This window comes from Harpia harpyja, chromosome 3 (assembly GCF_026419915.1).
Source record: "Harpia harpyja isolate bHarHar1 chromosome 3, bHarHar1 primary haplotype, whole genome shotgun sequence".
Classification (NCBI taxonomy): Eukaryota; Metazoa; Chordata; class Aves; order Accipitriformes; family Accipitridae; genus Harpia; species Harpia harpyja.
This window is the reverse complement of record NC_068942.1, coordinates 44,048,925-44,167,488: the sequence shown is the minus strand read 5'-3', so window position 1 is coordinate 44,167,488 and position 118,564 is coordinate 44,048,925. Positions and strand designations below refer to the sequence as shown.

Genomic DNA, 118,564 nt, shown 5'->3' with positions numbered 1-118,564 from the left:
TTCGCCCACGGCGGGCTCCCACCGGCAAAGCTCCTGCTGCTCCTCTGAGATGGATCCTTCTTCTCTGCCTTATGTGTATACACATTTACATAGAGATATAGGTATCTGACAAACATTTTGTATGAAAATAAATACTTCATCTGTGTGTTAAGAACCATCGTCACTCATCTAGTCACCTGCTACGTTACATCTCTTTTTGTCCATGACAACCTTGTTCCCATTGCTTTTTTCCTAACCTGCGGACACCTCCTCCCTGCCTCCTGGGGCAGCACAAAGCACAGCAGCAGGCAGAGATGTACCTTTTGGCAGCCCCGCTCTTACTCGCTGCCTCCCAAGGTTTGGCTTATTATAGGGAACTTGATGAAGAAAATGTTTCCCTTTTCAGCACCTATTTCTTGATAGAAGAAATGATCTTCATCTTGAAAACACTTTACAAAGAGTAAGGTTTCTTCCAGGGCTCTCAATTAAGAAATATGTTTCTAGATAGCACTGTTTATATAGATATAGGTATAGTTTTTATTTATTTTTATTACCAACCCAACATTTCAATTTGCAGCCATTGATGTAATTCATTACATACTCTCGTGGTGGTTTGTTTTTGTTTTGGGTTTGTTTTTTTTTCCCCCCTTAAAAAGAAATGCACTTCAAATGAAAAGGATGCCTTTTTGTCTGTCTGGTGTTCCTGAAAGGTAACTTGAGATGACACAGGAGTCCTGACGTGGGTGGCAGTTTTTAAGCCCGTACTTTTCAATGGCCTGAAGACCACCAGCGAGATGCGGTTGCTGTGAAAACCGGGGTAACAAACGACTGAAAGGGCAGCCACGCCACAGCTCAGGGTGGGATGGCACTGGGAACATACGGGCACGCTAGCTGGGTTTTCCTGAATTAATTTCCACCTCCGAGCAGGAGGACCGCGCAGCAAACCCACCACCACCACCATTCCAAGGAGCTGGTGCCGCTTTCCCTGGCCCCCTCGCTCCCCCCAGGGCAGGCTGTTCCTGGGTAGCATTTCTTTATCGATGTAAATTAACATAATTTTCTCTCCCTGCAGTACCACAAGCTCGAAGTTAATTATACAAAGAGAAATGCCATAGTCAAAATATACATGATACGTACTATATTAGAGGGTTGGGGGGTTTTTTCCTCCTTTTTTTCTTAGCCCAGGCAGGTGATTGAGATGCTACATGCTCCAGCCTTTGTCACTAAATGTGTGTGTCTGTGTCTGCGTTCGTTTGTATTAAAAATATATCAGTCTTGTGATGTTCTTAAAAAAGAAAGAAATGGAAGGTGGTGGGGGAGGGAACGGGTAATAGTGAAAAAGTTCTTTGACTGTGTCAGTCTTTTGTGGCTTCAGAAAATACACATGTTCATTTCCAGCACTGACGGCAGCTTGAAGCTTTAGAGTTTAAATTTTTAACATTTTTTCTGTTTAAGTAGTAAAAAAGAAAAAAAAAAAATCAAGCAGCGTGCTCCCCCAAAACCAAAAAGCAACAAGCAAACGAAAAAAAAGAAAAAAACCCCACAAATTCCTGATCAGACTTCTGCAATTCCCAACCAGTAAAAATAAGAAGACATCTCCTTACAGTGGGGGGGTGCTTGGGAGGAAAGGAGACAAGCCCCTATGGGAGAGGTGGCCTTTGGAGATGGCTGAAACTTTGTAATCTCATTGAATGGGGTCAGTGGCTGGGTTTATTGTGTTTTATTTCAACACTTGCCATTGTTGCTTTCTTTTCTTTTGTATGATTTTTGGGTGGGTTTTGTCTGTTTGGTTTTTTCACTCTGTGATGGTTTTGCCCTTCTTGGCGCCCAGCTGTCCAACCATCCGGGCGGCGGTGGCCCCCCCGACGGACAGCTGTCCCCTCCGGTGAAACCACACTTCCAGGACCGGTGTCCGGTGAGGTAACGGAGGAGGGGGTCCCTCCCCCCGACGGCACCGTCCCTCCACCGCCTAAAACCCCTTGATGTAGCAATAGGCCTCCAGTGTGGCGAAGAGGATGTACAGCAGCCAGAGGCTGACGAAGAGCAACGTCGTGGCCAGTTTGCACCCCCGGGGGCCGCCGAGCTCCCCCCCGAGGTGGGGCCGCCGGCGGTAGAGGAGGACGCTGATGCAGATGAAGGCGAAGATGGTGAAGAGGGTGACGGAGAAGGCCAGGGTGCCCGCCGACACCTGGAACTCCTGCCCCTGCGACGCCCAGTAGATCGCCGCCACCGACCACGCCAGCCCAATGCCCAGGAAGACGTTGACGGCGTTGCTGCCTGTGACGTTGCTGATGGAGGCGTCGGCGTACACGTCCTGGATGGCTGCAGCTTTGCTGGCAAATGTGTCTGGGGTTGGGGAAGGAGGGAAGGAGAAATCACTGGGGGTCCAACAGGAGAAATGGGCAACCCTGCATGTCTGGGGGGCAAGGGACGCTCAGGCAAGGCACCGACCAGGTTGGGACACAGACCTCTCCTGGTGCACAACCCCCTTCCTGGGTCCAGGGACCCCATGTTGCCACTAAGTGGGATGCAGACCTCGCCTGGGGTCAGGACTTTGTGGAGCCCCGTCCCATGACAAAGCTGCTCCCCTGGGGGCAGGAGAGCCACCAGAGGACTTTCCTCCCACCCCATCCCCTCCCACGGCCACCCCACCTGGTACAGAAGTGCCGAAGGCGACAAAGACGACAGCGGTCACCGAGTCCTTGAGGCCAATGGTGCAGCCGAAGTGGGACGCGAGGTCTCCGATGATGGCCGTGAGCATGCCGATGATGAGGATGGAGACGACGAAGCAGGCCCAGCCGTTGCAGTACTCGGTGGGGGGCACGCAGGCAAACAGCACCTTCCAGAAGACTGTCAGGAAGTGCATCACGTAGTCAAAGCAGGACGGCAGGCGCTCCTCGCCGGACTCGTCCTCGTCCTCATCACCCGCTGCAAACAATGTGGAAGGAGAGGTCCAGTGCTCGTGACGGGGCAGGTCAAGATTACGGGGGTGGGCTGCAGCCCGTGCTTGGCCCTCCCACCCCAGGCCTCCAGGGATGCTGCTGTCCTGGGACAAGGTGGCATGGTGCTGGCCACGACAGTGTGCTCAGGGCACACCAGGTTCCTCAGTGATGGGGGGTGCCTCCCGGGACACCCCAGAGCCTGCAGGGCTGGGGAGTGGCAGAGCGGTGTGTTGCACCCACGGAAGGGCAGCCCTGTCCCCATCCACAGGCAGTCACGTAGGACATAGTCAACCTGTGGAGATCACTGTTGAGGAGCACCATGAAGTTACACAGGCGAGTGATGTTTTGGGGAAAAAAAATAGCAGAAAGTGATAGAACTGGGAAACTCTTGGTCCTTCTGCTCCAGAGCACGGGCTGGTCACCAGCAGTGCCCCAGCAAGAAATTTCTCATCTGCGTGAAGGTATCAGCAGCAGCCCTGCAGGCCCTTGGAGGGGTCCCCTCCTCAGCCTGGTGGGCCAGGTCAGCCCCAAGGCTGGAAGCACTGCTGGTCTTTGTGCAGATACAGGACGATGGAAATAAATTGGAGGAAGAGAAAGCAGGGAGGGAGCACAGGGAAAACGGCAAGGGAAGGAGAGAGACATAGGAAGAGAGAAGCAGGCCTGGGAAAAAACATTGCTCCAAGGACGGAGGTACCGTTTCCACAGAAGCAGTTTCTCTTAAACGCTAGAAAGAAGAAAACCGAATACCCTGCATCTCTTCTTTCACGTCAGAAGAAGCTCTTGTGGCTACTGGCGGCAGCTCCCGCCCAACCGCCTGCTGCCTGCACTACGGCTGGGTGGAAAACAGCCCTTCGGGGAAGATGCCAAACCATCAAGTAAAGGTTCAGAAAGGTGCCTGAGTGTCGTTAATGGCATGCCTAAAATGTCTGCTCCACAGCTGCCTGGCTCTGGCAGCGGTGAGCTCTCTCAGGCTCCCCGGGCAACAGCTGGCAGGTCTCTGGGCCTTTTCCTCCACCAGCTGCTGCCTTGTGGGGCAACATCTCCTGTCCGCATGTGGTAACCCTCCCTGCTCCCCGAGACTCTACTGGCCGTGGCAGACAGGACACCTTCCAGCAGCAGGAGCTACCTGAAGAGGACAGCACTGGGCACACCAGGAGCCAGCAGCCCAGCCAGGATGGGAATTTGCTGCCTGTACGCTGCTCATCAGACCACTGAGGCAGCAGAAGCACCACCGGCGGATGTAAAGTCTTTGAAAACCAGCCTCCTGGATGGTTCCGTACCAAAAGATGGATCCTTTGGGCTCCCGGCTAATGCATCTGCAAAAGCCCAGTATATTTGGAGCAGAGGAGCTCTTTGGACTGGCTTTGCTGATGGCCATCACACACGCAGCAGCTGAGCATCACTGCCCAGGCAGATGCTGCCTCCTGAGCCCAGACAGATCTCATCCCAGGCTGCATGAACCCTGTGGATGCTGGTGTGGGTTTTCCGATGTCACCCTCACCTGCACTGACGGTAATGGCCTCCATGAACTGGTCCCTCCAGGAGTGTGTCCCTACAACCAAAGCCAGGTTTGTCTTCTTAATCAGCTTGTCCACGGTGCTCTGTTGTGGGAATAAAGATGCAGAGCAATTAAACCCGCTGCTAGCAGGCAAGGCTGATCTCGCAGTGCACTCTGATCTCACAGACGCTTGCCAAACTGTGGAAGTGCCACAAGCACTCTCCTGCCAGCGAGATGAGGCCATGACTGAAGTTGGGTCCACCTTCTCCCTGGACAGGCTGACCCAAACCTCACCAGAGCCAGCTTGTTTGCCACCCCTTAATCCTGATGAGGCTCCGTCTTCCCTCACCCCTGCTTCATCAGAGACCGCTTTGCTCCTGCCCTCTCCTGCACACTGGCTTCTTCTGCTTCCAGCAAGGCTCCCTTGTCTTTCTCCCTCCCTATCTGCCTACCAGCAGCTACTTCCCCTGGCATTTCTTGTAGGTTTCCCCCACCCTTTACTGCATTGCATACTCCTTTTTCTCTTCCAGCAGCCCTTTCCCTGCACATGCAGCCACCGCCCTGCCTCCTCAGTCCTGCTCTCCATGGCTGCTCTTCAGTGCCACATGGCTTTCCCCTCCTGGAGGACACCTAGACCAACTACTGACCTTGAATTCATAGGACTCCTCAATGATGACTTCTAGTTTGGGATGCTCGCCGAGTATCGGTTTGCCCATCTCTGCAATCCTCTTGGCTTCCTCCTCTTCAACCGTCAGCTTCCTCTCAGCCACCTCTGTGAAAGCAAGGTCAACACCAAGCTGTAGGCAGCAGCCCTGGGGAACCATGGGGGCTTGTCTGCAGGGCCTCAGCACGGGCTCCCGCAGCCCCTTCACAGCTTGCTAAGCTCACGCAGCAATTTGGGGGGCAGTGGTGGGGTGTTGGACCACAAAAACAAAGGACCGAGATTGCTGAATATCAGTTAGTCACCAAGAACATACACAACATGGCTTTAATTTATTAAAAAAAACCCCAACCAAATGTTTCTTCAGCCTGCACGGGCGCTCTTGGATGACATACCCCCTCCCATCACCCCTACAGCAGCCACACCTCTGGGGAGACCGAGGTACCGATTCGTTCTGCCATTTGGCACAAGCGTCCTTTAAGACAGCTTTGACGCCCTGGCGTGTTTCCTGGTTAGAATGAACAAGAGACAGGTTCTTTTTATTTCCCTTTGATTAGAACATCACTGTTGGCACCCTGTGCCACTCAGTGCTTGATCTAACGCTCAGACAGACACACACAGTCACAACCACACATGCACACACAAACACATTCCTAGCATTTGGAAAAAAGAACAGAAGTAAGTCAGGCAGCAAGTCGTTTTTTTCCTTCATATTACTGGATGTTTAGTTTCTGCTGGAGGAAACTAAACCAGGACCCCAGGTCAGCAGCATGCTAACATGACCCCGTGTCAGGCTGATGTTGCTGATGCCCTGGCAAACCCAGCGAGGTGCCTGGGGAGGTTCTGGTTGTCCGGACGGGAAGGAGCACCCCAACCAGCAGGAAGGGTGCCCTGGCACTGTCCCGGCTCTCCTCTCCCACCCACACACCCAAGTGCAGGAATGTGCCGACGCGCTCTCCGAAAAGCCTTGACATCTCAAGAAAGGAGCTGGGTTTCCCCTGGCTTTCCTGTGCCTGCCCAGCCAGGGTGTACGAGCTGCAGCACGGGGCCCATCTGAGCCTGGGAGCAGGAGCTGGAGCTCTGCAGAACCTGGCGGGGTATCACAAAGGCAGAGCTGCTTGTTCTGGCTAAGCAGTGGGTCAGATGTTACCCAAGGTTTCCTGTAGAGGTTACAAACACCCCAGGTAATGCCTCAGATGTGATTAATCCCATGTGGGCTCCAGCAGATCTCATACTCTGCACCAAAAATCACACAGAAATTATAAAGTCCCAGTAAAATCTAGTTATAAACTCTGCCTTCTCTTCATCAACCCAGCTAGATTGATTGCAAAGACTGTAAGCCTTGCAAGACCTGCAGAGTTTATAAAACATATAACTCCTGTAGCAGATGACATTATTATAACCCATCACAGAAGCAGAAATAGCTGGATCCATCATTTGAAATCAATGACATATATACATCAAAACCATCACTGCCTAGCTCAAAGACAGTGTACTCTGGATTTGGGAATCCCCAGGAGTTTACAAAAAATGAGAGAGACTGGAGAGCACAGCACCTGGAGAAGAAGACGGGCAACGCAGGATGCCAGGGGACGGGGGCACAACTGCAGGCAAAGACCAAGCAAGCACAGAGGGGAGGAGGCAGCCGAGCTGGAGAAGTGCAGGAACAGGGGTGAACCTGGACAAAATGTTCTGCCTTATGCTACGCTTGGAGGCATGAACTGATGATTAGCAAGAACAAGATTCAAGTTACTTATATTCACTTGATCAGGGAGTTAGATGAAATATACATCTCTTTCTAAGACAGAGATCGAGAAAGTCCAGTCTTTGCCTCTACCTGAAAGTGTATGAAGATGACAAGCTGTATCCATCGTTGAAAATGCAGGTGCTTACACATCAGTTGCCGTACCATGTACACGGCTCACTTTTGTCTGAGCTCCCCCATAACCTGAAGCTCAGGGGAGGAGGCACCCTCAGCTCTGCAAGGCCCAGCTTGGCAGACGAGCCGAGCACGTGCTGACAGTACTGAGCTGAGCAAAAGCACAGCAGCCATCCCAGCAGGGTTGCAAAGCCTGGACTTGGTGACAGTCTGGCTCACTACAACCTTCGCTGGGAAGTAACTACATCTGAAAAGCTGCGGTCGCAGCTGGCGGCACGGTCCCTTGGGCTCTCACACTCTGGCTGCAGTTGCACAGTGCAGAAAGCAAATGTCTGGAATCAGAGGAGCTGCCCTGAAAATGGGGAATATCAGGCAGAATTTCCTCGGCTTAACAACTCCAGGAGAAACGATGCAATGAAACCTCAGCCCCCACTTTAACAGATTTGACAAAAGCCTTTGGCACAGCAAGACAACGCGAAGCCTCATGCAAATATTAACTATCTGGGCAAGGCTGAGCTGCAGGCAGGTCTGTAAACACACGCAGTGCAGAAATCTTTCTCCTCCCCCTAGGGAGCGGTATCCAACACAGCTTTATCCCAGAACCTGGTGTCTTGCTCATGATGGTTTATGCACCCGTGCCAGGCTGGATAGTGCAAGACCCGAAACCCTCCTCTGAGGAGGAAGATCTCCTGCATCTCTTCTCACTGTGCGCCAGGTCCACAGCTGTTGGGCAGGCTGCGTGGGAACACCTGTGTCCATGGCCAGAGGCAGGACCTTCAGCTGCTAGCAGGCGGCTTTGTTGTCTCTGCAAGCTACTTGCGGATCACCTATTGATTTGATGAGCATGGCAATCACTTGCCAGGCAGGTCTTAAATCAAGTGACATGTCCATGTCCAAGAGCGGACAGATTGCTCTGGCAGCCTGGGGTCTGGATGCAGTGTGAGCATGGGAGCGGGCACTCCACCAAAGTGAAGGTGCTGGCGCTTACCACAGCACTGAAGGGCTGTGGGACTCATGCTATTTCAGAGGGCACCTTGCCAGCAGAAGAAGTGCCACCAGAGGCACCTTCAAGCCCTAGGCAGGCCACTCGTGGTGAAGGGACAAGCTGACCAGTGATGGAGACCTGCAGCCTGCTGACAGCGTGTCCACCAAGACATGAATAACGGAGGCCCTGCTGTCACCACGCAGCTCCTCTGTGGTGAATACGGTGAACTGGGGCGCAGAGAGAAGAAAAACGGTCGCCCAAGAAGGCACGTCAAGGACGTCCTATGGAGGCAGCTGATTGAATACCACTGCCAGGCTAAGTCTTTCAATGTCAGCTGCAAGCAAACCGCAGGAGAACAGGCATAGGCAGCACATCCAAATGGGTACCTCGCAGAAATGTTATTAAAGGAAGCTTGCAGATAAGGAAAAAAGGAGGTAATTCCTTCACGCCTCACTAAAAAGCAGTCACATTTGTGAATGTGCAACAGGAAAGCAAAGCACAGAAACCTAACAAACTTCAAAAGTGCATCTGAAAACATTTAACCTGCCGCTGTGTTTTCACTGAGCCTCTATCCTAATGTAGGAGACAAACATAGATTAAGAGTCACATGTCAATATTGTGCTGGATGTTGCTCAATGCACTCGTGCAAGTGACCCATAGGTGCCAAATACCAGGCTGCTGACTGTCCTCTGAAGTTAAGGCAGTGCCGTTTGTGGCAGGAAGGACAAGCTTAGGAGCCCAGTTGACACATCTCTTGCCCCAACCTATATTCTCCATACAGTTAAGGGGGAGAGCTAAGCAGCCCCAAAGAGCAATACGAAGCACCTGCATGAATCTGCCACTTCTCCCCACCTACCGTTTAGGACAGCTGAGCACCTGTAGCAGGAATCAGTACCAATCTCTGCAAAACACCAGACCCCAACCTCAACCTGCTCCAGGGTCTATCTGATCCGATGGGATGCTGACGACTGAGTTGAGCCCCACGTGTACAGACCCAACAGCTGAGAGAGAACAAACTCTTGCAACATCCCAGTGGCAGAGCACAATCCCGATGCTCCTGCCTTTCAGGGAGGCACTTCAGCCAGCAGCAGGGTGCACCAGCCTGCCTTCGGAGGCTGCTGCCTCTGCAGCAAGCGTGGGGCATGGTCCCATGCGGTCTATGGTGGCCACAGGCCCCCACCTCCTGAGGGACCGGGTGTAGGGCTGGGGTCTTGGAGGGCTCCTTCGGGAAGCAGGGACAGGGCATTACTGAGGTGTGTCACACATCACCCGGGTGCGGTAGCCTGCAAAGAAGACTACCAAGGGCTGTGATTAAATAAAACACAGGGGGTGGTGGGGAGAGACAGGTTTTTAATTTGGAAGGTCAAGTCTGTCAAGGTGAATGCTGCCAAGCTGCAGCTTAATTATTAACTAGCCTGATTTCTGTTTGTATCAGCATCAGTACCTACGTTTCAATGCGGATTGCACCCTGGACTCCCTGCTGTCAACCCTAATTAAGCCTGATAAGGTCTGGCTATGCCCTGCAAGAATAGGAGCTTGCCAGGACCTCCTGGGCTGCCTCCACCTCCTCCCTGGCAAGGGGAAGGTGGCGAGAGAGGGATCCTCTAAACCCTGCCTGCTGTGGCACGTAGGTGTGTGCCACCATCGAGTGCCAGCAACCTATCATCTGGGCTACAGGAGCATGCACAGGCAGCTAAGGCTAGGCGAGCCGGGGCTGCTGCGCCAGGTGCTGCACGTAGGCACTCTGCTCCTCATGCCAGGGAGCCCACGGGTTAGAAAGGAGATGCTACAAGCAGGGGAGACAACAGGCCTGGTAAGATCAAAGGCCAGGCGGGAGGAATGAGAATGAAGTCCGCTTTTGCCCAGGCTGTAGCAATGGTCACAGCTGACACCCGCAAGGTGCTGGACGCAATGCCGGCCTGCAGGAAGCAGGGAGAGGTTTTTGGTTAAACCACTCCGTGCTCTCACTTATTCTGCCTCATTCAGGGTCAGTTCAGACCCTTAAAGGTAGGACAGATGATGGGGGCCAGCAGCTCCTAGTTATGGTCCTGCAACTGCTGTGCTTTGCGGCCCTGCATATGTCCCTGCCACACTCACTCCTCAGCTCTCTTACCCGCACGAGAACAACCTGCAGGGCCATCCTGGGACTTGATCTGCAGCTATTTGCAAAGCACTTTCAGACCTACATGTGATTGATAGGCAGTTTCTGGGGCTCAAAATACAGTAAGCAGATCCCCTCCCCCTCTTATTTCTTCCAGGGGAAAGGGGAGCACTGAGCAGTGTTCCCACATCATGCATTGCTCTTGGAGGGTACTACGTGGGTGCTTGTCCACTCAACCTCCTTCAGACAAAGGGGAACTGGACATTGCCTGTGGTCTCCTGGACACATCATAAATCAAAGTTAGATAAAGCCCATTTCCACGGGATAATCTGGCCACCGCACCTTTTGAGCTGAAACAGGCAACGGGAAGGCCCTGTAACACCATCAAAGAGGTAGATACCCATCACCTAGGCAATCCTGCAAGACTACCAAACAGCCACGGACCAGTTTGTATTCCCTGTCACTTGCTGAATAAATTGGATTAAAACCAGCAATGTATTCATGAAAGATTGCTATGAAGGCCATTTCACACCCCTTGAGCTATCTCATCTCCATCCATTTCTAGAGCGGGCATGTATCTGCATGAAGGTCACCCCTTCTGGGGACTGCGCTGCTAGGAAGAAATTAAAAGGACAATTAAAATGGGATTTTTTTTGTTGCAGCTCAATAAAATATAATCCTGGCTAAACAAAGTAAACAGTGAGCATGAATGAGGTCCTCTCTCCAGAGTGCTGTCAAGCTGTCAGTCACAACTGAAGAAGACTGCTGGCTAAAAGACACTCTGGCTTTTGAGGTTAGCATATGGATATGCCCTTTACTGAAACACATGCACATGCAAAAGCACCGGCAGCCTGGGCTGCTTTCTAAAAAGGGAGGAATCGGCTTGCTTAGCCCTGAAAGCTATTTTTGAGGCATGATACATCCCATATACATGCCCCAGCGTCCTTAACGCTAACTGGGAAATGCTGCACATTCATGAGAGGGAGGCTAAGGCACAGGGCTGGGAACTGCACATTATTCCCCTGCTGGCTCTGCCTTGAGACTGCTGTTGACACGACCATCCCCGACAGGCCAGTCAAGTGGCGCCTCTGCTCCCCAGTCTTTCCCACTGCAAAGTGGACCCAGGAGTTTTAAAGCATAAACAAACATATTTAGAAATATTTTCTTTGATCTGGGAATGTGGAGTAGAGAAGTATCTATCATTTAGATAATTCCTCATCCCTTTAAAGACCTGGACCTTCTGCGCCCGAGAACTTGCAAGAAAAGGCTCTGCTTGGGCTTTCTGCAGTGACTTTTGCAAAGGCTGGAAAGACCACCAGAGCAGCTCGTCCACTGCTGGTGATAGCAGGGACTACTGGAGTAGCTATGCACTTTGGTATCGAATATTTCCCTGTATAAAGAGTATACGGAAAGATCATTGCCAGTGCCAAAACAAAAGGTTATGCATCAGAGAAGTTAAAAAAAAAACCAACCAGGCTTGACTCTCAAGTCACTCCACAGCCACCCCACACTACTGTGGTCCTCTGCAGCCCCAACAGCTGGCACTGGACACTTGGCCAAGCAAGGCTTTCAAAAGCTTTGCACAGCCTTGCAAGTCTGGCTTGGAGAGCCTGTTTGGAGGAAACAAATGCTGAGCTGAACCTGTGCCAAAGGCTCTCCCCTGCCCAATCACTTAGCCTCCTGTAAAACTCACAGCCCTGTTTTCCCAGGGAGGGCTCTGCGAGGCAGGGAGGGGCAGAACCAGGATCTCCCATTTACCACCAGGTAAGGGCTGCTGGGACAAAAGAGGCATTTTTCACTTGGGCTCATCCGTTGGGGCACCCCAGGGCTTCTGCAGAGACGGGGCTGCTGCAGTGAGCAGGGCCATGCCGCTGCTGGCCCCGCGAGGGCTGCTGAAGATGCGGGAGGGCGAACACCCCGGGGCTGCGGAGGAGAGCCAGGGTGCCCAGCGGTCCCAGGGAGGCAGCCCCCGGGGAAAGGGGCACTGCCTGGGAAAAGCTGTGCGAGCTGCTCCGAGAGAGAGAGGGGACGAGGAGCGGGACCGACAGATTCCACTGAAACGTTCAATAATGCAGGTTTTTTACAAAGATTCCTGGGCGTCCGTGTAATCTAAATCTAACATGACACGGACTAAACGAGGATGTCACTTCTCTCCCCACTGATTAGCCGTGATTGCCGCTGAGTGACACTCCAGCACGTGCTTCTGCGGCTAGCAGGGTTCTGCTCGCTGGCCGGCCACTAGCTTGAAGCACGTGTGGGGGCTGAGAACTGCGAGTTCAAACCGCGGGCTGAGCACGTGCCGTATCCACAGAGGGCACCCCGGGGCAGCCTGGCAAGGGGGCCACCCCAGGGACCCCCCCCCTCCCAGACAGAAAGGAGGCTTTTCTTTATTAACTGGAAAGCAACTTTCCATAGATGGTGACCAAGTTCTCCAATAACGTCTGCCAAAAGCAATCAGGCTGGATCACAACAGAGGGAGGAAAGTTATGTTATTTTAATAGAAATTATTTGGTTCCCGGGGTTCTGATCAAATTAGGCAGCTACTGAATTAAAGCAATGAAATTACTGAGAACAAGGCTGTGCTCAACTTATTTCCAGTCCTCCTGGACCTGAAGAAGTAACAAAGGAAAACGTCCAAACCTCTCCAAGGAGTTTTCTGTAAACACCCTAAGCTGATATTTGGGGAGCTGGGGACTTCTGCCTGCCACTAGCAATTTCCTAATTAGCCCAATATCCGATGGGCTCAGGCCATTCCCTGAGCAGCAGATTTGGCATGCTCCGAAAAGGAGCGGAGACTGAAGCTTGCACGGCAGATGCTGCTCCTTTGATTTGCCGCACAGCTCAGGCATGATGAACGCTTTGGTTTCCAGCTCTGCTCGCAAACCTGTCAGACTCCAGCTCCTCTCTGCACCCTGCGTGGCCACCCCTATCTTTTGACAAATGTTTCTTTAGTGCAAATTCAACTGTAATCATATCTGGAACTGAAGGAATAAGAAAAATACAGGAGGCGTACATTGTACAGCAGTGGGATCAAGAGAGAGCAGGGTAACGGGGATTTGGGGCAAGGAAAGGGGGGCTTAGTATTAATACACGTAAAATCCTGCCACAGGGAGAGGAGGTGAAGAGTGAAGAGCCAGAGCTGAGGGCAGGAGGGAAATGGTGCTGGTGCTTATTGTGCTCTTGTAGTGCTGCCCTGGCACTGGGTACAACCATGGGACCCCCCAGGACAGAAGGTGGAGAGCACCTGGGCGCATGCGCTGAGGGGTGATGTACAACCCAAGCCCCAGAGCTCCCCAAAGAGAGGGTCGAGTCATGGTCCTGGACCAGCCAGAGCTGCCTGTTCTGCTTTGCAACCCTGGCTAGGTCATTTCCCAAAACCCCGGGGAAGAATCTGGAATATGGGTGTCCCTGTTTCAGCCACGACAATGGGGAAGGCTCTTAGACATCAATCAATCACCATCATGTTCTTAATGCATTGCTCTTAACTAGTTCCTGCTGGACATGAACACCATGAGCTGGGGTTGTCTACAACACAGCAAACACAAACACAGGGGCACTGACCGAAGGGGACGAAAACAGAGCCAGAGCAGGCAGAAGAAAGGAGAAAAAGCACTTACCTTGGGTGAGCAGCAGGGCTGTGGGGAGAGAAGAATTTGAGAAAGACAGGGAGAGAGAAGAAAAGAGGGAAACGGTTAATATCCACGGGGGAAAAGCTGTTTTGCAGATGACGGCTGTCAGTGAACAATGGACGTGGTGCAAGGCGGCGGGCCGCATGCCGGGCACAGGCTGGGGAGCAGACACCGCGGCAGCAAGATGGAGAGGAGGCTGGCGAGCACCGGCGAGCACCGGGGTGCTGGCTCCCCAGAGTCACCCCCCTGGCAAGCGAAGGCAGAGGGATGGGATGCAGGTGGGGAGTAGCGAGGAGGGGAAAGGAAAAGTGGGGGGGGTTACAATTGCCATTGGGGCTTGACGTGACCCAAACTGACCTGAAGGCACGGGAGATGGCCCCGCTTCAGCCAGAAGTGTGTGGTTGTGGTGGGGCTTGGCACAACTGGGGAGCCTTGGTAAACCCATGGGTGGCTGAGAAGAGAGGGTGGCCAGGGGCGATGGGCAGCTCACTGAGAAGAGCATCATTAGGGGGAGGTGTTGATAAAATGGGTGCTGGCCTCCGGTGCGAAATAGGGCAGTGGTAACGTGGCCACGCATCATCCCCCAGGGATGCCCTGGCTCGCCTGCACCTATCCCGTGCCCCACAGGTACCACTCCCAGAGGGTCAGGGTGCCAAGAGGAGCCCAGGCAGACGTAAAGCACCACCGCTTTGAGACCTCCTGGCTCTTGCTCCCAACTGCTGGTCTGCCCAACAGTGCTCTACAGGCACATGCCGTGCAGAGTCATCGCAGCAGGATGCAATTGCCTCCCGGGAAACAGGACTGCGTGGTCCTGTGAGATTAGAGGTGGGAGGAATGGAGGAGAAGGTGGTGAAGGTCCTTGCAAGGGACGACCTTATCCTGACTTTCCATACAGGCACAGCCCAGCCCTCTTGCTGCCTTGGGCAGTGACTCCTGGCCCTCCCCTGCCTTGATTTCCCCACTCCCCAGAGCTGTCACAAGGAAACATCTGGCTGGATCCCTCTTAGGTGTTACCTGTAGAAAGTCACAGCCTGCATCCAAGTTTCAAACTAACTACAGGAGAGTCCGTATGGCAAAAAATACTGAACCGTCTTCATGAGGGGCCAAGCACCAGCTCTGTACCTTAGCTTTGACTTCTACCTGTCCTTCAAACAGCAAACCAGTTCCCAAAGACTTGATTGCATGTGATGACAGTATTGTAATTACTAACACTTATTATCATGCACTTTTAGTCTCAGAAGCTTAAAACTCTGTACAAAGACTGAATCTGTATTAACAGCCCCATTTGACAGATGGTGAAGCTAGCAAAGAGAGGCTAAAGGGAACATTTTGCAAACTCAGAAGTGGGCTGGAGTCCAAAAGTGCTAATTTGCCCGGACTTGCCAGTTCAGGCCTCTGAAAAGCAGGCACTTCTATGCAGATGCACCTAATTGTATCTATGCTGTTTGAAAGTGATTTCCTAAGTAAGTGATTCGTCAAAGGTCGTACAGTGCATCAGTGGCAGAGCCGGGGAAAGTAATCCTGAGTCCCGGCTCCCAGTCACTTCCCTGCTTTGTCGAGCAGCATCCATGGGCACAGCTTTCCCGACAGCCTGCAGGGAGGCATCGGCCTAGTCGAGATCTTCACCCACCTATCCATCTCCCCAGCTGGAAATACCACGGGCACTCCGGGAGATCGTCCCTTGTCCATGTGGGCAGGTAAAGTGCAGTGACTTTGCTGAGCGTCCCTTGTGTTTCAGGGTCAATTCCTTTTGAGAGTCAAAAACCTTTGGGGGAACCATTTGTGAGTACGTTCTGCAGCACGTATAGTGCCACAGAGCAATGAGAAGCAATGGGATGTTTGCTCTGCCTGCACCACCTCCTGTCCTCCACGCAGCTCTGCCTGGAAGTCTCCAACAGGCTTATCACTGCCCCTTGTTGCATGAATCTCGAGTCTCCAGCCTGCTGCAGCTCCACGTTACCCTGTGGCCTCCTTACTATTCCACGGTCTTCTGGTTCTCCAGACAGTGTGGGGAAATTTAATTTGCCTTTTGCAATTACAAGCATTAGCACAATGGGTCGATTTGGTGTTCAAATTTAATATAATGAAATATTACTGGGCCCCTAAGCTACTGTGGTTATTAAAAAAAGTCATTGGTTCCTCGTGTTTTTTAAAACTGTTATTCTAGTGCTCTGGGATTTGAGTTTATTTTTTTCCCCATTTGCTTTTGAGCCTCCAAAAGAACTATTTTTCTCCCTTTCACTTATGATATGATACATGAATATTTGAAGAAGCCTATAAAGCTATGAATGAAACATCAAGAATACAGCATGCAGAAAGCCAAGGGATTATTTTATCTTTGTATTTCTGAGTGAATGCTGTGCATGCAAGCAAGAAAATGATTTCACGGACTAAAGCTTCCTTCCTGCACACGCATCTGCTAATGTGCCCTTAGTCCTGACCTGTAATGTTTCCTGACAGTCCATCTGGGGATGCTGTACCTGTACCAGCCCCGCTGACGGCCGCCCTGCTGTTCCCATCCACAAGCCTCCCTCCGCTGCACCCAGCCTGGGCTGCATCCCTCCATCCCTCCCCAGGGCACCTCACACCCTCCCGCACTCCTGCTCTGCACATCACGCTCCTCGTGGAGCCAAGCCAGGCCACCTCATTGCTGTTGGCATCTCAGGTAGTCTCAGAGGCTTGACATGTGCATTCTTACAGGGAGCTGCTAAAATTAGCTCCGCAGTCAAATCCAAAATAGCAGTCCCAAGTATCCCTTACCTAACCCTTGCATGGCGTGAACGCAGACAAACACGTGCGCCCGCAGACAAGGTAGGTGACGCTGACTCTCCCAGGAGACCTAAAGCCTTCAGCTCTGGATCCCAGTTCCTCCCTTACCGGGATTTCTCTGCCCTACAGGCCTGGATTTTACTAGGCAAAGTCAAAATTGCGTGCGTGAACTCTGCTTCCCCTGCCACCCCTGAAACCGGACAAGTTAGACCTGAATTTAGCTGCTAAAAAAAGCTTTTTACTGATAAACTATTTCATCTGCATGTTTTCAGTGTACTTCGGGGTCAAATCCTGCTGTGACATGCGTGTTGGTGTGGTTTACAGATCAGGAATTGAATTCCCTCCTGCCTTAACTCTGCTGAAGCCAAAGAAGGTTAAACCAAGAGGAACCAGGCTTGGGATGGGAGTAGACCAGCAATCGGACAATCCTGTAGTTTACAGCAACCCGATGTGCTAAGTGTGTCACCCAGCCTTTTTCTGAACAGTGAAATACCTTTTCCTGCTGTTTACCTCACAGAGAGATTTGACCATGCTGCATGCTTTATTCTGGACTCATTCTCCATTAACATAAATCTTTTCTAATCAATATCCCTAAAGACTCCAGCAAGTAAACTGCGTAGATAAGAGGATCCTTGTTAAAGGCCTGGGATTTACAGAGTGAGCTGAAACGAGGGAGAGAAGGCTGGATTTTGAGGAGACCCTCAGTCCCACAGCGGGGCAGTCACAGGCAGCCAAAGGCAAGGAGAACACATTGCCTGCACCCCGTGTGCACCCAAAGATGCTCAGTGACCATGCAAACCGTGGGATCAGTTTCCCAAAGAGGTAAGGATCCCCCATCTTCCAGATGTAACTGGCCACAGGCTCTGCCTCCAGATTTGCTCACTGAGGTGAGCAAACTGTTGCCCTAATGGACTGTGAAGAGCTATAAACATGAGTTTTTTTATAGGCTAAACAAGGCAGAGATTTTGCAGCATTAACCTGAATGCTGTTATTATTGAAGTCAGTCGCAAAGCTCTTGCAGACTCCAAGAGACTCCTCTCCATCAGGAGAATCAGCAGCGTTCAGCTTAATCACAGAACTGCAAGCAAATTATTAAACCTTCAGGGAAGGAGGTAACAGCAATCTAACATTTCTTTGCTATTCCCATCAGCAGCTGATGGAAGAAGGGAGTTTCTTAGCATCTGCCCACGCTTCAGAAAACTGCAGCACGCGTGCTCACGTTACTGATGCAGCTTATCTTATACAGGCACAGACCTTTGTACCAAGTCACATAATTTCATCAATATTTTGATATAGATAACTTGCTGGATCAATGCAAGCTAGGAATCCTTCTTCCTTTGCAGTTTAATCCTTACTCCGCATCTCCCAGCCACATCCTCCCTCTGGGGCATGAAGCTTTCCCATCAGGGGTGCTGACACTTGATTAAAAGGAGATGTGTTACGAGATTTGTCCACACCAGTTGACTCTGTGCTGGGAGGGCTGAGAGGACTTCAGACAAAATATTCCCAAGCCAGGTCATGCCAGCAAGCTGTTTAATAGTGCTCGCCAGCCATCTGTGCTCCCGTTTCCAGTGAAGTCGTATCTCGTGGGAGACATGCCTTCTGAAGCAAAATTTTGCATGAGGGATGTCGGACCCTTTTACAAAGCATAACCCTCAAGACTCAGCCTTCACGCACCAGCCCGGAGGTTGAATCTTCCACTGTTGTGCCATGAGCTGAATTTTCATGAGCAGACTCCCAATTACCCTCATGAAACGCAATTTTCCAAATGCTATTTTCACCATTATCTGCAATCAAGTGAAATCTTCCGAAGTAGCCTCACTTGCCATTCGGGCTCCATCAACACTAACGTTAACCACAATTTAAGCAGAAGACTGACTTTATCCAGGGAAAGCAAAGCAAGTTTTTCTCCTGTAATCCAGGACTATGGAAAGTGTGAAAGCTGATGTGTGAAGAAAGTATTCCTCCAAAATCCTGCTGGGTTGACAGCAGCAAAATCCTCATTCTGAGTTTTGAGCTGACATGATACCAGAGCTGCCATGAGAGCAAGAGTCAAACCAACAGACAGCATCTTGTCATAAAGGAAAAGACTCGTTTCACTGTAGGAACACTTTAAAAAGGTGCTGAAAAAAGGATGGCCAGAAGGATGGCTCAGGGTGCTGGGAGGTTTCAAAGCCCTGCAGCGCTCAGTAGACAGGGATTCAGTTTACGTGACCACACATAGGGAGGAAAGGTGAGACAAGAAGGATTCAGATTAATTTCTTAGAAATGAAGACGACAAAAAAATCAGGAAACCTGGGAAATGGCCAGGAGGATAGAGAAAAGCAACATTTACCACCTTTGCCAGGCAAAGAATGGGAGTCTCTCTTTGATTCCTTTTTACTCATTCACTTCGATATAACAAGCTTGCAGCAAGCGCCATCTTTGCCAGTGCTCTTTGCATCTGATATGCCGCTACTGAGTCAGTATCAGTCTTCATCACAGACCAGGCTGGCAAGACACCCATCTCAGATCTATTCTCATCTCTTTGAATTATTGGAGCACATCAACAAAAAGAGCTGCTAAAGTAAAACTACTTGATGTGATTTGTTTGGATGATCAGAAAGGCTTTGAAAAACTCCAGCTGCAGAAAGTAATCGGTGAAAAAGAATAAATGAGCTGCAAGACAAAGTTTGGTATTGTAGATGTAGCATTTATATAACAGGAGTAAGTGGTCAGCTCTTCTTATGGCAAGGGTTAACAACTGGGTGCCCCGAGGCTCAAAGCAGCGTGGCACTGATATAATTGGGGGTGAACAGTGAGGAGCAGCATCTGCAGATAATGCAAAATGTTTCAGCCAAAAGGCTGTATCAGTGGCTGTTATGCATTGTGCAAGCCCTGAGCAACCTGAAGACAGGAATTCGTGTTCGGACCACCACAGATACCTCTCTGAGTAGAGATGTTTTCTCCTCCGGTAAGGTGCTAGCAGGTGCAAACAGCAAGAGCAATAGGATGACTTCCCTGCTGAGCTCTGGCCCTCGCAGAGACCCTCCTGGAGATACACCTCTCTGCCCCACAGCTCTGATCAGGGCCAAGGAGATGTCCCCTTGACCGGAGGCGACTGCTTTGTATCAGCACGAGTATGGGACAGCACAGCTAGTAATGCAAATCAGCTGTACGGTAGCAAACCCTGCTCCTGCCTGCTGTCCTCCTCCACTGCGTGTCTATCAGAAACCACTGCCACCGCAGCCAGCAGCAGTGCGGGTACTCCCAGGGACAGCACACTGGATCTGAACAGCACGGGGCTCCGGACCAAGCTCTGCATCCCAAAATAAACCGCCCAAACTCTGCCCCAGGCTGGTTCGAGAAGCACACATCTACTCGTCCCTGCCGTCAGCTCTGCTTTCCCTTCAGGGCACCACATTTCATCATGGATTTCATCACTGCTACCTAGCTTGTATCCTTAAGGTAAGCTAGCAGCTACCCTCTGCATGGAGAGGTCCTGGGGCGACTGCCTCATTCGAAGGCACGAAGCTACGGTAGTGCAGGCACGACTGCGATGGACTGGCTGTCTCTGCGCAAACCGGATCGCAGATTACTTCCAAACACAACTGCCAGTCAGCTGAGGCGCCCAACGCTGCCCTACTCCCAAGGGGGCCAGAAGAGATGTTTTGAAGACACTACAAAGAGCTGTCTGAGAACACCCAATACTCCTACAGCTCCCTAGGCACCGGCGCAGTGTGACACAGCTAAGTGGGGAGTAACAACAAAACGAGGATACGCCATCAAGAAAACCATGTCTTTTGTGGTGCTGGAAACAAACACGTGGGTAGCTGAAACCCAGAGAGACTATTCATCAAAAGCAACCCGGCCTGAACCTCCCAGGAGAGGCAGGAGCTGTGCTTTGCCCTCACCGTGTGAGTCGTGTGGGGGCCCATTCATCACCGCAACAAAACCAAGTGAAGTCCCAGCTAGGCGGCTGCGGTTTGGGATTTCCCCCCCATCTGCAGGTGCGGGGCAATGGCAGCACCTGCGCAGTGCTGCGGGGGCCCGTTTGCACCGAGGCGGCTGCGCTGACCTCGCAGCCCGCGGGGCTGTATTGGTCGTGCGTGTGCTTTGCAACAAATAAACCACCCGAACTTTGCCCCTGCAGCGGCGCGATGGTGGCAGGAACGCGTGTGCCGGGGAGTCGGCATGAGCGTCCCTTCCCGATGCCGTACGGCAGGCCGCACGCTTCCCAAGCGCGAGCGAGCCCCTGTGCGTTCCCGGGCTGCCTCCTCTCCGGCAGGAGCCGGCTGCTCACGCGTGTGCCCCGCGAAGCTCCTGGCGACAGCATCTGTTGTTGATCACTCCTGATGCTCTGCATGGGAAAGCCTCGCGTAGCTCCTTATTCTTCATCCCAGGCACAAGGTACGCTCATCGGCGATGCCATGGCGTGCAGCGCTACGGAGCTGGGGATCTTTCCAGATGCCCTGGAATTAGTGTAGCGACTGTGCCACCTTGTGCCAGTAACATTTACAAATGCATTTTAATCTCCTGCCTCTTAGATTTTAAAACCAGGGTGCTCTCTGACTTTTCTCTAATGAGGCCAACCAATTCCTCCTTGGCGTGGTCCTTTCCTTCCTCTGGGGATCTCTGGGTCCGTCTGAGGGTGCGCCCTCACCTCCGGCGAGGAAAGCAGCTGGCCTGCAGGCTCTGTGCTGCAGATCATTTAGTCCAGCTCCGATCTCCTCTCCGACTGTTGCAAATCAGACAGTCCCACTGACTCCAACTGATGCTGGTGTAAATGAGACACACACAATACAGCAAACTGGCATCGTAGTCCGAATAATGATGAGGATGTTTTACAACTGAACCACCTTAGGGGCTATTTAGATTTTTTTCAAATATGTGTTTTTATTCAGCCAGATACAACATAGCCTATACAGGAAAAAGAAATGCAGGACTTCACAAAAACCAGCCCAATCCTGACTGTATCCTGAAGCTCACTGGTTTAGAAAAGGATGCGGGGCTCACAGAGAGCAGACAACTGAGCAGAAACTTCAGTGTGATGCTCCAAGCTGCCAAGTGCATAAGCAGGAGAGAGCCAGAGGCAGGTGATTTTCCTCCCGTACCTGCTGAGATGGAGGTGGGAGCCCCATGGACGGGAAGGGGCACATGCGGAGAGGGGACCCTGGGGTGATTCTAGGGCTGAAGACTTTGATCTAGGGCTGAACACTTTGCTGATACAGATTCAAAGGGCTTAATCTCCTTAAACTCCCAAGAAGAAATCTGAGTGTAATAGGGGTATAGTGAGCAGGTACCTACACAGAAGCTGTGGTACGCTACACAGTTCTTTCATCTGATGGAGAAAAGTAGGAAAATAACTAGTGTCTACAAGCTGAGGCCAGACAACTTCTACCTAGAAGCTGTGCTCACATCTTTACCCTGGAGAGCAATTAACTGCTGGGACATACCCCCATGGGATATGGCAGGTTGGTCACTGCTTCCACTCAGGGGCAGTTGGACTTTGGTGAAACCCGAGGGCCTGTGCTCGACACACAGTGAAACCTAATGCCCCTCATTGCCTACAGGCTGCAGGAGGTGGTCTGACAGCATTAAACTGTGAATCCTCTTTGGGTTTACATTTTACAAATCCACGGATGCTATATGACATTGTCATGCTAATACAAGCTGTGTCTATCACAAACGGCCTGCAGAGCCGTGCATGGGAGCTTGGACTGGGCAGAGGGCAGCCGCTGGGCTGGCGAGATAAGAGACAGGAGAAGTTTCAGCAAGGGAAAGCTGTGCGATGCACAGGCAACTGCCAGGTGTTCCCATCACCTGCAGCAGCACATGGGAGCAGAAACAAGCCCACGGGCACACACATCTGTCTCCACTCCGTATCAGACACGTAGAAGGTGGATTTGAATTCCTTTTTGTAAAGCGCTTCTGTTTAAATCTTGGCCCTCCCGGGCTGTCCCAAAGCTGCTGAAGCCAATGGCAAGACTCGCTTAGTGAGAAAGAGGTCAAACGCATATAGAACATCGACAAAGATACAGGTAGGCAAGGCACAATAAGTCAGTGCTTATTCCCACTATACTCCTGCTCTGCTGGGAGATCCTGGGTCTCGTTGCTGATGAAGTAGGACCTCAGCAGAGCTCCACACTCTCTGCACGACAGGCTGTGATTGCTTGTGACACATTAAGGGGGTTTTCAGATGAAAGACATGGAGAACCATTTTTTTAAAAAAAGCAAAACGAGATACCTCACACCTTCCCTCTTCTCCCATGGGCTTTTCACCGCACCTCATAGGGATCCAAGAGCACCAAGGCAATGCCACTGGCAGGCAACAACAGAGGGAAGGACGGGGGGGCATACAGGAGGATCTGAAGGGGCAGCCATGCATTACGCCCTTCTCTTGCCTTTCACATTCCCCAAGGTCCTGGCAAAGGAGCAGGAGAGGGGAGAACAGCAAAGGTGTGCTCAGAACAAAAAACAGATCAAGACAAGGAAACCCAATCAAAATAACACAGCCTCTGAGGCTCAAGCATTGCATAAAAGGAGGATCAGAAGTAAGCTGGGCTCTAAAATGCAGAGATGACACCGAAACAGGGTGAGAGCGAGAATACAGGAGGGCAGAGAGTAAAAGTCGATCCATCTACAGGAGGAGGAGAAAAGGAGGGAGGGGAAGGAGGATAAAGAGGGTTATATTTTCTGGATTTGGGGTTTGGAGACTCGATTCTGATTTTTTTCTTTTTTCATTTTTTTTTTCATAAAGGATCTCACACCTGATATTCCTCGTTCCATCCATTTCGGTTCACCAAGGGCAATGAAGAAATTCTCCTGCCTTTCGTATTCCTCCTCATCTACTATCTTAACCCTTACGGTCTTCCTGTAGGGACAACAAGAGAGACAACCATGTACGGTGGGTCAGCTGGCCGGAGGCGAGGCGGCAGCGGCGGCAGCGGTGCGGGCTCCTGGCACGCAGCCCCTTCCCCGCCGGGGCGGCGCGCGTCGGCCTGCCTGTTGGACACGGGGCATCCGTCACAGCTGCTCCTTGGGGAGCGGGAGGGTGTTAGGGGGAGAGGGGGCTGGCGAGGGGGTGAGGAGGGAGGGAAAGGGGGAGGAGGACCTTGCCGATGGTTAGTGGAAGGCGACTTCTGCAGCACATTTGTTTTCAGTGTCACATGGTAATGGAAAGGGTATCGGCTGCCTGGAAATCACCAGGGACCACCCTGGGGTACCCACTGTGTTTTAGCTAGAAGAACAATTGCTTCTGCTACCCTCACAATCAATAATAGATCTGCAGGGACTCTGGGCTGCGAGCCTGAGGAGAAGAGAGATGGGTACTCACAGACACGTTCCCCAGTGGGGTGAGGTGGGTCTCTGCCAGCAGGCTACAGCTCTGTCAGCTGCAAAGGAGGCTGATAGTTCTAATTTCCATTTTTAAAATAGCACATCTTACTGCTTTTTCTGCTCAATAGCGTCTGCCTGTTCCCCATGACCCGTTCCCTGAGCAAGGGTGCAGCTTTCCCCAGGAGTGGACAGCTTTGCTGGGACCTTGTGGGGGACACAGTGGGACTAAAATGCCTCTGAGGTTCAAATTGAAATACCCCGGGTGCTGGAGCACGGCTGGCCCCTTCTCCCTGCTGCCAGCTCGCCTGGCTCCCTCCAGCATCCCTGCAACGCACACAGCTGCTGTGAGCCCTCAGGCAAACCGAAGCAGGGAGTAAGTTCTAGGAGCTGCTTCTCTGCCAGGCCTCGATTCCTGTCTTTTTCTAACACACGTCTGACCGGGACACCCCACAGGACAAGGGCTGGGCGATGATCTCCTGACATGCTGGATGTGTTTCTAGCCAGCATCTTCCCGCTGACGCTAAAAAATTTGCTTGGGCCCCTCAGTGCGGATGGCAGAAGGTCCCGCTCAAGCTGCTGCAGAAATACGGACAAGCGGGACTGCTCTCCGTCCTTCTCTCTCTGCCCCCCTCGCCACTTTGCCTCTCCCCGGCCCCAGCATCGCTCCCCACGCCACCCCATGGGTACCATGTGACACGGTGTGTGCGCACAGCAGTGTTTAGGGCAGAGCGGTCGGAGACAGAGAGACATCAGAGGAAGAGGAGGAGAAGAGGAGGAAGGAGATGGAAGAGAAGAGGAAAGAAGAACGTTAACGTTAGTCTGCAGGGCCAGTACTACACCTTTCTGTAAACTCATATCCACCATGCGGGGGCTCATCAGCTCAATGAAGAAATTCTTGTTTTTTTCATACTCCTCATCATCAATTACCTTGATGTGAACTGTTTTGCTGCAGATGGAAAAATAATAAGGGTCATAAAGGGGAGAAAGGAACAGAGAAGCAAAAGTGGAGGAAGGAAGTTGTTGAATGGGTACATTAGAGAGTCAAAGTTTTCTCACCCACTGAACAAGCTCAACATGGTCCTTGAGAAAGGCCAAAACCCCGCTCCTGCAAGTGACACCGGTCAATCTTCTGTTTAACCCAAAGGCGTGACGGCAGGCCACACTGTGCACAGTGAAGTTAGACAAAAATAGCTCTGATCCCCCAGCGAACCGGCGAGGGGCTCAGGAGCCGCCAGTACAGCGGCTCACGGCTCAGTGTGCAGGCAATGAGGTCTGATGGCCAGCAGAGAAGCAGGCTTCCCTCACCCTGCTACCCACCACACGCACACACACGTGCAAAAGCAGATGCACAAGCACGCGCGCGCGCACACACACACACACGCCGCAGGCACCGTGCTGCTGCCTTGCTGCTGGCAATACCCACCGGCCAGGCAGGCACCCGCTGGCTGCACGGGCCCTGGGGAAACCCTGCAACCTGCAGCTCCGATAGAATTCACGTCCAAGGGAACCCTAGGTGATGTGGGTTCATCAGCCTGCTCTGAGAGGTGCAGGCTGCTGGAGCAGCCGGGCACTACCTCCTACGTGTCTCCTTAGGCAAACTTCTTACGAGTTACCTCTGCGCTCCCCTCACTTTTCCGGTGGCTGCAAGGCTTCAGGCAGTCTCATCCCTCAGGAATTGGTGCTTTTATTCCAGGCTGATCTCACACCCTCTTAAATGCAACATCGTCTGCATGTGAACTGATGAGCACATATAATTACACGCTCGTATAAATGCAACCGCTCTAAACGGGCATGTGCCTGCCATCTGGGGGGCTCCTGGACTTCCAGTTGGCTCCAACCCCAAGCTGGAACTGCATTTTTTAAATGAAAAGTCAGTTCCACATAAAAAGCATTTCCCTTCCCCCAAAACAACTGCCCCCGAGAGCCACCGGGCCAGCTGCCCCTCCTGCTGGTGAATGATGCCCTGCTTCCCACAGCTCTGTACCCACACGTGGCCCTGCGGCTACGACCTCCCCTTGCTCCCTGCCCATCCTGAACGTCCAGATCAGCCCCTGGTGCATTTTGTCCACAACCAGTCTTGGCTGGGGATGGAAAGGAGGAGAAAAGCAGGACCGACAATCATAGAGTCTGGAAAAATAGCCCCAAGCTTCAAATCCATATGTGCCTCAGCCGGTAGCCCTCGGCATTAAATATACTCAGTATCTTTGATCTCACAGTGCTTCAGAGAATGAGCAGTCTAGCCATGCATCCTGGTGATGCTGCAATCACTGTGCTGGGGATGCTGGCACTGCCAGCAGCCCCCTGAAAATCACCATTTCACAACAGAGAATAGGAGAGTTGATTAATTGTCATTGCTGTAGCTTTCATTCTTACTGATATCATTAATGACCACAAAATTATCCAGTCATCCTACAATCTGACCCTCAAGTCATAACTGCTCCTGCCCTCCGACTGCGGAAATCCTGTTCCCTGTGCTGGCTCTTGTTTTGGTCTTGGTCCCAAATCCTGTCTTTCAAATGATGGCATACGGGATAGGAGGAAGAGTTTGGACAACCTCTGCTATATCCATCAGTGCAGGAATATGCAAGAAGAATCACCTCTAATTCTTCTAAGCTAAATCAGCTTTATTTTTGCCAGTGCTTGCTCTACCCATATCCTGCGCTAATGCCGGCAAGCCTCCTTTCCATTCTCTAGACCCTTTCAATCTCCGCTAATCCAGCCTGAAGGATGTAGGATTTTAAATGATACATCTTTGGTGTAAATGTTGGTGCTCTGCTAAGACTTCATCATGATGATTTTGCTGCATTTTCATTGGAGAGGTTGACTGAATTCGGCTTTTGAACTAGATGTTGTCTGGACCCCTGATACTTTGCAAAGCTTGTTCAATTTGCTGAGTTAAAGCTACAGCTGGTTCATAGTGCTGATCTTTTCCTTGCTCATATACTACAAAACAGAAGGTGGGATTTTCAAAAGCAGCCAGCGCTTCCTGAACGTGGGTTGCTTTCTAAAATCCTATTCATAATTACCATTGCTTATGTTTTTTCCATTCTAGGAACTCCAAATTACTTAGTATCGCTTGTCTGCAAAAATTTGGAAAAAACCCCACAGACTCTGTTTCCCGGGGGCCAGCTTAGGTATCACAACAAAGCTATTCTAAGGCTTTATACAATGAATATTATGCATGCACACCATTTCATTTTGCTTTCATACAGCAATTTTCTTCCCTTTCCCTTTCCTTTCCTTCCCTTTTCCTTCTTTCTTTCTCTCTCTTTTTCTTTCCCTCCTCCCTCCCTTTCTCTTTCTTCCTTTCTTGTGGCTCTCCCGTCTCCACGAGTGGTGTATGCGCGTACCAGAGCAGAAGAGAAATGCTCATTTAATGAGGACGTGTGCCCGGCAGATGATCTCCCTGAGCATGTGTTGTGTGTATGAAAAGCCTCATTTCAGGCAAGCCCCTCATCTGCACGATGAATACTCAAAGCTGTGGACTGAAGGAATAATGACTCACCGCGTGCACATTTTGTTAAGTACAGAGAACTCTATACAGCCTGCTAAGTAGTCCCACAGCGGTGAGATTTCCTTAGAGTTGTCTTTTTTTAACGTTTAAAAAAAAAAAAATCAAGAAAGAGAAGGAAAACGCAGTGGTGATCCATAGAGGGCTGCATGGTAAAATGCTGGCTTTGCAAAAGCAAGTCCCCTTGGTTCAGAAAACCGAGAGAGCAAACCCTCTGGACTCCTAGACCAGCTCAGCTCTGCTGCAAGCTAGACCATTACCACACACACAAGCCTCAGGTGGCTTTTCAAAAAAGGGTGTCTGAACTTGGTGACCAATCTAGTAAATTCCTGGTTTCCTCCTCCACTACGAGCCATAGGGAAGAAAAGGACCTTTTACCCAGCTCTGAAACAACAGGTGAGGGGCAGAACTTCCACAGACCAAAGCCACGGGCGCCCTGCAAGGATGCCGGCAGGGCCTTGCACCCCTCGCCCAATCTGACCGAATCCCAAAAGAGGAGGAGGTGCCCGACCTCCCCAGCTTTGCTGAGAGGTGGTGAGTGCTCAGCAGGTCCACCGCTCCGTGAAAGCTTTGGGGACCCCACGCAGGACCCCAGAGGTGTGGGCTGGGTGGCAGGGGGACCCCAGCAGCACCCGCGGTGGGGTGGCACGGGATGGAGGGCCCCAGCCAAACCGCAGCCACTGCCCGCTCTTGCTCCAGAGCCAGCGCATCGCCAGACCTCCCCGTGCGAGGAGAAAAGGAGCACGGCAGACGTTTGCGGGCACTGTGCAGCGATGCAGCGAGGCGGGCGAGGGCTCGCAGACCCAGTGCCACATAACGGGGAGCAGTTAACCTTCCGCTGGGGTTTTGCGGCAGGGGGAGGAGCAGCATCCCCGCTCCCCGGTCGCTCTGCAGCCTGCAAGGATGAGGGCGCGGGGCTGGGCTTGCTGCCTCGAGGGGAAGCGCCCTTCTCTCTGCCGGCCGGCTGCTCCGGTGACTCCCGCCACAGAAGGGTCAGTGCGGACCGAGGGGGGTTGCGGTGGCCCGTCTGGCCACCCCTCCCAGCCTGCCGCGGCGGGTGGGGGCTGCCCGGCAGCTTCCCTAGCCGCTGCGAGCGTCTCGCTCCTCTCCAGGGCTACGAAAGCAACCGTAACTACAGCTGCGTCCTGAGCTGTCCTAAATAGTCTGGAGGCCAAAACACAGATTGCTCCCACACGATCTCATCTCTCACCTGCAGCCACACTGAGAGCTACCTCCTCGGAAGGCATGGAGAGCAGAGGAGATGGATGGGGAGAAGGGCTGGAGCGTAACACCGCCCCGGGAAGGCATCATGTTAATGCGAGATATGTGACAGGAGGACACCAAGAGGCAGAGAGCGTGCGGGAGCAGGAGGCTTGGGAACATTTTGCTGCGAGAACATCCTGACAGCTTCTTGAAATTAACGGAGGTAGTGGCAGGCACAAGAGGGGCTGTCAGCACAGCAGCCCTGACAGGCACGCTTACCACGATGGGAAGCAAGGGCTCTGAAGCCCACCTTGCTCAGCCGAGCAGCTTTCATCCCCCAGCCTCTGGTTGCTCCGCATGGGGAAAGGAGGACGCTTTCTAGCCTTCCCCTTTCTCTCTAACAGCTTGATCGTGGCCAAGCCATACCTCAGACGGCTCGAAAGCGGAGAACAACAGAGGCCATCCAAAAGCCTCTCCTGGCAGCAAGGAGCCACTCTGCAAACCACAAACCCCCACTGCCGGCACCAAGCCACAGCATAGTCCAATTTCAACCCCCACATGGGTACATTGGTGGGAAGAGCTCTTTAATTCAGGCCTCGGTGGTGTTTTCAGCAGACGGAGCAATGCTTTCGGTTTGGGCCGTGACACAGCAGGGCAAGCCAAGAGCCAGCGTTCCTGGGGAACACCTGACCCTACAGAAGTCAGGATAGCTGCTTGCTTGCTCCTTTTTCTCTGGGGCCATTGCAAGCTGCCACCAACAGCCCTCAGATGGTGGCGGTCCGGGCTCTCCTTTCAACATGCACTTAGAAACAATCAGTGGTTTTAAAAGTTAGGGATGGGAAAGATCCTCTGGGGAGCAACATTAAGTATGAGATTTCCCTGAGTAAGCAACAGAAGATGAAATGAATAGACATCGATCTTCTCCTAAAGGACTTTGTGCACATGATGTTGCTAAATTCCCCGTCTGGGAAGTACAGAGGATAATCTATAAAATCATTTTATTTGACAACATGTCCACTTGCAACACATAAGGCAACAACTGGATGGTTATTTGATTAATGTGCTAGAAAATATTGAGTATCTCTCTGTGTGGAGACTCTCATTTGCAGGAACTATTGCTGAGGAGGTTAAGAGGATGTGTCTGTGTGACTTTGGAATGTGAAATAAGGCTCAGCTCTAAAAACAGCGTAAGTCAGGAGATGTCACATAGTGTATACCATTGAAACAGGCAGGGCTGTTGCAAGGGCAGGATTTACAGTCCCTGGTGGGATGCTGTTAGCCAGGATGGAAAGCAGCCAGGACAGCAAGGTAAACATCCCTGGGACAGTGAGAAGTACCAGGAGATCTTTAGTAACTCATTAATGTGAATCATTAGTGCACACACCTTGGGTCAAGCCACAGTGTGCTTGACACATCTTGATATACCCACATCCTCATCTGATTTGCTGTGGGTGCAGGTCCCTGCAGCATGAAGTTCAAAGCACGTGGTGCCAGTCTGACTCTTCCCCAGAGCCCTGCACTGGGCTGGGTTTCAACATGAGACTACAGATAGGACCTATTTGCTCTGCTGGAAGATCTCATTGAGAAGTCCTACTGCAGAAATGCTGAGTAGGTAAGATGTCAACATTTGAGGCAAACCAGAGGGGATTAAACAAGACTAAGCATAGTGGGGAGCTGTCTTTGCCTGACTTACTGGGAGGCAGATATTTAACAGAGCAACATGACAGCGCTGGCAGGCAAGGTGAAGAAGCCGGCAAGAGAAGCCCTGATATGATGCACACAGTCATATGGAGTTGTGCATCAAGTAACCCAGAGTGGGACAACATGACCCATTTTGAAGCAAAGGATTATGCTGTCACATAGTACAGACAAAGACAGGAGGTGTTTGAGGGGGAGAATCATTAGGTCCCAAAGCAGGTTCACTAAACTCACCAAGGAGATGCTGAGTGATCTTAATTTCAACAGGAAATCCTGGTAATTTAGGAACCTATCCAGAGTATGACCAAGACAGACAGGTTGCACACTGGGCTTAAGCTCACGCCCATGAAAGAAGATTTTCTGGCTCCCTTGGTGGGGAACAGGTTTTGAAGCATCCAGCTGCAGCCGCTGGTGATGGTCGCAATTTGCTCTAGCAGCCAGGTCAGAATTGAAGGTGCCTCTAAGGTCAGAGCAGACGTTGGTACCAATTACCTAAACAGATGTCAACAGGATAGGCAAACTGTCAGGATAGAGTTTCAAGCAGATCATTGATGTGCAAGTTGCTGATGTATGAGTTACAGAAGAACTGGTGCTAGTACAGAAGCTGGAGACAAGCCATTGCGGGCCAGTTTCCAGGAACTGGCTGTGTCATTCATGAAGACCTTGGAAAAGCAGCTGTGCAAGAGCCATCCCACTTTGTGTAGCAAGCACATGGTGAACAGCCTGAACAGCTTCACTACCAGACCAGCTGGCTGTAAAGTATCACAGACAGAAGCCCCCCCTGAGAAATTGGATTTTTTCTCTTTTGTCTTCAAGTTGGCCTATGGGATAACCAGATGATAACTAGTTATCATGATTAAAACAGGGTTCTCCGCAGTGCTAATCACTATAGAACCTATATATTTCTCCAGGCAAGCCTGAAGCGATCCAAGCAAGTCACTTGATACTTCTGTGCTTCAGCTTCTATATCCATGCAGTGGCTGTGATTCTTATTTCTCACAGGGATTTGATAGGGGACAGTCCCTACTTGCTTTGAACTCCTAATGTGGAAGATGTTACAGTGACACGGCCATAAGGAGAGTGAGGGAAGAGAGCAGAGAGAGCTTGAAGTGGTGGTGGAAACATCACTTATTCGTGTGAGTATCAACTTGTCTTGCTTCATCTGATTTGGTTCCCATTTGAAGGAAGCTGTGCATTTCTCTAAGGCACCTCCTCTTCCTTGCTAAAGTTCCTTTACACCATTAGGGAACCAAAAGACCTCAGAAAATAGGGCTGGAAGCGACTGTCACCGCTCAGCTATCACCCTGCCTCTGGGCAGAGCCAGTCCCACCAAGCCGTTCCTTACAGGTAGGTGTTTGCCCAACTGGTTTTTGAAAGCTTCACAGCAGACATGGTTTTCTGGACAATCTTTCCCCATATTTCAACTCTTTACCCCTAGAAAGTCCTTCGTAATGTCCACCCAGACTGACAAGGTATAACTTGTTTGGGAGGGGAGGGGGAAGAAGCCTTTAGCACTGCCTCCTGGCTCACGTAGCAAGGAGGGCTCCCTGTGCCCCTACTGTCCCTCCCCACGCAGGCAGGGGCTGGGACCTGCCCAGGTGACCCTGAGTCCTTCTGCAAGCCCCTAGCCCTGCCACGCGTGCAGCACACGGGGACCGCTGCTCCATTCCTGCCAGGGCCAGAAACCTCCATCTCTGCTACAGCAGGTCACAGGAAGGGGGAAAAAGGTCTGCCGAGGAAGACACCATGCAAGAAGTGGCTGTACCCCAAGGCGGAGATGAGGGCCCCAGTCTGAAACCCTGTGTGCCCCTCCACACCCCTCTCCCCAGGACTGCGTGGGACTCTGCTCAGGAGCGCCGGGAGCTCAGGGGCTCTGCCTGGCTGGTCGTTGGCGGTGCAGTTTGTTCACGTCACACCAGGTCTTTGTAAGGGATAAAGGAGGAAATATTGACACAGAAAGGCGCTTTCCCTTTGCGTATTCCCCATGTAATCTTGGCTAATTAGTAAATTGGCTCATGTTTCAATTAGAACTATTGAAAATTATTTAGTAGCTGACACATCATAATTAAAGGGACATAGCCAAGACTAAAGCCATATTTTTTAAAGTCTTGTATTAGAAAACTTTAAAGTGTTACCAGAAAAAGATTTATAGCAATAGCTGGTAAAAAAAAAGCCCAAATTAAAAAAAGAAAAATTAAAAAAATTTGCCTAACTGTTATCTTTCCTCCATCCTGGATGGCAAAAACTAAAGGGGTCAGCTTCTGTTTGTGGTCATCTTCACTCTTCAATTTGTGCTTGTTTCCCACACAGCAGCCCAGCCCTCACTTCCCACTGCCACAGGACCCTGCAAAGAGACAGGAAATGCTGCCAGCTTCACAGGGCAGTGTTTCACACCTACTTTGTACCAATTGAAATAACTGTACCAGCAATGAGAAATAAGAGGTGCTAAGTTGCAGGCAGGTAAGCCCATTAAGCACTCTCATGCCTTGCAAAAAAATCCTTAAGTACCTGGTATGTTATTCAGGGCAACTCAAGAGATGCAGTACATCCACATGTGTCAGCCACCGGAATCAGCACCAGAGCCAGTAAATGGCAAATGTCTCGCACTCGACTTGGAAGCCCTGAAGAGTTGGAAAAAGCATGGTAGGGAAGCACCAAAAAATGCTCCGGGAGCTTCCTTAATACAGTCAGCCCTGCCAGACAAGCAGATTTCCAAAGCACTCTATATTTCACTTTGTTCAAACATGACAAAATGCTCTAATATGCAGGGTTCTTCAAGGAAAGATGCCGCAATTTGGTTTTAAGAATTTCTGCAAAGAGGGGAAAACCAGTTTGTTAAACCCTCTTTCCCTCAGCTGTGTCCATGATGCTGATCAACTGAGTTGAGATATTTAAGTCAGGTTGTACAAGGATAATAGTCCAGCCTCACAGGTTTTTTTTCTTTATTCAGTTTAATAAAGCTATTTTTTTCCCTATTGAACATTTGCAGGCTCAACTATAATTTTTAAGTTCCTCTTAAAAAAAAAGAAATCTAGGCTGATCTGTGCATCATCTTCCAGACCGTTGGCTCCAAATACTGAAGCTGTGTGTACAGACGCAAGCGGGCCTTTGCCTGGCCTGCTGCAGGTCAGCTTTTTCTTGCTGACCCTATGCGACTTGATGCTTCTGGGCCAGGGGAGAGCAGACAAAGTCTCGACAGCCTGTGGAGCTAATTGTCGAGGTCTGTACAATAAGCACTTGTCTTGTACAAGTCATAATTCAACTTGGCAGCCCATGAAACCAGACAGTTCTGGTGGGTATCAGCCTAGTGTAGGTACAAAGCAGTGCCAAGGCCCTGGGCGTGGACATTTCTCTCCTCCCTACCTTGGGCAGGTTCCCAGAGGAACGGCTTCACTGAGGAGATGCTGTGCCCTTTTTCTCTCAGAAAGGAATATTAAAAGGAGCAAAACCTCAGCTACAACCCCACTGTGGTCACACAATACAAAACTTAAGAAAAAGTAGAGGGTGGAGAAAGAAGGAAGGAAAAGAATTTATTCCTTGCTGAAGGTCTTTGAATTTTTCTGCTTCCAGCTTAGTCTAACGCACTGCAACAAAAGCTTATGATGTCAAAACGCATCATGGATGTTGATGGCCCAACGAAGTACTGGAGATGCTTTTGTTTGCTCTAGAGAATGGCTCCAAAACCATTGCAGGGTGCAGGAGTGGGAGTGCCCTGGACAGGAGAGGGTGGGCTGGACTACCTCGAAGCCCCTTGAGATGTCCTGAGCAAACATGAAACTGGCATTCAGCTGGAAGTGACCCCCATCCCGCCACAGCACTCCCAAATCCCACCTGCAAGACACTCGTTACTGGCTGGTATTAGCAGCCCAGTGCTTCAAGCTGTCGCCCCTGGTTTTAGACTTTTTGCTGAAGGCATGGAGATTTGGAAGCTATATTTAGATGTCTTCTCTGTTCTTCAGCAACAGGGTTGCCATGGAGATGCTGGCAAGGACGAGAAGGTGGGGACGGAGGGGGAGAGGAAGTTGAGGAATGAGAAGTGCCAGATTCAAAACAACCCTCACAAGCCCAGGGAAGACTTTACATTCCTCCTAGGGCAAAAACTGCTGAAGCTTGTTAGCCGAAACGAGCCCCTGGCACTGCCTGATGGCATGGCCCTGCCACGCATCACTCAGTGCTTTGTCACGGCAGTTTGAAGAGACCCAAGCAGCTGGCCTTCAGGCACTGCGCCTTTGGGAGAATGTGCCCTCATCGACCTGAGCTTGCTGCCCCGGGGCATGCGCTGAGCACCGATCCCTGCCTCAGCTCATCACTCCTGTGAGTGCTGATAACCACCTGCACCCTGAGGTCATCCACCCCTCAACATCCAGAGGACAACCACCCATGTCCTCCTCTCTGGGCACAGCTCTGGAGGGCTGCATGCCACCCACTGCTGGCTGTAGCTCAGCTGAGCTCTACGCAGCTTCTTTGATCTCTCTTCAAAATTCAGTTCTCTGAACTCCCAATGAATTTGCAAAAACCTTCTGATGTTTAGAATAGAATAGAATAATTAAGTTTGGAAAAGACCTCTAAGATCATCAAGTCCAACCATCAACCCAACATCACCATGCCCACTAAACAGTGTCCTGAAGTGCCACGTCTACACGTTTTTTTAATACCTCCAGGGATGGTCCCTGGGCAGCCTCTTCCAATGCCTGACAACCCTTTCAGTAAAGAAATTTTTTCTAATATCCAATCTAAACTTCCCCTGGTGCAACCTGAGGCCATTTCCTCTCGTCCTGTCACTTGTTACTTGGGAGAAGAGACCGACACCCACCTCGCTACAACCTCCTTTCAGGTAGTTGTAGAGAGCAATAAGGTCTCCCCTGAGCTTCCTTTTCTCCAGGCTAAACAACCCCAGTTCCCTCAGCTGCTCCTCATAAGACTTGTGCTCCAGGCCCTTCACCAGCTTTGTTGCCCTTCTCTGGGCATGGTCCAGCAACCAATGACATGGGATGCCCAAAACCAAACCTGCAGTTTTGCATGGCATCCCAGCAGAGACACACTAGCTGCTACTGCCTGGGTGCCAAAAGCAGCCCTCTGGGAGCTCCACTCGAGTCCTGCTGCTGCCATGCTGCTTCACAAGCTCATATTGACTCCGTACTCGGCCGGCTCCTGGCATAGCTGGGGTGGCTTTGTCTCTGCCGCCGACAGTAGAGGCAGACAGGGAGTCACAGCTGGGGACAGAGCTGCCCAATGCTTCCCAGCAGCATGGTCAGGGGCACGCTGGCACACTGGGGACGAGCCACCTGGCACAGAAGGGGAGGCTGATGGCCACGGAGACCTCAGCTTGCCGGTCCTACTGCCAGAGGAGCCAGGCTGTGGTAGGAGTGAAGGTGGATTACAGGCAGGGATTACAGGTCCTTGATCTTCCCCGTGCCACATCCACATCCCCCGGGCTGGCATCAGCCACAGGCACAGCCCAGATGTGCAGCTGCAAGCAGAGATTTGCAGCTACTGCCCACAACACTGCTCTTTCCAGCACAGGCAACATAGGTGGAGACCAAGGGCTCCTCTTAATGTGGCGGTTCCCAAGACTCAGCGTCCTACACTTAGTGCATTGGCAATGAAATCTGGCCTTCCAAGAAAGGTCAGAATAGTCGCCCCAATTCCCAGTGTGCGAACGGGCATATCTCAACCCCCCACGCCTGCCTAGACCTCCTTCCTGGCTCCTGCACATGACAGCATCCCCAGGTTTCAGTGCTCAAAGGACATCAAAACCGGTGGGGACTGAAGCAAACTTTCCCATCGCAAACCTCTCGGGACATCAGCCTCACGAGTCCCTCTTTCCCCTCCCTTGCCCCGCTCTTCCCACATACCCGCACAGACGGTGGGTTCAGCTCAGCAGGGGCGGTTCAGCCCAGCCATTGGAGTTGCGCTACATTCAACGGAGCAGCAAGGCAGCAATCTGTAGGAAATTAATGAGCTGCAAACAACCCTGTGCAGCTGTCAGCCTGAAACGAGCCTGCTCTGCACGCTGCAGATACAATTATTACATATGAACAAAAGGAGCTGGAGCCAGGGTGCTTTGGCTCCGGTCACAGGCTTCTTGTGACCAAGATAAGGGACAGCACGCCGAATTGCCACAGTGACATCAAAGTTGCATATCCAACCATTTACACAGAGCCAAGATACTGCATCCTTACCCAAGGCCCTGTGCATTTGACCAGGCTCACTCTTTTCTTCTCTTCTGTAAACACTGAAAATAGGGTAGAGGATACTCAGATACACCATTTCATTTCACTCTTTGGGGCTGTTTTAATTCTATTTCTTAGCAAATAAAAACACACTAGGAAAACCAAACAGGACCATTTGTTAGCTTCCAGGAGCTAATGCCTCAGGAAGAGGTGCAGGTTCCTGGGAGGAGGCCAGCCCTGCTGGGCTTGCACTTCCAGAATCTAGAGTTTTGGACCATAAAAAAGCCACCCCCTTATTCATAAACTGAACAAAAATCAGCTCATTGGCCGTCTTTGCAGCCAAGAAGAGTGTTTCAGAAGGGTTAAATCTAGGAGCAGCGCAACCTTCAAGCCTCGCTTAATTCTGTCAACGACCCAGCTTCAACTCCCCAAAAGCCGGGCTGCTGGACACCCCCCTGCCTGGCCACAGCTGGTCCCCTCGCAGAACAGCTCGGCTCAGCCCGAGACGGGAACAAGTGCTGCGTGTTGGCCTGACCCCATCAAACAGATCAAACACACCACAGCCTGCACAGCCCTCACCTGCCCAAGCGGGTCTCCTTTAATCAACATAGTCTTCTATCATCTCACTGCTATAATTTCCACCCTAACACTTAGCCCTATCTCAGTCTTCACACATGGGTCCTGCTTTGTGGGAAGCGCTTTTGGCAAAGCCTTCTGACCGATCCACGTCAGAGACAGCTTGAGCTCCTCCTGGGGTCCCTGACTGACAGACAGGATCTCCTCCTGCCCTCCCTACCTTGTGGCAAGAGTTAGCGCCAAGGCCCTTCACCCATCCTAAAAGCTTGCCCTACTCTCATCCCAACATGCTCCTCAACTCTTGTTCCCCTTCTTGCTGTCTAAGCCCTCCTATTACAACTCCCTCAACACCTCAGACCTTAATAAACGATGCTCTGTCTTCTCCCTTCCAAGTTCTGACAGCACCACTGAACAACTGTTTGACTTGACCTGTCCTGACAAAGCCCAGCCACACTTCTAATGCACTTTGGCGTACACCCTATCAAACTCTCACTGAATGTTGGGTTTGCAGGCTGGTCTTACACACTTCTCTCCATCTGGTTAGAACCATAAACCCAATTGATAACAAAAAATAACCATTCTCCCAGCCCTGGTCTTCCACCCAGCTTGGTGGCAGGTGCAGCACCCTTCACCCCAGCATCAGTAAATATGTCCTCAGGCGTTTAGTAACATGACACAACTGCTCTGAAGGCTAAAACCTCATGCAGACCTCTACAACAAATCCCTTGTGGTTTCAGAGGGGGGGCTGTTGTTTAATGAGCTCCCCCTTTGCCCTCCTAGCCCTCTCACCTTAAAAACGTAACTCCCTAGCTGCATCAAGAGTCTTTCCCATTATGGGACCTAGAACACTTTTTAGGACTTGAAATCCCAAGATAAAAAGTTTCTGAAGAAAAAGGAAAAGGTGCACTTGATTTTTTCCGAGCTGATTTTGATTTTTTCTGAAAGGAGGTCCCATCCCAGCTCTCTACCCAGCCAGAACATAATTGGGTTGCAATGCCATTGGTGCCTGAGCAACGCTCCCTCCTCCAGCCTCCGCTTTCTTCCAGCTCGCTTCACATGTGCCCTGCAGTGAGTGTCAGCGCTCTTACAAGGAAACTGCTATACGCCAGGGAGACTGTCAGGAGTGGGAGCCTTCTGCTCTGTCTGTTTACCGGGGTGTCTGTCTGTGTTTATCAGTGGCTTATTCTATTTTTCAGATGCTGTCCGTAGCTCTGCTCCCTGCCATCACACTCCCCTTGCTTCCTTAGCCCCTCCCAAAAGGCACTGGAATAAAATGTACGCTGAGAAATAAACACTAAATGCTAAAAGCCCCCCAAATTGATCGCTCACAAACTGGATCTGAACACGCGCCTTGTAGGTCTGAGGTTCTCCCCTGGCTTCACACCCATGGGTAGGCTGCACTTATCATTGCTCTCCAGAAGCAGAGAGGATATCGAAGGCTTGCTTAGCTTCACAGGCAGCAATCGGCTGGAGCAGTCAGGAATGAAACACACGAGCGAGACCCCCCCCCCACATAGTCACTCCCGAGGCTCTCGCCTGGTCTCCCCACTGCCGGGGAACACCGCTCGCACCTGGGGCTGCAGCCAGAGCAGCGCAGCGCTGGCTCCGTGCTGCAGCACAGCAGCCTATTTCTGTCCTCGACCCATCTGCAGCAGCATCGCTGGTGCACAGAGGCTGCAAGAGCACAACGAGAAGCGCCCCGAGCCCTCCAGGTCCCTACCCCACGCGTGCCCTCCTGGGTTGGCGGGCACGGCCAAGCAAGAGCCCACCAGCTTGGGTCTTTCAATCCAGAGTCAGGGCCTGAGCAAGAGTCAGAGGAAGACATTTAAGGCTTTCTGAAGTCATCTGAAAAGCCCACTTTCCTTCCACCTGAGCTGCGCAAGACTCACCATTGTGACACTGGACGAGGAGAAATGAGGCTGCCCGGGCAAAACATCACTTACCCTACTCTCATAGCAAGACTGAAGGCATGTTGCACGTCTTACAACTGTAGCAGAGAGCCTGCGAACCCCTGCAAACCACAGGCACTTTTTCATGGTCCTAATGTTGAGAAGAGCCAGCCTTGAAGCTGGAAATAACTCCCCATGGAGGACTTAGAGATGGTCTACAGCAGAGATAGCCTGCAGCTGCAAAAGCTGGCTTAGTCAGGCACACTCGCTTACAGAGAACCAGGTCACATCCCAATTCCAGCAAATGAGAAATAATCCTGGGTTGGTTTTTTGGGGTTTTTTTTGTGTTTTGTGGTTTGTTTGTTTTTTTTTTACATGTTTATTTACCAGTTGGTGCCTCCCACAGAGACAGACATTTGGAGAACTGTGACTGTGGAAAAAGGAGAAAAAAAAGCTTCTAATGATATTGCCATCTCTTTAAAAAGCAATGATAGTAACAGTCCCTACTAGCCCTTGGAGCTTCACATATGACTCTGCTCTGACAGAGTGTGACTGTACAGGACGGCAGTGTTGGGCTTTATTTAATTTTAGCCCAACTGCTCCAGATCAAATTTTCACAGCCTCCAAAGAAAGAGATGGCTTTTATTAGAGACAAGAGTTATTAGTTTACAGTCAAGCTGGACTCTTTCCTTCTTATGCCTCAGCACAAATAATAACAGTTTTGCAGGCTAAATGAGGCTCTGCAGGCCATCTGTGAGACCCACTGAAGACTGAAAGATTGCCCAGGTGTAATTCAGGATAAAATCTGGTTTTTGGAGCATTTAGCACTGCTGGGTTTCAGTGCTGAGAAAGAGAGAGAGGGCCCAGCCCCACGTTTTGAGCCAAGAAATCCTGATAGTGCTGAGACACTAAAATCTCCTCTCTTTTTGTCTTCCACTGCCAGCAAATCTTATTTGAAATGACCAAGAGTGAACACATGGGGTGGGGAGGTTTGGGGGTTTTTTTTTCGTTTTTACAGTAAGTGCAGATTTTGGATCCTTCAATGCCTTGTGTTCTTCAAACAGGGAGATGGGCTCAAATCCAGTCCTTCCAAAAATTGATTTAGGCAAGATTGCACCCAAGATTGGATTCACCCTAAGCATCTATGACACCATCTAGTTCCATTTCCTTCTTTTGGGGGCTATGCACTTATATGTGACATTGCTTTCTCCAAAATATTCGTGGCTAGGAGTGCAGTGCTGTTCTTCAGCTGGGCTCAGATGAGTTTCTTCCTACCCCTCCAGGTGTTAAGGTTTTGCTTAAGTCAAGAGAGATTTGTTATCTTTAGTCAAATCTGAAGAGACCCCCGTTCTTTGGAGCTCCTGGTGCAATGCAGAACGATGCCACCACCCAAAAGCTTGCTTGGCCATGAAGACCAGCTCCGCACGCTGCATCCCCCCCGTGCTCAGCTCCAGCAACACAGGGAGCTGCCAAGGGCTGCCTGGCCCGAGAGCGCTTTCCTGAGCAGGACGTGCCTTTTGGCCGGTGGTGGCTCCTGGCAGGCCTCCATCAAGGCAAGATGTAAGGCGCATCCCAGTCCCATCCCACCGCCCTTATGCAATCACCGCTGGCTAAAAATACAGCCGCAGCCCCTGCAGCCCAGGCCAGGCAAGATGCAGATTTAATGAGGCTTCCATGGCAACGGGCTTCACTTCGGCAGGGACCGGGATGCAGGGGACAGGGATGCTTGGGGGGAGAGGTGCTCCTCCGCCAGGGGAGAGCTGCACAGTTAAAAGCTTGTGGCAGTGGGGTTTGAGGATTTTTCTTTGCTGGTATTAATAAAATTGCCAAGCATTTGGTTCAGTTAGCTGCAGCCAAAGAGGCAAGCTGTGTAGTATTTTTAACAGACAATCCTGGACCTATTTCTGTCATGAGGATAAATATTTACTAGTCAGCCTTAATTAAACTCAATCACCCACAGGCAGAAATGTTAAAACAGGGATAAATCAAGGAGCCTGTTTCAGTCTACCAATACTATAAACAACCTTTTCAGTAAAAACAAGCTTCTGCCAGAGTTCACAAAATATAGCAGTAGAACTGGCCAATACTGAGCCAGGAGACCTGAGGACAGCTAAGGTCACGGAGGAAATGGCATTGGTTTATGTTTCATGGATGATGCCCTCTGTGCCAGTGCAGGGGAGGGGGGGGGAACCACACAGAAAAAAACCCCACTGTTGATGAAAAATCTGGGATGAAAAGATGTTGTAAGCCTGGCTTTCAAAGAAGAATAAAACTGAGACTATTGCCTCCTGTCCTCCATACTGATCCTCCTACACTGTATGTAAGAGTAAGGATACATGCCAGCCAAAGTCCCACTTTGGTGTGCATAGCTCTAAGTATTAGATCAGCAGAGGCTGTCCTGTGGCTGACGGGTGTTTAGGGATTCATGGTTTATTTCTGTGAAACGTGGAAAATACCTCGGAAAAGCTAGCCTATTACTAGTCAGTTAAATTTGCTATTCAGAGGGTGACACCTTTGCTGGAAAATGCTCACGGGGTCACAGATCAAAGCCTCTGTTTCCATTATAAATGTACTGTATTTTTCCAAAATGCAGATTTTTTCAGGAATTTCTTCTTATTTCCTTCACAGAGTAATACACCACTTTGTACTAGGACACTACTTCCTATCAAAGGACCAAAAAGAATAAAAGCAACTCAAAAAATAAAGGTAAATATTAACATTTTCACTTCAGTCATAAGAAACTGAGGCATGCAAATATATCATGGGGAAAGAGAATGCCCAGCCTCCACCCAAATCTATGTATTTGGGACTGGGAATACATAAAGCAAGGCCCTCAGAATTGCAGCTGGTTCTGGCAAAAATCAGGTGCCTCTAAAATAAAGCACCCCTAAAATCAAGCACTCCAGCAGGTGCCCAAACCTGGTTTAAACCCCACATATCTGAATGTTAAAAACAAAAATCACTGTTTCCTACTTCTTTCGGCTCAGGTCCTTGTGTTCAGGTGTCCTTCAATTCAGAGCAATCTGCCCAGTACCCTTCTCTCCAGAATGAGCCATTCCTGTTGATGTCAAAAGTCATCACTTGGAGGCACTGAACCCTTATATAAGCTGATTTTATATACATTAGCTCCCATCAGTTACATCTCTCCTGCTAAAACAGGTTCATGTCCTGTTATAGACCTACTGAAACACAACATGAAGCATTTCACAAACTGTAACAGAAAATCATCTCTCCGCCCCACGGAAAGTGCCTGCTGCTGGGATGAAACGTGGCGCATGTTAAACTACAAACAGCACCAAAACCGAAGCCGCAAATTAAGATGCCAAAGCCACCGGGGAAATTTAGGGACCCATGCAGAGAACCGGCCACCGCCACTTGCTAATGCGGCGATGTCTCCAGCGCTGCAGCAGCCCTGGTCCTGACCACCTGTGGGCATCAAGCTGGAAAGAAAATGCTGCCTGTTCAGGTATCGCCCTTCCTTCCTTCTTGCTTCTCATGTCCCAAGGCTGCTTGGCTGTAGCCTTACCATCAATCTCCCCCCAAGCTGCATGCAGAGGGGTTGACAGGACCTCCCTGCCTCCGTGGCACTGGGGCTCACGCCGGTTCAGTAAAGCTGGTCTCTGGAGCTCGCTCTGGTCTGTGTGCCACCTCCTCTTTGGAAAGGTGATGGATGTACAGGTTAGCCCATACAGACCTGCTTTCTTGGGAAACTGTAGTCTGAACCACAGCGGTCACATGTCCTCAAGGTTTTTCTCCCTTCCCCTTGAGAGCTCTATTAAAAATAACTTTTGACATGAAATAGGCCCAGGCATTCATTTGGCATTGTAGAGAGATGCAATTCAAAACCCAAACGCATTACCCCACTGAGTTCTGAAATAAATGAGCAGACATCAAGGCTCTGTATGCCATTCTCCAGGATGACGGTGAGAGGGAAGAGCTAGTGCAGCATCTCCTTGATCAAAGGAGGTGCCTGGGCTGCTGGAGCGCAGCGCTGCTGAGGAATGGGGAAGTCAGCCATGTCCACACCTTCATTTAGGTGAAGGCCAAGTTCAGTTTAAAATTATAGCACAATCCAATATCATTCCCCATAATGCGGAGTTAAATTATGAACGGCACATAGTGATAGCATAAGCCTTTTCCATTTCAAGCTCCTTAGCTTAACCTAAATTTCCTAATCAGAGGAATCACAGTACTGGAGATACCACCACAGGTTCATTGCTTGGCCTCTGTCAGTATCCTCCTTTGTGACTCCAAGAAAGTCACTTCTTTCCTTGCTTGTAAAATGGGAACAAGCGCTCCTTTGCCTCTGGAGCATGTCACAAGCATGAATGCATTAATATTTCAAGATGCTTCAATATTACGGAGGGAGAGAATGCTTGAAATGCGTAAATAAATAGAAGCAAGGTTTTTAAGGAGAGGTAATATGCTTTACTAGCTCAACTAATATTGCTGTATGAGCTTCTGAGCATAAGGGATTTGTGCCCAAAACGTACTCAGTTTCAAATTTGGGACTTCTGTTTAAGCCTGTAAAAAGGTTTGCACTGCCTCAAATTGCCTTTTCCTGGGAACTCATACCAATCAGCTGGGCTCATATTTCTTCTCCCTAGAGACTTTGCCACTCTCATATCCTTAGGCCATCACAGTTTGCAACAACATAAATAGCTAATTAGCTTTTTACTTAAAAGTAAGAAAGCAATCAAGCCGGCATACTCATCAGCTTCTGGAAACACTTCAGTTCTCCACCACAGCTCTGGCTTCAGACAACCTAAGATGCAACCTAAAATATTTGCTGCAACAATATATTCCACCATTATTGCCCCATATTTGTAGCTCCAGTCATAGGGAAGGCAGCACACGGACAGAAAATTTGCCCTATAATCACCCACCTTACTGCACAAGATCATACAACTGGTGAAACAAACACTAACTTACAGGAAACGGCAAGACACAGAACTTAATAATAACAGGCCAAACCCTTAAAAAGGTTCTTGAACGTCTGTTTAGTCCTCATGAGGACCAAGGAAAGCCTGCCTGAGAAAAGCTCCTGTAAAAACTGACCTCAGTCTCACAGCAGGGGTAGGTGTTAGCTGTTAAGAAATGCAAAGGTGCTCCTGGTCTCTTTAAAAGAGCAAGAGCCCAGGCAAGTCTACCAAGGACATCAGAAAAGCACAGGGCGTTTGGAGATGAGCAGTCACGCTGCAGGAACTGGAACCACGTCAGTCACCAGAGACACTCCCCTGCAGAGCCCAGCGCCCTACCTGGAGAATGGGAGCAGAGACCAAGCCCCAGAAGAGGCATCCCAAAGCACCACCTCTCCTGCCTGCCCTCCTCCAGCCACGCTGCTGAGCACTCTCCTTCCCAGACAGACTGGAAATCTGGCTTTACTACGTATACAAAATAAAATAATGCCTTTTTTGGCCCCAAAGCAACTCTCACAGGCTTTGCACATGGGTTGTTTTCACACCTCACAGTGAGGCAGAGAACTCTGGCAGGTTTCCCCCTCACCAGGCAGCTCAGCCACCTGGCCTCAGATGTCCTCCGTGCTTTTTTGTGTTCTCTCCCTTTCCAGGATTTTTCCTTAGGGATGCTCTTAGCAAGGAAGTCTTCCTGGACATTGACCCCATTTTCCTTCTCTTCCCCACCCTTCTCGGCTCCGCTCCCAGAAGTTCCTGTGCAAGGCTCTCTGGATCCCCAGGAGGACCGACGCAGGACTAGCCAACGATGCAGAGGCAGGCAGGGAGCTGCCTGTAAGGGGGATGAAGCTGTCAAGAGGGGACAAGCTGGGCTTCCATGGACCTTCTCTCTCTGCTGGCAGGAGGGTGTCCAGCAGCATGACACTGAGGCAGGGACATGTGGCACACAACCCGAACGAAGGCTGGGGTCGGGTCAGCTCCTTAGTCTGTTCAGGAGCCCTGCTGCGTCCCCAGCTCTCACAAACTAAAAAGTCAGCAGATCTGTCAAGAATGAAAAAACCTAGCCATGGACCCTTAGACCTCTGCTTGTTATCAATTATAAGGCTCGCTGGCAGAGCTTACAGGCTTGCTGTGAATAGGAAGGCCACAGCCATTTCTAGCAATCTGGCCTCTTACAGGACCCCTAATGTCCTAATGCCTCGCACACTTTCACGCATTTAGCCTTGCAGTGTGCCAATGAGACAGGGACCAAAGGAAGAATTAAGGTAGGAGCTGTGGCTCCCATCCGCAGAGCCCAGCAGGCATCACAGAGCTCCTGGCCACCGGCTCCCGTGTGGGGAGAAGACCCTCTGTATTGGGTCTGGCTGAGATGGAGTTAATACTCCCCATAGCAGCCCTCATAGCACTGTGCTCTGCATCAGTAGCTAGAAAGGTGTTGATAACACACCAGTGTTTTGGCTACTGCTGAGCAGTGCTGGCACAGCATCAAGGCTGTCTCTCCAACATTTTTGCCCCCCCCTCAATGGCAGGCTGGGGCAGGGCAAGATCTCGGGCAGGGACATAACCAGGACAGCTGACCTAAACTAACCAAACAGATATTCCATACCATATGACATCAGCTCAGATATAAAAGCTAAGTAAAGGGAGACGGAGGGGGGACATTTTTGTCTTCCGGAGCAACCACTACGCATACTGAAGCCCTGCTTCCCAGGAAGTGGCTAGACATCGCCTGCTGATGGGAAGTAGAGAATAATATCATTTGTTTTTCTTTGCTTTTGCACGCAAACTTGGCTTTCACTTTATTAAACTGTCCTTATCTTGACCCACGAGCCTTTTGTTATATTTTCTCCCCCCTGTCCAGCTGAGAAGGGGGAGTGATAGAGCGGCTTTGGTGGGCACCTGGCATCCAGCCAGGGTCAACCCACTACACCCTCCCTTAGACAAAGGTTGCTGTAGATGGCAGCTAGGGATGGAAAAGGATGCCCTAACACTGCCAGGGTCTGATGCCTTCAACCAGATTGTCCAGAGAGATTTCGGTGGCTGAAGCTCCCTCCCCATAAAGCAGAAGCGTGCATAGCTCCCCATGGCTGCACCAGTCCATCAGGAATGAACCCCCCTGAGCAGGGCCACGTTGGCTCCTGGACAGAAACCCCCTGTAGCCAGGACCACCAGAGTTAGAGCTGAACTTATTGAACAGGCGTGTCTTTAAACTTACCAGCTAAGAACTAGGTGGCCTGCTTCTTGTCTGGAGCATTCAAAGCTGGACCCAAGGCTTGGAGAATGTGCTATGGTTTTGAACCACTTGCAAACGCATCTTGACTACTTTACTGCTCTTCAAACACTTAGTAACATGTAAGCAAGGAGGAGTCAAGCTTTGCCTTGTATTTGGCTTGATTTTCAAGAGCTTGTAAGACAAGACTACACCCAAAGATAGAGAGAAGTATTTTTTTGTTATTTTGTCTTATGAATAGGCACACAATCTGGTGTGCCGGCTACAAAGGGAAGCCTGTAGTAGATTACACCCTCCTTGCAGGCTGTTGTTGCATTTGGGTCAGGCAACAGGAGAGGAAAGAGGGATAATAAAACCATTGCACTTTTTTTTTTCTTCATACTCCGGATTTTAGCGAATGAGCTAGAGATGAAGCTTCTGTTAAAGCACACTTAACAAGCGACTCTGGTCCGCACCTCATGTGTAAGTGATTCTCCCATCTGAGTCCTGATCATTTCTGGAGAACAGCCTGCCAGAAGTACCAAAGGTGACAGATTTGTAGTGTATGTCTTGGATAAAAGCCTACCTTCTGCATAAGGTAGCTAAGAGATGATGCCTAAACTGAGCCTCGTCTTATTACCCAAAATGGAGACATTTAAAGGCAGAAGAGCCCTGTTAGCTATTGTTTTGTGAAAGGGAAGGAAAAATAACCTCTGTGATGGAAGAGGAGGAAACATCAGACAAAGACTAAAGCAGCAACAGCAGAAAACCTACAGGCTGAGTGAGAAACAGGATTCAGTCTATGCAAATATCTGGCTCTCACCACATTCTCTTATCTCAGCCAGCTCAATCCTGGGGCTAGGGACCGAGCGGAAGGTTTGCTTTTGTCCTTTTGGGTTTTGTTTTTCAATCTAACTGCTCAGGTTAAAAGGAGCACCATATATCTAAATTGTCAAAAGGAAAATCATTAGCTTGAAGCCCTACAGAAGACACTCCTGAGGGATTGTGCCAACTCCCACATTACTGCTAGCATGCCATGCTCACTTTGCACCCCATGTTAGAAACCTACCCCTTGCCTTAAAGTCATTTTCTGAAGAAGCTGAGCATGAGTACACAAAAGAGACCCTGTCTGTTAAGTTCAATGGGAGGGAAAAAAAATCTCACATAAATGTAGTGAAGTTGTGTCCACTCCTACATACACCCAAGGAGCCTGCCATGCTCCCTAAGAGTAACTTCTGTTTGTCACAAGGTGGATCCGCAGTCTCTTTTCTCCTAAGCCCTGACAAAACAGGCTGCAAGGCTGAGTTTATTGCTCTGTCTGGTATCTTCTCATTTGGCTCTAATCCCCTCCAATATATATGCAATATTTCAAATGCTCTTGCAGAGATGGGCTCTTCTGAAGACCTGACATTTTTATAGCCCTGGCAAGCCATCCATTTCTATTTAATTTAGTTCTTGTCACAAATAAATATATGCACCAAGATTTACATATGGGTAGACCGGCCAATATTTTCAGCCTTGCATGCTGAGGACTGCATCTGTACTGCAATCACTGCTATAACTATAGGTGGTGTCAAGCTACTCAGGTTGACTACCACCAGCTAGATTAGGGGCTGCTAGCAACATAGCCACAGCAGTGCAGAGCTCCTCACAGGCTAAGAGCTACCCACAAATCTGAGGAAAAATTAATTGCCTGCATTGCTCTCCAAGCTACTGCAACCATTTTAAAACTCTCAGGTCTCCTTCTACAAGCTGCAGTCACAGCACAGATGTGTCTAGAATTAAAGGCCTAAAATAGAGGTTTTATCCTTTCTGCACCCCAACCGCACCCCCAAGGTGCTGTGTAGATACAGCTCCTGCTTCCTCTTCACATTTATAGTCGTTACCTCTGCTTGAGAGTTTTGGCTGTAGCTCCTCCAGACTGCTCACTGGAGTCCACAAAACCCCCGCCAGCCCTGGATGGAGGATCTCCTTGATGTCAGGACCTACCTAGTGGCTACACCACCACGACTGCCTCTGTTATCACTGTGGCAGGGGAAGGGAGGGCTGGAGCAGGCAGCACTCAATCTCTTCCCAGCTGGCACCAGTTAGGGCAGCCCCTGCCTGCACCCACCTAGGCTATGGGGTGAAAAATCAGCCCTCAGGGAAGTGGTGGGAAGGCCTGCTCAACCTCTCCTCACCCCACAGGGCTGCACTTGAACTCTTAGCAGGTGCTCTCTGGGTTGTTATTTTCATTTCCTACCTGGATATAAAATTGGTTCTTCACAGAGCTCTGTTGTGGTCCCAAGTGCAGAGCCCCATGGCTACAGGCTGGAGCTGGCGTTCCTTGCTAGCAGCACTGCAACGGAAAGGGACAAAGGCAAAGGGAGAGGGCAGGTTCAGGAGGCTCGTGGCTACATGGAAGATGGGTACATAAGTGATTTCCTACGAAAAGTGCTAGACTGGCTTTGAGAAAAACAAGGAAACAGCACAAAGCTGAGAAAGCAGAGGTCTAATCAACACACTGCCTTCTTCACCTGTCCTGTGGCCCCATCAGCCAAGCCTAGGACTCCAGATATAAACCCCAAACCCTGCCAGTGCGATTCAGAGCTGCCCTTCTCCCACAGCTCCTGGGGAGCGCCCTCCAGGCAGCAGCCTCGTATGGGATGCTGGGCACTGGCATGCCTGCATATTAGCAACCATTTCTTTGCTTTGTGACTTTTACTGGGGACAACAGTGTAGCGGAGGGTGATCAACGGTTGAATACTTATTTCTTGCTCACACACTGAATGTTTTTACCTTGGTGTGGGTGACTGTACTAAATGAGACTGAAACTGCACCTGGGGAGGAACAACCACAGGCACCAGTACATGCTGGGGGCTGCCTGGCTGGAAAGCAGCTTGGCAGAAGATGACCTGGGGGTCCTGGTGGTCATGAAGTTGACCATGAGCCAGCAATGTACCCTTGTGGCAAAGGGGAGCAATGGTATCCTGGGCTGCATTAGGAGGCGTCTTGCCGGGAGGTTGAAGGAGGTGATCCTCCCTTCTGCTCAGCACTGCTGAGGCCACACCTGGTGTACTGTTTCCAGCTCTGAGCTCCCCAGTACGAGACAGACATGGATATAGAATCATAGAATACCTCAAGTTGGAAGGAACCCATAAGGATCATCAAGTCCAACTCCCTGCTCTTCGCAGGACATACTGGAAAGACTCCAACAAAGGGCCACAAGGATGATTATGGGACTGGAGCGTCTCCTCTGTGTGGAAAGGCTGAGAGAGCTGGGACTGTTCAGCCTGGAGAAGAGAAGGCTCAGGGAGATCTTATCAATTTATATAAATACCTGAAGGGAGGGTGAAAAGAGGACAAAGCTGGGCTCTTTTCAGTGATGCCCAGCGACAGTATCAGAGGCAACGGGCACCAACTGAAACACCAGAGGTTCCCTCTGAACACCAGGAAACAGTTTTTCACTGTGAGGGTGACTGAGCACCAGCACAGGTTGCCCAGAGAGGTTGTGGAGTCTCCATCCTTGGAGACTCTCAGAAGCCATCTGGACAAGTTCCTGGGTAACTGGCTCTAGGTGGCCCTGCTTGAGCAGAGGATTGGACCAGATGACCTCCAGAGGTCCCTTCTAGCCTCAACCACTCTGATTCTGTGAAAACTGTGAATAAGCAGGATGCTAAAATGTCTAACACTCTAGTAACGAGCAGTGAGATTCCTCCCTCCAACAGAATAACCATTCCCCAAAGAGCACAACAAACCAGAAACGGCCCAGCAATGGTGGCATATGCTGGGAATACTGTGAGAAAACTATTACAAGCAGAGTATGTGCAAGCTGATGCTGTGTCTGAGACTTGTGCAATGGCCTGTAAGACTCAAGCTGATGATAGCAATAAAGTCTCTGGCTGTGAGCTCAGTTGCACTGGCCTGCATGTATTTAATCAACACATCTGTACCTGCCTCCTTCAGTCCTGAAAACGCTTGCTATCCCACTGGATAAACACAGGGAACAGTCTTCCCCCTGCTCACCTGATTCAATGACATGTCCACAGGGGAAAGAGGATTAGTGACCCCTGTTCTGAGATGGATTAAACCACTGGCTGGACTTGCACAAGCAGATTAAGGGAAATGACTGCCTATCCCCTCTGTTCTGAAAGGAAAATGCACCCTGCTCATTACAAAGGCTGAAGATTGTTGAGAGAAAAGTCAAACCTTGCACTCCTGGGATCTTGAACTAGAATGGCCAATGCAGAGTGGTAAAAGGATGCTAAATATTTCAGTGACTGAAAGAACACGAAGGCCAAGTTATTAAAAATCCATATGGCAGACAGTGGCTCTTAGACCATGGTCTGTGGGGCACCGGTGGCCTGCAGAGCATCCCTACATGGTCACCAGACTGGCTGCTGTCGCAATGGCAAAGCATCTGTCACTTTTTAAACGGTGACCTGCCCTGCTTCTTCTACTCCTGTCCAAGATTCACAGAGTTTCCCAGGACTATTTTTGACCAGCTGGGCTAAAATAGAGCCTGAGCCTGTCTGTCTGCACCAGGCTCTCCTGTGGCTCCTTTTGATGGCTGATTTGAAACATGTAAAGGGAGCCACAAAAAATACCAGGCAGAGGACTACAAACCATGCAAGAAGCACTGCAACTCATCTATCAGAGGGTCTGTAAAGAAAGTAAGCAAACAGTATAAGCATCATGTTGGGCAGGGTGCTTTAACCAGGAAGCTGTGCCCACTGCTCTGAGAAGATTTTCACCTCATACTCTTCCTATGATGTTCGCTAATATTTCCTGTTTGGATAATTAGCCCTGGCATTGTATTTACCTCAGGGAAGGAACGGGGTCAAGAACCGAGAGGCTGGAAGAAGAGAGGAAGATGATAGGGAAGCTAAAAATGTCAGAGGATCAGCTCAGGAAATTCCCAGTTGCCATGCTGGTGGATGATTTTCAAAAGCAAAAGAAGAGGAATTCCCAAACCCCCTTCATTTTCAGCTCACTTTGAAGAGCTCCCTTACACAGTTACCTTAAATGGATGAATCTCTGATAGAAAAACCTGACCTGAAATCTTGTAAGAACAAGGTCTCTTATGTTTAACTTCAGGGCCAGAAAATCCACATGAGCAGCCTTCATCTATTTAGGGTCTGTGAGTGCCTTCTAGCCCTTCATTAAGCAAAGTGACTAACGCTTGTCACGTGTGCTTTGTTATCACTCCCATCCTCCTCGCGGGCTCTGGATGCGGAAGCCTCTGGATGCAGCACAGAGTTTTGTCTTGGTAGGGTTTAGTGGTTTTCTTTTTCCAAGGTACTTGCTGCTGTGTGGTCCTGTCGGCCGCAGCAAGTCGCAGGAAGGTACCCTGCATTTAGAGAGAGAGGGGGGGCAATGTCTGTGGATGTCTTTTGCTCCTGGGGGAAGTCACTCCACTGCCTGGCATGGGCTGCACCTGGCAGAACAAATGTCACAGCACCTTGGCATTTACAGTTCCGGCCTGGGGAGAATTAACCACAAGCATCACAATAACATGTTATTGATCCTGAGCATGAGATTAGAGCAGGGGACGCCTCTTGCTGGAAGAGAGAACAGCCATGCCTAACAAACCAGAGGATGTTCCAGGATGCTGTGCCAAACACCTCACGTGCCTAAGCACAACTGGCAGTGGGCTAATCTCACCTGGCGCATCAAAACAGGCCAGCTCAGCACTAATAAATTCTTGCATCTCCTTTCTGATACATGTAGTTTTAAATCAGGCATCTGAATGAAGTCAGGGCTTTTAAGAAGGGCATCTATCCGTGGGTGGCATGTAAAGGGTTTTGTTTCTTTCTTTGCGTGGGCAAACAACATCGTGAAAATCCCAGCTACTTTGATTTGGTGACTGGAGGCACTAGGTGACCTTATCTCTCAACCAATCTTTGCAGTGGCTCCGTCTCCCTCCCCCTCCGTGCTAGGGATGGCACAGCAGTGCCGCTGGCATGCACAGTGAGTCAGCAGCCCCGCAACTTCCCTGTCACGGAAATGCTTCCTGCTCTCTGCAACTAAGATGGGGCACACCAGCTTTGACAAAAAAATGCCTTACAAAGAGGCAGGTCTTCTAATGCAGCCAACACACCAGTCAAAATTGCTCTGTCTGGGCCAGGGTATATGTAGAGAGCTGGTTCCCAACTGCAGGCAGCCTGCAGGAGCCTCACTGCAGGCTCCCCTCTCCGGTCACCAGAGATGAGCCACCTTTCCTCCTGCTCGCAGGGCCTGCAGGGCTCTCCAGGCGATGGCGGGATCGACACACAGTATTTCTGAGAAGTTGAAATCTGTCAGCGAATGAATGGTGTTTTTTGAGTTTCTCAGCCGATGCTCCTGAGAGTAAGATGTTATTATAGCAAGGAAAAAAAAACGTTCTCTGAACTTTTGTTGCTAGTATCTGAACTGAACCCCACTCCTGAGATTTCAAAGGAGTTTCTTTAGCTTTTTAACTTTTCACTGCTCTTTGCATTTCCACACCTGGTCAGTGAAAAGGCTAAGTAGACTAACACTGTTTTCACAGTGTGCGGATTGTGTTCAGCACCATTCTAGCAACGCCAGGCCTCTTGAAGTGAAGTTCCAGCCTCAGCCTCTCTGAAGAGGCCTGAGCTCATTTAAACACTCCAATTCCGGCTACGCTTTTAATCAAATCCTTTGAGATCACCTTTAGGGCTCGCTGCCTTTGTTCTGCAGCCAGGAGCACGTCCCACACCTTTATGCCGCTCTGACTTCAGCCATAGTCAGTGGCTCTTTTCAGACTGAGCAGCACTACCCAGTAAGGACCAAAACCAAGGCTTCTGCATTTGCTTTGTATGGTACCAGCTAGTCCTGCAATAATGAGGCCTCCACTGCATTTCCATCACAGCTCAGCCACTGCGCATCACTGGTGCTCTAATGAGAATGTTTCTAAAAGAAGGTGGGCTGAGCTCTGCCCCATCACTGACTGTGGTGGTGTGGCTTTTTGCCTACCTCTCTTGATGTTCCCTATGAGGTCTGGATGCCTCTAAAAGGAGTTAACCCCCCTGAGAGAATTTCGTGGTTTCACCTCCTCTCCAGGCTGGCAAGCGGATAGTGTCCTTTGTTTGCATTCTCACCAGTGGAGATGTCACCAGGAAAGCACACTCCTTTGTATCTTGCATAGGAGGTATTGAGAGTCTCGTAACATTGATTCAAGAAAATATTCTCCACAGAATTACACATACTGCTTCCGAGTAGTTTGTACTCATTCTTACTGACTTTGTCCACACAAGAAATTGTAGTGGTTTAATTAAACTGGGGTTAAAATCTGACAGGTTTAAACTGGTGCAAACCACAGTAGAGACACTAAGTAGATCCCTAGCTTACATATATGTTTAAAGAAACAACATGATTAGTTAAAAAATTGTTCCTTGGTGTACAAACAGGCTACATGGCTAACCTAGTATTAACATCCAGATTTGCAAAAAGCAATAACCTGTTTTAAGGGTTATCTGTGCTAGATCTGACTGTCGATCACCCTTTTAAATTTAAACAACAGCATATTATGATGACTATTAACAGAAATAGCTATATAAAACATAAAAATATTAAAATATTCCCATCAGCCTTTAAAGATCCCGATTATACTTTTAAAATTCATATTGGTCTCAGAATTCAACGCTACATATCCATCCCCTGCTGTAAATTCACTCCTGAAATCAAATCTGTCAGTGGCATGGAGTTTAATTTGATCTTGTGACTCTCTCCAGTATTTGCTACTATGCTAACACATTACATTCTGGACAACATATTAAGCTGTGATATAACATCAGGGTCACACAGACATGAGTAAGAAGCAATGCGAGAGTCCACGAGTACCCTGATCCTTTGCTGCTGCCCGTGCTTCGAGTTATTCATACTCTGCAAGGGCTGAAAGTTGATACGGATTTCTGCTTAGAAGCCTGAACTGTGGTGCAATAATCAGACGCCAAAGGTTAGTTTTAGTCCAGCACAGAGGTGACTGCTGAGAAATCACCCAGAAAACTCCAACCCAGAGGGTTGGGGTGGAAAAGAGAGAGACATGCACCTGGTGTTCAAGTACAAGCACCCCAGCGGGCTGCACGTACAAACCTTTGGCAGCTCATAAAAAGCAGTCATCTACACATACGCCTACTCATCCCTGTGGTGCAGGCTTCCAGATAAGAGCTAGTGCTTCTTTATAGTACAAATGATAGGTGTGGAGATACACACAGCAATGCATGCTAACAGAGCGTACCAACACCGATACCTACATGTTTAAGCATCATCCTCATCAGGAGACACAGGATCTCCTGCCTGCCCACACCGTTTCCTCCAGGAGACGATGTGCCCGTGTGCCAGCCTGCAGTGCCTTCAGCAGCAGCATGGGTGAAGGATAGGAAACAGCCTGGGGCAGGGGACGAACATCAGGCAGAATATCTTCTTTCCTCCTTGTTTGTGCCCAGGAGGCCAGGGTGAAGAGGAAAGGAAGGGAAGAGGAGGCAGAAGGACCCTGGATCCATTAAGCCAGGAGGCCTCCAGAAGCTTGGCCTTGGACAGGGTGGTAGGAAACCTGCATATTCAGAAAACCCTCCATTTGACCTGGGGTCTGAGGATTGAAACCAACAGCAGGAGAGAAAAAAGGAAGGAGTCCGTGAGGTCTTTATGGTGTAGACCCATCCATGCTGCAGTTACACTCAGACGGAACGGCTGAAAGACAACAGCTTGGTACCACCGTACAGATGGGGCTCTGCTGCTGCTCCACCCTTCTCAGTGCAAAGGAGAGGGACAGGTCTGAGCCACAGAAAAGGAACTACACCTCACAAGGGGAACTGCATTCAATTCCCACAAACAAAAGAAAGAAAGAGAAGCAGCCACCTTGTCCCCAGTGTCTACATCAGACAAGAGTTTGGGCAAAGCTGGGTTATTAATAACTCCAAGAAAAGGCTCTTAGTGGGCTCTTTCCACCAACTTTCATCTGGGATATCTGCCCAGGAACAAACTGCACTCATGCAGATTCTTCCTCCCTCCTATCGTCATTTATTTAGGACTCCTCTTTGAACAACGTATCCTCAGTCACACAGAGAGCAGAGCGCTCACAGATAACCACGGTGCATTTTCCAGATGCAGAAGCAAGCCTACTAGAAACTCAAAGAGACCGCAGATCTCATGTTTTGATTCCTTAATTCAGAGCAAGAATGCTCAGATCTGGATCTAGAGTGGGCAGAAATAAAGGACTGTTGGTCTCTGGATTGCTCTTGTTGGACCAGCAGGTGACAATATCGGGTCGCTGCACAGTGAAGCAACCCTGGCTTGCATGGCACTAGACACAACTGCTGGAGATCTGGGCCAGGCACTGAGGGACAGATCTGAGAGCCTTCTCTGGAGCATTTGGCACCTGGAAGACTGAGAAAAAAAAAAATCTCTTAACAAGCTTCTTGCTAGCTTCTCTCTCCTGGACATTTTTGGCTCTCATGAATGTAAAATAAGCCTTTTCTATAAAGATGCAGATGACATGGCTGGCAAAATCCTTCCTTGAACATGGTCAAGGAAAACTAAGGAAAGGGAAAGAAAAGCCATTTCCATGGGCTGCTTGGTCCTCTTTGCATCACCCACCGTGCAGGGCCTGGAGCAAGCTGCCCCACCTCTGCATGCTTCAGGCTGGCTGGCTGATGAGAGCTGCTGTGAAGGAGCAAGCTAGAAGCAGCCTCAGCAGAGCCTCCCCAAACCTGCTCTCCTCCAGAGCCTCAGCAGGGACCTTCACCCTCTCCTTCATCAGGGAGCTGCTTTTCAGCTGAGGCTCTTGCCCCCAGTCCCTGCCAGAGCTACACTGCAGGCACGTGCGTATCGTGGCTGTGCCTGGCTGCACGTACCCTGCCAACGTAGCCTGGACCCTGATCTGCTCCCCCATCTCTGTCTCATTGCCACAGACCTCTCCTCATGCACATCACAGCTTTTCCATCGCCGGGCCGTGCTCAGCCTGATGCAGCTGATATTCACCGCTGAGCCCTCCAGGTCCAGGCATATGCAGGCAGCTTGTTCTGCCTTCTGGGCATCAGAAAGCAGGACACTAAAACACATATGGACACACGTGCTTTCTGCTGCATCCTCCCACATGCCCTGCCAGATGACCACCTGCAGCAGTAAGGCAGTCCTCGCAACTTAGGCTCGATATTACTCATCCCTGGTTTCCAAAGGTGACGTCCAGTCTGGGAGTGGGCGAGTCCAACGGGTCAGTAAGGCATCCCAAGGTGCCTTCAGGAAAACAGGACATTTATAAAACATAACTGTGTGCAATATCAGCTGTATTGCACATCATCGCACTAGCTGCTGCTTGCTCACACCCAGGTAAACAAAGAAGCCAAGAGTGCGCAGCCATTTCATTTTATTAATTAAAGTGACTGGCATTTATACAGCACCAAAGCACTTTGCAAATCTTAATTAAGCTTCGCAGCAGCTCTGCGAGGTGAAACGTGTTCCCATTTACAAACAGCAAAAATGAGACACAGTGAAGTAAGCAACCTACCAGTGCACTCGGGAGCTCAGTGGAAAAAATGGGAAAGAATCTAAGATCCTGCTCCCTTCCCACTCCTTTCCCTAGCTGCTGCTCCCCACCCCGTGTGCTACCCCACGGCTCTAACCCTGACCAGACACCACGGGGGACCTCTATCTCAAGCAGCCACACACAGGTGGGAGTAACACCAGCACAAAAAGCTGAAGTGTTCTCCCATGTCGAAGAGATGCCTCAGGGATCTATAAAAATTTTATTATTTTTCATATATCGAAACAGGTAAAGAATCTACAGCCAAGGCTTCAGTATGCCTCCAAAGTTCATTTCACACCGCCCAGGGCCACTGATTTTTATTGCGCTAATGCTGGAGAAGACTAAAACTGGGTGTCTGGGCACAGAGTTATTCCTGCTGAGAAACATCCCCAGCAGCCAGAGGAGAAGCAGGGACACCCTGTCCTCACCAGCTTGCCTGCCCTGTTCCCAGGGGGGGAGCCCCCACACATGCTCCCCACGGTCTCACAGGTGCTGGGGGCTGCCTGCAGTGCCCTGCCCAGGCACCACAGCCACCTCCAGGCATCGGCAGCAAGGGACAGACAGCAAGGGGGTGGCTGAGGTGGAGGGGTATAGGGGGAAGGGGGAAGCCCACCACTTGAAACAGCGTTGGGGGGAGAGTCTCGTTGGTTCGGCGGGAGGAGGAGCAGTGGGGAATGGGCAGCTTGATGCTCTATGGCCACGGCAGGGATCTGTTCCCATCTCTCTTCAGGTGAGACCTTGCACTGCGAAAGCACCGCTCTGGAAGTAAACATCTGCCTGAGGGAAACAAGCTTGACAGATATTTTGCACAAATAATTATTTTTAGATGCTCAACACATCCACTTGCAAGACAGCTAGCCATGCAGAGACAAACAGATCTCACAGCCCCTTACTAATCCACTGAAACAGCTAATCTCCTTAACCCTTGTAGCTCATGAATAATGGCAGACACATGATTTCCTCTGAAAGGCATTGCACCTCATTACTTCTACCCCAGATGCTGTGCCCAAAGGAAGGAGACCTGCAGCAAGGCCTTTTTTTTTTTTGCCTGTTTTTTATTTTATTAAAGGGAAAGATGGGTCCAGATAGGATGCCAGCAGAAAGGGACCATGACCAACCAAGTGGGTAAGTGCTCCTACAGCAGAGAGACCTTTCCTTTGTTCTCTCCTTTGCTGTTTCTTGCAGCTTGACACATGCACAGGCATGATTCATCCCTGCCAAAGCAAAACAGGGTCATCAGCAGCCATCCCAAAAGCATGATAGCTGGGTTGAGGGAGGAGAGGTTATTGTCCAAGTGTCTCTAAGAGCCCCAAGCTTAAAAGCCAAAGGCTTGGTTTGGCTGAGCATGGAAAAGAAACCCCTGCAGTCACCTTCTGTTTTTCTTTGACTTTTCATTACTTTCGCTAGAACAATCTGAAGCATCTTATTTTGAAAGACAGCTCTGTCCCAGTGCTCTGCGTATACCATTTACGCTCAGTTCTGCCCTCACCCTTCACAAGAGCGAGGGCAGGATCCTTCACAAGAGCAAGGGTAGAGCCTGATTCCCACAGGCTGTATCATCACCTTTTTGTCTAAAATGCATGCTTTAAATGGCAGGTCTGTAAAATCTTATCAGTTCAAGTAAACCTGTGAGATAAACAGCATATGGTAAAAAGATGCCTAAATACACGCGTATACACACTCACACAAAACTCAGGGGAGATAGGGGCTGTATCTTGGGCTTTCTTTTCTCCACATAGCCAGGACGCAAACATCATATCCTGATATTTCAGCACTGCTGAGAAAATACCCCAACAAATATGAGTTTGGTTGTATTTCAACCAGCTCTGTCAGCAAATCTGCAAAATTCCTGGAATTGGTACAAAAAGGATCACACAACGTATTCACAGTGGCAAATAGATGTTGCTGCATCCAGAAGAAATGTAGGAATTGCCCAGCCACGGATGCTGGTATGGCTGTATCAGTTCTGCTACTAAATGCTTTGGAAAAACCTCTCAACTGCTGCAAAACAGGGAGAGTTGTACTTTTCTAAAGCCCTCGTTGCATAATACTTCCACATAATCACATACCTGGGTGAATTTGCTAGCACAGTTAGGGTGTAGAGGCATGGGGGGGGGGGGGGGAGGGCGGGGAATATTTCTACATCTCATGAAATTCACATAATCGATCCACAAAGGGCTATGATTTATTTTAACAGCATGCCCCAACCTGAGCATATCCCTGCTCTGCTGCTGGAAGAACCTGTGCCGAGTTCAGCCAACCCAGCCTTGCAGCGGTCCAGCAAAACTAGTAATGAGCCCTGTCAGTGCACACCAGAGCAGAGAACAAGGCCTGACCCTTCCTAACACCTGGCTACAGCACTACAATCCTGCTTTATCAAAACATCCACCCAAAAGTCTCAAAGTTATCCAAGTCCAAGCCCAGGCCAAGGTGCACTGAAGCAAATGGCAAAGTTAGCCCCGACTTCTGCAGAGACAGCACAAGTCCCATAGTTGGCAGTGGGTCTGCAGCAACAAATCTAATTTATAGATTACTTTTCCAAATTCAGCAATATTTTCAACATAATTACAGCAGTATGAGGCTCAGTGTTCAGGTCTTGGAAGATCTTTAGGCATCCCAGTATCCATGTATGTCTACTGTGATCCCTGCTGCCGTGGAAAGTGCTCTTTATGGAGAGCCTGTTTGCCAACAAGTGGTTTTACCTAACCTGGAAACCTGGACCTGAAGAAAACCCTCTGAGATGCTGTACTGACAAATTAAACTGTTCCCTCTGGAATGACCACAGCTTTTTTTTTTTCCTAACCTGGAAAAAAAAAAAAAGCCACCACTACAAGACAGCGATGGGTTTTTTTTTTCAGAAGCTTTTCCATTTTATTCAAAGAATCCCTAAAACGGGCAAACAGTCAAATGAACTGCAGATTTTCCACCAGTGTGCAGAATAGCACAGCAAAGCATCTGCTCTGTCCTTCCCATCTCAGTTTTGTAAGACGAAGGCATCTAAAAAGATTTCAGCTTGTTAGGAGTATCACAATAGTACCTCCCACCAGCAACAAAGTCAAATTTAATGTTAAATTAGTATTAATATTTAAAATAAGTTATTCTATTCCATGCTTCTCTGTTTGTGAGGAGATCAGGGTAATCTCTCTGAGGATTTCCAGTCAGCTTCCCTGCCAGGGCATCTGCTAGATGAGAACAGATACTTTCCAGCATTTGATCTTGTTCAATACTACAGCATCTGGAACACAGTCAAGATGCATGGTTTCTTCAAAGAAGTCCTTGCCTCTGACTTCTGAGTGGGGAATGTAGTTGGATTATAGTTAAAAATTACAGATTTTGGAGCAAGGAAAGGTCCTTTTTCCTGCTTGCCCTTTCCAGCAGCCTGCCCTGTCTGGGAGCGTCCCAATGTGAGTCCTGCTGCCCCATCTGACTGCACACCCTGGCTCCCCGCTCCTCTCCCTCTTGCTCTGCCCAAGCTGATGTGACAAGAGCAAAGTCTCCCACCACCCCGCTCCCTGCACAGGGCTGCTCGCCGGGAGCCTGGGCTTCTTCCCATGCCTCCCACCAACCGGGGCACCCCTGACACCTTCTGACCCTGCCCACAGCCAAAGGAAATAGAAATGTAGAAGCTGCAACTCATGGGGAGAGCAAAATGCAATGCTGCCTGCAGCTCACTGCTTCTGCAGCCTTGATGCACAGCTGGGATCACCGGGGACCAATGAACTAGACATTTCCCTGCCAGACCTTGCCTCTTACAACGAGGTGTCTCCCCGTGAGACTGCAGCGTTTCCCACTGGAAACACTCCCCCCCGCAGTGAGGGGAAACAGTGCCGGTGCACACCAGGCACTCTAGAACTGGGGATGGTCTGGCAAAGGGATGAATAGCCCTAGGCAAAACTGATGCTCAGTTGAAGCCATGCAAACACCCCCTTAGTATAACTGCTCAGCAGCATCCCTAAAAGCAAATGTCCCCTGCATGCTGGGTCCCCTCAGAGCGTGCCCCAAAGACAACCTCACATCTCCCCAGGCCCAATCCTGTTAGCACCCTACGGAGGGAGTGGATGCTTGGTCCTTTCCCAGGAAGGGCCCCTTGCCAGTGCCAACTGGAGGCCCCCTGGACCCCCACATCCCCAGGCACCACAGCACGGGGACAACCCCAGCCCCAGCAGCCCGCTCGGACACCTGGCACACAGCAACTGCTCTGCAGTAGTTGGGTTGCAGTTAGAAACAAAGCGATGGCCTTTGACTGGAGGCATTGGGGGCCAGCTGGTCGAGCTGTGCTAGCGTACTGCTGCACACTGACCCTCTTCCCTGGCGCCGCAGCCCTGTGGTCCAAGAACCTGGCTCCACGTAGTTGAGACTTGCAGGGACACTGGCCCGGGAGGGGAAGGAGATAGGCTTCCATGGGGGATGCAGCAGAGGGACATGGGGACCTGCAGAGCCACAAGCGGTGGCAGAATGTCCCCTCCCGCTGGTCCAGGCACCAGCATCTGGTGGGCACTGACACTGCACAGGAGGCAGCTGAGGAAGAGACGTGCGGCTGCCAACAGGCACCATGCCACGCTGCAATAACCACCACCCTGAATGGTGGTGGGAGCAGGACACAAGCCCCTTGCAGCACCTGGCATGCCAGGGAGAAGCAGCTCTTCAGGGACACCTCCTCCCACTCACACCCTTTCTCCCAAGCTGGTGCGTGAGCAAAAGTGTCCAGAGAGGAAGGTGCAAGGCCCAGGGTATCACCACACATTGCGGTGGTATTAAATCAAACCCTTCTCACATTGCACTGGAAATGCAGAGCCTCCTTCCCCGGTACGCAGCACTGCCGGCGAGAAGCCTGCTGTCTTCGTATCCCAGGTGTCCCCCATGAAAAACCAATGTGTTTAAGCCTGATGACTTGACAGCACCAGGCCACCAAAGGGTTAAAGCCAGAGAAGGCTATTGCAAAGGAGCTATCAGATGAGACAGAGCTCAGCCTTCATACATCGGAGGGTAAAAACCTCAGGGAGGCTTTTGCTAAAAATCTTAATAGGATGAGCCTACTGGATTCATTTTCATCCAGAGGTCAGTGCCCAGGTATCAGCTAGCAAAGGGCCCAGGTGCCCTCCCCTGCACCAGGCTGGCTACAAGATGTCCCCTACAGCCCTGGGGAGCCCACAGCTTCACCATTCCTCAACCTGCTCTTTCTCAGCAGGACCTAGGTAGCTGCTCCCAGGCTCCTGGCTTTTCCCTGCTCTGCAGGCTGGCTGGAGGCCCAGATCTTGCCTTCACACTGCCCAGCGTACCAGCTAGCTCTCGTATGGGGCACAGGTGAAATTTCATTCATTGCAATGGATGTCAAACAAGATCCAACAAAGCAGCTCCACTTGCATTTCTTTGGCTCTCTCCTCCTATCCAGCCTTATTTTACTCCATAGAAATAAGCCGGCAGGGATCATTTCATTTATGCTGCTCAGCACTACCAACTCTGATAACGTGATTCCTCCTTTGCATCACCAAGGGATGTAAATTTGCCCCAAAGAGCCCATGATCCACCCACGAAACTCTCCCCTGAGCCAGACAGAAAAGGAGCAGAGGGAAGAAGATAATGGCTGTGACAATCTAGAATAACAGGGAAAAATCCAGGAGGAGAAGAACCATGAAGACAGGGAGCAGGAATAATCTGCAATGCTACCTTATGGATTCTTCAAGTAAAGCTGAAGAATGCCGTATTTCAAAAATCCCCCCTGACATGGGCACACCTCTAGCCAGTACGTTCTGCCCCTGGATCCCTGCTGCATTCACAATGAAATGTGAACAGAAGCATGGAGAAGTGGCCTGTGGAGCTGGGATGCTGGAGTGTCACAGCTCATCACAGGGTGGAGAAAAAACACCCCAGAGCTCTGACAGCTCAGCTCTGCATGTCACATCAGTGTCCATTGAGGAAAGCAGGCACAAGAGATGTCTCAGTACAAAAAACACTCTACACAAGAAAAAGCCATGGCTGTGGGAGGGGGAGGGAGCTCAAGGGGCCAGTGGAGCTATTTCAGAAAGGAATGAAAGGTTCAGTTTCGAGCTACCTAGAAGATTAAAGTTAAAAAGACCATGTCTAGCTGTACAGCTTCCTACCAAGGACTGAAATTCCTTTTCCATCACATTTTCCACACTGTTGATGGCCAAAGTATCATGCATGATATTTGTGTTGTGGTTAACACCCTTCCAGGAAGCAGGGAAGCACTCAGGTTTGGAGTAGCAGGCTTGGGTCAATGCGTACGTCTGAATGGCAACACCAAATTTTTGTGACCCAGGCCTGACTTTCCGAGGGAGAAAGGGGCACCCCATGGGCTCAGGTTCACACAGAGCTTGCTCCTGGCTAGAAGCCACTGATACAGTGAGTGGCATCAGCATCCCTCTTTTGTACAAAACAGCTGAAAGTAGATGCACCCAAAACCCAGCAATACATGGTCCATGCAGGACCTGACAAGGGAACGAAGGGAGAAAAGCTGGGACTATTCCTCACCACTTGCAATTTGGGGACCAAATAGTGACAGATCCATTAGAACACCTCTCCTCCTGCCTGCAGCTCCTGGTCTGACCAGTGCCATCACAACCACCATAGAAGTCTCCTTTGAACTTCAGGCATTTACCATGTAAGAGCTCACCATGAGAGCTGAGACAAGATGAATGTTTTCAGAACAGTTTCCAGGGCCTGGGTAATTCAGAGGGTTGCCAGCAGCTCTGGGGGACTTCCATCTTGAAGTTGCTGGCTCCTATACAGCCTCACCAGGAAGGCAGACCGGTAGCCGATGGCCAACTTGGGGTCCATCTCACATATAATAAACGACTATGACATCCCAGAAAAAAAGAGCAAGCTTCAAAGAGGCAATAGACATGCTGAGCGTACCAAAGATATGCAGTTAAAAATAACTAAAGCTAGAAACGCTGTGTAAAGCAAACATTACACCAATCTCCAAGAGTGACGTTTTAGAAGATACTTGTGGAAGCAGTCCTGTATATAGCCACAGTGAATTTTTCTGCACTTCCCCATCTCTCAAAGGGGCAGAAACAAATTTGAGATCTCTGCCTGATATTTGCTGTCGAGCTAAGGTCTCCTAGAAGTGCCTCTTGAGATCTTCAAAAAGGCATCCCAGGCATTCACTCTACCTCTTCATCTGCAGTTGTCACCACCAGCTGTGCCTGCTTTTCCAAGAGGAAAAGCCAGCTGGAATTCCTTACTTCCCAGAACATGCTAGACAGGCCGTGTCCTTCCCCTACCTCCCACAACAGAACAGCAGACATCTGCCACATTGAGCAGGTGACCTGTTTGATCCACCTCGACATCCTGGCAGTGCCCAGCTCCAGCTGGTTTGGGCATGGTGCCTGCAGCACACCCACCTGTGTTAGAGGTCTCCAAACACTCTTTGCTTTCTCCTGGCCCTAGCTGGTATTTGGCTCCTATCATGAAGCTTGAGGACTCCTTTCATCCTAATTTGTACAAATGGTGATGTTATTCAAAGAAACGTCTAATTCATTGAAATGTTGTTCACAAATGGGAGCAAAAAGCCTTGTGCACTGGAGGAGAAGCTCATACCAAATACGGGGTCACAGCAGAGCTCACCCTCCCTTCCTGCTGCAGCCCCATCTGTCGTGGCTTTGCTACCCTGGTGCCATTATCTGACAGACCATACCCACCTATTCCCTCCTTCCCATCCTTTTTCACTAGCGTCTTTCCTTGGGCTACCTCCAGCCCCCAGGCAGGTCCACAGACTGATCTAACCCATTCGGTTTAAGAAAATCTCTTCTCCCCAACTTCCTCTCCCAAAAGCCCCAACACTCTCTCTGGTCTCTTCCCAATTATCTCAGTGTCTCTTCAACTGTCTGATTATTGATGTTGCACAATACTGAAGCCAGATTTGGCACCAAAAGACTCCTCCAAGAAATACCCAGCCCCACCACCTCACTCAGGCGACTGCAGGAGAAAACAAGAAACTCTCGCTCCTTTCCTTGTAAGGTCTCTGGGGAGTTGTTCACACATCCCTTGCTCACCCCTGGCAGCTTAGAGGATTTTTGGAACAGATTAGTCATACGTGGTGCCTCAGGTACTCTGCCTGCACGCAGCTTTTTGCAGAGGACATGGTTAAGTGATGGCATCCCCATCCAAGTTCTTGGAAGACCTACACAACTATGCCCAGGCTGTGTCAGTAGCACAGCTAAACCAGAGGTGGCAATTCAGCCACCTTCTCCAAGCTACTTCCAAAACCTTCATGGACACAGATGAGCAAGGGTGAGAGAGTCAGAAAGCGAGAGAAAAAGCAGGAAGAGAGAATAAGGAGAGTGCAGAGATTTGCCTTGTGCTGTTCCCTGAAGGGAGCACCACACTTGTCCAGGCTTACGTTACACTGGGAGGCAAGACAGAAAAAGATGATAGGTGATGCTGGCCTCACCTCACAGGCACCAACCTCTACAGAGTACCACCAGCATGAGGACAAACTCCTTTGATTCCATGAGCTGTTGACTCAGGCACGAGCCCATCATGTACGGATGGATGAGATCCCGCAGCAAGGGGAGGCACTAGGAGGAGACAGACCCTGGCAAACCCCGTGAGCATGGCTGTGTGATGTACCAGCATCACCCCTGTGTGGGGAGTCACCAACAGCTCTGCAAACACACAGGGCACCACCAGTGCCTCCTGTCACCCCTGCCACTCGCGGCTGGGGAGAAGCACGTTGTGAATGTGCAAATCCCACCCCAAGGTCTGCTGGGTCTGTAAGGGGACTAGTGCCGAGACAACATGTGACAGCAGTGGAGGACATGTCCTGTTTGATAATCTCCCTCTTGTCCTCCATCCAGGGAAGAGCATACCTCTCTCCTGCTCCATCTTCATACCAAGGCTCGGTAGGAATACAATGTTCCCTCAGACACACCAGGAGGTTTCCTAATTAACCAAATGATCTTCCAAAAATAGGATTAAAATGTCTGCCCCAGACCAGTAGTGTATTTCAAAATATTATCTGGGTATGAAAAAGGATATTTTTAGCATGTTACAGACTTCACAGTTCATCAATAAATTTGGAGAGCTCAACAGGCATTAGGGAAGTCCTTCCTCCCACAGCCAGAGGGGTGACAAAGACAACTCAGATGCAACAGGAAGGCTTAGGGGTCATTTGCAGCAGGCAGTTATGGCTGAATTCAGGTATATCAGGACAGATGGATCTCCAACAGCTTCATAATAGATTGCTTATTATAAAGTATGATAAACAGTCACCTTCTCATAGGCAGGGTGTGAAGCTAACAGCCCTTAGGCTTGAGGGTTTGTGCTCAGCAGCCAGTGCACCCTGGCAGAGGCAGGAAAGCAGATGTCCTGGAGAGCACCCGGAGAGGCCAGAAGAGAGGATAAGGAGGACTTACAGTGGCACAAAGCTGAGAGTGGGAAGAGCAGCCACAGCAGGTGTGCCTTCAGCCTCATCAAACAGGGAAAGTTTTGCTGACCAGAGTGCTAATTACAGAGACAGATGAGACCCCCTTTTAACTGGCTAGGAAAGGAAGCAGAAATAAGGGTTGGAAAGAATGATCCACCAGCATGGCCTGGCAGGACCTAGAGAAGGTGGCAGAGAGAGTCATGGACCAGCTGTCCTGGGACCAAATCCATCTCTCCATGCTACCTAGAACTGGAAAGGCCTCAACTGGAGTACAGGGCCCGGTTCAGGGTGCTGCACCTCCAGAGAGACGTGGACCAAATGGAAGAAGTCCACAGAAGAGCAAAGAGAACAACTGCAGGGTGAGCAGGGCTGGTTTATTTGAGGAAAGGTTAACAGAACTGGGATTACTCTACAGAAGAGGACAATATGGGAGGGGAAGTACAACTTCCAGGCACAGCATTCAAAGATGTAAAAGGCTTATCCAGCAAGAACTGAGGGAAGAAGGGATCTGGGAAAAATGTATTTTCCATGTCCCTGATAGAATAAACAATATGAGGCTGGAGTTGGAGCAAGGCCAACAACTTAAAAATTAGGAACTTCTTTCTAATGGGTTAGGACAGTGAAGTCCTACAACAGATTGCCTAGGGATATTGTAGATGCCTCTGCACCAGACATCTTCAAGAACAGGCTGGAAAAACATCCGTCAGAATGACGTAGGTGCAAGTGGGTCTGCCTTAGGCTGAGATGATGTTGCATGGTGCATCTTTTAGATGACCATGTTGCGCCCATGTTTCTCAGCTGAGCAAGCAACAGTCACTGTGCTTAGCTGGGACAGCAAAAGAAGGATACTCCTTTCTTCAGAGGGATCATCTCTTGAATTTCAGAGATTGTTGGCCATCCTTGTAACACTCCACAAACTGAGCGGCTTCTCCAGAGGGAATTCACCAAGAGCCATCTCCGTGCCTGCCCGCCCTCCCCTGTAAGACAGAGCACTGCATTGACGGCAGTTGTTGGGAGGCACGCTGGCAGTGGGGAAGTAAGAAATCTCTTCCAAGTTAAAGCAGGCATTAATGGTGACTGTTGATGGTAAACTACAACAGCAGAGTAGTGGCATTCTCCTCTATAAATACCAGAGACAACAGGATGAGCAACAAGGCTAATTTGAGAGCTAGCTAGTGGGGAGAAGCAGCAGCCCTTTGCTTACCCAGCTTGACCTCAGAAAGCCAGAGCATTACACTGCATGCACTGTGGTAGAGATGCTGTCAATCACCTGCCCTGCCAAGACATTTGGCCCCACTGTTCAGGCAAGACGGACTATGAATTAAGGATGTGAGAATCGGTTTCACAGAGCTGAGATCCATGTCCATTTTTGTAGCATCACCAGTTTTAGAATATCATTAAGAACTTGACATTTTTTACATTTCCCCCCTATTTCTTTTCATTTGCTCTTGCCAACAAACTGCCAGATTCCAGCCAGAAATGCAGTCAGTGTGCTGAAATCTAATTTGAACAGATAGTCTTGCTTCTAGCTGAATTACTACAAGAAGTATCCAAATTTCACAAGAGACACAGGAATGTCCCCTTCTAGGTGTGGAGCCTGCATACAGGCTTCATAGTCTAGCATTTATCTATAGGGGATAATAAATGAGAGGAGTGTAGGGAGGGGACACAGACCTCTGTGTGGGTCTCTCCTGTCCAAGGATGGGGGTGTCAGACTGCAAGGATGCTTCGTTATGGGTGCAGAGCCATGTTCTGAAGCGTTCTTAAAGGTGGTAATTAAGCGACATTAAAGCCAGAAGGATGAGATACAAGCCACATCAATACCTTTCACGCCACAAGTTATAAAAGCTGGACTTTCTAGCTTAAGTACTAGAGAGTCCCTTTGCTAGAGTTACATTTTGCCTCTACTGCTCATTGGAATGGCACCAGAGGAAGAAGTGACTGTCATTGCTAGAGAGGCCACACTGAGCTGGGATTCATGCTCCCTTTAAAAGAGAGCAGGAAAGAGCTCACAGAAGAAGAGAGATGGAGATTCTCATCTAACCTGCTGGATTTACAGGGGTGAGGTGGGTGGGAAATGACATTAATTGAGAAATCCAAGGAAAGGATCTCTTACAGGCAGACCGCTCTACTATTTGTCTGACCTGGACTGCAGGCTAGAGGTTTTATGATTTACCAGCAACTGAGGACAGCACTCTAGCCTTACCCCAAGCAGCAGGACGTTGCTAGCTGTAGGGATCCCTGGACTTCACCTGGTTGACACAGTTCTGATGGGCCATGGCAAAAATAAAAGAGACGAGATATTGTCATTCTTCCCAGTCTAGAGGAATCCAGGTGACACACATCCCCTATCGTGTTCTTACCAAGCAGTCTGAGAAAGCATCTCAAAATCAGAGGAAGAAGTAGTTACGTATGCATGTGCTAAAGTTAAGAAGTGCAAGTGTTACACTGCAGCCTTGCATTTAAATGGGACGAAGTGGGAAGATCTGCATAGAGAACCCCAGTAGATTTACTGCCTAATGCCTTTTTTTGAAAAAAGCTATTCTTAAGTATCTCAAGTACTATTTACCATGTTTTGGTGGGTATTAAATAGTTTTTTACTACAGAATCATATGGTGTGCTCTCTCTGAAGGCTGCTGGGAAGGACAGTTGACACCTATGCTCAGAGCTGATATCCATGTGATGACCCTGAGGTTTGCCTGCATTAATGCTTTCTGAAAAGATATCCAGGGCATGCACTCCAGCTCTGGTGCAGAAGGAGAGGCACAGTGCAACACTACGCGTAACTTGGCGTCTCCTGTGGCTCTGTGTCCTTCCAGGACACACGACCCCTGATGCCACTGACATTGCTCCAGCCATGATGTCCCCTCTCCATGCTGCAGGAAGTGCTGGTGCCACAGGGCAGGAATGTCACAGAGGAAATTTGGGAGAACCCCTCACCAGCACTGGCGGCCACCTCCATGAATTTTACCTGTGCCACTCCTTGAAACACAGCCATCTAATTTTTTTAATTTTTTTTTTTTTTTTTTTTTTTAAATCCTCCAACGACAGAGACTGCACAAGCCCCACAGGCTATCTGTTCTGGAGTTTAAACATCCCAACAGAAGCAAGGGAAGAACAGGGATTTCATTGCTATCACAGCACTGCTATCACCTCTAATTAGACGTCATTGTGTGCTGCAGCACTGGGGGCTGCCCAGGCCAGCCCCGCTAGGCTGCAGGGAAAATGTGCCACACACCAGCCCCACTGATTACATATGCTACTTTTGAGAAACACAGAGAAGACTTTTTTAACAGGAAAAAATTAGTAAGCCTAAAAACAAAGGTAGTTTGGGCTTTGGGGATGTAGACTTTAGGGGAAAAAAAAAAATATTGGCTAAAATGACACAACTAGCTGGTAACCCCCTGGAAGCCAGGCGGCCGAGCATCACATCGGTGCCAGCCAGGACATTTCAGGGTAGGTTTTTCTTTTGTCAGATTTATATCACTCCCAGATTGCTGAAGATCTGCAAAGACACACTGACCCGAGCCCTGGAGATGCGGATGACCTGTCTCGCTCGGCTGCACCAAGGCTGTAAGCCCAGCTCCGTCTTGAAGCTGAGCTCTGTCTGCTGGTGGGTCTGCGGAGCAGCAGTGATCCCCCAGGGACTGGGCTGGATCCCCTCTGGGGACTTGGCGCTCTGCTCACCAATGCCAGCCCACCTCCGGCTTTAGATTTACTGCTACTTCTGGCAGTCAATAAAAGCCTGCAATGCACTAGGCAGGAAACCTCCCCTCTGCATCCCTCCCACCCTTCCAGCTAGAGAGATCTGGGAAGATTTATTACAGCAATAAAAACAAAAGAGACGGAAAGATCCGAGGGAGTCTCCAAGGCAGGCAGTGCTTCAATAAAGCCCAAGCAGGCTCTTGGGGGCATGCTGATCTCCGGGAGAGACCACACCAAACGGCAGCAAGCAATTCATCCAGTGGAAGGGGAAATGTCAGCCCACGCTCATGTCATGCCCCAGCAGGAGGGCAGGAGAGACAATTCAAACAGGAGGGAGTATTGGGCTCCGGGTTTTTAAAGCCCCTGAGTGAAAGAGCAACCAGATGGGAAGGGAGATGCTCAAGCAGGGGAGCCAAGAAGCAGCCACGCAAGAGCGCTTCCACCCTCCTACTCCCATCGCTGCATCTCAGGCCCAAGCCACGGTGATAACCATTGCTCTGGTCCCAAAACTTCACCCACTCCTGCCAAGGTGCTTCACCCATGGCACAGCACTGCCTGCTCTCCCAGGGCAGGGTGGCTCTGAGGGGCTGAACGGTCCCATCACCATGTGCCTTGTGCCGCTGCAGGCAGAGATAATACAGAAACTCCTCTGCGGGAGCCTTCTACTCACCTCTGCTCCTACTCGGCAGAAGGGATAATCAATAAAACAGAAATCCAGTCCCTTCTTCCCAACCCCTGGAGTCCCTTACTGAGGCCGAGTAGATGGGACATGAGATCACGTCTCCCTGGCTCAGGGCAGGCACCATGCAGGGCTTGCAACTCCTTGCCTCCCTTCACAAAGTCCCTGCAGGTCCACATGCTCCCACACTGGGACCTACCCACAGGCAGCCCAAAATTCCCTGGGAAACACACTCCCCACATAGATCTCCATCACTCTCAGCACCCAGACTGGCTCCTCATAGCCAGGTTGGCACCCACCGACCTTCTCCCTGGACAGATGCTATGTGTGGTGTAATGCCACAGCAAGGGCTGTGCTTTTCCATCTAAGGAGAAGGGAGAAATGCTTTAAGCCTGAAAGAAAGAGGGAAAGAGAAAATGTGTTCCTTCGGGAGGAAGGAGGGAGGGGTTTGTAGCAGAGAAAAGCCCTGGAGACCCTGGAGGCTTCGGTGCTGTTCTTCCCCTCCACAGAGCTTCATGGTTTAACCTCACAAAACTGCCTCCTTGCCTTAGTTTGATCTGCAAAACAGGGTGTTAGATCTGTAAGCGATGCTAGAAGGTGCCACAGAATAGCAAAGTCACTTCTCTCATGCAGGCTGTAAGGCAGGCTGCCTCCACGCCTGCAGTAGGGTCCCTGCCCTGCTGCCTCCCGACCCAGAGCAGCTGGCTCCACAGCGGGGCATCGCACTGGGACCAGGATACTTTAAGCTTCCTTTTACTGCTTGGTTTTCACATCCACAGAAACAGGCATTCCCTGAGGTTAGCCACCAGTTACCCGGAAATTACTTTTAACTCAAGCCTGGATTTCCACACAGTAAAGCAACACGCAAATCTCCAGTTAAAAGCTATTCTGTACCCCAAATCTTGCCGCAGATGCGCATTCACATCTTCATTTTCTGACAACACAGAAACACGTAACCAACTTGTACCTCCTGAATGACTCTAGATGAAGTGGGTCTAAGGGTCTACACTGGGGTTGTGTTGACCAGCCCTGTCCTGTCTTAAAGATCTCAAAATACAACAGCAGCTTCACTCCAGGACCGCTGCATTTCAAGAGAACAGGAGGGAATAGGCAGTACTTTGGAAAGCACAGCACTAAAATACAGTAACTCCTTCCAACACTGGTTGACTTAGTACTGTTGACTAGACAAAAACAACTACCAAAAATCAGGTACAGGATAAATAAAGGTTCCGTCCTCATTTTCAACAAGTAAATGTATCTGTGCTCAAAGCTTACTGTGCTCTTAAATAATTGGTTAATTCTTTCCACCATGCAAAGCTCTTCAGTTCACCTTTAAAAGAAAGAGATGGATGATTTAGAGTCCAGCATCCCAAAAGCAAATCTCCACTCCCCAACAAGAGGCAATAATTCAGCACAGCTACACTGCCATCAGTCATGCTTCTCATCTTCCCAGTGCACCTTTGCTGTCAGTCCCTGGCAGGGGGAAATGGATGGTAGATGCTCCTGGCTATGTCAGTTTTGGGGATGGAAAAGATAGGAAAGGGGTGACCTTGCAAACACTGCCAGTAAGTCACGTGTCTAACTCGGAGATGGCTGGTGGTCTCCTTCATGACTGCCTGGCTTTGCTAATTAGATGCTTTAAATGTTAGAGGGAGACATATTTAGCTCCCCAGAGTGTGGCTAGTGTTAGACGGACTCTGTAATTTGTTTTTTTTGTTGTTGTTGCTGCTTTTTTTGGTTTGGGGTTTCCCCCCACACACAATGGTTCCCATATGAAATAGGCTCAGTTTTCAAGTCAAAAGATTATTATTTTTATTTATTTATTTATTTTTAACTGCCACTTCTGCAAGCCCAGCCTAGGATCTGACAGTCAGACAAGGCTGCTTTCCCCAGTAATAAAGGCCTTGTAATTATACAGGAAAGCCTGGTGCTGACAGACAAGCCAGAAGGCATCCCAGTCCATTTTTCCATAGCTATTCTGTTTGCAGAAGACTGAGAATAGCTTACCCATGCTGCCTGCGCAAACACAGGTGATTCACACAGAGAGACCAGGCCTTGGATTACATTAAAGCTGAGAAGTTGGTGGAAAAAGGGAAAGGATAATTATTTTTTTAAGTCCTGTATCCATCACGTCCCCTGTGGCTCTGTGTATGGCACAGCTAGGGAAACATACCATGCTATGTAGTCAACATGGTGTCAACAGCTCTCCCACAGCCACCGAGCCCACCTTTAGTGGGAAAAGCCCACCACCACAGTGCAAAAGCCAGCCACCAAGCCTGGAGGAGCCAAGGCTCCATTCCCCCCCACTCTTCCATGGGGAAGGGGCAGATCTCAGGGCCTGTGCCCTCTTCAGCAGGCTGGAGCGGCACCCCTCTCTACTGAGGGAGAATTCATACCAAACCCTACAAGGATTTTCACAAGGCTTCGAGTTGCCACATTAGTCTCTGCTTACCCTGTCCAGCTGTCTATTTTAAACCAAGCACAAATGCGGTCCTTCAGCAAAGAAATGCTCCTATTGATCAAGCCTCCATCTGAAGAAAAGACTATTCTTCTCCCCTTACCTCTTCAAACAAGCCCATTAACTTTACTGCAGTTATCAAGGGACACCTCATGCCTGTGGACATGTCCAAGCTAGGCAGGATCTGTACCAGGAGAGCGGGGAAAGTACAGGTCCTCACAGTAGCACATGACCTCTTGCAAGTGGTGAGAAGTAGCTCAGATTTCAAAAACTATCCATTTCAATTACACACAGTGAGATTTATAACATAGGCAGGAACATTTAGATAGCTGTTCAAACGCTTCTTTCTTTAAGAAATACAGCATTGAGATTGCTAAACTGGCAATACCCTGAAAGTAAAATTTGAAAGATCTTTCCTTCTATCTGAAAGGAAATGTTCTTCTATGCTTAACATATAAATAAATACATTAGACCCAGGGGTGTAACGCAGCAGGCGATTTCACTCCATTCAGCCCAATGCCAAGTGGTAGTTTTCTGCATTACTACTGAAAGATGCTAAGCTGTGAGCTAATGTGTAGTTTGATGAACGTACTTGAAAAACCTATTTGGTGCCCAAAAGGAAGAGATGTTCAGTGCTGCGTGGCCCATGACACTGAAGATGCCCTGCCTTATATGCGTTTTGGGTTCTGCATTCCCCTGATTTCAGCCCATGCCATTGGATATGTGCAAGGACCTGATCCTACATGGAGCTCTGCTAAAGCCAGTGCCCTGCCATACTGGCACCCAATGCAGGACAGATGCCTTCAGCTTCATCCCTACCTGCAGTTGGGCAGGCTGCTAAGGCAGCCATCTCTTCTGACTCAGTTCCAGTCTTCCTCAAAATCACTCTGACCCTTCTTACATGTCCCCTGTTAGGGCAGAGATGCTCAGTCCTGGGCCTCCCTGGAACAGAGCAGTGCAAGAAGCAGTGACCAGGGATAAGATTCAGGGCAAGAGACTTTCCATGATAATGCAGCATTAGGAAAGGTAACGGCTGCTACATTAACTCCCCATTTTGCATGTGGAGAAACTGAGGCACAGAGCAGTGATGCAGCTTCCCCACAGCTGCAGAGCAAACCAGAGGCAGGTCCAGGAGAAGCAGCCAGCTTCCCCCATCTTGTGTGCTACAAAGCAATGATTGGAAAAGGGAACCAGCCAGGCCAGGCAGGTTGACAGTAGCCACAGGCATATTAGCAACAGATTTAAACAAATTTTCCTGCTTGCAGCTGCCTCAGCTGCCCTGCGAGGACTCCCAGCTCACCAAGTCTGGCCAGTCAAACCACCATTGCACAGCCTTCATGCTAAACCGGGAACCTTGGTCCTGGGCTGGACTAGGTGCCCCCTCATGCACCCTTTCACCACTGTTTTGCTGCAAGGATTGCTAGTAAGAGAGCAGAGACACTTCCTAAACTATTCCCCTTAGAGCTGCATCATATAAGGCTATTAAGCGTGGCCAGAATGGGAAAAGATGCTCAACTGTATCACCATTGGGAAAAAAATCCCAACAGAAATTGTATCTAATCTAATCCTAGCCTACTCAGTTATGGCAAAAGGAGCCATAATAAAAGGTGAGATTTCTCTTTTTGCCAGCAAAAGGGGATTTTGCCCCAGCAGCAGCTGGGAGCATAGCACAAGAAACCCGTGTCAGGCTAAAATCCAAGCTGTGCCTGTACTGGGTGCTCCGCAGCTAGCACTGCCAAGGAGCTCCACTGTTGCCAGAGCTCAGGGGTGTTCCTGGGTGCCCCAGTATGATGGCACAGTCCCAGCTGGTGGTTCCCAAGCGGCCTTTGCTGGTTTCTTTGAGGACTGTCGACCTACCGCATCCTGTCTGCTCCCCCCATCTTCTAGGTTTAGCGGGAGAAAGGACACATCCTTCAGACATTGTGTAAGAAAACTGCAATCCAGCAACACTGGGAAGGGCTCATCTGCCTGGGGACACTCCAGAAAATTAAGCTGAATTAATTAGGAGTGGGAAGTTAAGGCATGAGAAAGCCCTGTGTGGACACTCACGCTCTGAAGTAACATGACCTCAGTTCAGTTTAGCTTAATCTTCCTGTAAAGGCAATTAGGCTAGAGTAAGGTCCCAGGAACGAGCTCATCCACACAAGGATTTAGCAGACTTTAACTAACGTCTGCAGACAAACCCTCAGTCAATAAAGCTACAACTGGTCCAGACTGGTTTTGAGACACTCGAGTCCGACTATGCTCAGTGCACAGCCACCAACCTAGACGCCAGCGGCACTGTGCTCCAGTTTTGTTCCTTTTCCAAGTTTTCCACAGTTTCTGGGCATATCTTCATCTCTACACTAAGAACCAGATATTTTAACAACTACCAGCAACTTCATGTCCATCATCACGGCAGAGGCCAGAGCCACCACAAGCTTCCTAGAGAGCAGCATGGCCATAGCCTGGAGTCAACCACTCCAAACATACAGTTGCTACAGATACCGCTACAGGGTGTTTAAATAGCTATTGACCACTGCAGTCATGCTCTACTCTGCCAGCTCTGGTCTGCACAGAACATTTCTAGATGCCAGCCTATCACTATCATTTGGATGTTATTTTATTATTTTGTTGCGCCAAGATAAGTGCTTGTTTCTTGATTGCAATAGTAAATCAAGAGAAAGATGTCTGCACTCAGCCATTTGGAAAAAAAAAAAAAAGATCCCCACTAAAAAGCATGATTTGATTTTGCTACGGAAAGTGATGCTTGAGTCTGCGGTCTTAGCTCAGCCGCCTTCTGGCACATGTACTACATCAACCAAATTAAGGGGCAATATCAAGGAGAACACTATGATGGCAGAATTAATTTTGTCCCATGGCATGACAGAGATGCTTACCCAAATGTAATTCTTTCTCTTCACACATGGTGCAGACATCAACAACATAACCACATCTCGTTATATCGGTAAGTGCAGTACCTCTCAGTACAGTGAATCTCTTTATGTATTACAGACCAAACTTCTCAGAGTCATTCATGAGAAAAGAGTTTAGTACACTGCTCTTACACAACATACTAGAAATTAAATATAACAGCATATAATGAGAGAACCGCTGCAGGCATATTTAGGCCACCTAAGTTTTGCAGCTAAAATAGCTCCAAAGTTAACTGTTTCACCCTCCAAAGCGGAGTGCTAATGGACAGTGAATGGCATAATACACAGCCATTGACTTGGAAGGGAATTTTTGCCTAAAAGGCTTAGAGCAGCGGCTTTCAACCTGCCATTTTGATGGCAGACTGTGGACTGCTCCTGAGGGATTCACAAAAGGTTACTGTGAAAAACAAGATCACTATACACTATAAAACAAAGTCGGATGTTTCTAAAGGGGCTCATATATCCCCCTAGAATATTGTGAAGGTGCCAAAAATTGAGAAGGGCTGACAACCCCTATACGAGGGGCAAACTCCTTACTTTATTTTGCCTGGTTTACACCAGTGTAACTCTCTTAATGCGAAGGGAGCATCTTCTGATGTATACCAGTGGCTCGGTAAAAATTAAGAGAGGATTAGACATAGGTCAATTCAGCTGCATATGGCAGGATCAAGATAATTAAACTGCTGAGGGTACAGCAGACTGCAAAAATCCACAAGATGTTTCACATATGAAGCTCTGCATGTAGAAGACACTGACAGTATATTTGATTATCAGATAAACAGTTTGTAATTGTGTAATTAAATACCATTTTATAACTATACACACTGGGGGCAGAATTAATGTTCTGCTTGGCATTATTGACTTCTAGGACTTAATCATGCAAATGGAACGTTCTCTTAACGAGATTTTTTAAAATCACCTCTCTTGGGTTTAAATGGAGAATGCAAGAGAAGAAAGGTGGCTCTCCACCCCAGGGAAGGATTTCTGCCCAAAACCACTCCCCGTTGGACGTGCCACGCTTGCCCCGGGGAGCTGTGCTCAGGAGGCCACGGGACAGCGGTGCAGCCCCGCAGATCCCCTTGGCAAGCACCCTGCCCCAGCTCCCGCTTCAGGCAGCCTGCACAGGCGTGGGTTACTGGGGCACGGCACAGCCACGCTCAGCTCCACGCAGCTTACTACAGAACAGAAGTCATCCTAACAGTGGAAAGGAAGGCTAAAGAGAAGCAAAACAGGAACGGCTGCAACACATGGTGTTCATAAGCATCTATATCAGAAACTTAGCTGCGTCCAAGGCCTCCATTTCGTACAGTTCCCATGGCTGAACACAGTTCAGCAACTGCTAGTGCAGAACAAAGCTATGTTCCCTGCCTGGTGCCAAAAGTGCCATCAAATGTCTGTCCTGCTTACACGTACTGAACATTAAACACCATTTAGCTGGCCCCAGCAATGTCCCAATTTGCCACTAATAGTCCTGCGTCAGGGTGCAGCACTCCGTGCTCTGCACGGATAACTAGCGATGGCAGGAGGTAGCTTGGCCCTGCCCAGCATCAAGTCTAATTTGGGAAAGAGCAGAAGGGAATGCAATGGTCTCCCCTCTGTATTCTGGCTCCCAGTCACCAGGAACTTAGGGACCATCTGCACCCCAGTCTGTATCCACCACAGTGTGCTGAACACAAGGGGCTATGCGAGATACTGCCCTTTCTAATCTCTTAAAACTCGCTTACTGGAGGTGACACCAACATTATGTATGATGTTCCTCAGCTTTTCTTATATTTGCATTACTTGCCAACCCTGGCTCCTTTCTCCAAGGACTTTTAAAGCCTATGAAGCAGAGGTGCACTTGGAGGTGAAAACACAAGTGAATTGAGAAATGAAGGAGGGCTAGAGAAGGCAAGGAGATAAAAGATGCATATAGGAGTATACAGAAAGAGAGAGGAAAAAAGAGTATGACGCTCCCTCTGGTCTTTCAAGAAAAATGGAGGCTTGGTCCTATTCCCAACTGCACAAGCCCCTACTGTTTAATGAAGAATCAGTATTCAAACAGTGAGCATAGTCAGCCCCACTGTACAATACCCAGTTGTCCTCCATCCTCCCAGGGCATGTTTGATGAATTCAGTCAATGCTGCTAACCTTAGGCTGGAGTGTGGGTGGCTCTGTCGCTGGATGGCACAGCTTACACAGGGCCAGTGCCAAAAGCACTAATTTCAAGACTGATCTCTTACAGCATGGGTCCTATAGTACAACATGCTGCCATGCCAATACCCAGCACCCAGAGCATCCCCTCTCAGATTTGCAAGCTGCAATTAGCAGGTGAACGTGCCACCTTCCCCGGGACTGATGAAAGCACCTCAGTCCCTATTGATTGCCAATCAATAGCCACTTCCCATCTCACCCTCTCAGTTTCTGCAGTAGCAAGTGTTAGCAATCAAGTAAGAGTGGCAGGCTGATAAGATCCTGTTATCAGCACACCAGCAAAATGGAATTCTAGATCTAATCTCCTATGTCACATTTCCAACCCTGATCACTGAGATTTAACCCCTCTGATGACTGAAGCATGTAACCACAGCTGCTCGAGGGAAAACTTCCCAATCTCCATCCAGGCCAAGGAAGTCAATCAAAGAGCCAACTTCCTGCTCCCACTGAAACCCAGGGAGAGCAGGAACAATTGCAGGGAAGGCCCCCAATGGTAGGGATTACTGTTTACTGCATCTTCTCATTGCTTCCTATTGTGCTTCCAAGTCACTGCAAGAAACAAAAGTGCCATGCAGCCAAAAGGGGCTGAACTGCCCTTTTATTCCAGTTTTCACAAAGAAACACTACCAAAAATTGAGGTTCTCAAAGAATATTTCACAGACTCTTCTTCTGGGCCTGTGAAATCTCTACACCCTCTCAGCTAGGAAAAGAAAGTCCTTCCACTCCATAGGGGACTTAAATATTTCAGTGCTTACTTGCACTCCAGTCCTGGTAGACCTTGGTTAAAATCTTGTGTAAATAGCCCAATTTCATGGCTATTTACTGACATGTCCTCATGGCATGTGGCCATCTAGAGACACCTGGACTGCCTGAGAAGGGAAGCTTTAAATAAGCTGCCATGACTGCATGGCTTCTGCTCTTCCAACTGATCAAGTCCAAATGACATGGACATAACTTTGCCAACAAAACAGCAAATACCAGCAAAGAGACAGTTAACACAACTCCCTCCACCCGCTCTAACTGCAGGAGTCTTTCCATCACATGTAAGAGGCTTGAGCTCAGGCCCTCAGAAGACTAGTCTATTTAAAATTGAATGTTAACAGAAAAAAGAAGAAATTCAACGAGACATCAGGGTTGAAAGACAGCCAGGCTGGCTGTTGTGTTACTTCACATGAAATACATAATATCTGAGATCTCAAGAAGATGGTGCTTCTCCCCTCCTTATCATTAGCACTTTTTCTGACTACTATTTCTGGAATGTTTCTCCTGCTTTTTCTCCCTTTCTGCCAAATCTGCTACAATGCCAGTGTCTGGAAGAGAAACCTGCTCTGGGGTCACCACTACTGGGCCCCAGTCAGTTTCACACAACGGCGTAGCCCAGGGGCACTTACTTCTGCCCCCACAACCTCAGTGTGTGCCAGACTTAAAATGTAGAAATACCACCCAAAGGTCAAAGCAACAGATCACCAGGAGAGTATGTTGCTGCATGTCCTCGGCCATTTCCAGCAGTCAACATCTGCATACAGCTGTGCAGGTGGAAAATCGACAGCACACGGTGAGTACATATGACACATAGCCATCATGCAAAGGGACATCCTCTAATGCTGCCCAGGGAGTTCAGCAAGGAGGACACTCACCGGACTGGGATATAAGCTGCTATCGCAGGGCTGTGCTCTCCCCAGGAGCTCTGCTATGTGTCTAGTAACCAACACCTCAGCTAGTCAGCACCTAAGAGCACTCACCCGTTTCAGACGGGAAAAGGCACAAAACGGACTTTGGGTGGGAAATTCTAGCTCACTAGCTTTGCCTGGACATTTCCTCCAGCGGGGGAGAAGGTGGGCAGCCCAAAGAGACCTTCCCCTGACATCCCAGTGAGGGCCAGAGGTGCTTCCAGCTTTTACAGGGAATAAGCCTCTGCCACTGCCTGCAAAATCCCAAGTCAGTAGCAGTGACTTATTGGGCTAATACTTAAGACATACTATGCTGCTGACTCATGTCCACAGGGACTGCCAGGTCCGTGGGGTCTCACACAGCCCAACCTGGGCAGCAACAGCCATTGAGACAGAAACACCATGGGGGCACATAACTGTGCATATGAGCATAACTTCTGGGGATCAGTTACAGAACGGCATTTAGAAATTTGTAGTTGAACATCACCATTGTGTAGGTGTCCAGCACTGTAGTTTCTCCACTGTGTTGCTGATATTGATCCTCCTTATATAGTTCACTGATTGCTGGTTAATTATATGTCGCTGATAAATCAATGCAGCGCTTCAATCCTGATTTGGCTTAAACTGCACAAACTGAGCAGTTTTTCCCCACAGCACAGCTCCTTCCCTGCAGAGCTGCTCCCAGACATCTGGCCCCCAGCCTGCACCAGGGCAGCAGCTGACCCCATCCCAGCCACTGGACCTGCATTTCTCTCGCCCATCTTCCCAAGGCCCCTGTTGGCCCATTTCTGCTGCATGCCGAGGTCCCTCCAGCTGGCAAGCCACACTCCAGTGTACCAACCTTCCCCTTGGACCACGGTCCCTATGGGCTCACTGGGGTAGGGCTGTATGTCACCCCATCATCCCTGGCATGGATGAAGATGCTGAACTGTTCAGGCCTTACGTTGAATCTTCAAGGTTGTGACTAGGAACTGGCTACCCATTAAACCTCAAAGCATCGACCACTATTTTTTCAGCCTGACAGACCAGACAGCTTTTTAATCCATCTGGTAGTCACCTATCAAGGCCATATCTCCCCAGTCTGGCTATAACGATACCATGGGAGAACACGTCAAAAAAACGAAAGCCAAGGTAAATGACACCCACTGGTCTCTCCATGGCCACCGACTCAGGCATCTCATCACAGAAAGCAGTCAGGTTAGTCAGGCATGATCTGCTACAGTAAACTCATGCTGACTGTTCCCAGTCACCTTCCTGCACCTAGAAATAGCACAGTCTAACATACATCTACTCCAAGTTGGTTGCCCTTCGCTGTAAAAAACCTTCCTTGTAGGTTCTCAGACTGGTCAAGGCTAAAAGCAATTTAAAGTTGCTAAGGGACCCTAACGATCTCTGGAGAGCGGCTTGGGCAAGTAAGGGCTTATTGCACAAGTTGAGGTGGGCACGTACCCACATCACACACCTGGATGTGAGCAGGCTGTGAGTGAGACCCTGCCACCTTTATGGATGGGTCTTCAGTCTCCACAATTCACAGAGGTAGTCACCAGGGTCTGGGAGCAGGTCCTTACTAGGGACAGTACAGGCAGCACGAGTGGAGGAGACAGTGGCACTACCTCCTGCCCACAACATACGTGGTGTGCATGTGACAGAGAGAGGGGATGGCATGCCCAGTTGTTGCAAACAGGTAAACACAGATCAGTATTTCCACAGCTGCTAAGGGGTTAGCAGGAGGTTGATGCTTTAAATGGCAGGGCTCTGGTGAGACACCACATCCCTGCAGGAGCCTCACAGCAATAGCTGACATTCAGACCCAAGCGGGCTCCTTGGAGAGGGCTGCAGGAGCCCGGGGTGGCAGGGACAGCAGTGCCGCAGCACGACTTAAAGCCCACCAGCCTACCCCTGTTCCCAAAGAGGATCGACATGCCCCGTCTGGGCACAGCAACTGAGGCACCTCAGAGGCAACCCTGGACAGGCCACCCCAGGGAGGCTTTGTCCCCAGTGCCTGGTGCTACTCAGCAGCCGTGCGGGAAGGCAGGCTGATTTCTGCAGCAGCTGTGCTCTTGCTGAAGAAAAGCATCCATTTTGAGTCCCTGCATCCCAGCCATGCCGACCACCCTGCTCTCCGGAGCCTGCATTTTCAACCAAGCACCACACAAACTCTCTCTGATCACCCTTCCAGCACTGAAGGATGTTCAGTACCCAGGCGCTCACACCTCGCTCACTGCATGCTCCCCAAGAGCGGCACAACCCTCCTCGTGGGACGGGCACGCTGCTGCCAACCATGTCAGCCCCAAACTCGCCCAGCACGGGCATCCCCTCGCCCTGATCACCCCCTGCCCTACAGCATCTCACAGGACCACAGGCTGCCAAACACAGTATGCCTACAAGCACTAGTTTTTTCTTGGCAGATAAAATGATCCTCCTGCCCAATTTGTTGAGCTATTTGGGATCCCTCCCTACAAAATGAGAAATATAAACACAAAATACCTTTAACTGCTATGAGAAACTGCCTGAGGTAACCAAATAATATTACCTCAATATTCTTCAAGCACCCTCCATGCTCTACCTACAGGAGGTCAGATAACCTTGGGCATGCTACTGTCCCACCACCTTGTTACAGAAAAAGCATGTAACTGTTTCCAAGGCCAAGTGAAGCATAAGCCAGCTGGTAAAAGGGGTTTCCCTAGGAACAGAAAACCAAGGTGTTGCTCCACAACGATTTCCTTGTGCAAATGCAGGTGAGCAGTGAGAGTTACTCCAGAGTTGTGGTGAAAACACAACCCTAACACAGCCAGGGAAAAGCCTGCCACAACTGTTCACCTAAGTCTCTCTCCTGTTCTAGACAAGGATATGGTGCTTGAGAGCCACCAGGATTTACATGATTGTTCAACATTTTCTTTCATGCCAAATCTCTCACTTTGCTGCAATGTTTGGAGTAGGGGATCATCATTACAGATACCTAGATGCCAAGAAGGAAGATGATGTGCATGGGGAAGAACACAGCTTCTCTCTTTGCTCCAAGCCATACTCAGTAAAAGGCAGCACTGGCTGAAAAAGATTAGATGGCTTCCCAGTGTGACCTGAAGCATTCACCAGCAATAGGTAGCGGGACAAGGTAGGCTCCAAGGTGCTATGGTTTGGTTTTTCTGTTTGGTTGGTTTTTGGGGGTGGGGGAAAGAGCAGAGGCAGAGTAGAGACAGCAGCAGCAAAAGAGCAGGAAGCAAAAAAAATAGCTCCTCCTTCCCTTGGCTTGTCTCAGCAAGGCTGGAAGTTTCTTTTCCTACCAGTTAGCAGAGGAGGAACTAGGAAATAAATTTCAATCCACCTCCAAGACATCCCCACTGACTGAGAAGTCCTGGCTGAAGTACTGGCCTTGCAGCAAGAAACCAAGCTCCAGCACCACTTTAGGGGAGAAGACCAAGGCCCCATGGCTCTCAGCAAGTAATTCTCATCCATTTCTTTTTCTCATTCCAGCCACGTTGCTCTCTATCTGCCTTTCTCCAGACTACTCTGCAATTCATAGCTAAGCTCCTTCAAGCCCTGGACATACCCCCACAAGGGCTCCGCTGGCCAGCGATTCCCCATGTAATTGTCCCCATGGAGAGAACAACGCCATCTAAACAGACCTCTGCTCCACCTTTGGTGATTCACCCCCAAAATGCCAGTCAAGGACACACACTGGGATTCAGATCCATTGCCTTCAAGGTCAGCACAACGTTCACCCACTTCCTAACAGGAGCAAACCTCGCTCATCCACTGCCTCTGTCATATCTCAAAGGTCCCTTCCCTGCCCTCTTCCCTGCTTCCATCTCATATTCCGGAGGTTCCCAGCTCACTCAGAGCTCCAGGATTTGAGGGCAAAAAGACACTTTGGGGCTGAGAGCCAGCAACACAACAGCACTCACAGCAGCTACAATCTTGTGATGGGTAGATGGGTTTATTCGCATGGGTGGACAAACTTCCTGGGAGAGCCGTCTGAACCTGCTGAACTACAGCAGGGTTAGGGCAGTACAGTCTCAGCAGTGCATCGTCAGACCTGTACAGACTAGGGGTATCCTTCAATCATGAGGCAGCTAATACTGTTTCCTAGCAGACTTCTGTGGGGAAGGAAATTCCTCCCCGTGATTTCTTTAGGTACTCAAAGTCACTCCAAGGCCCCACCCTGCCCTCCCTCTCTGGTTTTCTGCAGATTGATTTAAGCTGATGCCTCTGGTGAGAGTTAATTGGAATTACAGTATCCCATGGGAGTCCCCTACACAGTGGTCAAGTCCCATGTTCCTTACTTCTAGCCTTAAACCGATTCAGATGCTGTGATGCTGCGGTTTACACCAGCAGCAGCTGCATTTCAACTGGCACTACAATTATTTTTCTCCCCAGAACATCCCAACTTGTATCAAAGTTTTACAGGGTATCAGCAGGAAGGTAGGACACTGCCTATGATGGAGCTCAAGCCCTTCAGCACATTCTGTATCACAGGTTCTTACTACCCAACAAGGGGCAGAAAGACAAGTTTAAAGGGTTAAAGAAAACCTCCCATCCTTCAAAATTCCCAGGAAGCTTCAGAGAGGATGGCGAGGGTGGAGGCAAGCAGCCCCAGTCAGAGTGGTCCAAAGGTTGGGAAGAGGGATGTGGGGGCAGCGATGCTCACGTGCTGCTAACAGGTTTATTCCACTGGCAGGGATTCCCTTCAGAAGCATTTGGGTAAGTGCTGTATACTGCCGAGTTCAATCTGTGCTAAGCAGATTAGTTCCTTACCGGTGAAAGGTTCTGGGCAGCAGCAGAGAGTTGCTCACCATGTGATATGAGGGGGCTGTCATTACGTTTCACAGATATGATATAATTATATGCTCCCTGGAGGGTACTTCTAATTGAATTATAGGGTGTCTCACAAGTATTCTGGGCAGCAGTTTGAGGAAGCTCTCACCACCCAGAACAAGATAGAGATACCCTTTAATTCCATTAGATGTACCCTCCACGGAGCAGGCCATTACTCTATGCAGCAATTCACTTAAAAAAAAAAAAATCATCTCCCCCCAAAATTGGAAAGGAGGTACCCTTAGCAGAAGTTTGTTGTTGCTATGTACTTGTCCCTTGTGCCTCTCCTCCACAAGCTCGCAGCCCCATGAAACTCCCTCACCCATCACCCGGGACAACCCTGCACCACAAGAGAGAAATCCCTCGCCGAGGGCAGCCGCTGCTCCCCGTCCCGGGTGGCTGCTGGGCTCCCTTCCCAGCACAGCGCCAGGAGATAGAGTGCTGCGCGAGGTGTCACATGCCAGGCTAGATGTATGAGGGAGTCTCAGCCTCCTCAGAAAAGACCCTGAGAAGTGGTCCCCAAAGGCAGGATATTAATAGTCCCAAGCCAGGCCAAACAGGGGCTCCAGTCATTACAGCACATGCTGGCAAGGTTTCCCCCTCAGCCTGCCCATCAAACAGCCCGGAGCTGCAAACAGCTACCCGGCTCCCTCAGAGACAGCCAGACCGACCCCAGGACAAGGCAGCTTGCTCCCCTGGGGCTGGCCATGCTTCCATTACTTGGGCACCCAAAGCTATGCTCCCAGGGGCCTATTTCAACCCTTGGATGTTGATCTCCGTTTTAGTCCAGACTCATTCAGTTTTTCCTCATGAACCAGGTCTTCCCAGGGGAGCTGCAGCAGCAGGCTTGCAAAATCAGCTGCCCTGCTGCCCCAGCACAGCCCGCCTGCAAGCGGCACGTGGGGGACCAGCACCCCTGAACTGCTCTGCACCATGGCATCTCACCCCCTCGGGCTCCTGGCTGGCCAGAAGCACTGCACAGGAACACACATGGGAATTCCTGCTCCCCACAGAGCTCAGAGAAGAAAAAACCCACCTGTCCACTTACTGATGCTCTCCCAGCACCAAAGGCAACAGCTCCTTTGCTGTTTACCCTCTCCTCTGGGGGCTGTGCACCAAGGAAACCACCCTGCACTTCTCTCCTGCTCTGCCACTGCAGTCTACAACTGACTGTCAAGCCAGGGGAGATGTCACATCTGTTATGCGTTTTTTTGCTGCTCTGTACCATACAAAGGATGGGATAATCAGGCCCCTGAGCCTATTCTTTTTTTTTTTTAAAGCCACCTCAAGGGAAAGCCAGCACCAGCTGCCCACCACAAAGTCTAATGACCTACTGAAGCTGCCATCAGCTCTGACTCCCACAGACCACATCTAGCACTGCTCCACTTGCCAGGCCACAAAAAGAGCAAGAAAGACAATTATGCCAAGTACTTGCTAATTATAGAAAATTAAGACCTTCCGATAGGACAGGCACCACAGTTGCTGCTGAGATAAAGTACACAAAGCTCCTCACACATCCACAGTGCTACAGCCTCGCACACCAGCAGTAGCCAGGCATCCGATATGCTCCACCCTGCTACAGCTTTCAGGTATTGCTCTGCAGGATACAGCTGATGAAACCCTAGGAGCCCAACTGCTAGGCAAGCAGCTATTGCTCATACATAGTCTGTTCACTGTGCTTTTGCATTATTCACAGCTCTGCCCACCTCCAGCAGTGTCAACTAACGGGACGCATCTGGGAAAAACTGCCAATTCACACATTGTCTCTCCCCAACTCCACTACAGAGAGAGAAAACTACTGTAAGCTATCAAAGCTAACCATAACCCTCCCCAAAGTAAAGAAGCATTTCTGATGTCTTGGAAAACAGAGCACTCTGTGCTTATTTAGTCTTGCACAGTCAATACACTGGTCCTGGCACATCCTTCCTAAACAGCATCATGGTCCCATTGTCTCTACTAAGGGAGGTGGAGATCACAGTATTAAGCCAAAACTCTCAGGCAGATGAGGTAAAGAGACCAACACAGTAGGGAAGACAGGTAAAGCAAAGATAAGCAGAGCAGAATTTCTGCATTAAATATTCATAGCTTTATCATGCTTTTTTTTCCTCTAAAGGATAAAAGCAGAGAAGCACAGTGCTCAGGTGGGGATTTTTATGAGGGTAGGACCCATTTGGCTTGCTTATCTCACGGAAAGAAAAACAGAGGCACAAAAGGTAATTCCTACCCCATTTCACTTTAACAACATACTTTCACACAGAGCACCAGAGAGGCACAGCAGCACATAAACCATTTACGACACACTCAGCACAACAGCCGCAGCGCAGGCAGGAGCGACCACTCCTGGAAACTCTGCAAACAGAGACGAACGGAGGAGAGAGAAAAAGCCTCTTTCCTCCACAGCACCTAAAAACAGCAAAGGAGATCTTCCACCATCTAACAGAAGGACCAGGAGATCAGAGCCATGGCTTTTGGTGACATGGGGTAGAACACCAAGTCCTGGCCTCTTTTTAATACCCAGAAGGGCTCCACGCCAGCACCTGGGAGGAGAGCAGCAGCACACAGCAGAGGCTGTCAGGGACCTGATGTCTAGAGGAGGGTTTCCAGGTGCCGCGGTCCAGCTCTGGGGCCGCACCACACTCCACGTGAGGCTGCTCAGGCTTCGAGGCAGCTCAGCAGATGCCTCCGTCAGCCTCCTACGGACAGGTCCTGCAAACCCTGACAGGAAGAACTGGTCCTATCTGATGTTCAGGCTTCCACCCCACTGCCCTTCCAGCGCAACCCACCCAAAGGGCCCGGCCCACCAAGCAGCCGGAGCCTGCTCAACACCAGGACTGGCTTCAGCTGAAACGCTCGCAGCAGTATGTGCTGGCACCCAGAGACTTGAGGGGCCTCATCTGTCAACAGCCCATCTGCTAAGACAGCTGTAAATATGTACCAGTCCACATTCCTCCCAGCTTTAAATCTGCTGTTTTCACTCAAGCTAAACAGAGGATGAACTTGGTCCTCAGTGCTTCTATCAGCTAGCATAGAAAATTCTCTTATCACCTTTTATCCCGACATGAGGTAAATAAGAAACAAGCCACACTGCTAGCAACAGGTAAATCATCTCTTATTTGAAGCAGCTGCCACCTTCCATCAGGATCAGCTGTTTCTATTTAGCCACAACAAAAATGTGCTGGAGGACCTCTGGCTAGGCTGATTTTAGACTCTGCTGTTCTCCTCGTCTCATTTAGAAAAGGATAAGCCCGTATTTAACTCAGAAACTTTGCTGGCACTCTGATCTGTTAGAAGTCACAGACACATTACAATAATGCTGTAAGTAACATTCCCACTGTGGGTTAACAAAAACCCCTGTATGTACTTGGAGTGATAGATGGTCTACCAAGCCTTGCCACCAGCATCTCTTCTTATCCCCTGAAGGTGCATCATTCAAACTGTGCTTTCCCCTCCTTCTTATAGGCGGGAAGCAAATATGACCTCTGCCTCTACAAACCTGTGTGTAAAGGGCATGATGTCTAAGCCACTCATTTGCAAAGGTGCTCCACGCACTAATGCATGGGTCCGTATGAGTAAAGGAGGTGAAGCTCACGCAAGCCACAATAGACTTGTTTTATCTTGGATCAATTCTGGTCTGTTGTTTGTTTTTAAACCCAAAACTTGGTTGTGTCATTTAGCAGGGTGAATTTCCCTGTGTTTGCTCTAAACTAGGAATATCGCTGCCCTCTCCGATACCTCCCAGAACATCCCTTCCAAGGGCCTCCTACTTCAGGAACCTGTGAGCTTCCCAGGGGTTTCTCTGCTAGATCAGAGCACGCACCAGCTCTGAAGAGCCGATCTCTACCACGTGCCTGTCTTTTGAGCTGGGGTCCGAGACCTCTCCTGTTTAATGCTGTCATATAAACTCATACAAATGCCTCCTTTGATGGACAAGAAGTCACAGTCTCCAAGACAGGATGTCATTTGTTCTTCATGGACAGATGGTAAGTATGTCCCCCTGACACCTGCCAATAGGACTATCTGGGAAGGTAAAGGTCAGCTCAGGGCTTCTCTTCTTCCCAGGATGGTGCCACAGTCTCACATTTCTGCAGGCTGATTTTACATATGCTCCAGGAACAGTCCCCTGACACCTTACACTAATCCCCTGCAGGTCACACCACCTAGACCTCACAGTGGGACTACAGCAGAAACCCGGAGCGTGCATGTGTGTGTGTGTAAAGGACTTCAGTTAAATTAGAAACTGGTACTGTTAAGAACACTGACATGAGAATTTCACAGCAAGAAGCAAATACAACAGCCTTTCACCACTGGCAACAGTGAGGGAAGGTTTTTTTAACTGGAGGACAGCTGCTACTGTTTTCCCTTAATCAGAATTAAAACAGGAATCAAGAACTTCTAATTTATGTGAAGGTGTAGGAAGAGAAAGCCAGAAGCTTACCCAATGATGGAAACAAACTGGAGAAGAGTTTGGAGGATTCAATCTCAAGTAGGCTTTAACGGAAGGAAGCATGTCCCCAGAGAAGGAAACCATCAGCCTCACACAACAAATTCTCATTGCCTGGAGTCCCACTAATCAGTCTTAATTTTTCTGAGGGCTGTTCTCCTCAGAGCCCAGAGCCTTAGGATCAGTGCATGGTGTATGAGAGCTGTTGAGCCAGAGTTGAGACTAGATTACCAAAGTAATTTTGTTATAACCTTGGTTATTAATTGGAGTCATCACAGCTGATACAAATAAACCAAGGTCTGCAGATGCAGCACCCCTCCATGTCATGTGATGACCATTTAATTTAGGAAAATGAGCACCCAAAACCACAGTTACTGTCGAGAGCTTGGGGGAATAGTGAGATATTGCAGCTACTGCCTATACCTGTACCAACCTGATTTACGATGGCTGGGGGGAGGTTAGCAAATCTGCATAAATTCACTGTGGTCCTGAGTAACAGGAAATTACAAGCTTGATGTACACAGACCTTCTTCTGGATAGAGCACAGGCCAGCAGTTCAGGGAGATCAGTTTTATTCCTGTCTTTGCCTCTGATCTGCTGGGTAATCCAGAGAGAAGAGAATTCACTTTCTCTGTATTCCCCCCGCCCCCCCCCCATCTGCAAAATGGGAATAATGTAATACTTTGCAAAAGAGATTGAGGGACGAGATCTACTGATGAAACACCATGCAAAAGAGCTAAGTATCATTAATAGCATCCCCCTCAAAATGCCACAACCATGACTGTGTAGGTGATCAAATTAAAAAATTAAGTTGACAGTTTCCTCGAGCACTGAATGGCAAAAAGGAAGAACAATTAATTACACCAAATCTCAGTATGATGTCCTTCAACCAGAAACCTGCCACTCGCCTTTCTCCACTACCACCTTCACCAGATCTGCTGGGAGAAGCTAACAGCCACCACAGCAGGACCACAAGCAAGGGGTTAGGGCCCAGGTAACTCTGCATCCAAGCACAGGTGGACAGGAGAGGAAAAGGCAGAGGAAGAAATACTGACCTTCCCACCAAACAAGGGTGGCACAACACACAGGAGAGAGGGCGTCAGCAGCAGCAGCACATGGTGGCTGCCTGGGGCAGTTGTTAACCACTACCCTTGGGGCTCAGCACCAACCTGAGCTTGACCCAGACAGGACCACCTCTGGCACAGCTCTGGCCTTCACATGAATACATACATGCACACTCCATGAGCCCCTCCTGCCAGAAGATGCCTGAAGCTGCCAACAGGAAGAAAGGCATGTCGTTTTCCACTGCTCAGTGTCATGGCAGCACGTTGGAGGACCAGCCTCACAGAGCCAATCACACACTCGGAGACAGCCCAAGGCTCATGGTGACTCTGTGGAGCAGCCACAGCCACGCACGCAGCAGCCTGGGGGGCTTCTCTGGGGAGAAGCAAACAAGAAGAGGCAACGTGCAACTTGCATACAATGTCCTGCCCAAATCCTAAAGGGAAAAAAAAAAGAAAAAGAAAAAATCTCACTGTCTATCAAGGCAGGCTTAATACGTTTGTCTCCAGCAGTGTCTGTACGAATGGAGGAGACAGCCCTTCTGTTACTGAGAACTCTGCCTAACACACAGATAGATAAGTGACCGTAGGTTTCCAGGTTACCAAAGTTCAGCCGTACTGACTTTGCAGGCCATTTAATACCAATTTAACACCACAGCATCTCTCAACACCCAGTTCCTTCCTGAGCCACAGGCAGTACTCTGAGAACTACAGACTCAGGGTAGATAGCTACACCTCTAATAGCCTTCAGGTCCTGCAAGAAATTGAGCAACTACCAACAAAGGCAAGTAACAAAGTAGATCTCTTGGCCTAAACCTTAACTCAGTATAGCTGCTGCAAGTGACATGGCCACAGCAGAACTTGTCACTTTATTTTCTAGCTGGCATATCAGTTAGCTACTGGTAACTTGTATATCTTCCTAAACTTTCTAAAGCAAGACCTAGACAAATTTCCATATGAATTTAAACAGTTTTAAACAGAGGAAACAATTTAAACAGAGAAAATTTAATTTAAATTTAATGACTTGCTGGGAGTTCCCTTTATTATGCAAAAAGAAAATCCTTTAAAACCCAATTCACTTTTTGCTGCTGGATCTTAATGATTTCTTTATTGCTTGGACATGATAAAGCAGCTGGGTCAATCCTTCTACATTTTCATACCTCCAAGAACCTAACACTTATTTCCATAAAAAAAAAAAATCATTTAGTAGAAAAGTGTTTGGTCATCTTGCAAAAAAACCAAACCAAAACAAAAAAAAACCCACCCAAACCTAAGTTTTGGACTTGATTTTTTGAGAGTTTCCTTTTAGTCAATAAGAGAGCTAGGATTCTGCTTCAGCTGCTTAGGTCATATCTGACCCTCACTGGAGCAGGACTTCAGAAATAACAAGTGTATTAAAAAAAGAGGCAGCATAATCAAATATTTGAGACCTGATCAATTCCCTTCTCAGCAGATGACAGTGTTCAAGATTATACGGCTTGATTTATAGCTGTCCAACACACACACACCCATACACACACACACTCTGCATGGGACCATATTTTAGTAATAACAGCATTGTTTCAAGTCTCCTCATCTCAGCCTGCTTTCTCTTGTGCTCCCACCCAAATGTGAGTAAGGAAACTTTGACCATGTTAGTCTAGAAAGAATCACAGAAGCAATAAGCAAGACCCGGTGGCAGGATCCATTTCCCTCTCATTCTGTAATGTTTGCATCAACTCAGCTTTTCTTAGTCCCACATATTTTAGGGAAAGCCTCTTAAAAACAGCCCTGAGACAGTTTATTTTACCTTGTTATATTTAAGTGAAGACCCCTCCATTTAGTTTTCAGGGAAAGTGCTTATCCTTGTCCCTGGGGATTTAGTAGATGGCAGCACCTCTCCTATAGTTTAATCCCAAGGATGCTGTGTAATCCAGTGCCCCTCAGATTAATCTAGCCATTGCTACACTTAAGGAGGCCGACCTACAAACTACTTACAGATCACCTACCACTGCAGAATGCAAGCTGAAATTTTTAAATTTGTGTGTCAGAGAACGAGCTGAGAGCGTGAACTGAAGTTTTTACTCTCCTCCAGTTTACACTGATCAGTGCTTCTTTGTGGCTGTAGTCCTGCAGATCCTTAGCATACATGCATAGCCACAGCAAACCTTAGCACTGTCTTACGTGTTTGCAAGATGCTGTTAATTCATTTCCTTCCTCCGTGAGTTCAAAATCTTTTCAAAGTGACTCCATGAGGAGAATGGCAAAGTTAAAGCAATGAAGTAGGCAGGACTCCATCCACACACAGCTCCTACACCAGCATGGAAACTAGAGCCCAAGTTTCACCTTTCCTAGGCGAGGGCCCAATCAGTAGGCTGAAGTGGGGAAGCACATAACTTGTCGCTGCTTTCTGGCCCCCTGTCCTTAGCATTGCCTACTGACCATCTTAAGCTTCCCACTTTCCCCTCCATCCTGCACCAGGCTTTGGGGACCCTCTGTCCCCCCCTCAGTGCACAGGGGATGTCAGTACCTCGTGGTGCAATCCCCCTCGGTGGCAAGGCATTTAAGAGGCAGAGCCTCAGATATTCAGCTAGGCAACCCCCTGGCTATTTGGTGACCCAGTGTCTTCATACAGCCTTGTACCCAGTGATACCATGACCAGTCACTCATACGCTGCCCTCTGGGTCAGCAAAACTGTTCCAAACACCCTATCCACCCACCTTCCCAAACTGGGCTGGCCAAAACTAGATAGTGTTTGTTGGAATAGTAGCATTATGGGTCTGAACTCCAAATTCAAACCTGAATCACCTCAAATTTGTTTACAGCCTAAATATAGTTGTTCAAAATTATTTTTCTGCATTCGGATTTAGAAAGAAAAAAGGAAGAAGAAATTAAACCTACCCATTACTGCTTCCAGGTTTCTACAGCTGCTTCCACCTGCACCACAGAGAAGCACTGGCAAAGTACAGCAACCAACCTGTGTTCACTAAATTTAAAGGCCAAGGGCTGATTACTGAGAACTACCTTCACATGTTTCCAGCCCAAAACTCCATTCCCAGAAGACCTGCAGATCTAAAAAACTGGGAGTGAAGAAAGGCAGTCTGCTGGCTGACATGATCTCCTTCCTTGTTAGGCTTATTACTTTGATTAAGTGCTACGTTGAGCCAGCTACACGAATTCTAGCTTTAAAAGAAATTAATCTCTACTAGCCACGTGGTCTCCATGGCCACTGTGGCTAGCAGGCTTTGCTACCAGCACTATTCTGATGCAGAAACAAAAGTCACATTAATGCATTAGGTGTGGGCACAGTTTTAAGTACACTGCAAATGTCTCATCTGTGCTCTAGGGCATCTTCTCTGGGTCACAAAACACAGTGTTAAGCAACCTAGATATACTTATTTTCTGGACTGCCTTTGTTTTCATTACAGTCAGTCCCACAAGGATGCACGTGGTCCTGCTGAATGTGATTGGGTTTAACCCAAGTGAAACAACTATGAGGGTATGCTCTGACCTTCTGTCACACTTTTCAAAACAAAAAGAAGTCTTCCATCAGCTGGAACATGAAAGAAAGGGAGTACAGTTTGGAGTAAGATGGCTCATGGGCTTATTCTCTGGTACCCCAAATCTGCTGGCCTTTCACTGATGGGTCTTCAAGCAAGAAGAGTCTCTTCTCTTTAAGACCTAGCTGAAGCAAGGTAGTACCCATTATATTTTAAGTGGTCTACTCACAGGAGGCTGTAACCACACATCTGACATTATTCTTCACTTTCTCTAGAGAAATCAGCTTGCAGCCCAATTAAGGAGACTAACCTGCACGGCCCATCTCCCTGAAAAGGCCAGATGAGGACAGCTGATCCTCTTCCATCTCTGATAGTGGCTAAAGCCAGCCAACCAGGAGCTTCTCTTCCTTTAACAGGAAGAACGCATACTTATAATCAAGCAACAGGACTGTGGATATTAGCTGGATTAAATGGTTTAGTGGGCTAAGGCAGAAGGTGCTACTGAATTAGGGCATCTCTGCTCCATAGCAGTTAATATATTAACATCCTTTCGGGTACTGTATTGGGAGGCTTGGTACAAAGATTTCCTTTCTCTGATGCCAGTTGCAAGTCTGAGCAATTCTTCCTTTGATGGCTCAAGTGATTAGGTGTTAACAAGAGGAACCTAGGCACTTAACACCAGGGAGTTTTAGCACCAGGCTCACACCCCTCTCCCTCTACCTACTCAGCTAAGGGATTTTTCTCATTCCTCACTAATGTTAACAGCAGGTACTTAAAGCAATTAGACATTATCGCCCCTCTGGTCTTTATTACTTCCTAGCTTTGTATCAGCTACTTTGTACGCAATAAAAGAGCTGAATTAACAGGACTGGTGCAGACTATTCTGCTTCCCTTCTTTATTCTGTATGAAAACACTGGGTCATGGAGCCACATGGACAGGCTGTGAGCTGCAGTGCTTTAGACCATTATTGCCAATTGCCATGGTATTTTACAAGGGGAAAACCCACAGGTAGTAAAAGAACAAACATACGGAGATCATAGAGAAGGTGACGTGGGGAATATGGGTAGACCACAGGGACATAAAGGCTGGAAGGATTTCACAAGTCCAGCAGAATAGCTTGCAGCTGTGCCTATGCTGTGAATTAGCTGCCACATGGACCTGCAAGTTGCACAGGCAGCCTAGGGACACAGGTATGATGTGTTGCTCCTGTGAAAATAAAGCCCCATGTCTGCTGAGCAGCTCTTGCTTGCCTGGGAATAACTGTTGTAAACTTTTCATGTAGGGATTGCAATAAACTCCTGTGCGCTCTATGTTTGGCATTGAAAAAGAGGCTTTCCCATGTTTGCCCAGCCAGGTAAAAGCTTGCCCTTTTTCCTCTCTCTCTACCTTAACTCTCCATTAACCCTTAGCTTTAGTACAGGACCTCAAAGAATGATATACTTTCCTCCTATCTGCCCCCCCCCCACCCTCCAAGCATTTCTAAGCCTCACTTTGTCATTCCCAAGAGGGAAGGGACAAGAGCTTTAAGCTCTTAAATCCTGCTGTCGGTTCTTGCCTGAAAGAGGTAAGTAGGGAAACTGATGGAAAGCTGAAGAAAGGAGCCTGTCCCTTGTCAGCATTCACCTGCAATGGATGCAACATGTGGGGTTAAACACCAAAACTAGACTCAGGAACAGAAATGAATTGGGGGTACTTACACAGTTTCATCATTCTTGAACTCCAACTCCCCGTAAGTGTCTTCAAAGTCTTCTCCACCTCCTTTTGCTGTCCCTTCTACTGTCCTAAATGGCACTATGACTGTACCCCGAGCACCTGATGTCCTTAGGACTTTGACTTCCATCACACCAATGCTCTCACTGACATGTATAACATCACACTCAAATGTGAAGATGCCAGCATGGTCATCATCCAGTATAGTCACTGTGGCCACGCAAGGAGAAGCCAATATGGCCTTTGGGTATGGGGAGTTACTGAGCTCTGGAGGTTCCTCACTCTCCACCACACGGAGGTTACTGAGCCGCACAAAGAAATGCTCATCTTCCTCAAAGATGTCATCATCGATAATTCCCACTGAGAACTCCTTCTGGGTCTCCCCTGATTTCAAGACAACAGTCCCCTCTGTGAACTCATAGTCAGCACCAGCATTGGCAGAGCCATCCTCTGTTTTATAGTCCACATAGATGGTCTTGGACATGTCCCCTCCTTTCCGCACCACTGTCAGGAGAACGGCACCACAGTTCTCAAGACACTGGTAGGAGCATGGGTCAAAATAAATTTTGGAGATGAATTCCTCAGGTTCATCTGGCCGCACCTCATGCAAGCTAGTGCTCTTCTTGGCTTGCTCAGCTGCGTGCTTCTTCAGAATATTGCCAGCTCCTGTCATCATTCTGGTAGCTTGAATGCGATAAAAGGCTCTGCTCTTTTGCTGATGAGACAAGGCATAGTAGTTAGCCATCTCTACCAGCTGGTCCAAGTCCTTTTCTGGGTGCTTTTGCTTCAGGTCCTTAAGGATCCGGATCATCTCTTTGCGAGATTCATCTACCTCCTTTCCCTCCAGAGTCACTAAGTTTCCATCTAGAAAGTGGGAGTTCATCATCTTGCCATCCATCTCAATTCCCTTTGGGTGATCACCTTCTGATTCTATGATAATGCCCCTGTGCTTGTCAGTACGGTACTTTTTGTGCATGTACTTATAGAAAAGCAGACGCCTATCTGCTATCCAGGCCAGAAGGACGCAAAGTGGAAAGAAGAAAAGTGTGAGCAGGCCTTCCCAGACCTGAACCACACCTGGAGAGAAGACAGCAAGGATCATGTACAACCAGATGTAAGCAAAGATGCTCCACGCAGCTGTGACAAAGAAAACCCTCAGGTGTTTTATCTTCCTGGTTTCCCCGTCAGGGATCACGTAGACACAGATGGCAATGATGATAAACATATTGAAAGCAGCACTGCCAACAATTGTAGATGGCCCCAGGTCTCCAGCTATGAATCCATGCCCACACACTTCTATCAGAGACAGAAGGATCTCAGGAGCAGAGGAGCCCAGAGCCATGAGGGTCAAGTTGGAAACAGTTTCATTCCAAATTCGAATGGTGGTCGTCGTGGTCTCTCCATTGGGTTTCTTAATCGTGATTTCTTTCTCTTGTGATGTAATGACCTCTATAGATGCCATGAAACGATCTGCAATGATGGAGACTCCAAGGAACATGTAGATCAATGCTACAAAGTATACGATAACACGGGCAATTTTGTCCCCAAGGGATGGGTTTTCTGGGTACCATATTGGCAGGATAACACCTTCCTTGCAGTCAAAAGATCCTGAACACGAGCTGTTTTGTACTGAACTGGTTGAGTCTCCCGTCAGGCCAGCATCCACCTGCAAACCATGCAAAAACAGCACAAAAGTAACCAGCCCAAAATGGAGGAAGGCTGAGGTGACAGGCTGCAAGCTTAACCACGCCATACACAAGATGCAACTTCCACTGTGTAGATCCAAAAAGGCCGAGAACCTGAAACAAACAAAACAGAGAGGGGGGAGGGAAGCATGAGAGAAAAGGAAGATGCAACATTTACCCAAACGCACTTCAGTATCTCACCACTGAAGAGTACTGGTAGAGATGCATGGGTTGTCCCTCTGTCACTTAGAAGAAGATATTTAGCAGGGACTCTAACAAACTGCAGCATTTACATGCCCAGCAGATGAAGATCAATTGCTAGAAAAGTAACTCAGAGGAAAAGTGTGTATATATATAATAGCCCACTCTTGACCTACAACATGTGCAATAGGAGTACTGAGTGCTCAGCTGCCACTCATTTAATGATGCCATGGTGTTCCCCAGCACATAGCACTTCAACCTAGCACAAGAAAACAAATCTAAAGGCTCCTCTGTCTCACCACCCAGAGGATAAGACAAGTAAAGGAATCACTAGTAACACAAGAAGCACCTTTTAAGGTGAGTGAGCAATCTCCAAATGAAGCCCATTTGCACGACATAATTCAGTTATGAATTATGGAGTGCCTTAGTGGCCAAACCATCCCCACAGCCAGACCCTCCCAATAGGCTGCAGAGTCTCCAGAAGGGTCCTAGGGCTCCCCTAAGCTTCTGAGGCACAGGGTCTCCACGTTAGGAGGTAAAGATGTCAGCCCAGAAACAGGGCAGAGGACTCGTGCTCGGCAAAGCGCCAAAGGCCATTTTTCACTAGCCTTTCCATTGTGATCTGGACGATCACGTTTTACATCAACAATCCTGCTTTTAAATGGTCACAGAAACCTACAAACCCATGACAGTTAGAAAAAGCTGTGCTTATGAACCCAGAAGATAGAGCAAAATGCAAGTACCCACCAACATTCCCTCTGCATCCCTAAGAAATTGATATATTTTCAAATATCCTCTAAAATGAAAGTAATCTCTAACCTAAAATACCGTGCAAAAACAAAGGAGCTGATCGATGCACCACGTAGATTTGGCATATCACTGCCCAGTAATGCCTTCTATTACTTACGGACTACATCGCTGTAGGGCTTGCACCACTTAAAATTGGATTCTGAACCCTTCACATCGTCATGGATCACACTATTCTCTTTCCTTTATAACAGGCCTCTGGAAGAATTTGGTCTCAGGCTTAGCTGACAGATCACGTTTGTGAGTCCAGACACAGCCAAGTATCTCACAGGAAACATCAAACTTAATAGCAGCATTATCTACAGCACTTGGAAGGTTCAAGAGCCTTAACTCCTACAACTTTCATTGAGGTTTGTACTGCCAAATCAGTAGGGCTGGGATTCATTTCCCCTCCTGTAACTATCTAAATCTTGGGCAGTAAGTCAAATGAAGTCACTTACGCTCCCTTTGTAGTCAGAGGAAAGAAGCAGTCGCTCTCAGGGGACGATCCTTCCTGTCCCACCCTGTTCTGACCCAAAAGATGTATTTAAGACCCACATCTCCAGATGGGATTTTGTCCCTTCCCATCTCTCGCCATGGTCTCAAGGGGGTGCCCAGTCAGTCAGTTTAGAGCAGATGCCTAACCTTCAGATGGCAGCAAAGAGATTAACTGGCCCCCAAACACTTGAGGAGGTCCCTCCCCTCTCCCTTGCACTGTAAATATTCCAGGAAACATTTTAATGTTATCAGCATTAACAAATGCATCTCGAATGGCTATTTTATCACCATGTTGTGTCGCTCGCCGCTCTCCAAAAGCGGGTGCAATCTTCCTAGTATCAACAAAAATGTTTTCAACTTTCAGATAAAAATCTATAAAGACAAGCAAAACAGGAAGGAAAGCGTGAACAAGGACTGCAAATGAACAAAACCGCTCCTGACAAAGCACAGCGGAGGGGAGAGAATTGATTATGCAGTATCAGGATCACAAATCCATATCTGACACCCTTGATATGAAAAAACAATACACTTCTTCACGCTACCTGGACTAATTCAGAAAAGCGAGATTCTCCCGCGTTAGCCTACTCACCTTCCCTCTCCAATGCCTACTTATCTGCCTGACTACCCTAGCCCCGGTGCCTGACTGAGCCCCAGGGATCAGAGGGACCTCAGCCGAGGGGGAGCCGTTAGCCAGCCCCAGCCTTGAAGTCTCATTAAAACACCTCACTGCCTGCATAGCTCAGGGTCGCAGGCAGGAGTATACCCAGCACATACAACTTGGGGTCAGTTTGACGCTCCTGTTTTGTCTTCCCTCCCGCTCCACATGGTATTTTACCAGATTTCTGGCTGCAGGGTGTTGGGAAATCCCCGAGAAAGGGCCACGGAACATGTGCAGAGTGGCTGTGAGCAGCAAGCCCAAGATCCCTGGGCCGCAAGATAGATGCGTGCACATGTACAGTAAGATGACACGTTCCAGGTGCCTCTGACTCAAGGTGCACACAGAGACCAACTGCATAAGCACAGCAGCTCCAAAAACACCCCGGGCACATCAGATCATCCTTTTACGTACTGCAGTTGCTGGCAGGTATCCACCAACCTCTTGACACTTCAGCTCCCAGCTCCTACTTTAACTGTACAGCAGCCAGTAGGTGCTGTGTCTTCCAAGATCAGCCATGTAGAAACGGCTGACAGAAAGACAGGAGTAATTTCAAAAACATCTACGTGACTCAAGCACCTAAATTTGGTTTCAAAAATGACTTAAGAGCCTAAGTATCACTTAATTCAGAGCCTTGTCTAGGAATAGAACAATGACTGAACTGCGCTCTGAAATAAATCACTGCTACCACCAACCTCCCTCCCTGTGGGACAACCGCCTTCTGTAATTAACACTATCTGTCTAAATTCTGTAATGCCATGATGGGTTCTACAGCTAGCCATTCCTCAACATGCTCCAGGACCTTGCCAGTCCTTCTTGAATTTTTAATTTCATTTTAAGCAGAGAGTAATTTTACTATTATTCCCCAAACTAATCGTACATTATTTCAGAAACAACCTCTACCAGGGTAGCCTCTGTTTAAGCGTTAGGACCTCCAAACTCAGGCTATGGGTTGTGGACTAAAATCTCAGAATTCGGGAATACTTTTCTTCACTGGTTTTCACTTGCTTTGACAAACATTTTAATGTTAAGTGGAGGTCACAATCATTTTCTAAAATGATACAATAATGACCTGATCCTGCAATTCTTTGACACTGATAAAACTCCCCAGTGGGATCAACAGGAACTTTGCCCACAGACACACTGTCTAATAAGATCTTAATATGTGCTCATTAACATGAAAAGCATTAACCTAACCAATCTGAAAAACACAGTGAAGCATTCTTACTGTCATCCTCCCCTTGGGAACTGGTGCAAAAGTGCTTTACAACATAGAATAAAACTATTAAATTTTAAAATTACTGTTAATAAAACATTGAGGTAACAGTTTTAACATTCAGATGATAGAGGACAGAAGAGTTAAAACTCACTCTGTAGCTCTAGGTCAGCAAGGTTGGTTATACAAGGTGCAAGTTTTCCCTCAGATATGTCTACTAAACTCAGTCCAGAAATCACTGGAGGGGATCTACGTAGCTCTGGCCTGCCCAGCGTGAAGTAGACACGTCCTCCACCCCTCCCCTAAGTAGCAGCATTGATCTCAGCAGGGCTACCTGTGACAAGAGCCACCCTTCGGCACGAGTCCTGCCCCGAGGACCGAGCCTCCAGGCAGGCTTGCAGCACAGCCCTGAGTCACTGCTAGTCACCCAGGAGGCATCACGGTGTCACTCCTCTGACGCCAGTGCGACAAAACACATCCACATCTGGCGCAGAGAGGTGTCATTCCAGCAACGTCACTGCCCTGGCCCTGTGGGATGCAAGCAACAGGAGGCTGCAGCAACAGTGGAAAGTCAGTTGGTGTTGGGTGATCTCTGGCTTTATACCATGACGATCATCATTTCCACTACCTCTTCGCTATGAGACATCATTTTCTCCCACAGGTCTCTGTCCCGCTATTGCTATCACATTGAATACAGGCAAATAAGGGCATTGGTAGCGAGGGGAGCAGATAGTGTCCCCTATCTGGCAGGATAAGTTCAAGGATAAGTTCAAAGCATTCAATCAATGCAAAAGAGAGACAAAACGCTGCAGGCATCACTGCACCAGAATGAGCTAGCATTCAATAGCAAGGCTCTGGGAAGATGCGTAACAGTTATTTTAGCAGGGGGAACTCCTTATTCTACAAGAGTTGACAATGGCCATGTGATCCATAAATCCATAAATAGAACCCATAAATAAAAAGATGAGTTCTTGAAATACTTCTGGAGACAGTCCAGAAAGTAGCAAGGACCATGCTTGTCACAATTAAGCCTGCAACAGAAGATGATTTTTAGACAACTACCAAGCTCCTTACATCTTTTATAATAGCTGAGTTTCAGAAGACTGATGGTTTGTCTGGTGTGGACCTACAGCGAGGTAGAAAGCTGGGAGGGCTATACTGATCCCTTATCATTTAGCTTTTTGTATACAGCTGCTTACATGACTCTAAAGGCAAGAGGAAGCATTCACAACAAGAAATCAAATCAACAGGCAACATAACACAGTGATGGCTGCTAACACGTAACCTCCACATACCAAGTTCCCAAGATCACTGCTCATTAAATACAAAACCAAAGGCAAACCTCTAAGTCCCTCTTAATTTCTTATTTAGGCAAAATTCCCCTTAAACCATCATAAAAGCCTTTGGATTTGACCTGCAAATAAGATTAAGTCGTCTGGTACCTCCCTCTCCTTCCCCTCTCCCTCCCACCCCCCAAATAAATCAGACCCACGAGTACATCTGTGACCATATATTCTCTCTCCCCCGACTCTAGACTAGCCAGGAAAGGCTGCTGATTAGATCTGAGCGCGGGGCGAGCCCCCTTCAGGCGTGGGCGCTGCACAAGGGCCAGAGACATCTCAAGATCAAGGGGTTTGCCTACTTGACAAGCATCTGTCCCAGAACAGAGCAGATAGATACAGCGCTGCTATTAGTGCCATCTTATAGCCCCGCTCCAAAGCTGGAGGAGACAGAAACAAGGTTCAGCTTAATAACAGGGCCTCACATTCCTCAGCTCCAAAGCACATAAAAGCTTTTTGATTGAGCACATGGTTTTTTTGATAACCATCAGCAAAAATTGAAATTAGAGCCTTTCAGCAAAAGAACACAAATAACTGAGTTTCCACGGAAGAGATATTATACCTAATTCACGCTCCTCCCTCCCCCCAAATAAAAGCATAACAAAATATTTAATACAAAACAAAGCATATTTTTCAATCGTCTCCATTCAAACACTACTGACCGCTTTGCTCATGGCGACAAGAGTAGTACCCAGAGTGTAAATTAAGATTTACCTGCAAGCCAAAAGCCAGAGCAGTGTAATTAGATTCATTTTGTCAGACAAATGCAAATTTCCAAACACAGACCAGGCCTTAAACCATCACACTGATGGCACGTGGCTATCTGATACAAGCACAACCAAGGACCCCAAGCTGACTTTACACAGGTCGTTGCACAGCAATAGGTAGTTTAGCTCCCTACTACCACACCAGCTTGGTCTTACAAGGAAAAAAGCACCATAACTCATGCTTATGCCATGACAGATTCCCGCAGTTTGGCTCTATGGAAAAGTTATGGTGGGGAGCCGTAGGTGCTTGTTGCTTTGCACTTCACAGTAAACATGCCAAAGCCCAGAATGAGCTGCCTACAGAATAACTCCCTTGGTGTTTGTCAAAAGCAGCCTTTTTCTTCTCTCAAGATCATGCAAAAAACTACCATAAAAAACCCCAGCTCTCGTAGCAAGTCTTTTAATATTTACAAGCTGGTGTCTCTACTGATTTGAGCAGTTCCTATCATTCTAGCATGGTAGATGGGTGTTAATTGACATAACAACTCAAGTCTACTAATTCCTTATAAAAACTCTTCAGTGATGGGATCCAGTTACATTTGGTGATCCCAGTGGCTGACCCAAATGGAGCACAAGTCTGTGCATGGCTAGGAGCAACCTCCAAACACTCAACTTGCCCCAGGGAACTAGTCCATGATGGTTTTTCTGTATTTTAGTATCCGTGATGCTCCTGGAGAAGCAGTGCCATAAATAGCTAACCCATAAAGATGCCCGTACTTAATTGTCCCCTTCCAATACTGCACCGGCTGCACTTGACTGGCCGGGCATTTTATTTCCTCGCTCTCACCCCAGCTGAAAAATATCTGTACAGGATAGAAGGATATATAAGGATATAGGAGCTGTGGTTTACACTCTGTGCACAGACATATAAAGGAAGAGGTGGCAGACACTGAAGGAAACCCTACAGTGGGCGGCCACAGCCACGGTCTAAGAGCCATCCTTATTTATGGTGCGGGCTAGCACAGACTCCTTGGGAGCCACAGTGCGCTTGCTCCTCCACTCCCCATACACATCACTATGTCTGAGATTCCTCAGGCTAAGGGACAGCAAGCATTACCCTTTTCTTTTTTTTTTTCCCCCGGAACTGTAGCCTTTTTTACATTCAGAAAACAAAACCTGGTATTCAGGCTGACATATAGATTAGTAGTGGCCATCCTCCTGCTTAAAAAGCAGTATTATCTGCTCTGATATAGATGAGTTTTTTTTCTTCTCGTGAATATTACACAATTTCACTGTTGTTTTTCCAGGACTTTCAAGGAGCCAGTTCACACAGGAGATAGCAGGGACCTCCGTAGGTCATCTAGTCCAACACCTCTGCTCAAGCAGGGCCACCTAGAGCCAATTGCCCAGGACCACGTCCAGTTGGCTTTTGAATATCCAGAGGATATTCAAGGACAAAGGATGGAGTCTCCACAACCTCTCTGGGCAACCTGTGCCAGTGCTCAGTCATCCTCACAGTAAAAAAGTAAAAAGCGCGGGTATGGAGTCCAGGCCTCCTCACCACAACCACATCCCGTGTTAGTGCATGGGAAGCCAGAACAAACTCACCCCGTGTACAAACTGCACTGGGAGCTCACTGTAGTGCTTCGGTGGCAACCACATGTATATTTGGCAAAAAGTCACAGTTGTGACCTTTTGGAAGTCGCTGGGAAGCCTCCATTGCACATTTAGAGGCAGATCTTCAAACATCAGTCTTTTTATTGCATTTAGAGGTATTTCTAAACACAATTCAAGCCTTGAGGTGCTTGAATACCAGTGCACATCTGAACACACCATTCTTCACAGTCTGAACAGCCCCAAATTGAAAGGGCAGGTACTTTCAAGTGCATTCTTCGGGCCCTTGATTTTATGCCTATGATGTGAAAGGCCCAGATAAGAGGCTGAAAGTCCTTCCTTTGAGGTTTAGGAGGCTGAGGGAACTAAAGAAGTGGAGTTACTGGGTCACGCGCTCGGTGACTCTCTGCCTCTTCCACGGACTGCAACCTGGAGCAGCCACCCGACAACACGTGGGGTTGCAACAGGCACCAACTCCTCTGCTGCAGCCTTCAAGGTACTGTTTTTCATCACTCTCTGTCTCGCTGGGTTATAAAGAGCAGCAAAGACCATTTGGGGAGCGGGGGGGTTAGGGAAAAAAAATTATTCCAGTGGTGTGAGGAAAACGTCTTGTCAGTAAAAGACATTTTATGTACTGCCCATGGCAGCACACAGGGTGTGTTATTTACTGCTCCTGCTTCACGGACATATTATACTGCTGGTTCAGGTGCCACCATCAGAGTGCAACTTATCACCTAGTGACTCACAGCATCCTAGAGGAAAGATGACAGCGGCAACTTGTGACATTTCTTTAGCACTCTGGTGACAGATCTGCAACAGCTACAATTAAAGACCCTAGGATTTGTTGTCAACAGTGCATTTGTGCTGCAGAGCCCGTAGTTATTTGTACACAGAGGTGGGTTAAGTGGTAAATAAGAGAGGAAAAGCTGCTGTTGTCATATCTCACCGTCTTTAGGTCCAGAATTAGTTAAGAAAAACGTAAGTTTTCTGGCAGAAAACACTCATTTGAGGCAAACAAAAAAACCCATGTGATGTGCCGGATTTGACGCAACAAGTAGCCAGGCAAGGAGCCCTTCCCTGGCTGCCTCATGGGCTCCTGGTACAGCCACCAGCCAGCCACGCTGGATGTTAACCCCAGCAGCTGGGGCACGTACTGCTCCGATCTGCTGGAATGGGCCTGTTTCTTTCTCCACTTCTCCTCCAAGGAAAAATAAAAAGAAATTTTCTGATTTTTTTTTGTTGTTCAAATACAGCAAACAATATGTTTTTACCAAAAATGCCACATCACACACAACAGAAATTACAAGACCTCCACAAGTCTATTCAGAACGGCTCATTCCTGACTCAGTGAGAAAGAAAATATTAAAAAAGTGAATGGAGGCAGAAGCAGCACAAACAGGGCAGTGGGAGACTGGGCAGAAAACAGGGAGGGGAGAGGAGAAGGAGAAGGCTACACTTCAGAAATCATCTTTACCACTGCAGGGAAGAACAAGCAGTTGTCATTTGTCATGTTAGACTGAAGACTTACATGCTCCTGTGCGCGACTGGCACAGAAATGGGGTAGATAGGAAAGGCTCTCGCTTAGCCCAATTAGCACAGGTTTCACTAATTTCAGCATTAGTTAGACCAGAGCCAGAAGAGTTGTCTGGTCCATGCCTCAGGGGCCGCCTCTGCATTGTTCCCATTGTGAACATTATTTCCTAGTACTTTGTCCAGACCAGTTTTAAATTACCCAAGTGATGGCATTTCCACAACTTCCCATAGAGACTCTGCCATGATGTAATTTATCTTGGAGATTTTAGCCGTCTTCCTTATATTTAGGATGAAATTAAGAAAATTTATGCTGCTAGTTCTCATTATCCTGTCCTTGGAGCACTCTCAACCATTCTCCTCCCTGCCTGAGATTTACATGCTTCAGATACTTGTAAATAGCTGCTCTCCTCTGCAGTTATTCTTTGGCCAAAGCCCACAAATTTATTTTAATCTTTATAAATTAGCCCAAGCTGCCCTTTAATCATTTATCTTCATCTCTTCTCGGTTCTCCATCTTCAAGGCGGTCAGAAGCAGCCGGGTATCTGGGAGAGCCGTACCTCAGTACCTGCTCCCACCGACACCGGCACCAGATCTGCTCTTGCTGGAGCAGGAAAGCTGAGCCTGGGCAGTGACGGCTCGCCCCTCAGCTCTGCTGTACAGCAGGTTTTCATGAGGTACTGGACTGTTACAAAGATTAAATTGAGATTGATACAGAGAAGCTCACTGTGTTGCTCACTTTCAAAGGTCTCTCCTGTTCGCCGTGTCCCCAGCGTGGTGGGGCTTGCGTGAGGAGCGCTGTGCTGACTTGCAGGTGTGGAAATAAAGCAGAGATTTCCAGAGTTTCAACCAGAAAGTCAGGGTCTCCAGCTGAGAGGAGGGAAATACACTGTAACGCGCTCACTGCTGCTGCAGATCTGAGCACAGCAGGTGGCATGAAAAATGCACTGAGCTATGGGTTATCCTCAAAATACCTCCCACTTCACTTGGAAGGTGCCAAAACCTGTAAATTCACCCATTTGAATACAGTTATCAAATAAGATTTCACACAGCACCCTCACACTTTACTGACACAAATCCCCACGTATCTCATATTGACAATTTAGGTATCTTAATCCTTCAGTGAAAGCTGCTAATTCTGCAACTGCTTTTAAAAAATAAACCCTCACATCTACATGATTAATTCATTCTTCATAAGTCCAGGCTGTTTATTGCTCTTTGTTCATTTATGCACTAGCTGTTTACAGATTCTCTCTTAATATTAGTTCTGTTATTTGCTAGAGACTCAAGTCATATTTACCATATGGTAATTGCAGAGATGACATGGACAACAAACAGCGGAAGCTGAGCTGCTACGGCAATTACAGTAAGTGGCAGCAGTCTCCAGGCTATCTGCTGCCCCACCTTCATTTCTTCCCCCCCCTCCCTCCGATGGCTTTCCTTGTGAGCTGCATAAAGCTGTATGCCACTCTGATCTCTATAGCAAAGACAGGCAGAGATTTGTTCTTCACTATGGCATTACCAGACAGGATTATTCACCTTTTTCCTTTCACTCTGTGTTTCAACTGCAGGTCTGCCCTCCTGGCTGGCTGCCCCACTCTGTCCAGTCAAGGGTAGGTAATCTGAAATATGGTCTGGAGCTAGTCACCCTCAGTACCCACACTTTCTCTCTCACTGTTAAAACAGCGCTAACTTCCTCCTCTGCCCCATCTGTGGTCTCAATGTGTCTCAGATATTTCGCCGAAGGAGTCGCAAAGGACCAGATTTCACAGGGTAGTTAGAAGCTTAATGGAGCAGCTCTTCAACCCGCTTGGATACCTTGACCCCATTGAAATGACAGATTTTCCACTGGACACCTAAACGTGATTTAAAATTCCTGCAGAAAACCAAACACATGACTACAAGAGGCCACTGCTGTCTTCTCCAAAGAAAGACACGAGGTTTATTTCTTGGTTCCTCCCAAGAGCGCTGGGCAGGTCCCACACCCAAAAAGCACAGGGCTAAGAAAGGTAAATAAGTGACTTGATCCTTCAAGGAGATTCAAAAAATCAAGCTTACCTATACATGTATGCCAACTTGCGAGCGGTGCATACAACAAAGTACCTTGTCTGAAAAGGATGAGGCTCCTCCCTTGCCAGTTCTAACATGCCTGCAACAATACCCTCCTAATTCCCAGCAGTTAGCAAGTCTTAACTTAGACACTATGAGGAACATTTGAAAACTGGATGCAGGGCATCATGTATCAGAAGAATTTCCTGGCAAAGTACATAATAATCATGCTGCTGTTTATCTCCAAAGTGGAAGAAATAGCATTTTCACTGTATTCAGAGCACTACTTACACCAGCTTCCCTCCCTTGACCCTCCCTTCCAAAAGACTCCTTTCACACAAAGTCATCTTAAAAATGAGGACTATCTTTCCAGCCCAGTCAACTTGCATACCATCAGCTGAAGGCTGGCAAGAGAGGAAAGAGAGAGGGTCCTAAGGACCAGATTTTCTCTGGCGTAAATCAGCATAGGTCCAATGAGCCCAAGCCAGCAGGGCCAGCTTATTCTACTGGAAGAGCTGCCTGAGGAGCTTTGGCAACATTTCATGTAACATAAACCTCCAAAAGGAAAGCTTCATCTATTTCCCCTTTGCAACTCATGTCACACGCATCGGCTGGAGGGCATCTTCCTGCTTCCTCCATACCAACCGTATTCCTGTCCATCCCACCCTGGTTCCTCCCTCCTCCCAGTGCTCCATGCTGGCCCCGGATTTGCTACAACTAGTCCTGCCAACAGGAGCAGCTGAGTCATGGGAGATGACCATATCAGCCAAATGCACTGAAACAAGACAAGGGAAGGAGAAAATCCTCCTTCCCCCCACTTCCCCAGACCTCAGCAAAAAAGGCCTGGAGTCTCTCTTCTCCACCGTGTGCCCAGTGTCACCTTGGATCAGCACCCTGAAGTGCCTCATCCTGGAGGTACAATGACAGGAGCCACTGGCTTAATGTAGGTGCTTGGATAACATGCTCATCCCATGCAGCCACCCACTGTAGGGTCTATTTAAGCCACCGAGGCAAAGAGAGAGGACAGCCTCTATCCTGCCACTGAGGGGCACAGCCTCCATGATGGATGCTAGTAGTCCCGCATCTCCATCAGTTTTACTGAGGAGCTCGAGTCCCCTTCAGGCACTGCAGAAATTATCTTCCCATCCATTTCTGCAAAGAGAAGATTAAAACTGAGATGGGCGCTACTTACTTTGAAGTCCAAATCTCTCCTAAGACAAAGCTAAGGCAAGAAAATTGCAGGGTCCCTCTCTTGCTGGGAGTTTCAGTGGAGGGCTGACTTGAGCAGCAGCTAAGGCAGGAATGAACGGCCTGATTTCACACCCTTACTCCACTCTCAGCCCCTACCCCCTGCTGCTCCCTCAGCCCAGAAAGCCTCTCCTGCCCAGCCGTACTTCTGCAGCGGTGCCCTGAACCCAGCTCTTCCTGCCCTCACTGACGACAGTAACTCCTGTCATCTGGGAAACCTGTCACAAGTGAGGGAAAAAAAGCTTTGCCCAGAACAGGAGCAACAGTCCCCAAACACCAGCAGGTGAGGAGCAGTGGGACAGGGAGAGCGTTGCCCCAGGCAGAGCCACCATTACTATTTCCTTCAGGTCAGTGACACAAACGGGTAAAAGAACAAGCACAAAAGCTCTTTCACAAAAGGATGGTTGCTTTTAAAGACAGGCAAAGCCTTGAAATGAATCCATTTTGCTGTGGGAGCTCCATGAGCAGACAAATGAATAAAAATGGGTTTTCAATGAATTCGAGCCCTGTATCCCAACAACCCTCCACTCTGCAGCAATCCTTCCTCTGCCCATTCTCCGGGCCCCCTGCTCTCCCCGCAGACACGCACACCAACGCTTCCGTGCCCCTTCCCCTGACCATTCCTCCACACAGCACCCCTGCGGTCCTTCCCATAGCCAGCTTCCAGCCAAGCAAGAGGCAGCACATTCTGCAGCCCCTTCTGAGCCCCCTGTGCTGGCCAGCTGGTCAGCAAGCCCCCAGCACCACTGGTACGCCTTTCATGAAGTGCGTAAGAATGTGACATCTGAGAGACCACCACCCTTTTGTCCAAGGTGATTGCAGCCAGCCCGCCGTGCCTGGTAGCTGTTGGCTCCCACACAGATACTTCCAAATTATGACTGTGCCACCTTTTCATGCTCTCTTTGCAACAGTAAGTAGCTGAGGTTTCTGGAATCCTGCACAACCAAGCACAACTCCCACGTTCCCTCCCTCAGCCTTCTCTGGGAAATCAGCTTTGGTCAGAGGGACGGAGCTGGTCAACCAGGCCAAAAGAAGCTCGAGGGTAACATCAACAGAAAGCTCCCAGACTCAGGGTATTTTATCTAGTGAGCGCTGGAAACTTTTTAAATTCTAGGCTGTGCATTTGTGCAATCTGTGGAACTCAATGCCATAAACAATGAATTAAGATAAATACTGGAAGACTCAAAGGAAGAATAGATGTGCATGGAAGCACTCAAGATATCCATAGATTCACCAGCCAGGATGCATCCCTCCTCTTGCTCCAGAGTATATTTCAACCTTACTGGTTTTCGCGAAACTCGCTAATGGGCGTGTACAGTGAAAGCTAGAAAGGACCTTCTTAACTGAGCGTCTGCTTCCAGACTGGGCCAACCTCTTGCTTTGTCCCAGCAGCCAAGCCCATATGGACCTGAGAGACAGGCAGAAAGCCACACACAGAGGATAAATGGGGGGTTGAACATGTGAGGGATGCTGTTAGAAGACTGGGAAACTGGAAGGCATGGAGCTGTTGAGGGAAGTGGGGAGTTGGGGCAGTTACTGGAGAATCATGAAGAAATCTATATATTTAAAAAGGAAAAGCAGAGGAGGAAAAAGGCCAGGGCTGGGGGAAGGAGGAATGGTCGTGACTCACTGGGATGCATGAAGCAGCAAGGAGATGGATCTAGGCAGGCAACAGGCAAGCCGGCATTTTTGGGGGAGTGACGTAGGTGCACCAAGTGCAGCTGAGCATCTTTTCACCTTCAGTCTCCCGGTGCAATTCCCCAGAGGGGAGGCAGCTCCGCCGTGCTCTGAAGGTTAAGCTGTGCCTTCCGCCCAGCACAAGAGCACAGTGCAGCCAATGGGTAAAACTGCCTACCTACTTAAAAGCAAACCCCAACACTGCCAGGAGGGACAGGCTTTATTTTTAGCTGGGACACCAGCAGGGTCACTGCTGGTGCTGCATTTCCCCATGGAAGCCAGGGTTTCATGAAGTGTGCTGTGCGCGCAGGGTCACTGCAGGGGAAACATCTGCCAGGTCGGCTTTGGGGAGATGGATTATTTAAGTTAGAGAAAAGGAAACATTTACTAGAAGAAGTGAACCTGAAACTACTCTGGAAGGTTAAAATGGAAGGAAAAAATGAGAGACACCTTGAGAGTCAGAGCAGGTGGTAATTTATGTGAGGGCAATGTCTAGTGCACCCATCCCCAAGATGCTCAGACAGGAGAATACCCCATCACATCCAACTCCAGCAGCATCCCCTCTGCTTGCCTCCTACAATGCAAGCTTTGAAAGGCTCATTCTTGTCTGGGGGCTGCCAGAACAACGGCAGCAGCATGTCACTATCCCTCCCCAGGATTGTTCGCAAAGGAAAAGCACGCACAGAGAGACCCACCTCGCCTTGCACCTTGAAGACAACACTACTGAGACCTCCACCTCACTCTGGCCCTCAGGTCCTCACACAGGAGCCCCCAGTTAGCCCCGAGGCAGGCATACTGCCCCAGGACTCACATACTGGCTAAGCGCAGCACCCTCGGCGAGCGCTGGGCAGCAGCACAAACTTAGCCCGCTGCGGCCTCGTGAGGACAAGGAGTCAGGTCCTTCCCTGCTAGTGGGTTTCGTGGGTGCAAACCTAATAAAACAGTTGGCGCCGCTCCCGCTTGCACTGCCAGGGAATGCAGTCTGGAGGCTTCAACATGGAGAGATTGTTGTTGATGAAGTGCTGAGCGCTAGCGTGAAGCTTTCAAGGGACTTGAAAGAATTGAGAGCAGAGGGGAAGTTCTCATTTTATTCTCCTCTTGAAGAACCTGAGTCCCTTTGGCATGTTGCGCTTGAGAAATAGCTTGGCCTAGACTCTCTGTTTGATTTTCTTTTTTAATCGGGATCAAGCCCTGTGCATGTTCTTGGGAAGATTTTATATTAAAAATCTTTTTTTCTATTTTTTTTGCTGATTCTTGTGCCTCTTAATAGCTTAAGAAGTGCTTTGCAGACCCCATCACCCTTAGGTTCTTTGCAGCTAAGTTGCATTCAGGACCAGGGTCTCATCAAGAGCAGACTTGAAGGCTGAACCAACTCCAAGCCTTAACTGCTGCAGGCAATTCAGGCAGCAGCGTTACAGGTGGAAGCAGGGCTTCTTAAGCCAACCCAAACGTTTTCCACCTCTGGTCCTTTGTTCCCACTCTCCACTAGCCCTCCCTTTTTTGTTGGCGTAACTGTTTGCATGGCTGTGCCATGAATAAGGACCAGGAACCGATCTGGCTGAAAAGCAAGCTGCACCCACCACCCGGCCACACGTGCCAGTACCTTGCAGGGAGTGGGACAGGAGCAGAACAGGTAGCCAGGGTGGGAAGGGTGCAGAAATGAAGGTACAAACAACAAGCATGGCAGGGGCATTAGCTGTACGGGCAGGGGCAGGTTTGCCTCTTGCAGCGGTGAATCCTGCAACACCTCCTGGACCATTTAACAGCCTCGTCCCGCTACGCAAAGGCAGAGACACATCTCCACCTCCATTTTCCCCAACCAACATGCGTGTTCAGGGGTCACTGAGTAATCCCAACCAAAACCATGGAAGAGGATAAAGGTGCTTATTAAGGTGAACTTTAAGCTCAACATCAAGATATTACTTCCCACCAAGGAAGGTCCACCTCAAGGTGGTAAACCCAAGACATCCAGGCCTTAATGCCCCAAAACAAATTTTCCTGACAGCAAACAGCACGGAGGGCAAAAGGACGGCTTCTTCACACAGAGCGTTACTCCGAGTCCCTATCCGTCACCAGCCAGAGCGGGCCAGCAGTGCATGGCGGAGGCAGCGCTGCCTTCCCCAGTTTGGGTGTGGGGAGCTGTGGCACTGGGGCAGCAGTGGGTTTCACAGCCTGCCTGGACCCTGGTGACAGACTCTCTCCTACCACTGCTCGCACTGAGGAGAGCTAGGACACATCCAGAGTGAGCTGCAGCCTGACCGCAGAGCGAGGTGCAGACATGCTCTAGCTCTCCCTGCTTTTGCCCCCTCTCTGGCCCAGGGAGGGAAACCAGCTTTCACCAGCACGCAGCATAGGAACATACTGGCAGGGCCCCTTGCGGTGTCGGCACTGGAGGACGTCCCCGTTCACTCCTGGACATGTCACCTTCAACACAACCTCAGCAGTCAGATCGAAATGCCCTCTCACAGGTACGTCCCTGCATCCCTACATTTCTTTCGATTAAAACCGTATTCTGCGTTGCTGCTGGAGAGTGCTGCTGTTTACTCTGAGACAGCCTCCAAGTACCAGCTTAGGAGAGGGTAACGGTGAAAGCAGTGGCAATGCATTCTCATATGCCTATAGTTTCTAAAACTCTTTGACACCTCCCTGGTTGCAAAACATGCCCAGCAGCATAGGATATTTAGTATTTCTGATTGCTCTTGACCTGGCTGTCTCTGCTGCTGTCCTGAGTTAGGAGGCTTAGGTAAAAAGACAGCAGAGTAGAGGAAGGCAGCAAACAGAGCAAGTCCAGTTTTGCAGCCTTGAAATAATCTGCTAGTGAATGGAAATGCTGAATAGAAACAGAAGCTTCTCCCTAAATCTGAGTGCTCTGGAAAAGCTCCCTGTTTTATTATGATGGAAAATCCTCATTGGAGTGTTTCGTTAGAAAACAAGCTATCATAAAAGAAATGTTAAGAGCCATAAGCTCCCCTCTCTCCCATGATGTCAACTGTCAGAGACATCAACGACAGCTCAGCTGTGTGATCAAAGGCTCCAGCAAGCGGATTTAAAGACAGAATTACCAGAAAATTGAGACTTGAAGGAGCATGGGGGCATGATCATCACCTGTTTATAAATGTGTCTTATGGGGTGAACTAATTCCTTTATGATGCTGTACCGCAGGAACAACGGCACCTGGGTCTTCTCATTGCAACACTGGCAAGATGGGGTGGTGATGGTACCTTCAGAATGGCATGACACATCCCTGCCGCCTGATGCCTTGCTATTCCTGCAAAACCCTGTGACCAGAAATGCCTACGGGGAGACGGGGGGGCCATTGTGCTGAACTTTGTGCACACACATCCATGATGGCCCTCAACCAGAGCTTGCAATGTAAAGCACTCAGGCAGAGAAAGCAGAGGGGAAGGAGGGAAGCCAGCTACTGTCTATACCCTGTTAGTCCCCCAGCGGCCCAGCAGCCCACTGAAGCTGCAGGGGACTCGAGATGGTTCCTGGATTTCATTCTGGAGGTGAGCAGGGACAGCAAGCTCCTCTTCAGCCCCAAACCCCACAGCCCCACATCACTGAAATCAGCAAATGCTGAGCTCAGCAGCACAGAAGGTGTTTTAAAGGTGCCCCAAGCACAGCTTGTGATCTCATGTATCTCTCAAGGCATGAAACTCTTCAGGACAAAGACTATAATTTATTAGACATTTGTATGGCACTTCGAAACATGGGCCCCCAACTGGGCTGATGCCTTTAGAAGTTACCGTTATCTGAACAGTAAATCAACAATAATATTAATCTATGTCACAATACCTAAACACAGTGGGTGATGATAGACGGAGCATCACAACTATCAATTTCCTGGCTTCAGAGATTTTTTTTCCCCTATTAAGAAGATGGTTTTGTCTGTGTAATTTAATTTCCTTCAATTTTTTTTAAATATAGAATTAGATATTACTGCCTGATTTAAAAAAAAAAAAAAAAAAGAAATTTGGCTGGCAATCAAAGCCATCTTTTTAACTGTTGAAGCACATGAAAGGCATCTGAAACATGACAGCAACAAAGAACAAGGAACTATTTGTCAACGCCACTTGGTCATTGGGGAAGCTTAGGGGAGGAGACTGATGCTGTTTGTTTAAAACAAGCAAACAAAAACCTGACAGACAGACCATTTATCTGTACAGTGCTTCACTGGAAGATACTGGCGGAGGGAATGCATCTTAACTTGGTTTCTAATAAAAAGTGCTGACACACTCTGTTATGGCACTTCCCTGCCTTGGGGATGGAGGATGCCCATCGCAGGAAGGACCCTCTGAAGCCGAGAAATACATGTGGGATCAGGCACAACACGGCAGCAGGTCAGCCCAGACCCTTAGCAATCCCTCCACCTGTCCAACCACCAATACCACAGCACCTGCCATGCTCAGACCAGCCCCATCTGACTGCAGCCCCACCAGCTCCGGAGGAAGGCAGAGGAAGCAGGGAGGCTGGATTCATCCCTGGGTACCTCTTTCCTTCCTACAAGCCCGCCAAACCGAGGAGCGGTGCCCTGAGAGCCCTGCGACCGCCATGCAGAACAACTGCCCGTGACTCCCAACAACCAAGTCTGCTCCGGTCGGACAAGGCAGCTCCCACCCTCGCACCGGCCCAGCGAGAGCCTATGGAGCACGGCGCGGTGGCCACACTCGGCATCCAGCTCCACGTGCACTCTCCTTTTCTGGGTGCTGGTGTTCAAGACAGCGCAGAGCACGCTTCCCGCACTGCCCAGGGCGATGGAAAGGACTGTCCCACTTGGCAACGGCATCTGCCATCCCAGGTGCCATCCTGTCAGGTGGCAGCTTCGCAGAGGAAGGGGGCAATCTCTCTGCAAGGGACAAGCGCCACGCAGAGTGGCCTTAGGATGCCTACACATCCGCTTTCCCTCTCGCGCCCCATCACCCACAGGTAGAAAAATCTCATTAACGATACAAATGAGACCCAGGGAGATGAAACGATGTGCCCAGCAGCACGCTGGAGGCATGCCAGAGACCGGGAGCCTACCTGCATTTCCACTGCCCTCACACAGTACCTCAGCAGCAGGATTACCACAATCTGCCATACCTTGGGCATTTGGGAAATGCCTGAACCACCCCTTTACTAGAGCAGGACTCATATTTGGCTTGGGAAACGCCTCCCCCCCCCCCGCTGTACTGCACGTTTTACCTACGGCGCTCTATCTATTCCCACTCAGTCCTCTCCTTCCCCACCCTGGTTGATATTACACCCTTTTATTTACAATAGGGGGTAACCAACTTGACTGCCATCATGTCGCACGCTCGCGGCAGAACTGAGGGCTCCTGGGCGGCTCTCGCTCCTCCCCAGCCAGCCCTCAGCAGTAGCTGGACGTGCTCTTTTCTAACATCGCTACTTCTGCTCAGGAAACAAGTCTTGTTGCAGTTGACCACAGAAGCCTGAACGTAAGCACCGAACACGGCTTACTTTCTTAGCTAAACCATGATCAGGGTAAACAAACGCCTGCAAGAGCAGTGGATGGAGCAGGATTAGGGACTCCCTAGAAATGCTTGTGCCGCGGGGGAGCGATGCCTCTCCCCGCTGCACCAAACCTACAGAGCACCTTCAAGGCCTCTGTGTCTCAGCAGTCCCCCAAAGCCAGCTCTGCTCTCCCGGGCCTCCCACCGGGCTCCCAGAGAGCATGGGCTGAGCGCTCTTGAATGGGAAGATGCTGCTGACTGTTACCTAAGTCTTCCAGCCCTGTCCTCTCCAGAAATAAAAACCAGCTAAACCAAATCACCCTTTTGCTCTCTAAAGAGATGCGAGGCATTAAAGGAGCATACATACAAGCACGAGGAGGGGGGGGATGCGCATAAGGCACCCCTTCTCACCCCCACTGTTCCTCCAGGGTCTCACCTTAAATCTGAAACAGATTTTTAGGGTGAAATCCCCAGAACAAGCCCAGGAACAAACCAAGGAGGCAGGAACCCAACCATTACACTACCGCTCCACTTGGGGGGGGGCGGAGGGGGAAATGGCCGTAGCCTCACGTTTTAGAAGAACAGTAAAAAAAACCCCCAAACCCACTTGCAATGGTTTCCTCTCCCACCCAGGGTGAGCGATACTTTAGACACAGGTGAAACAAATAAAGCCTTGAAGCAGGGCTGGGAGGGAGGAAGACCACGAAATTACCCAACATTTAGGTCAGCTCGTATGCGTGTGTGTGCGTGTATCATTTCTCTCCCCCTGCCAGTCGGGGGCTGCGGGGGCCCCGCAAGCGGCCCCGTGCCCTATTTAGGGCAGCGCCTGGCGCAGCAGCTATATTTGACACCGGGGGTAAACAAGCCGGCCCCGGCGGACGGAGCGCGACAGCTGCCCGGGACGGCGGCCCCGGCGCCCCCGCCCCGCGGCCGGGGCTGGCCCGGCCCGGCCCGGCCTCCCCCCGGCGGAAAAAAAGAAAAAAATTTAAAAAAAGAAAGAAAATTAAAAAAAAAAAAGGAAATTTATAGCACTGCATGAGAGCCGCTTCCCCCGCCCGGCAGCCCCGGCCACAGCCGCCCCCCCCCCCCCCCGGGCTCCCCGGCATCCCTGCGGGCCGCGCCGCACCGAGCCGAGCCGGGGCACCCCCGCCCGGCGGCGGGAGGGATCCCGCTGCCGCGCCCGCCCCGCCGGAGCCCGGCGGCTCCCAGCGCCGGTTCGCTCGCTCGCTCGCTCCCTCCGCCAGGCCCCGGCCCCGCAGCGCCCGGCTCGGCTCGGCTCGGCCCGGCCCGGCGCCCCCGCCATCCCGCAGCGCCCGCTCCGCGCCGTATGCAAAGCCCTCCCTCCGCAGCACACACACACACACACACGGGAGCCGCCGCGGCTCCGGGAAAACGGCACGAATGAAGCGAGCTCCCAGCGCCTGGGCACCGTTCAATCCCCTTCCCTCCCCCCCAGCCCGGGAGACGAGCCTGCCCAGAGCCCCCCAGCCCCCCCCCGGCTCCACGGCCATTCGCATGCGAGGCGTGAAGCCCCACTCGGTAGCAGGAAACTTAACCGCCAGCCTTGCGTCTCCTACGGAGCAGGGGGTAGCACCCTCTTACTTACCCCTTCTGGTTGCTTTCCTGACTTTTTTTTTGGAGGGGCGGGAGGGGGGGTGGGGGGGCGCTTCGCTGGCTCCCCAATACAAATCCTTCCGGTTCCTAACGGGAGCTCATCGCATCTCCCGGTGATTCACCGACGGTGTGTGCGGGTACGGGGGGGTTCGCCTTTGCATGTCAGTCCAAGTTGCCTCGCTCGCTACAAAACCTGTGTTCTCTTTTGCAGCTGTCAGGGTGAGCGGGGAGGTGCATCTGGAAAAGGGGGTGGGGGTGGAGGTAAAATGTTGATAAATCCACCAGCCTTGATCTTCAGCTCCGTGCGGTGGAGTTCGGGGAGGGAAGGGAGATCTGGCGAAGGGGGGGAGGACGGAGGCGAACGGGGGTCGAGGGAGGGGGGAAGAGAAAATGGATTGTACCCCAGGTTGCCACTGAATCTGCTGGGCTTCCCCCGCTCCCGCTCTCACACCGTCGGGGTTCGGTCCAGGCTTCCCAGCATTACGGTGCACGGCAAAGCGCTGAGCCTGATTTCTGGGAGCCAGCGAGGTTTGCACAACTGCAGCAAGAAGCCAAATCAAAAAGCCAATCTGCGAGCCTCCAAACTCCACGTCACCCTATCAGCTGGGAGCGAGAGCTGCAACAGAATTACAAGCCATGCATATTTATTCTTCTGAATCCAGGGGGGGATTTTCAGATCGTTCAAAGCAAAGCACGACGAAGCCAGAGCAAACCCTTTCCAAAACAAATAAAGGCAGAGCATGTCTCGCATGTAACATGCGCGCACACGCACACACACGCACGATCTCTGCGAGGTACCTATAGATAGAGACATACACTCACCGAGCAGCGATCGCTCCCGTACCCTCCGAGTATATTGACTTGACTTTGTGTATTTCAAGCAAGGGAGGGGAAGAACACCGTAGTTGAGCCTCAGAGCAGAAGATACTGATTGCATATCTGAAATTTAAAGCATCTGCCAAACACTTCTGAGAGATTAAATATAGGCAATGTAATTACACAGGCAGAACTGGCCTTGGTATCCATTTGAAGCCGCGTGCTTTGGTTTGTACTTTCCGAAACCACCCAGGCATTTTGTTTAACCAAAGTCAAATAACAAGTTGTGAGACAGCAAGTCATTTTAAGGTAAAAAATACACGTTGCCTCCAAAGTTGCTATTTGACTTTGGCAGAGGATGACTGGGGGCCAGTTTCCAGGGCCATGGAACAGGACAGAGGCTTTATGCCTCGCACTAGACACATCACGATGTTTGCACACAGGTTTGTCTCCCCTTGTGATCCCCTCTGTTTTCGCCACAGCAGTTACGGGCAGACGTGTGCCTCCAGGAGATTTAC

The 118,564-nt window shown here is 49.3% G+C and overlaps 1 protein-coding gene across 7 annotated transcripts; it reads right to left on the bottom strand.

Moving 5' to 3' along the window:
• Window positions 1–492: 492 nt before the first annotated feature.
• On the bottom strand, window positions 493–118,115 carry SLC8A3 (solute carrier family 8 member A3). 7 transcript variants are annotated; one of them, XM_052782328.1, is made up of 9 exons: window positions 117,632–117,922; window positions 117,223–117,467; window positions 94,942–96,753; window positions 24,600–24,706; window positions 13,663–13,680; window positions 5,067–5,191; window positions 4,423–4,522; window positions 2,632–2,907; window positions 493–2,325 (listed from the first exon to the last, which is right to left on the bottom strand). In XM_052782328.1, the coding sequence occupies exons 3-9, from the start codon at window positions 96,705–96,707 to the stop codon at window positions 1,949–1,951; spliced, it is 2,769 nt and encodes a 922-aa protein (XP_052638288.1). In that variant the 5' UTR covers window positions 96,708–96,753; window positions 117,223–117,467; window positions 117,632–117,922; the 3' UTR covers window positions 493–1,948. The 7 variants fall into 7 exon arrangements, with proteins under 7 accessions (XP_052638288.1, XP_052638290.1, XP_052638287.1 ...); XM_052782330.1 differs by lacking the exons at window positions 117,223–117,467; window positions 117,632–117,922 and adding an exon at window positions 118,053–118,115; XM_052782327.1 differs by having other exon boundaries at window positions 117,223–117,922.
• Between the last annotated feature and the right edge of the window lie 449 nt (window positions 118,116–118,564).

Coding starts and splice junctions, on each gene's coding strand:
- SLC8A3 (XM_052782330.1), bottom strand. CDS start 96,707: ATGGCGTGGTTAAGCTTGCAGCCTGTCACCTCAGCCTTCCTCCATTTT. Junction 24,707..94,941: donor TTCAAGAATGATGAAACTGT/GTAAGTACCCCC, acceptor TTCCATCTGCAG/CAAAACAGTTCACATCAAGG. Junction 2,908..4,422: donor GGCCATTACCGTCAGTGCAG/GTGAGGGTGACA, acceptor CATTGTTTGCAG/CGGGTGATGAGGACGAGGAC.